This window comes from Camellia sinensis, chromosome 3 (assembly GCF_055761805.1).
Source record: "Camellia sinensis isolate YWXY chromosome 3, ASM5576180v1, whole genome shotgun sequence".
Taxonomy (NCBI): Eukaryota; Viridiplantae; Streptophyta; class Magnoliopsida; order Ericales; family Theaceae; genus Camellia; species Camellia sinensis.
Window position 1 is genome coordinate 84965089 of NC_138963.1, and position 144179 is coordinate 85109267.

Here is a 144179-nt window from a genome sequence, read left to right on the forward strand (position 1 = left end):
TCGTCTAGGTTCATCTAGATATATAACACCTTTATTTTCTTGAATTGTTAAATTTTTGAAATTTTTTCGATCTGGAGTTTCTTTAAGAACCTATTTCTTAGGCCATGATAATTGCTTTACATTAACCTTTTTGGATTGAAATTTTTGAGTGTACGAACTATTTTTTCAAATAGCTCTACTTCATTTACAGGTTTACTAAGAGGATTAACTAACCAATCTATACACAAGCCGGTAATTAATAACAATGTTTTTTCTTCTTGCATCAAGGTCTTGTAGACCTTGAGTTTTTATTTTTTTATTCTAATGCGCGATTTAGATTAGGATCTTCTAATGCCAAGAAACAATTTAGTTTGACAGTGAACCAAATTGGTCCATTATACAAATAACTTTGAATTCCTTCGATTAAGGAATTTTCAAAGCTATGCCATCTATCATCCATGACACAAGTTAACACAAGAATGTATTTTCCGCCTGAAAATAAAGGACATATACTAACTTATATAAGTCCTCAATGAATATAATTATATTTTTTATTACGATATTGTTTGATCTTATTCATATCAAACAATGATATATGTATAGATGTTTCTTTTGTATTACCAATTGAAGTTCTCTCTTCAAGATTTCTACATTCATTTTACTTTGAGGTTTGAAGATTGAGTTTTTAGAAATTTGTTAATTGGTATTTTTGACATTTTCCAATCATTAACGAAAAATTCTGGTTCTTCAATTTCAAATTATTCAGTTTCTCCTTTCTTAGGAAGGATCATTTCATTTCATCATCTGAATCTATGTTCATCATAAAAATAGTTCCAGTTAAAGCTTCTTCTAATCGTTTTCATCAGACTATATTCATATTCGGATTCGGATTCATATTCTGACACGAGTTCTTCTACTTTATCATCCGATTCTATTTTGTATCTCCATACTGGTTCATAGTTTTCTTCATAAAATAATATTTGTTTAACATGTTTTCTTTGTTTGTTAGGACATTTGTTTGCAAAATGTCATTTTTCTCCACAAAGCCAATATTAGCATTCTTCGGGAGATTTTCTTTTTGGACATGGAGGTTTTTTTATTATTATTTGTGAATTTATTAGATTTCCTTCTAATATATTTACCCCAAGGTTTTTATTTTTATTTTTATAGGATTAAATTTTCTTTTCTGATTTTTTTTTCTTTCACAAATTTCTTCTTGTTAACCAATGGTTTGGATTTCTTATTACAACCATAACTTCCTACTATACCTTACGTTTTTTAATAGCAGCTGTAGACACCCCATTTTTGACCGTCCTCAAGACTTGGACGTCATCGTTTGAACACTCGATGATTATCCATGTTCGTGTTTGTCTTGAGTTCTTAGAGGTTTCGGCCGCGCGCCTTACCTCAAGACCTCTTGGCTTGTCTGTTTTGTGCTTGGTTGTGGACCAGGCACTTGGGCTTTTGCCTCTGAGGGTAGGAAATGGCTTGTTGGCCATCTCCACACCTCACCGGCCATGGCTTGAGGCCATCGGCCCTGTTTTATTGCCATCGGCCATTAGTGATGGCCGACCGACACTGTTTTTGGTCGACCGGCCATTTGTTTTGGTCGATCGGCCACCTTTTCTGGCCGAGCCCTTTTCTTGAGGAGGTTTGAACCTTTTGAACCCCTCATTTTAGCTTCTTGAGGAAGCTTGAACCTTTTGAACCCTTGGTTTTAGCTTCTTGAGGAAGCTTGAAACTTTTGAACCCTTGCTCTAGCTTCTCCAAGAAGCTTGAACCCTTGTCTAGCTTCTCTAAGAAGCTTGACCTTTGCTCTAGCTTCTCCAAGAAGCTTGAACCCTTGTCTAGCTTATCCAAAAAGCTTGACCTTTTTGCTCCAAGCTTCTAAGAGAAGCTTGAACCTTTCTTAGCTTCTTGAGGAAGCTTGACCCCTTTGCTCTAGCTTCCCCAAGAAGCTTGAACCCTTCTAAGCTTCCAAGAGAAGCTTACACCTTTTGCTCTAGCTTCTCCAAGAAGCTTGAACCCCCTTTGTTCTTTTATAAGAGGGAGCCTCTCCCTCATTAGCAAGGGTTGAAGAAAATTGCTAAGGCAAGAGACATACATATCTTCCTATATCTCTTTACTTTGAGCTCCAAATTGCGTGGTTCTTGGCCCCTTTGCACACCAACTCTTAGTCTAACACCTCCATCATCAACCTAAGGATCTTTGAGGCCATTTTCAGAGGTTGAAGGTCTGGTTTTTGGGTCTCAAAGCTGCTGGTTTTGCTGGAACTACAAGGGTAACACACTTTACCCTCTTTTGGTCTTTATTTTGCTTCATCTTTTAGCCATACTTAGAAGCATTTTCGAGCTTTGTCATAAACTGAAAAAATTCTTATTTTGAAGTTTGTTTAAGATTACTTTTGTGTTTGGGGTTGTTTACCCCCTCTTAGGCCTTGTTTGGCCTCATTTTTGTGCTTTTTTTGTGAGCTTCGGGACCACCTTGTATTGGCCCTCTCACCACTGAAATCCCTTTGGATTTCAGTGGTGGGGATGGTGTTTTGAGGTCCTAATAAGGAGAGGGTCATCCCCTCTCCTTATTGTCTTGTTTACTTGCACTTTTGACCTTACAAAGGAGCCCATTTTTACACACTTCTTGAGCTTGGTTCAGGCCTTTTTCAGTGAGTTTTAGGGCCTGCTTGACCTCTTTCTAGAGCTATTTTTGTCATTTAAGGCTTGCCTCTTGCATGTGTAGAGCAACCCCCTTCATAGCTTTTCAAAGTGGCACCTCATTCTTGCATGTATTGGATACATTTCAGTGGGTATTTGGTCATATTTTGGCATGTCATGAATCTGTTTTGGGCTGGTTTAGTGACCCCTTGAATGCTTCATACACTTGTAGTGTAAATCCCCTAAACTAGCTTCACATGCTTCATGCTTTGTCATTTCTTGTTAGCTTGTTTGGTTTACATTTCAACATGTTTTTGGTAATTTTTTGCCATATCATGACCCTATCCATACTTAGTTTGGCCATCCTTTGCATGCTCCATATAGATGTAGAACAAATCTTGTTTATTAGTCTCTTGTGCATGATGTTTTGACTCATCATCCTAGCATATTTTGGCTTTACTCTAACATGATTTTATGCTTATTTTGGGCTATCCTAGGACTGTTTTGGGCTGCCATGACGATATCACTCATACTTTGTATAGCTATAGTGTAAATGCTTGGGCTAGTCTTGGGTTTTGAGGCCCCTACCATGCATATCATGAGTGTTTGCATGCTTCAGAGTCATTTTGGAATCATTTAGCATGCCATTTCAGAGCTTGATATGTATGCCATATGTCCATGTTCATCTTCTTTTAAGTGTGCTTAAAAGTTGTCTCTTTGATGCTTAAGTGTTGGACCATGTTTGCATGCATGTTTGTATGTAAATTTGACCTCATTTTCATAGCATTTGGCCACTGATTTTGGCATGCTTGAGAGCTACCTATATTAGTTTAAGTCCATCCTTTGCATGTTGCTCAAATGTTGTTACATTGCTTCATGTTTGCATACTTTGGTTGCATTGTGTCTTGCATGCTCATTGTTTGCATTGTTGGCACATGCTTAGCCATATTGCATGTTGTTGCATGCTTGAGCTATATTGCATGGTTTGGCATGCTTGTTGCATTGCATTTTGCATGCATGCCTTGCCTCTTGATCAAGCATGATAGAGGTTGGGTCCTTTATGTGTTTTGTGTGTATTCCATTTGACATTGAAATTGCATACTTCGGCTCCTTTGGCCATTATGCATCGAAATGCGTGATTGGTGGTCCGAAGACCGAGGGCCACACTCCTTTGAGTCCATAACATGATGGGGAGGGTGATCGTGCAACATTTTGCATTGAAAATCCTATGCCATGCACTGTCTGTCCTCTGTTGCAGCAAAACCAGTGTTCTGTAGGAAGAAATGGCCGGTCGGCTACTTGCAGTGCCGACCGACCACCAAAATCCAGCCGGTGACTTTATTAATGGTCGATGACCTGTTACAGATGGTTGGTGGCATTTTCATTTGTTCAATGACCTCTCAGCATGTCTCTAAGGCAGTTCAGAAGCGTCATAGAGGTTGGCACTATTTTCAGAGATGCAAAACAGTGCAGACAGAGGCAATTGTGTCATGGCAATGGATTTCCGGGCGAAGCCAATCCGAGCATGCGCGCATCCCTCTTCCCGAGGCCTTTTACTGCTTTCCATAGCTTAGTTAATTTGTTTAATTAGTTAAGTGTTACGTAATATTTAATCAGCTAGGTTAGTTAATTATTTATTCGGACCCTCCGAGCGAGGGCAATTGTGTAATAAGTGTGCGTGAGTGTGTGTATGTCTTCCAACTCCACGTCTTTCTCCCTTTTATTTACCTGCTTTCAGTGATTAGTATTAGGGCATATTTCAATTAGCATACTTATGCTTCGCATGTTTGCATCCATTCATCCGTATTGCATGCACCACACTCAGCGCATCATACTAACCGCATAGTATTTCGATTCCAAATTGAATACATGTATCAAGTTGCATTTCACATGACATCTTAGAATAGCCGAGCCTATTTCTAGCTGCATTTTGCATGTGTTGCATTAGCCATCTTAACATGAACTAGGATCATGCATTTGATTACTAACTAGTTTCTGTTTTGGCTCGGAGTACTCAGTAAGTGTTTATGCTTTAGCATCTTGCATGCGTGTAAGTGTTGCCATGATAGCATGCTTACCAGGAGGCTAACTGCACGTGATATAACTGCCTGAATGCCTGTGGGTGAAGGTTGGATTGTTTGAATTGGAATAATTCATTGAAATCCGTGATTTAGCCTACTTGCGAGTAGCAAACTTTAAACCCTTTTCCAAATAAACGGATATGCAATACTTTGTTCCAAATTAGGCGATCTAGTCTATACTTGTTTTGTTGTGCGCATTACATAGTAATTCTAGCTAATTAATTGGAATAAGAACGCATGTGTTTTCAAAAACAAGATATCATGGTTAGTAGAGGCCGATCTTTGATCGGGCGAGCGGGGGTGCTCACGAAGTAACCTTCCCCAATCGTACCCAAGTTCTCGAGCCGAGGTAACTTTGGTGATGACGGGCACGTGGCCTTGGACAACGAGTCAGGGTTTCCTAAATTTCTCAAAATAAAATATTTAGGTGGCGACTCTGTATCTGGCAAAGCAGTCCATGTTTGGCACTTCTTTCTAAAAATCTGTTTTCCAAAACGATTTGCCAGATTTGGACTCTTTGGTGATTTATCAGTCTTGCATTGCACTTTGCGAGATCAGATTAAGAACCGTGACATTGAGTCCGAACTGTAGTGACCCCAAATGAACAAAACGGTGGGGTTCTCCCCCGGGACATTCGAGGATGTCTACAGTTTCTGGCGACTCTACTGGGGAGTTTAGAGAGCTTGACTCGAACTCATGATATTTTGTTTTGATTACACTCATGTGTTTTTTTGCATTGCATGTGCATTGGTGCGCCTAGGACACAGTGTTTGCCATATTCTATTCCTGAACAGTTTGTCGGAGGCTCGCTTTGAAGAGCGTGCCATAAAGCTGACCGGTTACGGGCTCTGCCACGATGGGAACACAAACCTCGATTTTCACCGGGGCACCCTTTTTGACCATTCGACCTGGTGCATATCGAAATCCGTAGTGACCATTCCAAGCTAGGACTGGTTGCTTACCCGATTATAGGTTGTTTGAAACCGCTGCGTGCGTAGTGAAACCCTAGCTCCTGACAAAATAGGATAGGGAAACCTTACCCCAACATAGGGGTGTTTTGGCTCTCACTTGTTTGCTATGTGCTTTAGAGTTGGCCTCTACAGGGAATGCATGTATCAGTTTGCAAGTTTGGGTATCAAGCCTGTAGGCATCAGCATCAGTATCAGTATTTTGGGGGAATCAGTTTTACCTGAGGGTATCGGTTTACAGGTAGAATTTGGGGCAGAATTCAGTAAAGAGTCAAATCTGTTTTGGCGAAATTGGGCTGAGATGCTCTTTATTTTCTCTTTTGCTAGGGGTAGTCCTTGAATCATAGCTTTAGAAGGCTCTAATATCCCCCGAGTACACCGGACTTGTGTTGATAGACTTTGTCAGGTCAGAGACTCAGTTCAAGGGCAATTAGAGCCAGAGAAGGCTAGTCAGGCACAGACAAGGTTTAAAAATGCGGTGTTACGTAACGGCCACGTTGCCCCCGATTTTGCGATGTGATTGAAATTCACAGGTGTATCGGCCGTTACGGCCGTCGTAGCGGTCGTAACGGTGATGTAACGGCCGTAACGGCCTGTTACGAACGTTACAGGGCATCTTTAGCTGATTCTTTTCAAAAAAAAAAACAAAAGAAAAAGCTAAAAAGGCTGAAGATTGATGTCCGATACACATCCACAAATTTTCAAAAGAAAAAACAAAAGAAATAGATGTACATACCTTTAGCTTTCGTCTTTTGCCTTTACAGCCCATGAACCATTTTCAATTGAAGTGAGATTCCACAAATTTTCAGATCTGAACCATTTTCAATTGAAGTGAGATTCCACAAATTTTCAGATCTGAAATGTGGATGAGTGAGAAATAGAGAGAGAGAAGAGAGAAGAGGGAAGAGGGAGATGGAAGAGATGAACCTCTCTGCTAGCTTGATCTTGCCTTTGTTAGCTTGATCTTGCCTTTGTGCTGAACAATAGTAAGTCCATAGTTTGATCTTGGCTTTCTTTATCAAATTTTATTTGCTCAATAGCCTCTCTCTAGCTTCGTGGGGAAGATAAGCACTGCCCCTTTCTTTATCAAACTGTTGACTTCACAGATAAGCATTTGTTTCCTTGTGGTCTCCAACTGGCCAAGATTATTTTATTTTATTTTATTTTATTTTTTTTAAACAATGATTTCAGATTTTAAATTTTATAAAATCTATAAAATTTATGTGATATATTTAATAATTTTAATTTAAATATATATATAGAGCTATACACTTATTTTTAGTATTTTATATATATTAATTAGTGATTGATTATTTTTTTTTATAATATCTAAAAATCATAACACATTTAATTATATGAATACATTTTATATATGTCAATTTTTATTGATTTTTTTTTTCTTGCAGGTTATTCAAAAAGATAACAAATACTCAAGTGATTGAAGCCCCAAAACGAACTATGTATGAATTTTTTTCTTTATAATTTATTTTTTAATTTTTATATGATCACATTACCATGTAAACTCCAAATGTATAAAGAGTAGTTACATTTTTTTTTATAATCATTTCATTTAATATTTAATTATAAATATTTTTTATTTTGTTATTGTAATGTGTTGTGACAACAATGTTGAAGTCACTATTTTTTTTAAATATCTTTTTAAAAAAAAATCAATACCTCAAAAAAATTATTTATAATTTATTTTTTAATTTTTATATGATTATATTAGCATGTAAACTCCAAATGTATAAATAGTGGTTGCATTTTTTTTATAATTATTTCATTTAATATTTAATTATAAATATTTTTTATTTTGTTATTGTAATGTGTTGTAACAACAATGTTGAAGTCACTATTTTTTTTTAAATATCTTTTTAAAAGAAAAAAAAATCAATACCTCAAAAAAAATTATTTATAATTTATTTTTTAACTTTTATATGATTATATTAGTATGTAAATTCCAAATGTATAAATAGTGGTTGCATTTTTTTTGTAATATTTCATTTAATGTTTAATTATAAATATTTTTTATTTTGTTATTGTAATGTGTTGTGACAACAATGTTAAAGTCACTATTTTTTTTTTAAATATCTTTTTAAAAGAAAAAAAAATCAATACCTCAAATAAAATTATTTATAATTTATAATTTATTTTTTAATTTTTATATGATTATATTAGCATGTAAATTCCAAATGTATAAATTGCGAAAACAACACACCCAGTAGTTAGGCTAAAAGTAAATGTAAGGAATTCAAGTTACAACCGGCTTACTTGGGCTTGTTTGGCCCTAGTTGCTTTGGGCCTTTACATGGTTTGGTCCTGAGTTGAATTTGGACCAAGCCTGACAGTAAGCTAATAACATGTATGGTCCAATTAGTTCCTCCAGTTTTAAGATTAAAAGGAAACCTTAAAAAGGATATATATATATATATATATCTAAATTTCTTCATATATAGATTTTAATTGTTCCTTTAGGAACAAACAAATTTTTTATTTTTAACAGAATGGAAAAGGTTCATTTGTGTATTTTACAAATAATTGTACATTTAAAAAAAAAAAAATCTATGCGTAGAATAATTTTAAAATTCTTAACAAAAAACACACTCTTAACAAAAGTATTTTTCATTTCATTTAAGTTATGCAGAATAAAAGTAAAGGTCACATGTTGCTTTCAAGTCACAGTTGACAATGAGTCATATTAATATATATATATACGAATTTTACACTTTTAATAAATGCACGAGATTAGCACCCTTAATTACCAATGAGTCATGTTAATTTTTTTTATAATCATTTCATTTAACATTTAATTATAAATATTTTTTATTTTGTTATTGTAATGTGTTGTGACAACAATTTTTTTTTTTAATGACGAAATTTGTTATTATAATGTGTTGTGACAATAAATAGTGGTTGAATTTTTTTATTTTTATTTTTTGTAATGCAGAATTCAAATTCAAAAATGTCACGACAAAAGGGTGCCAATGATGAACCCCAAAGTGAAGATATTGGTTGGAAATTTGGAACTCAAGTTGAAGGCACTAGGCATCATATTATTTGCAAATTTTGTGGACATCACATTAAAGGTGGGATTACGCGTTTCAAACAACATTTAGCACATCAAACGGGGCAAGTGCATTCTTGTCCTAATGTTAGTAGAGACGTGAGGCAAGAAATGATGAAACATTTACAAAATAAGAAAATGAGTAAAGCAGACAAACAAAAGAGAAAAGCCGAATTGGAAGCACATATTAAAGGAGATGATCTTTATGATGAGGATGAAGGGGGAGATTTTGTAGATCTTCGAGATGATGACTTTGACTCTGATCCAGAGATGACTAGGGCTCGACAAGCAAGTATTCGTTCACAACAACAATGGGAGGAAAGACAACAATTTAGACGAGGTGTTGCAGGTCATGGATCACAATATGATGCAGGTGGTAGTTCTGGTGCAGGGGGTAGTGGTCAAAGATTGCCTAAAGGGTCAGGTATTGCTAATGTTTTTCGTCGATCACAATCCGTGCGTGAAACTGGTGGGAGTGGACGTAATTGGATTAAGCCCAATGCTTCTGAAACAAGGTTGAGAGCAATGGATGTAGAACTCCAAAAGAGCAAGAGTACAAAGCAACGAAAAATCTCTACAATGAATTTACAAAAGTTAAAAGAGAGATTGGGACGGGCAGTGTCCAAGTTTATACTCTATAATCGTATTCCATTCAATGCAGTTGCTTCAGAGTATACACAACCCATGCTTGATGTTGCTGCTGAAGTAGGGCCAGGAGTAAAGGGTCCTAGTGCTTATGAAGTTTCTGAAGTATATTTGGGCATGGAGTATGATGAAATGACAGAATGGATAGGATCATTTAAGGGAATTTGGGAAGAGAGAGATGTATCCATCATGTGTGATGGTTGGAGCAGTCTAACTCGGCAACACATCATCAACTTCTTAGTGTGCTGCAATAGAGGTACTATATTTCACAAATCAATTGATGCCTCTAATATTGTTAGTAAGACTGCTGAATATTATTTTGGGTTGTTAGATAAAGTTGTTGATGAAATTGGAGAACAATACGTTGTTCAAGTGGTAACTGATAATGAACTTGCATTGAAAGCTGCCGGTAAAATGTTAATGAGAAAAAGGAAACATTTATATTGGACAGCTTGTTCAGCACATTGTATCGATCTCATGCTAAAAGACATAGCCAATAAGAAAAGTGTAGCAAAGGTGATTGAAGATGGTAAAACCATCACCAATTTCATTTATAATAGTGGATGGGTGTTGGATTTAATGAGAAAATTCACTGGAGATAGAGAATTGATTCGACCTGCCATCACTCGATTTGCTACAAATTTTATTGCCATTGAGAGTATTGTTAGATATAAACAACAATTGAGAGCTATGTTTAATAGTGATGAGTAGAAGAATTCTAGATGGGGGAAGGCAAAGACTGGGCAGCCTTACAATGTGAAAAAATTTATTTTGGGAAAGGAGTTTTGGCAGAAAGCAACAGAACTTTGTAAAGTTCATGAGCCCCTAGTCAGAGTATTGAGGTTGGTTGATGGGGAAGAGAAGCCAACAATGGGTTTCATATATGAAGCTATAGATAGAGCAAAGTTGGCAATTAAAAGAGATTGTCGCTACTATACCGACTATTGGAAAATTATTGATACTCGATGGTCTTTTCAATTGCATCAAGATTTGCATGCGGTTGGTAAGTGTTACGATTTCAATTATAAAATGTATATTTATTTACAATTATTAATTGTCTTCTTATTTTTGAAGGATATTTTTTAAATCCTCAATTCCAATATGGTGTTATCTCATCCAATGAAATGATAAGAGAAGTGATGGATGGACTTAAAAAAGTCATTACCAGACTGGAGCCTGATATGGATGCTCAAGTGAAAGCAACAAATCAAGTACGTACCAATTATTTAAATTTTAATAGTAATAATCTACTTTTGCACATGTTACTTGTAATGATTGTCCAAATTGTAGTTGTTGCTGTTTCGAGATAAACAGGAAACTTTTGGCACTCCTTTAGCACAAAGAGCATAGAAACAATCAAATTCAAGTTTTATTTTCAAAATTACAAATTTACAATATATAAATACTTAAATAATTTTCTATCATATTTTGACTTATGTCTAGTGTAATGTAATTTTGTGCAGCTGAGTGGTGGATTATTCATGGCAGTTGTGCTCCTGAACTTCAAAAAATAGCTGTGAAAGTATTAAGTCAAACCACTACATCATCTCATTGTGAACGTAATTTGAGTACTTTTAGTCTCATCCATACGAAGACAAGGAATAGATTGAAATATAAGAAAATTCAAAGATTAGTCTTCATCACCTATAACATGAGATTAAAATTGAGACATGTTAAAAGAAGCAGCCAAGAGGAGATTGATAAGAGTTTTAATCCTATTAACTTGGATTAGATATTTGAAGAAGATGATCCAATAAGTCCATGGATAGAAGAAAGGAAAAATCCTTTACTAGATGGTGTGGATAATTCTGAATGGCTAGATTTGGTCTCAGATGGTGGTGGTGGTGGCGGCGACGACGACAGCAATGGCGATGGCAGCGATGGAAACGGTGGTGGTGGCACCCATAGATATCAAGCTCGACGCACTTCTCAAAGCTCAACTCCTACTCCAACTCAAAGTGATAATAGTGGTGGTTTAACACCATCTGATGGAGGAGGTGATGATGGTGATGGTGATGGCACTTCTCACGGTGACGGTGGTGGCGGTGGCGGCGACAATGGTGGTGATGGCGGTGATGGTACTAGTTTTGGTGCAGGAAGTGAAGATTTTATTGGAGGATTTGGATTATGTGATGTTGGGGAACATTATGATATTGGAGAACCTGTTGCACCTTTACCCCAACTACCTAGGAGGTTTCGTGGTAGTGATACCCGTAGGGATGAAAGAAGAATAAGAAGTAGAGAACAACAGCTTGATTCATCTGATAGTAGTCATAGTTATCCATATCACCCTTATCCATCCTATAGCACTGATAGCCAGAGCTATCCTTACCCACCTCAACAAAATTATCTTTGGCCCCCTCAACAGCATGGTCCTCTAGGATACGGTTTGCCAAATTATCAACAAACTCAAGAAGGGTATGTTGATCCTTTTCAGCCAAGGTATCCATTTTCTCTCCCAATGCATGAAACAGAAAGGGATGACATGATGAGCACATTTACTTATATATTTCCTACTGGATGGAATGAAGGTAGTAGCAATCAAGCTCAACAATCTGATTCCCAAGATGCACCACGTCACTCATTTTGGTGGGGTAAAGGTAGCAGCAACAATCAAGCTCAACAATCTGAATCTCAAGATGCACCACGTCACTCATTTTGGTGGTGACATTATGTAATTTTAGTAGTAACATTGTGTAAAATGTACTATCTGTTATTTGTGATTTATGCTATGATGTTATGTACTTTGTCAAGTTCTTCCATTATGGATGTATACTTTTTTAAAACTATTTGAATTAAAATGTACATATGCTTCCACAAGTATAATAATTAAAAATAATTTTATACATCTAAGTCCAATAAAAGAAATTTTTTCCACAAGTGTAATATGGATTTATAACATATAAAGTCATTAATTATTGAAATAAAATATAAAAAAAATCATTTTCTAGTGATTTAAAAATATGAAATATATTGGATCATACTTAAAAATTATGAAAAATTTATCAAAATTTATTTTAAAACTCAATAAATATGATTATAAAAAAAAAATATGCGTATCGGTAAATTTTTTACAAATTGTGCGAAAAATAAAAAAATTCATAGTTCCGGTAACCGCAACCGTTACGCTGCGGCCTTTACACCCCGCAACCGCAACCGTTACAGCGACCGCAACCGCTTTTCAGAACCTTGGGCACAGACCACCAATGCAGCAACTACCAGATCAGTGGTCTTAGAGCAGTCGGGTTGAGATTTCTGAGCCTACTGTAGAGACAGATATACCGGTAGTTCAGTCAGATTAGGGCAGTATGGCAGGAATGGAGGAAATGATGCGTCAACTCCAAGAGAGCATGAAAACCATGCAGCAGGATGCTGCTCGTCAAGCGGAATTTGCCAAACAGCAGGCTGCGATCATGGCCCAACAGGCAGAGCTAATCACCAGGTTACAACAGCAAGCCGAAGCATCTGCTTCGCACTAAGCTCCTCCCCCACCAGTAGATCCAATACCCGAGGAGACGCCAAATGTCCAGGAAGGTACGGACATTCCGACAGGGCCGACTCCGCCCCCAATTTTACCCCAGCTATCTAAAGCACCAATCAACCTACCGGACTCTCCCTTTGAGATCGAGGTAGACCATACGGCGTTAAAGTTGAGCAAGCTTGAAATGTTGTTCAAGAAATCCCAGAGGGTAAAGTCCATCCCGGACATTGAGGACGGGTACACCGACGCAGCTGTGACACTGCCAGATAGGTTCAAGATACCAAAAATTGACCGCTTTGACGGATCTGGGGATCCCATGGTACATCTACGGTTGTTCTCAGACATACTACAGCCGATGGGCCTCACTAGACTACAAAAGATTTCATTATTTGGCCGGACCCTGTCGGGTGTGGCGGCCATCTGGTACGCAAAATTAGAAGATGATGTCAAGAGGAATTGGGATGAGATGGCCGAGGCCTTCGCTGCACAATACTCGTATAACACGTAAATCGAGATTACGACCTGTGATCTTCAGACGACGAGGCAAGAGCCTAAGGAGAGCTTCTTAGAATTCGTGGCCCGCTGGAGGGCCAAAGCCTCAATGATGACCATTAGGCTAACAGATAAGGATCAAATACGGATGGTTGTGCGCAACCTCCAGCCCAAACTAATGCAAAAAATGATCGTGCTCCCCTTCCCTACCTTTTTAGATTTGCATGAGATGGGGGTACAGATCGAGGATGCCATGAAGCAGAGCCTTATTGACTAGGAGAAGGAGCAGCCTAGGCAGGCGTTTTCCCGCAATTCAAATGTGACCACCAGCGGTGATGCAGTTGCAAGATCTTCTGAAGTGGGCATGGTTACCGCCACCACATCAAAAAAAGCTACCCCATTCACCGGTGCGTCCGGAAGTAGCTCACAGAAAACCAAATATCCACCTCAAGTCAAGAGGGTTTTTACCCCACTTTATATACCTTTGTCAAAGGCTCTAGAGGTCTTAATCCGGAAAGGACATCTGAAACCATTGGAACAACGGCCTTTACCTGATCCTCTCCCTCTAAAGCATGACCAGACTAAGTACTGTGCGTACCATCAACAAACCGGTCATGAGATCGATAGCTGCCTTCGTCTACGCCATGATGTACAAGATGTGTTTGACAACAAGGTCATTGCCGCACCAGTCTAGCAAAGTCTATCGTCATTGGATCAGTGAACTTGTAGGGGATAATGTAATTATGTGATCAGGGGATGAACCACCTGCGGATGGCGCTCAGTTTACTTCGGATGTAGCGTTTGGCACGCACTATTTTGAGCATTTGCGAATGCTAGTTTTGTAGTTTCTGACTTGGGTGTTGAGTCAGTTCTGTTGTTTTGTTTTGAGTTTGTCTCTTTGTCCTGAGTCAGTTGGGTCTGTCTTGTTGTACTGAGTCAGTCCTGTTTTGTTGGAGTCGGGTGATTTCGGGGGTGTTACCTCGGACATCACTTGCTTTGTTTTGTGTTTGTCTTTTCGTTTTCTTTTGAGTCTGTTTCTGCCTTGGAGCTAGTTACACCAGAAGATTTGAATGAACAACAATGATTTTCACACTCTTGTGTTTGCTTCTGCCTTGTGCTAGTTGTACCAGAAGTTCTGAATGAGATGGCAGTATCTGACTAAAAATTGTGTCTTTTCTGTGCTTTGAAATCATTACATTGACCTGAGTTTTTCAAAACTTTTTTGAACACTGTGGTAAAAACGAAGAGGAAAGAATTCCTCAGGTTTTGCAAAACTTGATCAATTGAGAGAAAGACAGGTGTGCTAAGCGCTTAATGAATAAGATCATGCTTGTTAATGTGAGTACTGAGAAGGATCCTAGCTTGATCCAGATTGGTTCTACACTGTCTTCAGCGCGAGCGATTTGTCGCTTTCTTAAAAAATTTCAAAAAATATTTTGCGCGGTCCTGCGAAGACTTGTGTAGAATCGCTCTTGAGATTGTGCAGCCTAGGATCGCTCTCAGCCTCAAGATTCAACCCCTTTGCTCTCAAAAACCTTAAACTTGGGATCAGAATGATCAATGGTCAACCATCAATGTGAGGCCTGTGTGGCCAGATTTAAAGCAGCCCTCGAACAAGAGGCACCAAAGTCAGATCAAGAAGATTAGATGTCGTCAGAAGAAGCTTGCGAAGCTAAAACAGAAGCGCCCCTCGAACTAGGGGCAAAAATGTCCGATGTGCTCGAAGAGTCGAAGATGGATCTTTCTGTAAATTAATACAACAGCCACTCTCCTGAATACGGATGGCTTCAAAACCCTAAAACCATTTGGCACGGACTTGTTACACTTTTACCCTTTGAGAGGCTCGCTGGGCTGAAAACCCGGAAGGGCTACCCAGGCAAAAGTTAGAGCAAGAGAAAAATACAAAAAAAAGAGAAAAAATGCAAAAGAAAAGAGAAGAGAAAAGATGAAAAGATTTGAAAAAGAAAAGACAAAAAAAAATGAAAAGAAAAAAAAGAGAAGAATTGAAAAGAAAAGAAAAACAAAGCTCGCAAGGTTGAAAACCCAGAAGGGCGGCCTTAGCAAAAGTTAGAGCGTAAAAAAGTGAGGGTTAATACACGAGTTTACCTTAACCTGAACTACTTATGGCTTGATTTTCATGTTTGGGATACATAGGCAACTTCATCTTGAAGTCCAGCCACAAACACTTCGAATTCGACTATGTCCATGTGATGGTTCTGGTCATCTTCTGTATCCGAGAATTTGGTTGTGTTCGTCACTCTGAGGACTGACTACAATGTGCTGCGGTGCCATTCAAACAAGGGGCAACTTTCCGTTGCCATTCAATGCGCTGCGATGCCATTCAAACAAGGGGCAACTTTCCGTTGCCATGCAGCTCTTTTCAAGCAAGGGGCAATTATCCTTTGCATCTAAGGTTGTGTATCTCGAGAGTAAGTTACGTGCTCGTTGAGCACTGGCTGTTTGCCAAAATGGTTTTTGAAAATTTTTACTGAGGTTGACTAATTTCTCGAAAATTATTTCATTTTCCAAAACTGGACCATTTTTTTGGACCCAAAAAAAGGAAAATTTTCAGTGCTTATAGCCTGACTTGCATGATTTTAAATCAGAAAAGTTGAACAAGCATGTTAATCTAACTCTCATATTGGTCGAAATTGTTTTAGTAGAAAGCCAAAAACAAAAATGGTCAAAATAATGAACTACGGGCACAGTTGAGTCAGGTTTTCTGTCTTTTTCCCCTTTATCAACGCACTTACCAGAAAAGGCATCATACCTGCCGAAAAAGGGGACCACTGAAGCTAACCCCAAAAGGGCAGAAAGCTCTCACACCCTCCGAGCAACGAGGTATCAAGTCAAGCGCGAAGCACGAACTGGAATGGAGCAAGATATCCCACTCCCTCATCTGGACAGATCTGATCATGTCCAAACTCCCCAGCAGAGCATCGTCAACTGATGTCAGCTGCAGATTTGCTACACACCCAGTTGTAGCACAGCCCCTCTGTGGGAGAAACTCACTGTTGTGAACAAGAAGAAGAATCTAGCGGAATGCTAGGGGCAAGACTCCGCAACTTTCTATTTATCTATCAACCACCCAGGGGAGGGATTAAAAATGAGGGATTGAAGAATAGAGAGATGTGCGCTGAGAGAAAAAGTGAGAAAAATGGGGCTTCTTTTTCAAAAAACAGAGCCTGAGGGCCGAGTGATGTGAGAATCACAAATGAGGAAGGGCGGGAAACAATACCCGGAGAAACTGGCTCCTCGTGCACTGAGAGGTCTCTTGCCTTTGTAACACATCCGAGTGTTGTGTTTGTGTCTTTGTTTGTCTCGATTCTTGTTTTGAGTCATTTTGAGTGTCAACGGATGTGTTTAGGTTGTTTTATCTTTTGCTTTCCGTTGTTGAGTCGTTTTTGCTATGGTCAGTCGTAGGCTTAATACCCGGTCGAGAACTAATCCCTCAATTTCAAAAAATAAAATCATTTTGCGCTCCGAGTGCCGTGCCGTTCTCCACATTTGTGCAAAACAAGATTCGTTCTTTAGTAAAACCGCAGGGTTTAACCCAGGTCATGTCAGAACAGTAAAACCAGGACCTATTTGAAGCTATATGGGTTCCAGACTACAAAGCAAAAGAAAAGAGGGAAAATGTCGGGTATCTGAGTTTGTTTCAACTTTAGTAAGTTCCGAGACTACATTCCGTGTGTACCTCTTCAGGTCTTGCCAATGCTCCGAAGTATGAGTGTGCCTCTACCTCAAGCTCAAGATCAAGTCTGCTTCAAGCCAGAATGGCGATCAGAAGTGCTCTCCTCTAGTACCGTTTCGTGCCAGGGACATCTTGGCCGTGTTTGCAATGAGTTCCTAGGAGACCAACTGCGACGGTGGAAACTAGAGTTCGAATAACTGATGCCTAGAACATAAAGGTTCGGGATTTCCGGGACTAAAGTCTGGTTTAAATACCCAGGGGTGTATCCCCGGCTTGAAATCTGTATGGAAGCCCCATAGGTTGAGATAGCATGTATGCACCTCAATTCTGGATACTGAACCAACCTAGTCTGTCACCCCGTTGGAGAATAGGGAAAGTTGTGAATATGATCAGGAAGAAAGACAGCATCCAAAGTGTTCTACGTGAAGAACCCTTGTCAGTATTTCAGAGTCTTTGTACTGTAAGTTGAAGGTAAGTGTTCGAAGAGCACAAGGGGAGATCCTCGTCGGAGAAGAGCGATTCACCGCCACTCACTCATTAGGTGCTTTCTAAAGCGCCGCTTTGTCCATTTATTGCTTTCCTTAAGCATCATGCATTGTAATGCATTGTACCTATCAAATTTCTTTCTCAGTCATGCACGATATTGTATGTACGGTTCATTCAAAGAAGTTCCGTTTAAGATCATTTATTTAGTGTATCAATTACACTTCATTCAGTGTATCAATTACACTCTCATTTATTTAGTGTATCAATTACACTTCATTCACTTTGTGTATCTATTACACTCTCACTCATTTAGTGTATCAATCACACTTCATTCATTTTGTGTATCTATTACACACATTCTCATTTTGTGTATCTATCACGCACATATTCACTTTTGTGTATCTATCACACACCTTCTCATTTTCTGTATCTATCACACTTCATTCATTTAGTGTATCAATCACACTTTATTTATTTAGTATATCCATCATACTTGTTCACTAAATACATCTATCACACTTCGTGTTCACCTTTAGTATATCCATCATACTTGTTCACTAAGTGCATCTATCACACTTTGTGTTCACCTTTAGTATATCAATCATACTTTGTTCACTAAGTGCATCTATCACACTACATGTTCACCTTTAGTATATCCATCATACTTGTTCACTAAGTGCATCTATCACACTTTGTGTTCACCTTTAGTATATCTATCATACTTGTTCACTTAGTGCATCTATCACACTTTGTGTTCACCTTTAGTATATCTATCATACTCTGTTCACTTAGTGCATCTATCACACTTTGTGTTCACCTTTAGTGTATCCATCACACTTGTTCACTTAGTGCATCTATCACACTTTGTGTTCACCTTTGTGTATCCACCACACCTTGTTCACTGAGTGCATCTATCACACTCTGTGTTCACCTTTTGTGTACCCGTCACATTTTGTTCACTTAGTGCATCTATCACACTTTGTGTTCACCCTTTGTGTATCTATCACACTGTGCTTACCACACTCGCTTAGTGTATCTATCACGCGCTCAGCTACTGTATCTATCACATTTTGCTTCATATAGTGTATCTATCACATGCTCACTTTGTGTATCTATCACATATTTGCTTTTTATGTCCATCACACTATGCTCACCATGCTCGCTTTGTGTATCAATCACACACGTTCGCTTTGTGTATCTATCACATATGCACACTATATTCGCAGTGAGAATTGCAGTAATTCTCTTACACATTTTTTGCATTATAATGTAACTTGGTTTCTACTTGCTTAAAACTGTTGCATTGTTATGCTTCATTCCAGCTTTCTTTGCATGATTATAAGTTATGCTCGGCTTTGTGCATTGTCTTGCATTTTGTCCCCATCCTCGGGCGCATATCTTTCATCTGTAGCTTGTATGCTTTGTCTAAGTCTTCGGCCTTGTCAAAAATGGGTCATCTCTGGGCTTTGACATTCACTCCCGTCATTGTTATGACTTTCGAGTTCTGTCAAAGAGGGGCAACTGTAGACACCCCATTTTTGACCGTCCTCAAGACTTGGACGTCATCGTTTGAACACTCGATGATTATCCATGTTCATGTTCGTCTTGAGTTCTCAGAGGTTTTGGCCGCGTGCCTTGCCTCAAGACCTCTCGACTTGTCTGTTTTGTGCTTGGTTATGGACCAGGCACTTGGGCTTTTGCCTCTGAGGGTAGGAAATGGCTTGTTGGCCATCCCCACACCTCACTGGCCATGGCTTGAGGCCACCAGCCCTGTTTTATTGCCGTCGGTCATTAGTGATGGCTGACCGACACTGTTTTTGATCGATCGGCCATTTGTTTTGGTCGATCGGCCACCTTTTCTGGCCGAGCCCTTTTCTTGAGGAGGTTTGAACTTTTTGAACCCCTCATTTTAGTTTCTTGAGGAAGCTTGAACCTTTTGAACCCTTGGTTTTAGCTTCTTGAGGAAGCTTGAAACTTTTGAACACTTGCTCTAGCTTCTCCAAGAAGCTTGAACCCTTGTCTAGCTTCTCAAAGAAGCTTGACCTTTACTCTAGCTTCTCTAAGAAGCTTGAACCCTTGTCTAGCTTCTCCAAAAAGCTTGACCCTTTTGTTCCAAGCTTCTAAGAGAAGCTTAAACCTTTCTTAGCTTATTGAGGAAGCTTGACCCATTTGCTTTAGTTTCCTCAAGAAGCTTGAACCCTTCTAAGCTTCCAAGAGAAGCTTGACCCCTTTTACCCCTTTGCACACCAACTCTTAGCCTAACACCTCCATCATCAACCTAAGGATCTTGGAGGCCATTTTTAGAGGTTGAAGGTCTAGTTTTTGGGTCTCAAAGCTGCTGGTTTTGCTGGAACTACAAGTGTAACACACTTTACCCTCTTTTGGTCTTTATTTTGCTTCATCTTTTTGCCATACTTAGAAGCATTTTCGAGCTTTGTCATAAACTGAAAAAAGTCTTATTTTGAAGTTTGTTTAAGATTACTTTTGTGTTTGGGGTTGTTTACCCCCTCTTAGGCCTTGTTTGGCCTCATTTTTGTGTTTTTTTTGTGAGTTTCGGGACCACCTTGTATTGGCCCTCTCACCACTGAAATCCAGAGGGATTTCAGTGGTGGGGATGGTGTTTTGAGGTCCTAATAAGGAGAGGATCATCCCCTCTCCTTATTTTCTTGTTTACTTGCATTTTTGGCCTTACAAAGGAGCCCATATTTATATACTTCTTGAGCTTGGTTCAGGCCTTTTTCAATGAGTTTTAGGGCCTGCTTGAACTCTTTCCAGAGCTGTTTTTGTCATTTAAGGCTTACCTCTTGCATGTGTAGAGCAACCCCCTTCATAGCTTTTCAAAGTAGCACCTCATTCTTGCATGTATTGGATACATTTCAGTGGGTATTTGGTCATATTTTGGCATGTCATGAATCTGTTTTGGGCTGGTTTAGTGACCCCTTGAATGCTTCATACACTTGTAGTGTAAATCCCCTAAACTAGCTTCACATGCTTCATGCTTTGTCATGTCTTGTTAGCTTGTTTGGTTTACATTTCAATATGTTTTTGGTAATTTTTTGCCATATCATGACCCTATCCATACTTGGTTTGGTCATCCTTTGCATGCTCCATATAGGTGTAGAACAAATCTTGTTTACTAGCCTCTTGTGCATGATGTTTTGACTCATCATCCTAGCATATTTTGGCTTTACTCTAACATGATTTTATGCTTATTTTGGGCTATCCTAGGACTGTTTTGGGCTTCCATGGCCATATCACTCATGCTTTGTATAGCTATAGTGTAAATGCTTAGGCTAGTCTTGGGTTTTGAGGCCCCTACCATGCATATCATGAGTGTTTGCATGCTTCAGAGTCATTTTGGAATTATTTAGCATGCCATTTCAGAGCTTGATATGTATGCCATATGTCCATGTTCATCTTCTTTTAAGTGTGCTTAAAAGTTGTCTCTTTGATGCTTAAGTGTTGGACCATGTTTGCATGCATGTTTGTATGTAAATTTGACCTCATTTCCATAGCATTTGGCCACTGATTTTGGCATGCTTAAGAGCTACCCATATTAGTTTAAGTCCATCCTTTGCATGTTGCTCAAATGTTGTTACATTGCTTCATGTTTGCATACTTTGGTTGCATTGTGTCTTACATGCTCATTGTTTGCATTGTTGGCACATGCTTAGCCATATTGCATGTTGTTGCATGCTTGAGCTATATTGCATGGTTTGGCATGCTTGTTGCATTGCATTTTGCATGCATGCCTTGCCTCTTGATCAAGCATGATAGAGGTTGGGTCCTTTATGTGTTTTGTGTGCATTCCATTTGACATTGAAATTGCATACTTTGGCTCCTTTGGCCATTATGCATCGAAATGCGTGATTGGTGGCCCGAAGACCGAGGGCCACACTCCCTTGAGTCCATAACATGATGGGGAGGGTGGTCGTGCAACATTTTGCATTGAAAATCCTATGCCATGCACTGTCTGTCCTCTGTTACAGCAAAACCAGTGTTCTGCAAGAAGAAATGACCGGTCGGCTACTTGCAGTGCCGACCGACCACCAAAATCCAGCCGGTGGCTTCATTAATGGTCGATGACCAGTTACAAATGGTCGGTGGCATTTCCATTTGGTCGATGACCTCTCAGCATGTCTCTAAGGCAGTTCAGAAGTGTCATAGAGGTTGACACTATTTTCAGAGATGCAAAATAGTGCAGACAGAGGCAATTGTGTCATGGCAATGGATTTCCGGGCGAAGCCAATCCGAGCATGCGTGCATCCCTCTTCCCGAGGCCTTTTACTGCTTTCCATAGCTTAGTTAATTTGTTTAATTAGTTAAGTGTTATGTAATATTTAATCAGCTAGGTTAGTTAATTATTTATTCGGTTTGTATTATTTATTCGGACCCTCCGAGCGAGGGCAATTGTGTAATAAGTGTGCGTGAGTGTGTGTATGTCTTCCAACTCCACGTCTTTCTCCCTTTTATTTACCTGCTTTCAGTGATTAGTATTAGGGCATATTTCAATTAGCATACTTATGCTTCGCATGTTTGCATCCATTCATCCGTATTGCATGCACCAGACTCGGCGCATCATACTAACCGCATAGTATTTCGATTCCAAATTGAATACATGTATCAAGTTGCATTTCACATGACATCTTAGAATAGCCGAGCCTATTTCTAGCTGCATTTTGCATGTGTTGCATTAGCCATCTTAACATGAACTAGGATCATGCATTTGATTACTAACTAGTTTCTGTTTTGGCTCGGAGTACTCAGTAAGTGTTTATGCTTTAGCATCTTATATGCGTGTGAGTGTTGCCATGATAGCATGCTTACCATGAGGCTAACTGCTTACGTGATATAACTGCATGAATGCCTGTTGGTGAAGGTTGGATTGTTTGAATTGGGATAATTCATTGAAATCCGTGATTTAGCCTACTTGCGAGTAGCAAACTTCAAACCCTTTTCCAAACAAACGGATATGCAATGCTTTGTTCCAAATTAGGCGATCTAGTCTATACTTGTTTTACTGTGCGCATCACATAGTAATTCTAGCTAATTAATTGGAATAAGAACGCATGTGTTTTCAAAAACAAGATATCATGGTTAGTAGATGCCGATCTTTGATCGGGCGAGCGGGGGTGCTCACGAAGTGACCTTCCCCAATCGTACCCAAGTTCCCGAGCTGAGGTAACTTTGGTGATGACGGGTACGTGGCCTTGGGCAACGAGTCAGGGTTTCCTAAATTTTCCAAAATAAAATATTTAGGTGGCGACTCTGTATCTGGCAAAGTAGTCCATGTTTGACACTTCTTTCTAAAAATCTGTTTTCCAAAACGATTTGCCAGATTTGGACTCTTTGGTGATTTATCAGTCTTGCATTGCACTTTGCGAGATCAGATTAAGAATCGTGACATTGAGTCCGAACTGTAGTGACCCCAAATGAACAAAACGGGGGGGTTCTCTCCCGGGACGTTCGGGGACGTCTACAGCAGCTATAATCCATATATGTCTTGTGTATATCTTTTATAGCTTGTTGTTCTACACAATATTTCTTTATAACTTTTGGCACCAAAGCTACTTGTCCACCTAAAGAATCACAGATTTGAAACTTTTCCAATAGCCTTTCAAACTCTTTTTGAGATAGTTCATCCAATGGTTTAGGAAGTTTGGTTATGTAGACACCCTAATTTTTGTAATTACCTTTAAATCCTTAACCTTGAGTTTCTTTTAATAAAGCCTTTGAATTTTCACTCAATTGCGTTTTAAACCCTGGAATCAGAAAGAATCACTTATAAATTTGAGTAAATCCTAATTGATCTTGGTAGATTAATAATCACCTTTAAAACCCTAGAATTGATTATTAGACCCTATAACTATAGATTAATCATTTTAAAATCTTAATTTCCAATAACGCCGTTTTTGGACGGTTTCTTGCCTTTCTTTGCGCTTTAATTTCACGGGACTTGAATTTATTATTTTAACTTTTCTAATAGTAGTATATTAATAATAAATATCAAGGTTTCATAAATTTAGACTTGGTCCCTATATACTTCTATTTTATTTTATTTCAAACCCTAATTGTAATATTTTATTAATTAATATACTTGTGTCTATTATTTTATGTATATAAATACAAATAGTTCCTATATATATATATATATATATTTCTTGGAGCCCAAGTAGTTGGCCATGTGATGGATGAAAGGGCATTGATGGCTTTGATGGACAACTTTGACAAATTTGCACTTGTAAAACTTAGTCCCTAAGAAACCTCCCAATCATTTCTCTAGATATATGCACACTTCCCTCCCTCATCTGACACATTTTCAGCCATGTATTAGAGGAGTGAGAGAGAGTGATCTTGGGGGAGAGAGAGAGAGAGAGAGAGAGAGAAGAGAAGAAAAAGAAGAATTGTGTTGAGTCTTGTAGAATAAAGGTAAACATACATCACCTCTTCTCTCAAGTTCTTTTACCACTTGTTTTTCCCCTCTTAATACATGCTATTTGTATATATATGTTGCAGTCTAGGCCTACACTCTTGTATAAATGTGTATTAATCAAGAAATGGTGTGCTTCTTTTTCTTTCTTAAATTTCCAGTAATAATTCTTTTCCCTCTCTTGAATCTATTTTCCTATCAAAACTCCATAAACTCAAAATCTGTTTTTATGGGGTAATATTTGGTATGTCTAAAGTAGGTGATAATTTTGGTAGGACCTAAGGATGCATTCTTATAACCTAAACAATTTTTTTAAGTTTGTTACTCACAGAATTAAAAAAACAGTCAACTTTCTCTAGTTTTAGAAAATTCAAGAAAAACAATCTTGAGTCAACTTTTATGTCAAAATCTTAATCTTGGTGTTATATTCTAACTAAAATTTGTTTAAACTCAAGAGTGTGAGAGGTTTGAGAGAAAAATCGATTTGTGTAACTCTCAACGAATCTGGATAGATCTTGATAATTCTGAATTATCTTAAAATCTAAAATACCTATCCTACTTTTGTAAATTGAGTTTGAAACTAGAGTCATTTATTTATAAACTCATATGAGGCTAGGTACTTAGGGCCGAAAAAAGTATTTTTTTCCATAATTATTTTCCAACTGGTTCAAATCTGAAATTCTGGAAATTTGTGTTAATGTGCTCTTAATTGGTTTGCAACTCTTATGTGCTATGTTTCTTGAATGTTTAAGTATTGATATGTAAACTACGATAAATTATGAATTTGTTTTACCATACATAAATTTCTTTATGTTTAGTTTGGATTCAAAATTTTCTTGACCATGCTTTGCTATAACTGAGAACATAATGCACTTAATAAAGGGGAAATCAAATAGGATGGTAAAGCGTTACAATAATTGTAGTAAATTTTATGAGATAATGAATGATGGATTCAAAAGTATAATATAGTGGAATTTGTTCCATTTTTGTGAAGTCTTGTGCAAGTGTGTTCTCGAACCCTAACATGGCACGGGAGGTATTCTGGCTACTTAACGAAATTAGGAGGCATAAGGGTGGTAGTGAGGGTCTCACACAGGGAGAGTAGCCCTAGAAGCTTGTTCACTTGGGGCAGACCGTGATGTCACCACTTGGGTATGTAACCTAGGTGCATGGGCATCATTGGTAATTGTGTGGTAAGCGATGCATTGGTGGTTATGTGGTAAGCGATGCATTGGTATTGTATTAATCAAGGGGGAGTCAGAATTGCCCGTGGCCAGTGTTAGTGGTTGGATAGGAACAACATTCTGGAAGGAGTTGCCTAGAATTAACTTAATTGACTGTTATTCATGAGAACTGAAATTTATTATAAGCTTTACTTAATTATTGTTTTTGTTGTATGTTATGATCATGCTGTTATTTTACTTGTGTATTTGGAATGGGAAAATGGATGGGGTGTGTGTGTTTACTGGGCATTCCAAGCTCATGGCGTTTTATGCCAGGTGAAGGCGAGTTTTACACCAAGAACGGAATCCCTAAAAGCTTTGGCGAACCATGGCTGCCCTAAAGATTAGATTTTATATTTCATGTATTTTGGATAATCTTTTTGTATCAAGAAACTGATATGTATTTGATGACTTGAAGAATTTTATCTGTACCTATTATTAATATTTTCTTTTAGTATAATTATTTATGTTTTGTGCTTAATTATTTGTATAATGTGAGGTATCCGCTAATTAAACCGTGGTGTATTGTTGTATTATATTATCGATGTTCCCAAAATTTGGGGCGTCACAACTTGGTATCTGAGCATGGCCTTGCCATATATGTCTTGCCAAAGATGCCCATATAAGGGCATGCTTAACATTGTGAAAATCATCACAAAATAAGCTAAGTTCTCCCATCCTCTTTTCCCCATTGTGTATAAAAGGAGACCATCCTCTTTGGTTAGAGTATAAAATTTTTGGCTCTCATACTATATAGTCAGTTTGCTCTTATATTTTTCTTCATGTGTGAGAAAGTGTTGCCATTATCAGTTCACTGGAGCTAAACATAAGGTGCTTCTGCGTTAGTAGGTTCTAACCACCGTATTCTGGGAGACAAACGCCAACATACCTCCAGAACCCACGGTGAGGCGGTGAATCTATTTTAAGAAGATTGTGGTATCACACAAGTTTCGATTTGCTTTATTTTCCTATTTTATTTTGTTGAATATTTCTGTTCATCATCATGTTGTTTAGTTTCATGATTTTTTGATATGTAATTTAAATTATGAAATATGAATCTATTTATTTTTTTAATACACAATTTCTACAACACTAAGAACAAACTCACCAGAGAACAAAGCCAATTCAATCAATAAGTTCTCATTATGTTACTCTTCTTGGTGGATCCGTGGAAATCACCTTTCCCAAAGGCAATGTACCAACCTTGGCACCAAGATTTTTAGTCTCGAAATCAACATGATCCAAGGTGTCCTTGTCCATTCCTTTACAGGGCTCCCCAATATATGTGCATGCTAAGAACTCCACCTTAGTGTAGAGATAGTCCTGTCTCTAATATCATATTAAATGCGCGACCTAGTCCTTACTTGAAAATATTATTTGTTATTACTCAACTTAAAAATTGACTTTATTCCACTCAAAAGGACTCCTTCGAAATAGAAATATTTTGCCCTCTTTGATAAGTCCCTTATAGACTATTTTCATCAATTGATATGAAATATCAACAAAGATAATAAAGAGAAGTTAAATTTATTTATCGATTTCCTTATCATTTTTCTTTTTTCTTAGTGAACTGCTTCTTCGTAAATTTACTATTCACATAGAAGAAGCATAGTATAACACAAAAAACAAAAAAGAGCAACTAAATGAAAGAAAGGATAAGGAAACTAGCGAAATTAAAAAAAGGAAGAAAAAAAAATCAATTTTACTAGTGAAAACTGGTTTTCAAAAGAAGTGAATTCATTTTTTTCAAACCAAAAAATAATAAATCAAACAAGTTTTCATTTTTAATTTTGAAAGAAAAAAAAAAAAAGGAGAAGGAAGGGTCAATCTACTTGTTAGGTTTTGGTTATTGGTAATCTCGTTTGACAAAACTTCTTTCAGTGTAATTTTTTCCGATCTTTTATTTAAGTGAGGCTATGAGTATTTAGATGCGAATCCAACTCAAATTGTACCTTTGTAGAGGAGTTTGTGATCTTATTCTATCATGCTGGCCACTTCGCTGACTATGTCGGGGATTGAGCTGCCCGATCAGCTCACGGGGGTCCAGGGGGCAGCGCCTGTCACACCCCAATTTTTAATTACTCAGAAACATTACCAAAAGCCTGTAAATTAGATCAATTTATTATTATTATTTTTTTCAAATATCTATTATCTTTGAGTAATAAAAACATAATAATAAATGTCCTCTCTCGCAATGAATACAACAATAATAATAATAATACATGCTAAGCTCCCGCTACGGAGTTACAAATAAATAAATACAAACATCCATGTTCAATAAGATTACACATGAGAGGTACATGAACTTTTTAACTCTCCAACCAATCAATTTGAATTTTCTTCCTGTAAGAAAAATGAAACAATGAGGGGTGAGCACAATTGCCCAGTAGGAATCTCATAATTCTAAAACAATAACCATCTTATAGATAGAAATGGTCATGCATGCAGAGTGATACCATCTAGTAGGTGACGTTTTGTAATTTCAAAATATCATACATAGAGTATCATTTTCTCAAAATTTATTTGAACATTTAAGGAAAACTTTCAACCATAAAAAAACTATTCATTTTCATCAGAAAACCATAAATCCTTTTTGGAAACAAATATGTTTAAGGAACCACATCATTTTATATTTATTAACTCATTCCAAAATATTACTCATTTAATTTCCATCTTAACATTCCTCTTTTTATTTCCATTCTCCCCTTTTACTAGTTACATTTATTATAACATCATAACCTCAAGTTTAAGTTCCCTTAATACTCCAAAACATCCCACACACATGCTATTCCCACCAATCTACTCATATTTGCTGTAACTCCTCAATGTAGAAATCCAAATCTCCTTTATATTCAATAATTGTTATCCTACATTTAACTCCTACTTATCTAGCAACTACATCACATCCACACTTGCATCATCAACTATAATTCAACATATCACAACTACATCATATCCGCATGTGTGTTATCAATCATAATTCAACATATCACAAGGATAATAAACCCCTTTTAATTCAATTTCTTCAGATAATTTCTATATGCATTCTCTTTCCATGCCAAAATACACCTCATTTGTAATTTCATAAGTTCATCTCAATTCACACATATTATCATCGACTCAACACATTTCTCAACACATTCCACCTTTTGCCGACTTGATACGGCGTGACAGCTGGCACCCAATCCATAACACTTTCCACCTTTTGTCGGCTATTATACAGCGAGAAGTGAACTCCCAAAAACCATTTTCTCAAAAGCCATTTTCTTCCAAAAATCACATTTTTCCAAAGACCATTTTTTAACTTTTTAAAACCATCCCCCACATTTGCCATCTATTATACGGCAGGATGTGGGCACCCAAAACATTTTCAAAAACCATTTGTTTTTTCACTTTTACCGGCTATTATACGGTAGGACTGTGTAGACACCCAAAAAACATTTTTCCACTTTTGTCAGCTATTATACGACAGGATTGTGTGGACACCCAAAAATATGTTTCCCACATTCGTCCAACGATAAGCTTAGATAGGGCAATTGGGCACCTTGAATTTAAACCACCCCCACATTTACCGGCTATTATACGAACGGTCGTGGGCACCGAAAAACCATTTTTCAATTTTTAAAACCACCCCCCACATTTACCGGCTATCATACGGACGGTTGTGGGCATCGAAAAATCATTTTTTTACTCCCCGCGCGGGTACCAACCACAACACAACCCAACACAACTCAACTCCACACAACACAACTCAACCAAACTCAACACAACCCAACTCAACTCAACACAACATAACCCAATACAATTCACATAATATACAACAAAATTCAACACAACCATTTCAACACAAAGCTCATATCATCCATACCATTAGTAATTTATTTCCCCCAAGTTTGGTTCATATTATAACATAATTTAAAATATCAACATTGAGGTCTCAATTGCAACTTTTACATAAATTTTCAAACTCTTTAAAATTTCAATTGAACTTGTACATGTGTAATTTAACACCTCAATTTCATGATTTTACCATTAATTGAAGCAAAACCATTAACCATCTTCATGAGCCAAACTAGGGTTTTTAAGAGAAATTAAAGATTTTTACAAAAACACATTTTATTCCAACCCTTCTATCACTTTTACACCCAAACTCATGACCCAAGATCATAACCCAACAAGTAAACCAAACTCTCTTCAAACCCTAACCCCCAATCTCATGATTCATCACAATATGCATAAAAATGTAAACTTTTGTATTTATATAAAGAAAATACCACAAATCAATCTATAAATGAGGGTATTGAAAGAGAACTAGAAACCCCTATCTCTTAAAGCAAGAGATGATGTCCCAAAATTCATTGGCGATGAAACCACAAACTATTCAAATCAAAATGAAGCCCTTGACGAGATCTACTCTTTCTCAAAGAACCAAGGTGAAAAGATCACTCTAGGTGAGTAGATATAGAGATTTAAGTGAAAAAGTTTGAGTTTTAGGGAGAGAGAAAAGAACTCACGGTTTGATAAAGAGGAAAGAGGAGAAAAATGAAATGAAAATATGTTTGGAGCTTATTTATAGTAGCAAGGTAATTATAAAATAATAGCCCCAAAGTCAAATGAATAGAACAAGTCAAAACCCCCAAAAAAGTAAGGCCCCAACTAGCCCAAAAAGCTGAAAATTACACGCAGATGTCAACCTTTCGAGTAAAGGTGTCGACCCTTCAAAAAGAAAAACAATTTGTGCAATAGACAAGGTGTCGACCCTTGCACAAGAAGGGTCAACTCTAAATTTCAGCAAGCAACTTCTAGATTCAGCAACATATAAGGGTCAATCATTTCCAGACTGGTGTCGATCCTTGTGGACAGCAATAAAAGGCAGGTGTCGGCACCACCAAGACTGGTGTCGACACTAAATTTCAGTAACACCTCCAGAAACTTCACCAACAGGTAAGAGTCGACCCTTAGGATGGTTAGTGTCGACCCTTAGGATGGCTGGTGTCGACCTTAGAATAGAATTTCTAAGTTTTCAAATAACTTTTTGACAGTAACAAGTGCGAACAAAATACCCAATGAGTTTAAATCGGATTATACTCCTCCAAAACCAACATTCAACAACTCCAAAGACTCCTAAAAAGAAAATAAGGGAATTAAATACATACTCCAATGGATTAAAGGATGCGGGTCTTATAGTGCCCCTTGCAGTTGAAATTGTTTTTCCGCTCAAGTAGTCATTCCTGCGCTAGAGCGGAGATCACGACCTTTCAAAAGTTTCATTTTTGCTTGCAAAAGTACTGGAAGTTGTATTTTTCCACTCGAGCGGCCTTTCCTGCGCTCTAGTGTAGATCCTTATTATGAAACACGCATTTTAGTTAGTCCGCTCGAGCAGCCATTCTTGCGTTCGAGCGGAGATCGCGATTCCATTTTCTATGAAATTCCGGTTCAGTCAGGTTTTAGAGTACGACTGCCAAATCTTCTTTTTGGGTATTAGGGTTTTCATTTGCAGCTTCTTTGTTTGTTTCCTTTGATAACTGTGAGAGTTTATATCATAAATTGAGTGGATTATATCAAAGGGTTTGTTTATTTTGTTTTATTCACAAAAGAGAGATTTGTTCTTCTATGGATTCCTATAGAATTTAGGCCTGAAGTTTTGATGGATTTCGGAGTGGCTTCGACATCGGCGTTATGGATTCAACGCTGGGCAAGATAATTTCGAGATGAAGACAATGGTGGAAGAGGCATATAGGGGTCGGTTCGATTCGGGCGTGGATTCCCTAGGTAATTGAGAGTACACTTGTGTAATTCCTTTGTGTCTTCTTAATGGATTGCTTTGTGGCTTTTGCCCGTGATTTTTTTTTATCACAATTGGAGGTGCTTCAATTGTAGTTTTTCCACATTAAATCGTTGCGTTGATTTGTCTTTGATTGTTTGATTGAGATTGTTATTTATTGGTTAAAATTGGTACATAATCACAAATCAATATCTCCAGTATTTTAGATTTTTCACTACTAAAAAAGAAATTAGCGTCCTCAAAAATGAAAGCGCAATATATATACATACATAAATTCATTTAGGGTTACAAATGGATCAACTTGTTTATAAATAACTTATATTTGGCTCAGTTTGTTTACTAAATATACAACCTTGAGCTCAATTTTTAAACCCGTTTATTAATTAAGTTCAAGTAGCCTTAAACTCCCTTATAAGACTCGTGGATATAAAGAAAATAAATTAATATTTATTAATAATATATGAAATAAAATTTTATTAAATTAATTTATTTTATTTTTGTATGTGTATTTGTATAAATTTATATATTTGATTTACTATTGATATAAGTATTCTTGCATATTTTGTTTATTTATTTATTTTAAAACTCAGCTAGTCAAATATTTGAGAAACTTGAACTCGACTCGAGTATTTAAGGCTTAATTGATTAACTTTTATAAAAAAAATTACAAAAATAGTAATGTAATAATTTGTAGTGACTTTTTAACTAAAATAACTCGAGGCCTTACGCTCAGTTATTTCTTAATTTTCGTTTGGGAATATATTATTTTAATAACTTTTAAATTTTTTATGAAAAAATATATGAAAAGTAACAGTTCCAGTTGGTAGCTCACAATTAGTATGGCTCGAATGGCCCAAGTCTAAAACGACGTCATTTTTTTTTTCCTCGCATTTTTTATGAAGAAGAAGAAAAAGAATAAAAAGGAACTGGGTTTCATCAACACATCATGACCATCAAAAGGAGCTAGGTTTCATCAATACATCATCATTATCATCAACAACATCTTCATCAACATCATCGCCATCATCATCATCATCAACACATGATCATTATCAACAAATTTTTTTTTCCCCTTCATCTTCAGATTCAGATCAACTAGAAAAAAAAAAAAGAAAAAAAAAAAAAGAGAGAGTAGAGAAAACAGAGAGTTTGAAATCAACATCTTCATCAATACATCATCATCATCAACAACAACATCCTCATCAACATCATCAACAATTTTTCCCTCCTCATCTTCAGATCCAGATCAACTAAAAAAAAAAAAGAGAGTAGAGTCTGAAAGAGGCGATCGATAATACCCACCGACTCCGCCACCGAGAGAGATGGAGAGAGAGACCTCGCATTCTCTTTCTCGCCTCTTCTCTTTTCTGTATTTGAAAGTAAGAAAAAAAAAAAGAAAAAAAAAAAGAAAAAAAAAATATATTTGAGTCACTTTTGGATCAAATTTAAGTATTATTGAAAAAATAAAAAGATATGACAATTTATAATATTTTTTTGATTAAAATATTTAGTCCAAGCGGACCTGGAGAAGTTTAAAAAACCCAATGCTCGGCTCGGATGAACAAAAAATAACGAAACCTACGCCGTCTGTGGGAATCGAACCCACGACCACACGGTTAAAAGCCGTGCGCTCTACCGGCTGAGCTAAGACGGCTGGCACTGTCCTGTGATTTAAAACAGAACTTAATTAATTAATCTAACCCTTCTCAACATCTTCTCCTGCCAAACATGCAAGGTTTCAAATGTGAAATGCTAGAGAGAGAGAGAGTCTCTGATTAGAAGAAAGCTTCAACTGTTCCAACAATGGCGGAAATCTCAGAAGCAGAACCACCCGTATCTTCTTCACCAGACTCCCCAGAAAACAACAAGAAGTCAGAAATTCCTTTGGACTTCGACCCCAACACCATGCGAATCACCAAACCCGGATTGAAGCGCCTCATTCTCTCCCTCGCCGTTCTCTTCTCCTTCCTCTTAGGTCATTCTCTCTCTCTCTCTCTCTCTGTGTATATATGTATATATGTATGTGTATGAATTTGGTGTTTCGATTGTGTTGACAGGTCTTCCATTCTTGCTGAAATCCATCGAGATATACCGTGCACCTCTTCCATTTCGCGACATCGATTCACTTTCAAATGCAATCGAATCGACTCCACTGGCCTTCCCTTGCCGCTTCCACGCAGTCTTTGTAGGTTTCGATCACAAATCCTCACTCGAGTCGAGTGTGGATAAGCTAGGGTTTTCAATTCTAGGTCATATGACCAAGTTTACAGGCGATGATTCGGTTTGTGGCACTTGTGGTAACAATTACACTGTTTCAGCAACACTAGACTCTGGGACTACTGAATGTGTTCACAGTAAGAGTTTAGAACTCTCTTGCTTGTGGCGGTGCGGGGCAATGAGTGATTTCAACTTTGATGATGATGATGAATTTGTTGATGAGTATTTGGAGTCTATGTTAGGTGGTCATGAGGGTGGGAAGGTTTATACTGTTGTTGTGGTGAAAAGGGATCAGGAAGTTAGGGCTGTGGTTGGGAAGCATAGGCACGCGTGGATTGTAGGTAGGGTTTTGGAGGTGGATGCAGTGGAGAAGATAGCTGAGATTTTTGTTAAGATCTTTGTGAATGGTGGGAAGGAAGAAGGATTGATTCATGGGGAATTTATGCCTGTGGGTGCTGATGGGAAGGTTGTTCTTTCTTTCAACTTGTTGAATGCTGATCCCCACGATTGGATTTATGACTGGTATGGAGCTTTATTATGTGTTTGTTGTTGAGCATGCTGATGTGCAAATTATGAACTATTAGTTAAGTGAATTGTTTATCTTATATGTTCATTCTAATATGACAATTCTGTCATTTGAGTTCCTCTTTCTGTGCAAATCATTTCCCTGCTAAAAGAATACATAATGCAATATGAGTTACTAGCAGTAACTGATATAAAAATGACATGTTTCTTGTGAGGATCAGCAATAATTGTTGATTATTCAGCCTCATTTCTGGCTTAAGTTTTTTATTTAAAAACTTTATTTGGGTGCTAGGTCTGGGAGAAACACAAGAACTCAACTTTTCTAATCTTATTATCGTATGTGTTATGTTGTTTTGATATCCAAAGTGTAAACCCCTAACCTCAGCAGTCAATTGAAATAAATTAGGCTTAACTGGTGCTACTATGATCTTGACTCCCACCTAATTAAGCCTAAGGCTCATTAATTTATTGTAGGAGGGGTCAAACTTGAGATTTGAAAAGTCCACCAGGGTCACCTTGGTGGGAAACTAACTTTTGAAAAAGGAAATGCAGGCATAAACTTAAGAGAACTGGGTCAACAGAGACCTAAGGAAAGTTAAAGACTGAACCAAGTACAACCTGAGGAGGTAAGACTTGTCGAGGTAAGACCATTCGAGGTACCACTAGTTGAGGTGAGACCCTCTAAGGGGAGCAAAGCCCTTGAGGTAAAACCAGACCCCCGAAGTGCCTCTTGAAGGCGGGGTCCCCTTACAACTGATAACAGACTTAGTTTATCAAATATGCCGTGAATAAGTTAGAAGCATGACTCTCGTGAAGATGGGGAAAGGGGACTGAAAGTAGGGGATCCCTTCCAATCTATGAAGCACAGATGATTCAAATAAGATGACGTATTCGTATCGGATACCGATACTTTTTGGATACTCGCGGGTGTATCGGATACTTCTTAATTAATTTTTCTTTGATTTTGGAGTATCAGATACTTAATTTTAAAGACAATGAATCCTACTTTGAATCGTTTATGCTTCTGGGTGTTTCGAAAAGTGAGCAAGGAGCGCCGCATCGACACTTGGGTGTGGTTAAAAATGGGCAAAGGTTCTCATGTTTTTCTGGACGAGCGCGGGGTAAAGAAGCTAGTCCAAGACTATAGGTTTAGGGTAGCCACTTGGAACATAGGAACCTTAACTGGTAAGACGATGGAAGTGGTAGATGTTATGATTAGGAGAAAAGTTAGTATACCTTGCATACAAGAAACTAAGTGGACGGGTGAGAAAGTTAGGGAAATTGAGGATACCGGTTTTAAACTGTATTATAGTGGTAAGGATAGACGCAGGAATGGTGTAGGAATCATAATTGTCAAGGGTCTTGTGAAAAATGTAGTAGTAGTCGTTAGGAAAGGGGATAGGATTATGTTAGTTAAACTAGTTATTGGAGAGAATATAGTGAACATTATTAGTGCATACGCCCCTCAAGTAGGATTAGATGATTAGACTAAGAGGGATATTTGGGAGCAAATGGATGAAATCTTATAAGAGATACCCCTAGTAGAGAATATAGGTGGAGATTTTAATGGTCATGTAGGCATAGATAAACTAGGCTATGAAAGGATGCATGGCGGATACGGTTTTGGTAACAGAAATGAGGCTGGAGAGAGTATCTTAGATTTAACGTTGGCTTCTGACCTGATGGTGGCCAATGCTATGTATAAGAAGAGGGAGGAGCATTTGATAACCTTTAAGAGTGGGTCAGTTAAGAGCCAAATAGATTACTTTTTAATGAGAAAAGTGGACCGCCTAAAATGCAATGATTGTAAGGTGATTCCTGGAGAGAGTTTGGCCTCTCAACATAGGATTTTGGTACTAGATTTATATTTTAGAGGGCAATACCAAGCTAGGAAGGATGGTGGGCGTCGTAGAACGAGATGGTGAGACCTAAAAGGGGATAAATTAGAAATATTTAAGAATAGAATGAATAAAAAAGGTAGTTGGGACTTGGAAGATGATGCTAACACTATGTGGAACTCGATGGCCAATTGTATGAGGAGAATCTCAAGGGAAGTGCTTGGAGAGTCGAAAGGAATGAGACCCAGCTCTAGGGAAACTTGGTGATGGAGGGAAGAGGTTCAAACAGTAGTTAAGGCAAAAAATGAGTGTTTTAAAAAGTGACAGAATGATAGAGCTGAGAAAAACCTTAAGAGCTATAGATTGGCTAATAAGGAGGTCAAGAAAATAGTAAAAGAGGCTAAGTTGAAAGTTTATGATGACCTATGCACTAGATTACATAGTAAAGAGGGAGAGAAGAGGGCATACAAACTTGCTAGGATATAGGAGAGGAAAACAAGAGATTTTAATTAAGTTAAATGCATCAAGAGTGAGGATTCTAAGGTATTGGTGAAGGATGAAGAGATTAAAGAAAGATGAAAGAATTATTTTAAGAAACTATTAAATGAGGAACATGAAGATACGGCAATAGGGGAAGAAATAGCCAGTAATACAATAAACCAAGACTATAGGTTCTATCGCAGGATTAAAAACTTTGAAGTAGAGATTGCACTTAAGAAGATGAAATCAAATAAGGCTTTAGGACCCGATGATATCTCTATTGAAACTTGGAAGTGTTTGGGTAAAAAGGGAGTTGCTTTGTTGACTAGGTTGTTTAGCAAAATTTTGTTGACTAGGAACATGCCAGATGAGTGGAGGAAGAATATTTTAGTGCCAATCTATCAGAATGAAGGAAATGTCCATAATTGCAACAACTATACAGGAATCAAGCTAATGTGTCATATAATGAAAGTGTGGGAGAGGGTGATGGAACGCCGATTGTGGCCCCGTTTGGTAGAGCTGTGGGAAAGTGATTATAACTTATAGCCTAACAGCTTATAGCTTATAGCTGTGAACATAAGCTGATTTTTGACTTATAAATTAACCTTCTCCTTCCCCACTCAAAGAATAAGTTGATTTTTGACTTACAAAAAGCTATAAGCTGTATTGTTAAACTGAACCAAACACATCAAAATAGCTTAAATTAAGCTAAAAGCTGAAATAAGCTGAAAATAAGTCGTACCAAACAGGGCCTGTGAGATATAACAGAGGTGTCAGAGAATCAATTTGGGTTTATACCTGGCAAGTTAGCAATGGAAGTGATCTATCTTTTAAGGAGAGTAATAGAAAAGTATAGAGAAAAGAAAACAGACATTCATATGGTGTTTATCGATCTTGAGAAAACATATGATAGAGTGCTCCGGGATATAATATAGTGGGTGTTAGAGAAGAAAGGAGTGACAAAAGGTTATATTGATGTGATTAGAGACATGTATGAAGGGGTGGTGACCATTATTAAATCGCCTGCTGGAGAGACAAATAAATTTCCTATCACTGTAAGGTTACACTAAGGATTTACCTTAAATCCTTATTTTTTTGCTTTAGTTATGGATGAGTTGACGAGAAATATTCAGGATGACGTGCCATGGTGTATGCTTTTTGCAGACGATATCGTGCTAATGGATGAGACTAGAGAAAGAGTTAACATAAAGTTGGAGATTTGGAAAAAAAACGTTTGAATCTAAAGGATTTCAGATAAGCAGAACTAAGACAGAGTACATGGAGTGTAAATTTAGTAACAGTAACAATGAAAGTAAAGGAGAAGTGAAGATTGAGAACCAAGAACTGCCTAAGAGTGAACATTTTCGTTATTTAGAATCGATTATCACAACAGTGGGGGAGATTGATACGGATGTGGCCCATAGGATTAAGGTGAGATAGTATAAGTGGAAAAGTGTGTCTGGGGTACTGTGCGATAAACAAATACCCACTAGACTAAAGGTAAGTTCTATAGAATGGCTATTAGACCAGCAATGTTGTATGGGACGGAGTGTTGGGCAACTAAGAAACAACATGTAGATAAGATGAGTGTAGCTGAGATGAGGGTGCTAAGGTAGATGCGTGGCAAGACTAGACAAGACAAGACAGGACAAGACAAAATTAGGAATGAGTGTATTCGGGAATGGGTAGGAGTAGTACTGATAGAAGATAAGTTGAGAGAGAATCGATTGAGATGGTTTGATTATATTAAACAAAGACCAACAGAGGCAGTAGCGAAAAGATGCGATGCTATAATGGTAAATGGAAGTGTTAAGGGACGGGGTATGCCTAGATTAATGTTGGCTAGCATTGTAAATATAGATATGGATTTACTTAATTTGACTAATGCAATGGCCTTTGATAGGGCCGCATGGAAAAGAATGATTCATGTAGCCGACCCCATTTGATGGGATTTAAGGCTTGGTTTGGTTTGGTTTGCTTTGGTTTGGATACTTAATTTTGAAGTATCGGATACTCCAAGTCACATATTATTTTACGAAATTGTAATTGTAGTATTTCTTGCATAGGATTATAATATAATATAATTGTAAGGAGAAATATAAGAATATTTTTCTAATACTTTGTTTAGTTATTTAATAAGAATAACATAGTTAGTTAAATAATAGAATTTGTCAAATCGATTTATCCTAATTGATTCATCCATGTCTCTTATACTATATAAAAAGTGAGGATTAATAAGAGAATATAATAATAGTAAAATTAAATATCAATAAATAAATAAGCAAGTAACGTTTAATACAATATTTTTTATTAGTTCCAAAGGGAAAAGCGCAGAGACAAGTTGTGGATTGTTCTATTATTATAATATAAACATAATTGAAATATTTGCAAGAGTTATTGAAAGTTTAAAAGGTAAACAAGTTACTATCTTAAATTAATACATAATTCTTAAAGGTTAGTATTTTGCATTATAAATTACATTGTGGTTTCTCAACATTCTTTAGCTTATGTGTAACTCACTGCTAATAATCTTAAAAATACATTTTTTACAAATGTATCCTAACCGTTCCTGTATTCTAGTTTTTTAAGTTTTGTCATATGGCTGTATCCATATCGTATCCATATCTCTAATCTGTATCCGTACTTCCTAGCTTCCAATAGATAGAATTACCTAGACCAAAGGGCTTGCTCCGGTTGCAATGGCAAGCACCTAGGAAGCCCCTAAGGCTTGGTAGGAGGCATAGCCCAGCCAATGTATGGCTACACTATGACCCATAACCAGGAAGTTGGGGAGCTTGTGGTTTGGTGGCTAAGAGTGTGAGAGTCGCCAAGGTGGACTATGACTTGGCCAAAGCAAGGCCATGTTTCTCGAATATGGTCTTACCGAATGAGATCCTACCAAGTAAGTTCTTATCGAATGAGGTCCTATTGAGCGACTTAGGTGATGCGTAGCGGGAAAGACCGAGGCCTGGCAGTGAAGAAAAGGAATATTTCACGTGATCCCAGAGACAAGTGTCACGACCCTACTGGCCACTTGTGCACCAAGAAAAAAACTATAAATAGGGCACATTTGCTACAACTCCAAGGGAGCATTTTGGGGAAAGGGGAGATGCTAACACTTTGATTACTGCCTTAGCCGTTCCTAGCTTGCTTGCTCTGCTCTAACCCAACCATTTGTTCTCCTTCTCTCCAATTACTACTGTCCACATCACTTACCTTTCCGGTGATACAAACCCTATATTTTTGTACCTCCCACTTTTATTTTTTGTTCTCCATTCACTACATTATTTTCACCAACCAAAGAGGTTAGATTATTGTGGTATGGTATATGTTTAATATTTACGTGACTGAAAAAATATTTTGTTCTGTCTATCAGAATATTTATTGAGATGTTAGGATACCAGGCACACATGTAAATACATAATATGTACACGTTTATATCTTCATTGTCCTTCTAATACTTGATTGTACCTGCAGGGATTTTCAAAAGGTAGATGAGATTCTTTTAGCTCCTATTATTGAGGCTTTGGGACCTGTAGCAAACATAAGTGTGGAAAGTCAGGTACTACATTGCTTCTTCCATTAGGTGATACAAGTTTCCTCAGAAATTTAGGTTATTATTCTATCTGTTTATGACTTAATTTTATGTTGTTTTGCAAGTGCAGGTTTTGTACCATACACCAAAGTCCTCATTTTCTTATTGGGATGACGAGCTGGAGAGTTACATTTTTAGTGCCAAAGATCTTCCTTTCTTTGTATGCTTCTTTAGCTACTCATAAATGGAGAAGCATGACTAGTTGCATGTTTTCAAAATCTGATATGCCTTAAGTACGACTATTTTTTAAATTTTATACATATCATCCTTATCAATTTAAACATGTATCTCCTTTAACTTCTTTAATAATTAAGAATTGTTTCCATAACTATCTTTTACAAAAATTTACATGCATGAATGTGCACATTATCTATTACATAGCATCTGATTTTAATACTCTCATCCTAGTTATTTATTTGTTTAATCAAAAAGGTCTATATCTATCAAACAACATCAAATGGGAAATTTTTTTTTGTGATGCAAATTGAGATGCATGACATGTAGAAAATGAGGATAGGATGTATTTGCAGCTATTATGACGTCATGGCCTGCTACTTCGTCACTAGAGCAGCTGGTTGTCTTTGTAAAGAGTAACTGAAATAATCTTGGACACCAGTTTCTGGTGCCTTATCTGCATGCAATATTTTTTGAAATTTCCTTTATATTTGCTTAACACATACAAAAAAAATTAGATTTGTTATATTTCTTGAATGCAAGTGTGACCTTTATAGTGTGTAATATTTTTAACTAATGTTGTCTAAGTTTAATAGGTGAATTCAAATGAGTGGCATCTAGATACTTCCATTGCAGCTGGTGGGCGGTCAAAAATTTTGCAAGTTGTGGTGTATATTTTTTGACCCATTATCTCTTGTTGTTTCCATCTTCATCTATTCTCTTATTTAATTTGGTCATTTATTAATATGTAATTAATGTAAGCTGAAAATCTTAGATTGTCAACAAATGGTAACTATCTAATGCTCAAGGTGCATGCTGTATCTTACCGCCAGATATGTGCCATCTGCAAATGAGTGCCCTCTTCTGTTACAACTTCCCAATGGAGAGATTTCCACGACAAATGGTTTTATATCTCCAGTGAGACCCTTCATCAATATCATTTACATGTTTGCCAATATTGTTCTTGAGGAAATTTTCTAACTAAATTAAATATGGCATCTGGCAGATGTGGGGAGGTGTTATTGTTTGGAACCCCCCAGGCTGTTTGAGAGATTCAGAAAATATGCAACCTCTGAAGCATAAAATTGCCCATCAGGTCAGAATCCATCTGTAGATTGCATCAAAGTATATTTGTATTTTTAAGTAGCATCAACACTGACACATGGACATGCAAATTTTCAAAAAATGTAGGACACGTGCAAAATATATTATTTTATATATTTATTATATATCATGTATAGGGATAAATATTTACGATGTATCATATTATCATATATATGAATATTTAAGTGAAAGATAATTATTTTTTAAAATCTAAAGGATGAGAATATGTATAATTTACATTGTTGTTTTTATCATTAGATTCTAAGTTATTTTACTCAACCTTGTAATCTGTTTCATGCATGTCAAAATGTTAGAAAGTGTCCTATGAGTGTTGTGTTGTGTCGGACACGACACATTACCTCCTTAGAAGTGTTTGTGCTTCTTAGATTTTTAAAGCCCACAGCTATTGAGAAATGTACTTCAATTTGAAAACAAAACAAACTATAATTGCATATATCTTAGATCACCTACACCTTGCCATGCTTCTACAAATGGCAACACATTAGCAATTTTTCATATTATTTGATATAAATATGAGTTCATCAATTGTAGATTTTTAAAATCGCAACTAGGAAAGTAGCTGCAACAAACAGGATGATATACTTATGACACTATGATTCAGCTGTAATCTGCAAGTTGTGTGCCAAGACAGAAACTGTAGTACAATGGTTATTTTCTAATATGTAAACGGGTTTGTAGGATGTGTCCTTTTAATCTATATGGCCCTATACCCAACTTGTAGACAGATTTCAAGCCAAGCCCGTATTTGCTAAAGATTAAGGGGTTTGGGGAGATCTAATAGGCATAAACACATCTGTGCTCAATACATGTATCTGTGCTAAGATTTGATTCACTTTTAATCCAGATAATCTTAATTTTTTAATCCAATTATATTGCACTTGATACATATGTTGGCTTTTTTGTTTTTCTATGTCACCATTTATCATAATTCCATAAGGCTATGGCTTAATATTTAATACTATCTATTTGGGTTACACCTTCTTCTTCTTCTTCTTTGCATTTTGCTTGTGTCTTGGCAAAAATGTGTTTTCTATTTTTGTAGTCTTGGTTTTCTCATTTTAAAATGACTAGAAGCCCATGTTGTACAACGCAGATGGATTCTTATCCATATTCTGAAGATTGATGCATGCACATTCTGAAACAGGACCTTCAGAAGGTTTTTGAAGTTTTCATGGGGCAGTTGCGGCAACTTTTTGGTCTTAAATCCAATAACCTTTATGTTGGAGCATCAGAAACATTTGTCCTTTTAGCTAGTGAAAGAGGCTTTACAGGATGGTAAGGCAATTCTTGAGTACAGTGTAGTCAGCAAAACGGGAGATTGGATAACTGTCATCCAAGTTCATAGAAGATATCATGTTTCTTTTGTATGAAAATATTTTGTACAAATATCACACTGGCCTATTAGAAGCTAAAGGCCATGATGTTATTCCAAGTGTCACCAAGGTTTCTTATTTTAGATGGTTTTGTTTGCACAATTTTCTTTATCCACCTGATGCATATATTGATCTCGGAGTACTAGATTTCAGCTGAATCACTTGAGTATAACACATGGTAATCATTGAACTTCTATGCCATGGTTATCACTTGTGTTATGCTATAATGGCTTTAGCTGCTATATTTTCCTTTGATTATCAAGTTCTGTGTTTTTCCAGATAATGAGTTGGCTTTTTCATCCTTTTTAGGGAATTGGATGTTTTGTCACGGCAGCACACATGTTTTAATCTTCTTTCATGTGCAACAACCCTTGGATCACTTTCCAGATTGGTACATCTTTATTTCTTAAATTATAGAAATCTGTCAAGTTTATGGGGTTGTGACAAAATCTTCAATGCAGGTGCAATCACTTCCAAGGATGATTATTATGGAAGAGATAGGAAAGCAGGTCAGTTGTTAAGAGAAAGGCTTGTTGATTGCTTATTTCTTTTCAGCTACAGTAGTCTTAGTACTATAATGGGCCTAGCTTACAAAAGGAAAATAAATCCTCAAGTTAATAGGGTTATTGGTTAAGATGTATTACCCTTTTATACATAATAAAGAAATTCTCCTCTTATAAGCAGGGTTCAAGACAAAAATGTCTCCACCTTCGTCTAAAACACACAACAAAATTTTTGGTTGTGTTAGGAAAGTGACAATTGCATGGAGGTTTGAGTGGCGGTTAACTAGTTTCTGCTAGCAAGTTTTCCATTCTAGAATTCGTGGTTATACATATACATTTTGGCTGTTCAGAAGAATGTGATGATCTGTTGTCAGCACTCTCTCTCTCTCTCACACACACACACGCACGAGCGCGCGCGCTCACAGATTATAGACACAACATGGTCATTAGTGACTCTGGCCCACTGCATAATATTTTTATTCTATTACACTTGTCTTGCTGAAGTTTGTGATAGTTGATAAATTTTGAGAATGGTGTCTCACGTTATTTATTAGTACTCTTGCCTTTACTAACCAAATTATTTTATTTTTTGTAATTAAGCTTAAAATGTATATATATACACACCCAAGCTCAAAACACTCCCCCTTAGAAGGAAACACAGAAACAGCCAAACTGGCGAAAAACCCTTTTCTAACCAATTTGTGGTTTTGAGTGCCTATATATTTATATAGTCCTCAGTGCCCCCATTCTATATGTTACGGACCTATGATTATAGAACTAGCAGGAGGTTGATTTAATTATCTGCTTGAGCAGGTAAAGTTCTCTCTCGAGGCTGCAAAATTGGCTCAAAGTAATGCATCTGTTGGAATTTATGATGCTTCAGCTGGTATGCCCCTTGTACTTGTAGGTTGGTAATTTGCATGGAGCTTTATTGCCTACATTTTTTCATAGCAAAGAACTGCTAAATAATACTGTACTCTCATTTCTTGTCAGTGTCCTCAAGACAAGCAAGATCCTTGGCAGAAGATGCCTTTTTTCACCCCTCTATCATGTCTGTGAGCTATTACTCATTTGAGCATTGCTTTGCTGTCTATTCGGTAAGCTACATCAAACTGATCAGTGGAATAATTTGACCCATGGAAGTTCTAAAAATATGAAGAAAACAAAACTGTAAAGCCATTTTTTATTTTCATGGCAATTTTTTTTTGTTGTTGGTGTGTGCGTGTGTGTCTATCTTTATTCTTTGACATGAAGCTCTATTATTTAGGGAACTCAATAAATTCACGGCTGTATTTAATAAAATCACAACCCCTCTCTCATATGGTGAGGATGTGGAATTATCAAAAATAGCTAGAGTTTTTACATGAATTTATTTTAGAGTAAATTACATTGACTTCCCTTGACGTTTAGAGATAGTACAAGCAGCCTCACAATTTTCATATGATTACATTGTGTTTCCCTAAGATTTTAATTTGCATAACAGTTAGTTTCTTTGTTATTAATAATTTGTTAATCATATGAATAGAAAAATGATGTCATATCTTTTACACTAAAATGTATATTCTTCTTTTTTTTATCTTTGAATTTTCACATCATTTGCATTAGTTTTGATCCTTTTAGCCTTACGGAAAGGGAGGTCAATGTAATTTACCCTTTATTTTTAGATGAATATTGAATGTATGGATTATTGGCATACAATTTGTAGTTGGTTGGAACTTGACATAATGGACTGATTGTGTATATCTTTCTGTCCCTTGTGACAGCCGTTCTTTTTGCCGGTCTCGTTGCATGTGCTACTTGCAGCTGTCAGGGAGTGGAGAAGGTACAAGCAAGAAATGTCAAAATACCTAGCATGGAAAGCCAAAGGAGGAGGAAGGTAGCATCAAAGGAACGAAGTGAAGACAGCCTGGGCTCTGTTACATGGAGAAAAGTATATGCTGGTTCCAGATACTATGTACGCATTTTAGTGTATGTTACAGAATGGGATTTCTGGAATTCAAGCTTCTGGTGCAGCCAGCTATAATGCTCTATTTGAATATTATTTAAAATCTCTTTCATTGCTCCAAGTTTTGTCCATCGCCTTGTAGAGTTGATCGGTTTGGTTTTTTGGTTGCTGGAGTCCATTGGTTGTGTATTTCTAAAATTTGAAAACATTGTAATGCTGAGCTGAGATCTTTTTAATTTCAGTTGATAAGCTCTCTCCTGCTATTTGGTTATCACAGATGCTTTCTTTCTTGTACACTACTGGTTCACCATTGGCATTGTTTTTTCCTCTCCTTTTTTCCTGAAAGGGTAAGGAAAACATTTAACCTGAAAGATGCCCTTGTTTTATGAACGTAGAAGATTTGAATCAGCAACACTAATAAACAACAGCCTACAATTGTATGCGGTGGTTGTAGCAAATCATGTATTTGCTGTTCAATCAGTAGGAACCAAAAATATCATTTAACTGTTAAAACCACTCTACAATTCAAATGCCAAAAAGGGATTACAATACTCCGAAATGCAAACACCTACCACGCCACTTGATTGTAGAATGGGGGGCAAGCTTTTTGCTTTTAAGTATGAAGCTATTTGCAAACTGTTGGTTTACATTTTAGTTGGCAAACCTCCGAGATTTCTTCACTTCCGAGTTATAACTAAAATCACTTCACCTCATAACCAAACACCAACTAATGCAAGCCCCACTTTTAGTTAATCACCACTCAACTGAACTCAACTTACTCACTCATAACCAAACCCCTCTATAATGCCAAGAATCACATGAGTGCAAATATTGTCATGAAACAACTACGTTGCATAATATATAAGATAGTTTCCATGGGTCAGTGAGATCCATATGTTTCAAACAGTTCAAGTTGAGTTGGGAAAATGGCATTATTGCATCTAACAAGCAATGGTTAGTTCTACATAAACACCCAAAGAACAAAACTGCTTCAGCAAATAGACCTAATGCTCTCTCTCTCTCTCTCTCTCTCTCTCTCTCTCTGTGGGTTGTTTGAAGTACAAAATTATTGGTCCTGAGAAGGTACAACAACATACTCATAATAAAGAAAACACTAACCAAATTTGAACAGCCCTCAGATGGCAGACAAAAACAACCCTAATATAATTTAAGCAACAATCAAATTAACAATTTCTAATTCTGTCCGGCTAATGAATCTTCTATTCATAATATACCAACAAATGAACTCACTGAAGCCAGTTTCACCACCAATACAACTGAAGAAATAATCCAAACAAGTTACATGCAGTCATACCAAACAAAGGCTGCTGACTACAAGTGGGGGGGTGTTGGACCAAATCATTAAGATCCCAACCAAACATACATAGGACCAGCCGGCTTCACTACCAAATGTCAGGCTCTAGACTCCAATGCCAAAAGTATCTTCTTTCTTGGACCCTGAAAGAAAAACCCCCCAGAAATAAAAATAAATAATAAAAATTTAAAACTGGTAACAGATAAGGAAAAGCATAACTATTTTTTATACTAACAAAAACAAGAGCAATACTTTGACATGCATCCTAAATGATACCCAAAGATTCACAAGAAAAAAAGAATCTAACTCCATTTGTTTGGGCATTCTGTATTTTCTAGTTCCGTATTTTCTGGTGTTTGCACAATGGAAAACGAAAGTTAGATGAAAACATTTTCCGTGGTCAACGGAAAACAAGCTTGTTTGGACAAAAAATGTTTTCCACTTTTAAAAGGTGGAAAATGTTTTCCGGACTAAACTCTTACCAATGTCAACACACTATCACCACCACTCTCACCTCCACCACCACACCACCATCAGCATGGCTACTGCCACCATCACCGTCACCATCACTGCTGTCGCCACCCCACCACCATGCCAGACCTTCGTCGCACCACTACTAGCACCACACAGAAAAACGTGTTCACCATCAGCATGGCTACTGCCACCATCACCGTCACCATCACTGCTGTCGCCACCCCACCACCATGCCAGGCCTTCGTCGCACCACTACTAGCACCACACATAGGAAAACGTGTTCTTTGGAAAATATTTTCTGACAAAAGTATTCCATAGAAAATGTTTCCGCCCAAACAAACGGAGCGTAACAACCAAAGCTTCTTAAAGAGTTGCATGTGTCAATAAAAACCACACATCCGCAAATCTTCATCTAATTAGACTCTCAGTCATTGATCCAATTCCATGAGGAGGAACACAAAGCATGTCTACTTAATTCTATATTGAGAAGGGAAGACAAGAACTCCAAATACTAAAGTCAGACCAGTTAAGTTTACCATTGGTATTCCTAAAACCTTCAGATCCTCATCGTTCATGTGCACAAGCGCTGTCATATCAACCTGCACAAACAACATAAAGTGTCAAACTAGTAAAATGAACATCTGAAGGAAATGGTTGAAACCAGAGCTAGTACAAATAATACAAGTAATGTAGCAAAGAGTTCATACTTCCTCTGCTTGGAATGTAATTGAGTACTTCTCCAGACCAAGGGACTGCAGGAAACTATCAACAGATTCAGCCTGCACCAGAGATGTAGCACTTAGAAGGATGAACTACCACAAATTTATAAATAACTACACATAACTGAGTTCTACTTTTTTGGTGTCCAAATTTATAAATAACTACCTCCCTGGCATGGCCCTTCACAATGGAAAAAATGCATATGGCACTGGTATGAAAATTGCTTGATGAATCAGCTCAATCAAATGTGTACAAGTTCGGCTATTTGTTCGCGCAATGTGTTGGCTTGGACTTCATTGGCCCTAGGTATGGGTGTGTTGTGGTTTTTCATATCAGCAAAGGAAAAAAAAGACTGAAATTTTCTCCAAACATATGTTCATTCGAAGACTACATATTCATATTCACTCTTAATTGCAACAAAGGTGAAAAAATGAAATTATTAACTGCAAAACTACTATTGATCCTCATAGAAATTCATGATTCTATAAGATGCTAACTAAGCCACACTCACCACCTAACCACAAGAAAATCCAAAACATAAATGATAGTGCCAATTATATGACATGAACTAGTGGCAATCAGAACAATATTCTTTGCTATATAAATTGTGTGTACAAGAAGTTTGGATCTAGATTTATCTTAACCACACACCTCAGAATAAATTAAACTTTATACCTCCTTCATAACAGTTGTAAAAAGGAAATGGACAAATAATAATAAGTGAAAGTAGTGCCTTTTGCTGAGTTTTTTTCCTAGGGACTGAGCTAGCAACTTTTTTGATCTCTGGTTCAAGGGCTTCAACAATAACACTTTTCCTCACAGGCTTACTACCCTCAAGAACTGGCTTCAGCTTTGGAAGATCAGTGTTCGCTGGATGCGAGTACATTGTGCCAGAAAGCTTTTCACGCAGATCCCTTGCGCCAGAAACAGATCCATTTCCACTTTTAGTTGCTTGCTGGACACTCTTCTTCTGGAGCTTCAACCGAAGATCTTTAGTACCAACTCTGCGATCTTTAAACGCCATTAACATTCAATCAAAACCATATAAGAGTTATGCATATACATATAAATATATATATATATATATATATATTAAAAGGCTGAGCAATAACTTGTTGAATTCAATCATATTTCAACAAACCATACTTGACACTTGATGTTCATCATCTTTGTAAAGATCGTGTTCCCATTTGTCATCATCTTGTCTCAGCCTGAAAAAAACATATGGCATCGAATTAAATAAAAAAGTCTTGTCCCAATGAAAACAAGTAACAAGAAGTTTTAACAAGAAGTCTTGTCCCAATGCAGTACACATGGAGAGCTCCACCTTACAAACTACTAGAAGAAATTAAGGTTGGCAAAAGAAAAAGAAGGAAGAACGACTATGATTTTCATTAGCCCTAAATAGATAGAGATAACCAAAAGACCTATAACTCAAGCCACATAAAGCCATGTGTCTCAAATTAAAACACAACTTTTGACTATATCTAACACCACAAAGACAAGACATGAAACATACCTTCACAGTATGGCTATTTTATGCAAATCATTAAAAATTCAAAACTCTTTGAATTAAGGAAATGATAAAATGTTGCTTCACAACCACTTTAGAATTAACAGATAAAAGTTATCACAGATTTCCAGTGGCTTATCGTTAATATATCCATGATCTTTATTTCCAGTTTCTTCCAACTTGAAACCCTACGAAACCATACACATATATATAGTGATAAGAAAAGGTAATTCACAAAACAACAACGTTAGGGAATGTCAACAATTTACAAAGGAGATATAAAAAATAAAAAAAATAAAAAAGACAAACCTAAGCTCCTCCTCCTCATTTAACAATAAGCTTAACAAAGTCCAAAAATTGGCCAAGTGAGAGGGTACCAACTCATATCTGTCCAAAAGAGCTCTTGAGCATAAAAAGCTAGGAAGCACGGATACGGATACGGATACGGGATACGGGTACGATACGATATGGATACGGCAATACGACAAAATTCGAAAAAGTAGAATACGGATACGGCGGGGATACGTTCATAAAAAATATTTTTTTTACAATTTTTAGTAATGTAGCATCACCCATAACAACCATAATGCATCAGCCATAACAAAAAATTCATCAATTCAATTAAATTTCAACAATTTCAACAATATAGCATCACCCATAACAACCATAATGTAATTCAATCCCTTAATTTGAAAAAAATTTACAAAGTTCATTTATTTATCAATAAGTTTATTTATTTATTGATGGCCAAGATTAAGTTTACAAAGTTTATTAATAAGTTTATTTATTTATTTATTAATAAGTTTTTTTTTATCTTATCTTATTTGATTTATTAATAAATTTACAAAGTTTATTTTTAATAAGTTTACAAAGTTTATAATTTTATAAGTTTACAAAGTTTTTTTTTATAATAAGTTTATTTATTTGTTTGTTTTATCAGGATTCAGGTAATAGTACCGAATACATATACAAAGTTTTTTTTTTTTTTTTATATCTTATTTGATTTATTTCATTTTATTTACAGAGTATGCATACAAATAAATAAATAAATAAATATATAAATAAAAATAAATATGCAAAACAGAGACGACATAGATAAAAGGGAGAGGGAGAGAGAGATCGACCAAGAGGGGGGGAGATGAGATCGAGATCTGTCCATCTCCACCCAGACCAAACAGATCGAGCGAGAGGGAGAGGGAGAGAGAGAGAGGGAGAGTTCGTGAGATCGAGTGAGAGGCAGACAAAGAGGGAGCGAAAGGGAGGGAGAGAGGGATGAACCTGATCGACGACCGTCGAGCTGCTGTTCGAGACGAGAGACGACGACGAACTCCTCCTCCTCCTGCTTCGCAGCTGCTGTTCGACCTAGGTTTAGGTAAGTTTGGTTGAATTTTTTTTTTTTTTTTTTTTTTTGTGTGTTTTATTTTATCTTATTTTCATATTTTATACTTTGACCCCATTTTAAGTTTTTTAAATTATTTTTTTGCCCAGCCGTATCCATACTGTATCCCGACCGTATCCTCGCGTATCCTAGACGTATCCGAAATTCAAAAATTAAAAAAAAAAAATTGGATACTTCATTTCCCGTATCTAATACGTATCTCCCCGTATCAGGCGCGTATCCGTATCCGATACGTACCCGATACGCGTACAGGGGCCATTTCGGAGTATCCGTGCTTCATAGATAAAAATGAAACTTTTATACCCTCAATAGACCTATAGTTCTGTTCACCCCATATATTCCCCATAACATAAGGCATAACTTCTCCCTTCTATTCCCTACTTTATCCCCCTGACAACTATGAAGAAGCGCAACCTCCCGCAAGCAAATGTCCACTCGGTTTCGTAATGGATTAGAAGGCAATTCACCAATTCTCCACCATGTGTGCACATTCCAACACCAATCTATAATCAACTGCCTTCTTCAAATCAAGGTATCGATCAGGGCTGTTCAAATACCTGCCCAAACCGATGAATCCGACTCAGCCCGACCACAAACAGATGGTTTCGAATCCATAATCAGTCGGCTACAGGTAAATAGGGGCATTGTCATGGGTTATCAGTCGAATAACAAGTTTGGCAAAAAGAAACCCATATAACCTGACCAGACCGATTTGAATATTTAAAAAATATCTCCACACATGTCATATTGTAATTGATGATCACAAATTGTATCTATCACTATTCTAGGGTGCTTCACCAACTCCGCTTATTGAAAGTGCTGCAAATCTCTTTCTCTATGCACTCATTGATTCCTACATTAATTGCTACACTCACTTCAAATTGATTACATTTTCTCTCATACATTAATTGCTCTAACTCACCCTCTCACCTATTTTGACCTCTCTCCACCGTTTCATCTACTGTCTCACCCTCTCCCTCTATCCCAATGAGAGCATTGACTTCTCTCTCTACTATTTCCTATACTACCCATCTACACTGTTCCATTTGGAAAAAAAAAAACATCCCTCTTCGCATTTATTTCTCTTTTCCATTAATCAATCTCTCTCTCTCTCTCTCTCTCTCTCTCTCTCTTCCATTACATTGATTCGATCCCCCTCACCCAAAAAAAGTCCTTTGATCTCTCCATCCCAAAAAATCCATTATGCCTCTTCAGTCTGCCATCTTTCTTCCATTACATTGATTATATTCATTCTCTCATGGGCTGGCTATTTGATCCTCCTCACCCAGAAAGACCGTTCAATCTCTCCTCCCAAAATATCCATTATGCCTCTTCAATCCCCCCGATGGTCTATTTTTTTTTCCCTAGAATCGTTAATGGTGGTGTTGTTCCATTAATGGCGATAGTGGAGGTAGATGTCTGACACTTACAGTTTGTTTATCAATTTCTCATACAATCTGTGATGAGCAATGGCGTCGATGAGTGATTGAAGAAGTAGTTGCTGTCAATGACATGGTGAGTCTCCTCTCTCCCTTCCTTTTCCATTTTCTTTTCTTCTCTCTCTCACACAAATCAGTACATGAGTTTAAAATCTTTTTATTGTGATGTTTGAATTCCATTTTTCCGATTTTTTCTCTCTTTCCCTAACAAGTTTTTGAAATCGACCAATCTGACCGCCAAACTCAGTCCGTCAATCTTTCACCTAAAAGCTACCCAACTTAGTTAAACTCCATCTCATAGCATCCTCCACTACTGACTTGGTCTTTAATTTATGAGTTTGAAATCCATATCAATTTTGACAACTACTTGCAATTTCAACAAACTACTACCTCATCGACTAAAAGAATTCCAATCTTGGTATGGTTTTTTATCACCCTAAATCCTAAATCAGCAAACTCTTCATAACCTCACTCACTATAAACCTATTTGTAGGCAGCATTAGTATATGTTCCCTGCTGTCCTACATGACTCTCTAATCATCATCCTTCCTCTGACATTCCAATCTCGGGAGACCCCAGAATTAAGGGGATAATGGTTTTGTCTACGCACATTCCAATATGCACGTGCACGCCCATGAAACTGTTATATTGGATTATGTGTGTATATAAGAACAAAAAGAGTATGTAAGAGGGAAAAAGAGAGGAGAAGCAGACAAAATATTTAGCTGCACGATCAAGATTACTGATTACCACATCAGTATCATTAGCCCACTAAGCAAGTGATCCAGATCACCCGATTGTATGACAAATAATAGTTTCATTGTCAATTCTCTTTACTTGAATGCAAAATAAACTTGGGAACAAGAAAGAGATCAGCAAAGCAATCATCTTTCCATCAAAAACTACTTAAACGAAGTCCTAAACTGCAAATTATGGAACCCATGTAAAGCTTAATGAAAAGAAAAGCTCCTTTCAAACAAAATTTGAAACCCTTCTTCGAGAGAACACTCTGAGTTTAAATTAAACTACCATTGTCCATGAAAAAAATTGAATTGAAAACCAAAACACACAACTTATACGATACACAACACAACACAATGAGAACAAATACAAAAGACAAAAACAGTAAACAGCATCAAATCAAATCAAACGAACCTCTTGCCGGTAATTTGCCTAGGGCGGGGATCGGGTGCGGTGTTACCATAAAGACGGTCCTTTATGGAGGTCCTGGTTGAAGCCTCCACACGATCAGCATACATCACGTAGTATAGTAGTATAGTATTTAGTATCGTTGATGATCACACAATCAAATCGACCGCGCTCAGAACGCTCTTCCGCTCGCAGTCGAAAACCCTAACCCTAACCCTAACCGCAAATATACATATATATATATATATATAGATATAGATAAAGGTTTTCCGACGACAGATAGAAGAAACGAAGGGACTCTCTCTCTCTCTCTCTCTCTCTCACTCTGTGTGTCCAAAAAGCTCTCGAAATTCAGTGAATCGGGTCCTTGATTAGTTTCGAATGGAAAGTCTTTGCCCAATCAACCGCTTGTAAAGCCCGACCCATCCTCTCCGGTTTTTTTTTGGCTTTTTGTCAGAGTGATGATGCATATGAAAGCATCTCCAACGGTGAATCAGATTTTTCACCAAATTTGAGTTCAAAATGACTCATTTTACTAAATTTGATATTACTCGCTTCAATGGTGCACTTTTATCAAATTTGTGCCGGGGACAACCGGTTAGTCGACCGGTTAAGCGAAAAAATTTTTTTTGATTTTTTTTTTAAACTTTTTGAACCTTTTAGTGGTCAACCGGCTGGTCAACCAGCTGATTGACCGGTTAGGCAAAAAAAAAAAAATTACTGTTTGAACCTTTTCTTCGAACCATTTGAACCTTTAGACGGTTGACCGGTTGGTCAACCGGCCGGGCAACCGGCTGGTTGACCGGTTGGTCTCTCCCAACGGTTAGGAACAGTAATTTGGTAAAATGCTTCGCCTGTTCTCATTTTGGTAAAAGATTTGCTGAATTCTCGATTTGATATCGATTTGGTGAAACCGTTGGAGCTCAAAAAAGTGACTTTTTCATCGAATTTTGAATTTGATACCAGGTTTGATGCACCGTTGGAGATGGTCTGAGGCGTTCAAATGGTAAAATCGAACCATTGAGTTGGATAGATCTTTATGTGTTTTTTACTTTATTCTCAATATAAGGTGAAACGATTTTGGGAAAGTCATTTTCTACAAAATAGTGTTGCCATTGCCTTTTTTATGAATAAAAAAATAATAAAAATTTCCATCGTAAAATTGATTTTTCTAAAGCCGTTTTTACTTAAAGTCTAATTAATTTTATGTTTATATAAAACGGTTTTTGTAAAACTGTTTTCATTTTTATTAAAAAAAATTTCTCAATTTATAAATATTGTTTGCCTAAAATAATAATTTTATCATAAATACAAAACGGTTTTTGGAAAGTCGTTTCATTATTAACAAAACCCATCTCCTTCTCCCTTTGAACTTACGAAAGTCATTTTTGATATCCAACACAACACAGTTGCGATTCTCACTCAGTCGAACTCTGAAGGGAAGACTGACGACAAAGAGGAAGCAAATGAACAACGGCCAACAATACACCACTGGAAAAACAAGGAACACCTTCAGCAAACACCCACATTCAGGTTTGTATCGCATAAATGAGGGTTTTCATTTCAGATTTGAGATTTTAAATTTCGAAATTAGGGATTGCTGAAGCTAGGGTATTGAAAAAGTACAAATTTTGTTATTCGTAAGATATAGTTTACGATTTTCTGTATCTCAGTTCACTTTTTCTGTATCTCTGTTCACTCTTTTTTTGTTTATCATATAATTGTTATGATCAGTTTTTTTTTGATGAGGTTTTTTTTTTTTTTGGTCCATTAATTTTTGTTTTTTTTAAAAATTTTGGATAGTACTTTGTTCGGTGGTACTGTATGGGTGTGCATATGTGATGTCAAACTTGGGTTATAAATTGATGTTAAAGAAATCAAATGTTGTTATTAAATGTGATAATTTTCTTGTCTTCTCTAATAGGATCAAAATTTCGTTTCCATACGTTCTTTCGATTAGGTTGGAAATGAAAATAGAATTGGAAACTTTTTCAAACGTTTCGAAAACATGAGAAAAAACAAAAGAATTTGAAAGTGTATGAAAATATTTGGAAAAAAAAACAAAAACTTTTATTGATGTTAATAAATTCTCAATAGTTAATTACTTGAATATGTGGAGTGTTATGAATGCTTAGTTGGATAAAGGGGTTTGCCATTTTAAGAAAAATATATTAAAAGAAATTGCGAAATTCTTGTAACAGTAGGCATGGAAAAATAAACAATCTGTGCATTGCTCCTTAATGTTTTTTAGACTACGAGCACAATTGGTAGCTGATTTGTTATCATAATAAAGCCTAAAAGTCAAAAGAAGTTCAAAGGGTCTATGTGTCATTGATTTGCACTTGATCTGGCATCTGTTTGACTGTCATTTACTTTACCAAGTTGCAAAGATAACCCCTTTATCAATGTAATTAGCCCAATCAAACGGAGTTAAGAAAACAAATGTTTATTCAACAATCCTCAGAGCTTCTTCTAAACTGAGGTGTTGTAACTCCATGCGTGAATTGATTATCTGTGGCTACATGAATCTATTAGATTAGCGATTGACCCAAAAGCTTAATGTGTTTATGTTTTTAGAAGGCAAGATATTTTTTAGTCTTCATGGAAAGTTGGAATTTCAATATTTTATACTATTGTTTCAGAGTGAACAATTGTGGCCATGGTAGTTTAGAGTTTGAACTTGTAAACAATTTAAGATTTTCCTGTTGGAAGTTGTTAGGTTGTTATAGTACAAAAAATTAGGGCTTGTAAAATTAGGTTCTTATAGTATGACGAATTAGTTTAGTAGAGTTTTTATATATCAAAGGCCTATTGGTTATAATGTCATATATGGATGGTTCAATACATGAAGATGAAATGAGAAATTATGGCGCGCACAGTGAGGTTGTGGGAAGAGTTCTTACAGTATGTGCATGTTATTTCATAGAATGTGAAATTAAAAAAATCAAAGTATGAAAACAACTACACACAAAACACATGACGAAAACGGGTTTGATAAACCTGAACAAAATGTCAATTAAAGATATGGAAAAGGTTCTTTTAAAGCATTTAAAAATACCCACCCATGAAAGCCCCAAAAAAAGAGTTTTAATTGAAAAAATTATTTTAAAAAATAATAATAATACCAAAGGGAAAGTATAACAACATAAAACAAAGAGTAAAGGAAAACATAAGCTCGTAAGAAGGGATGAAGAAATCATGACAAATCACAACAAAAGAATTCAAATGTTAATTCATGATAATTGGCAAAATAATCCCACACATGATTTTTTGTTTAAATGTACAAATAGATAATCCTTCTAAATAATACAAGAAATATAAGTCATATAGGATGCTATTATATATGGAGCAAATAACTTTCATTTCCAGGTTCACGTTGATATGCCACTTAAATATTTTGTAATACCAAAAGACCCATGCCTAAAGGCACTCCTGTGTAATATATGTGGTGTTTGCGCTCAAATGTGTTTACTTTATTATTTTGAAATAATTGAGTTACTTTGAATGCAAAGTTTAGGTATGGAAGTTGTGAGCATTTTGTTCTATTGGGGTGGAAAGATTTTGCGCAATCGCGATGAAGGTGTGTCGTACGACACCAAACCTCAAGGGTTGTATAATGTGCATAGGGGGATAACATTGGGCGAGTTGGAGGCTATGATGGTGCCGAAGGTTGGTACGCATGGGGAAATAATGCGATTAGTGTTTAAATTTAGACTCCCATGTCGGGAGAAGTATAGGTTGCTGCCAATCAAAGATAATGAGACCTTAAGTAATGTCTTAGAGCTCCCACATAAATTAGGCGCTGATTATTTTTTAGAAATCTATGTGGAGAAGGAGAGCAATTTTGGCGGCACAGAGATGCCAATTCTGGTGTACGGGACATTCACTCAAATGTTGACACAATCGCAATCCCCTAACAATACACTTATACAGTCTGCACACATGTTCCCTGAAGATTACCCTCCATTCAATCATTCTTAGAGTTACAATCAATTAAATGCATCAAAGAACGTAGATGGTTATTACAGTGCCGGAGCAGATCCAAGTGCTCCGACAACGTATAATCCGATGGTTCTTACAACCCCAAATCCCCACTGGAATGAAGAATGTCCACCGGTTTGTAATGTTTAACGTACAACGGAGACGGCTATCCAAAATTATGCATCCTCCGATGATACAGTGCCATTGTTTGACGAGGTTGGAGTAAGTGATGAAGATTCCGTGGAAGATGTGGATGGCGCATGGGAAGGTGCAGATAATGACTCCGGTGCTAACGAAGTTGGAGGGCATCATAATATGCAAGAGGTACACCCTAATGTCCATATCCCTTTCTACTATAATTTGCATTTCGACAATGATGGTTCCATCACTAACCGTGATGTTGTCGAACGTTGGCCATTGTGGGACTTCGAAACTGCTCATTTGGAGAAAGGAATGATATTTATTGATAAGAAAAGACTAGTGCACACTGTTCAGTTGTATAACCTGAAGCGCAATTGAGAATGCAAGGTCATAGAATCCAAAGGAAACAGTTGGGTGGCCGAGTGCAAGCACGGCTGCAACTGGAGGGTTCAGGCAACGAAGTTGAAAGACAAAGATTTCTTTCAAATTAAAAAGTTTGAAGCGCCGCATCAGTGTGTGTACCCTAGAATGAATAAGGACAATTACAACCTCAAGTCCGAGGTCATTGCTCATTTCATCAAGGCACAAATTGCGGTAAGTGCCATGCTAGATTATTATTTTTATGATTTCATTATGACTATAATGTATTCAAATATAATTTATATTTGCAGATATCACCAGAATTGCCTATTGCTACAATAATTGAGGGCGTGAAGGAGAAGTTTCAGTTCACTATATCATATAAGAAAGCGTGGCTTGCAAGGTGTAGACACCCCATTTTTGACCGACCTTAAGACTCAGACGTCACCAGTTGAGCGCTTGGTGATATTACATAATGTGCTCGTTCAGAAGTTTCAGAGTCGCGGCCGTGAGCCCTGCCTCCGGACTTCCGAACCCTCTTTTGTGCTTTGTCTCGGTTTGCAAACCAGACTCGGTGTTCTCTGTTTCTTTTCCTGAGGGGAGGGAGAGGTCCCGTAGACCATCTCTTAGTGGCCGTAGGCTACATTTGGTGGCCGTAGGCCATTTTTCCCATTTCGGAGTCCGGTTTTCGGTTTTTCGGGACCGTTGGCCGTGTGCCTCTGTTCGGGACCGCCTAACCACCTCCGTTTGTTCTGATTTTTGGCATACATCTTATTTAATCCCTTTTGAGGAACACTGGGGTGAGAGAAACCCACTTCGTGGCCGAATGCCACTTTCGATGCTTAACAGCCCATTTTCGGGACCCCGAACTGCGCGTTTTGGTCCCCGAGCATTCGTTTTGCAACGGTTTTCGTTCATTTTTGGCAGGTACCTCTGTTTTATCACTAGAGAGGTCACTGAAGGGTGGGAGGCCAGCAATTGTTGCAGCAACCAGTTATACATCCTCCGGCGCCCGTTTTTCGCACTTCCGGGCTAATGTTGAACCCCTTGGGCCCATTTTCTTGAACTTTGAACCACATATTTGTGATGTACACACATGGGAGGACCCTAAAAAATGGTGGCCGGCCATTAATGCTACTTGACCCTTTTGACCCCCTCCTTCCGGGCTAATGTTGAACCCCTTGGGCCCATTTTCTTGAACTTTGAACCACATATTTGTGATGTACACACATGGGAGGACCCTAAAAGTTGGTGGCCGGCCAGTAATTCCACTTGACCCTTTTGAACCCCTCTTTCCGGGCTAATGTTGAACCCCTTGGACCCACTTTCTTGGACTTTTAACCACAGGGCTGTGTTGTACACACATAGGAGGACACCATCAATTGGTGGCCGGCCAGAAAATCTGATTGACCCTTTTGACCCCTAGCCGGCCGGCTAGGGGGTGTGGCCGGCCGGCTACCTGCAGCAAAAGTACCAGGCCGGCCGAGCTCCTTGCACTGTTCCCTTTACAGCTGTGGGGCTTTATCCCCCAGAAAAGATCTTTATCCGGGGGATATTTTGTGGGGGAAAGTTGCTCTCCTTTTCCCCCACCTTTGCACCCCCTTTTTGGCCTTTATAACAAGCAAGCTATATCACATTTTGGGGTTAGAAAAATTCTTCTTCAAGCTTCCATACACAACTCCATCTCTATACCTCTCATTTCCTTGAAAATTCCTAAGTCCTTAAGCACCATTTCTTCTACACCACCAAGCTCTACCATCACCACCTCATTTCCAGCAACAAGGAAGACTTCTCAAAGGCCAAAGGAGCTGCAAATTGGTCCAAGAAGCAACAAAAGTCTTAGGCCTCGTTTGGGAACAGGCTAATTTAGTAACTTTTTGGCTATTTGGCTAAAATGTGATGTAAAAAAAACTAGTATGTTTGGGATGACTTTTTGACTTTTTACGAAAAGATGTGCAAAAAGTAGAGAGAAAAGGGAATCTTTGACTTTTTGGTATGAGTTGTTTGCTTTTTGGCTTTTTTAGTAACTTTTTGGCTTTTTGGCTAAAATAGCCTCTTGCCAAACGAGGCCTTAGTCTTCAAGAGTGAGTAACACTTCTCCTCTTTGACCCTTTTTCTTGATCTACTTGTAAGCCCCACATGCTTTTTGTTTCAAGCTCCGGCCCTAACTGAAAAGGGCCCTCTTTTGAGCTCATCTTCACTTTTCATTAAGGGCTCAACCCTGTTTGAGCCCTCCATGATGCACTTGCTTCATTGATCCTCTTATATGCCATAATCTTGCATGCTATTTTTGGCCCATGAGTAATCTGTTTTTGAGCATGTTGTAAACTGATATTAGGCTTATTTTGAGCCCCTCTTCAACATTGAAGAAGGGCTCAACACCATTTGGGACTTCCATGTTGTACCTACCTTTATACTCCTCTTTTCTTCCCCATTCTTGCATGCAATGGCAGCCTACCATGCTTTTGTTTTTGGCCATTTTACAGTTCTGAAAAAGTGCTTATTTTGGTCCATTCTTCATATTTCATTTAGGTCCTTTCATGGTTTGGGGCCTCCATATGCCACTTCATGTTATGTCTCTCTTTTATTCCCCATTCTTGCATGTTTAGTTAGCCTACCATGCTTTTGTTTTTGGCCATTTTACAGTTCTGAAAAAGTGCTTATTTTGGCCCATTCTACATGTTTTATTAAGGGTCTTTGGCTGTTTGGCGAATATTTTGCATACCTCATGTTATAGCCACTTTTGAGCCTCATTTTGCATCACATTTCTATCATGTTTGTATACTGATTTGAGGTTTTCCATATACTGTAAATATTCATATTTTTGGTCCCTCTTCAATGTTGTAGAAGGAAATTTTTCAGTTTGGGTTTTGCTTATACCACTTGCTTCATTACCCCTCTCTTGGCCCCTATTCTTGCATGCCATTTTTGCCATACCTATGCTTGCTGTTTGGCCATGTTTATAACTGTGAAAGTGCATTTTTTGGGACTGTCTAGCTTCTGTCTTTGCATTGCATGTCCATGTTGTGCATGTTTGGCATAGCTATAGGCCATTTCGGGTGCCTAAATTCGCATTTCGGGACAATTCCATGCATTTCATGTCATTTCGCCTCATTTCGGGACTGTTTTCCCCCATATCTTAGTGCTGAAATTCTATTAGAATGATTGCTATTCATTTCATGTCATTTGCATCGCATTCTGCCGTCGCCTCGGTTTGCGTGCCCGTATGCACGCATTTCGAGGCACTTCATTTTTATCCGTCGGCATCCTATGTGAGTGTTGCTGAGGCTCACTCATGTTGGCATAAGCCCACATCATGTTTCCATGTCATTTACATCGCATTCTGCCATCGCCTCGGTTTGCGTGCCCGTGTGCACGCATTTCGAGGCACTTCATTTTTATCCGCCGGCATCCTATGTGAGTGTGGCTGAGGCTCACTCATGTTGGTATAAGCCCATATCATGTTTTCATGTCATTACATCGCATTTTGCCATTGCCTCGGTTTGCGTGCCCGTGTGCACGCATTTCGAGGCACTTCATTTTTATCCGCCGGCATCCTATGTGAGTGTGGCTGAGGCTCACTCATGTTGGTATAAGCCCATATCATGTTTTCATGTCATTACATCGCGATTTGCCATTGCCTCGGTTTGCGTGCCCGTGTGCTCGCATTTCGAGGCACTTCATTTTTATCCGCCGGCATCCTATGTGAGTGTGGCTGAGGCTCACTCATGTTGGTATAAGCCCATATCATGTTTTCATGTCTTTTCATCGCATTCTGTCATCGCCTCGGTTTGCGTGCCCATGTGCACGCATTTCGAGGCACTTCATTTTTATCCGCCGGCATCCTATGTGAGTATGGCTGAGGCTCACTCATGTTGGTATAAGCCCACATCATGTTTCCTTTCATGTCATTACATCGCATTCTACCATTGCCTCGGTTTGCGTGCCCGTGTGCACGTATTTCAAGGCACTTCATTTTCATCAACCGGCTTCTTATGTGAGTGTGGCTGAGGCTCTCTCATGTTAGTATAAGTCCATGTTACCTTTTCCGTGCCATTTTAGTCACTTGCATTGCATATACCGTCGTTCTCTCGGTTTGCGTGCCCGTGTGCACGCATTTCGAGGCATCTCATTTTCGTAGCATTGTGCATACTAGGTTATATCTTAGATTGCATTCTGTCATTTTCTTGGTTTGCGTGCCCGTGTGCACGCACTTCGAGGCATCTCATTTTCGTAGCATGGTGTATGTTAGGATTGTATCTTAGTCGCATTTCATGCATATCATGCATATTGCATCGTGTTCAGAATAAGAGTTAGCCCGGGCACGGGAAACGAGGTGCGTTTCATACTCCGAGTGACGGAACGTGTCTCAATTCCAAGTCACCGACACTCCGGATTATCCATGATGGAGTTAGGTTTTAGCTGTAGTTTCATGTGCATTCATTCTATATTGAGTTGTGCATTTCGACTCCTCGGCCATCATGCCTCGGTATACGTGATTGGTGGCACGAGGATCGAGACATGCATATATCTGTGCAAATACATTGCTATGCCCCTTTCCTGCTCTCTGTTGCAGCAAAACGAAGAATCAGCAACTTTTTGGGGCTTGGCACGCATTTCAAGAATAGGTGTAAACAGAGGCTAATTGGGGCATTCCGGTGGATTTCCGCGCAAGACAACCCGGACATGCATCATTCATCAGAAGCAAGGCAGTCCCTGGCTTGCATGCCAGTTTTACCGCTTTCTTAGTTAATTCATTAATTAATTAGAAATTTGTACATTATTCGGGACTGTAATATTTGGGACTGTATTATTTATTCGGACCCTCCGAGTGAGGGCACAACTGTAATAAGTGTGCGTGAGTGTGATGTATGTCTTCCAACCCCACGTCTTTCTCCCTTTTATTTATCCGCTTATGATGGTTAGATTAGGGCATATTTAAATTAGCATACAGTATGACAGCATGTTTGCATTCATTCATCTGTATTGCATGCACCGGGCTCGGCGCATCATACTAACTGCATTGTACTTTCAATTTCAAAGTTGAATACATGATAGTTGTAACATTTCATATGCCATCTTAGAATAGCCGAGCCTGCTATAATTGCATTTTGCATGTGTTGCATTAGGCATTTCTGTATAGTTAGGATCATGCATGATTTCTAATGAAGTTTCTATTTTGGCTTGGAGTACTCGGTAAGCTTTATGCTTTAGCATCCTTGCATGCGTGTGAGTGACTGCCATGAATAGCATGCTTACCATGAGGCTATGTGCTTATCTGATATAACTGCCTGAATGCCTGTGGGTGAAGGTTGGGTTACTTAAATTGGAATAAATCATCAAATGTTTTAAAGCCTACATGCGGGTAGCAAACCATTTTCAAAAGCGAACATGAAATGTTTTGTTCCAATTCGGGCGACTCAGTCTATACTTGTATGCTGTGCGCATCACATAGTAACCTAGGCTAATAACCGGAATAAGAACTCACAATGTTTTCAAAAATTGATATCATGGTTAGTAGAGGCCGGTCTATGACCGGGCGAGCGGGGGTGCTCATGAAGTGACCTTCCCTAATCGTACCCAAGTTCCCGAGCCGAGGCAACTTTGGTGATGACGGACACGTGGCCTTTTGGCACCGAGTCAGGGTTTCCTAAATTTCCCAAAATAAAATATTTAGGTGGCGACTCTGTATCTGGCAAAGCAGTCCATGTTTGGCACTTCTTTCAAAAATCAGTTTTTCTCAAAACGATTTGCCGGACTTGGACTCTTTGGTTCAGACTTAGAACCGTGACTGACGAAAGTCGAGTCCGAGCTGTAGCGAGGTCCCCCCGCGGGCTTGTCTACAGTTTCTGGTGACTCTGCTGGGGTTTAGAGAACTTGACTCGAACTCGTGATATCTGTTTTTGACTACACTTGTGTGTTTCTTTGCATTGCATTTGCATTGGTGCGCCTAGGACACCGTGTTTGCCATCTGCTATTCCTGAACGGTTTGCCGGAGGCTTGTCTTGTCAAGGCATGACCATAAGGCTGACCGGTTGTGGGCTCTGCCAGTATGGGAACACAAACCCCGGTTTTACCGGGGCACCCTTTTTGACCATTCGACCTAGTGCATATTTGGATCCATAGTGACCATTCCAAACTAGGACAGGTTGCTTACCCGTTTATAGGTTGTTTGAAACCGCTGCGTGCGTAGTGAAACCCTAGCTCCTGACAAAATAGGACAGGGAAACCCTACCCCAACATAGGGGTGTTTTGGCTCTCACTTATCTGTTATGTGCTTTAGAGTGCGTCTCTACAGGAATGCATGCATCAGTTTACAAGTTTGGGTATCAGGCCTGCGGACATTACTATCAGTATTTTGGGATTCAGTTTACCCGAGGGTAACAGTTTACAGGCCGAATTTTGGGACAGAATTCAGTAGAGGGCACACTCATTCAAACTATGCTCGTATCTGTTCAGATGGAATCAGGCTGAGGTGCTGTCTGTTTTCTCTTTTGCTAGGTAGTCTTGGAACTATAGCTTCAGAAGGCTCCGATATCCCCCGAGGTTCATCGAACTTGTGCTGATAGACTTTGTCAAGTCAGAGATTCAGTTCAAGGGCAATCAGTGTTCCTTTGCCAGAGGCAGGGTAAAAGGGCCAGTCAGGCACAAATCACCAATTCAGCAGTTACCAGATCAGTGGCCCTTATCTACCCCACCAGTGAACAGTCAGGCTGAGGTCTCAGTTTCTACTGCAGGGATAGATACCAGTCAGCTAGATGGAACAACAGAACACGTCAGGGATGGAGGCCATGCTGCGCCAGATGCAAGAAAGTATGAAACTCATGCAGCAGGATGCTGCCCGTCAGGCGGAATTTGCCAAACAGCAGGCTACGATCATGGCTCAGCAGGCCGAGCTCATCACCAAGCTGCAACAGCAAAGTGACGCGTCCACTTCACAACAAGTTCCTCCCCCAACAGGAGCTCCAGCACCTGGGGAGACGCCAAATGTCTAGGAAGGTACGGACATTCCGGCAGGGCCGGCTCCACCCCCAATTTTACCTCAACTATCCAAAACACCTACCAATCTACCAGACTCTCCCTCCGAGTTCGAGGTCGACCCCACAGCGTTGAAGTTGAGCAAGCTAGAAAAGTTGTTCAAGAAATCCCAGGGGGTAAAGTCCATCCCGGGCATTGAGGACGGATACACCGACGCAGCTGTAACTCTGCCGGACAGGTTCAAGATGCCTCACATCAACCGTTTTGACGGGTCAGGAGATACCATGGTCCATTTGAGTTTGTTTTCAGATGTTCTGCGCCCAATGGGCTTGACCAGACTACAGAAGCTCTCCCATTTTGGCAGGACCCTGTCGGGTATTGCAGTCACCTGGTATGCCAAATTGGAGGATTCAGTGAAACAAAGCTGGGAGGAGATGGCCGAGGCCTTCGTCGCACAATATTCATATAATACCCAAATCGAGATTACGACCCGTGATCTTGAGACGATGAGGCAGGAGCCGAAGGAGAGCTTCTCAGAATTCGTGACCCGGTGGAGGGCGAAGGCCTCGATGATGACTCTAAGGCCTACTGATAAGGATCAAATTTGGATGATTGTGCGCAATCTCCAGCCCAAGCTGATGCAGAAAATGATCGTAATCCCCTTTCCTACTTTCTCAGATTTACACGAGATGGGAGTGCAGATCGAGGATGCTATGAAGCAGGGCCTTTTTGACCAGGAGAAGGAGAAGCCCAGGAGGGCGTTTTCCCGCAGTTCGAAAGCGACCACCAGTGGTGATGCAGTTGCAAGATCTTCTGATGTGGGCATGGTGGCTACCACCGTATCAAAAACAGCTACCTCAATCACCGGTGCGTCCGGAAGTAGCTCACAAGGAACCAAATATCCACCCCGAGTCAAGAGGGTTTTTACCCCGCTTTATATGCCTTTGTCAAAAGCTCTAGAGGCCTTAATCCGAAAAGGACATCTGAAATCATTGGAACAACGGCCTTTACCTGATCCTATCCCTGCAAAGCATGATCAGACTAAATACTGCGCCTACCATCAACAAACCGGTCATGAAACCGACAGTTGCTTTCGTCTGTGCCATGATGTACAAGATTTGTTTGACAACGGGGTCATTCCCGCGCCAGTCCAGCAAAGTCTATCGGCACTCGATCTGTGAATTTGTGGGGGGATAATGTGATGTGATCCAGGGATGAACCACCTGCGGGCGGCGCTCAGTTTACTCCTGATGTGGCATATGGCACGCATTGTTTCGAGCATTTGTGAATGCTAGTTTTGTACTTTCTGACTTGGGTATTGGGTCAATCTGTTATTTTGAATTTAGTCAGTCTTTTGTACTGAGTCAGTTGGATCTGTCTTGTTGTATCAAGTCAGTCCTGTTGTATAGGAGTCGGGTGATTCCGGGGGGTGTTACCTCGGGCATCACCATTTTGTTTTGTGTCTGTCTTTTTCGTTTTGTTTTGAGTCTGTTTCTGCCAAGGAGCCAGTTGTGCCAACAGATTTGAATAAAACAGCAGTGATTTTCGCACCCTTGTGTTCGCTTCTGCCATGTGCTAGTTGTGCCGGGATCTGAATGAAATGGCAGTGCATTCCACCTGCTCTCTTGTGCCCCAGAATCATTGCATTGACCTAAGTTTTTCAAAACTTTTTGAACACTGCGGTGAAGACGAAGAGGAAGGAATTCCTCGGGATTTGCAAAACTTTGATCATTTGACAGAAAGAGAGGCGTGCTAAGCCCTTAATGAATGAAATCATGCTTGTTAGCGTGAGTACTGAGAAGGACCCTGGCTTGATCCAGACTGGTTTCACACTATCTTCAGCGCGAGCGATTTGTCGCTTTCTTAAAAACTTTCAAAAACAAAATGTTTTACGCGGTCCTGCGAAGACCTGTGTGGAATCGCTCCTGAGATTGTGCAGCCTAGGATCACTCTTAGCCTCGAGACTCAACCCCTTCGCTTCCAAACCTTGAACTTGAATTCAGAAGGTTCAACGGTCAACTACGATGTGAGGCCTGTGTGGCCAGATTTGAAGCAGCCCTCGAACAAGAGACCAGGAAAGTCAGGTCAAGAAGATCAGATCTCATCAAAAGAAGCTTGCAAAGCAAAACAACAACCATTCTCCTGGATTCAGATGACTTCAGGATCTCAAAACTATTTGACATGGACAAAGCTACACTTTTACCCTTGAGAGGCTCGCTGGGTCGAAAACCCAGAAGGGCGACCCAGGCAAAAGTTAGAGCAAGAAAAAGAACAAAAAAGAAGAAAAATGCAAAGAAAAGAACAAAAAAAAAAGAGAAGAAAATCAAAAGAAAAGAAATGAAAAGAATTGAAAAAGAAAGAAGAACAAAGCTCGCAAGGTCGAAAGCCCGCGACGGGCGCCTTGGCAAAAGTTAGAGCATAAAAGAGAGAGGTTAATACCCGAGTGTACCTTAACCCCGAACTACGTAAGGCTTGATTCCCATCTTTGGGATACGTAGGCAACTTCATTCTGAAGTCCAGCCGTAAAACACTTCAAATTCGATTGTGTCCATGCGATGGTTTTGGTCATCTTTGTCTTCTCTGTATCTGAGAGTCTAGTTGCGCTCGTCGCTCTGAGGACTGCCCACAAAGCGCTGTGGTGCCATCCAAACAAGGGGCAACTTTCCGTTGCCACTCGATGCGCTGCAAGGCCATTCAGACAAGGGGCAGCTTCCCGTCGCCATTCAATGCGCCGTGGCGCCGTTTAAACAAGGGGCAACTTTCCGTTGCCATTCAATGTGCCGCGGTGCCATTCAAACAAGGGGCAACTTTCTGTTGCCATGCAGCTCCCCTCAAGCAAGGGGCAATTTTCCTTCAAATCTGAGGTTGCGTATCTCAAGAGTGGGTTCTATGCTCGTTGAGCAGTGGCCGTTTGCAAAAACAGTTTTTGAGAATTTTTACTAAGGTTGACTGAGTTTCTCTCGAAAACTATTCCATTTTTCCAAAACTGGAACTTTTTCTTGGACCCAAAAAAGGAAAATTTTCAGTTCTCATAACCTAACTTGCATGATTTCAAATCAGAAAACCGAACAAGCATGTTAATCTAACTCTCATGACGGTCAAAATTGTTTTAGTCGAAAACCAAAACAAAAAAATTGGTCAAAATAATGAACTAGGGGCACAGTTGAGTCAGGCTTCCTGTCTTTTCCCCGTTGTCAATACCTTTGCGAGAAAGGGCACCATACTTGCCAAGAAGGGCACTCTCCCTGCCAGAAAGGGCACAACTGAAACTGTCAACAAAAGAGCTGAAAGCTCTCTCATCCTCCAAGCAACGAGGTATCAAGCCAAGTGCGAAGCACGAACTGGAATGGATCAAAATATCCCACTCCCTCATATGGACAGATCTAACCACGTCCAAACTTCTCGGCAGAGCATCGACAGCCGATGTCAGCTGCAGATTCGCTACACGCTTAGTCACAGCGCAACCCCTCTGTGGGAGGAACTCACTAGCTGCGCGCAGAAAAAGAAGAATCTAGCTGAATGCTAAGGGCAAGAGCCCACAACTCTTTGTTTATCCATCAACCACCCTGGGGAGGGATAAAAATGAGAGAATAAAGAATAGAGAGACGTACGATGAGAGAAAAGTGAGAAAAGGGTTTTTTGAGAAAAACCGAGCTTGAAGGCCGAGTGATGTGAGAATCACAAATGAGAAAGGGCGGGAAACAATACCCAGAGAAACAGGCTCCCTGTGCACGTCTGAGTGTCGTGTCTTTTTGTTTTACCTCGATTCTTGTCTTGAGTCTTTTTTTTTTTTTTTTTTTTTTTTTTTTTTTTTGAGTGTCTTTATTTGTGTTTAGGTTGTTTACCTTTTGTTTTCCGTTATTGAGTCGTTGTGCGCTGTGTTTAGTCGTAGGCCCAATGCCCCAGTCAAAAACTCATCTATCAATTTCAAAAATAAAAATCTTTTTGTGCTCAGAGTGCCGTGCCGTTCTCCACATTTGTGCAAAACAAGATTTTGTTCTTTCAAAAACCACAGGGTTCAACCCAGGTCATGTGGGAACAGTAAAATCAGGACCTATCTGAAGCTATATGGGTTCCAGACTGCAAAGCAAAAGAAAAGAGGAAATGTCGGGTGTCTGAGTTTGTTTCAACTTCAGTAAGTTCCGAGACTACATTCCGTGATGTACCTCTTCAAGTCTTGCCAAAGCTCCGAAGTATGAGTGTGCCTCTACCTCAAGCTCGAGATCAAGTCTGCTTCAAGCCAAAATGGCGATCGAAAGTGCTCTCCCTGAGTACCATTCCCTGCCAGAGGCATCTTGGCTGTGTTCGCAATGAGTTCCTAGGAGACCAACTGCGACGGTGGAAACTAGAGTTCGAATGGCCGATGCCTAGAATGTAAAGGTTCGGGATTTTCGGGACTAAAGTCTGGTTTAAATACCTAGAGGCGCGTCCTCGGCTTGAAATCTGTATGGAAGCCCCATAGGTGGACATAGCGTGTATGCACCTCAATTCTGGATACTGAACCAACCTAGTCTGTCACCCCGTTGGAGAATAGGGAAAGTTGTGAATATGATCAGGAAGAAAGGCAACGTCCAAAGTGTTCTACATGAAGAATCCTTGTCAGTATTTCAGAGCCTTTGTACTGTGAGTTGAAGGTAAGTGTTCGAAGAGCACGAGGGGAGATCCCCGTCAGAGTAGAGCGGTTCATCGCCACTCACCCCATGAGGCGCTTTCTAAAGCGCCGCTACGCTTGTTTATTGCGTTCCTTAAACATCATGCATTGTATTGCACTATACCTATCAAGTTTCTTTCTCAATTATGCACGATATTGTATGTACGGTTCATTCAAAGAAGTTCCGTTTAAGATCATTTCTTTAGTGTATCTATCACACTTTTCTTCATTCACTTTTGTGTATCTATCGCATACATTCTCATTTTGTGTATCAATCACACTTCATTCATTTAGTGTATCAATCACACTCTGTTCACATAGTGCATCTATCACACTTTGTGTTCACTTTTAGTGTATCAATCACACTCTGTTCACATAGTGCATCTATCACACTTTGTGTTCGCTTTTAGTATATCCATCATACTTGTTCACATAGTGCATCTATCACACTTCGTGTTCACATTTAGTATATCAATCATACTCTGTTCACATAGTGCATCTATCACACTTTGTGTTCACTTTTAGTGTATCAATCACACTCTGTTCACATAGTGCATCTATCACACTTTGTGTTCGCTTTTAGTATATCCATCATACTTGTTCACATAGTGCATCTATCACACTTCGTGTTCACATTTAGTATATCAATCATACTCTGTTCACATAGTGCATCTATCACACTTTGTGTTCGCTTTTAGTATATCCATCATACTTGTTCACTAAGTACATTTATCACACTTTGTGTTCACTTTTAGTGTATCAATCACACTCTGTTCACATAGTGCATCTATCACACTTTGTGTTCGCTTTTAGTATATCCATCATACTTGTTCACTAAGTACATCTACCACACTTCGTGTTCACATTTAGTATATCAATCATACTCTGTTCACATAGTGCATCTATCACACTTTGTGTTCGCTTTTAGTATATCCATCATACTTGTTCACTAAGTGCATGTATCACACTTCGTGTTCACATTTAGTATATCAATCATACTTTGATTCACTAAGTGCATCTATCACACTTTGTGTTCACCTTGTGTGTATCCATCACACTTTGCTCACTTCACCCTTTGTTATCAATTACACTTTGCTCAAATAGTGTATCTATCACACACTCGCTTTGCTCACTTAGTGCATCTATCACACTTTGTGCTCACCTTTTTGTGTATCAATCACACTCACATTTAGTATATCAATCATACTTTGATTCACCAAGTGCATCTATCACACTTTGTGTTCACCTTTTTGTGTATCGATCACATGTTCGCTCTGTGTATCTATCACACATGCACACTGTATTTGCAGTGAGAATTCCATAATTTTCTTACATCCTTTCTGCACGAGGTGTAGTTTGGCTCGAGTTTACTTGCTTGCCTAGCATTCGCTTAAAATGTTGCATTTATTTCGCATAATTGCTTCATTACAGCTCTCTTTGCATGATCATGAGTGATAACCGGCTTCGCGTAGCGTATAAGTCCAACTTTCAAAACCGGCCTCGCGTAGCGTATAAGTTCAATCTTCAAAATCTTCTTGCATATCATTTTCATCTTGCCTCCTGCCTGCGGGCATGCCTGCGGGCACATTTCTGTTTATCTTGTACGTTTGTCTAAGTCTTCGGCCTTGTCAAAAATGGGTCGTCTCTGGGCTTTGACATTCACTCCCGTCATTCTTATGACTTCCGAGTTCTGTCAAAGAGGGGCAACTGTAGACACCCCATTTTTGACCGACCTTAAGACTCAGACGTCACCAGTTGAGCGCTTGGTGATATTACATAATGTGCTCGTTCAGAAGTTTCAGAGTCGCGGCCGTGAGCCCTGCCTCCGGACTTCCGAACCCTCTTTTGTGCTTTGTCTCGGTTTGCGAACCAGACTCGGTGTTCTCTGTTTCTTTTCCTGAGGGGAGGGAGAGGTCCCGTAGACCATCTCTCAGTGGCCGTAGGCTACATTTGGTGGCCGTAGGCCATTTTTCCCATTTCGGAGTCCGGTTTCCGGTTTTTCGGGACCGTTGGCCGGGTGCCTCGGTTCGGGACCGCCTAACCACCTCCGTTTGTTCTGATTTTTGGCATACATCTTATTTAATCCCTTTTGAGGGACACTGGGGTCTGAGAAACCCACTTCGTGGCCGAATGCCACTTTCGATGCTTAACAGCCCATTTTCGGGACCCCGAACTGCGCGTTTTGGTCCCCGAGCATTCGTTTTGCAACGGTTTTCGTTCATTTTTGGCAGGTACCTCTGTTTTATCACTAGAGAGGTCACTGAAGGGTGGGAGGCCAGCAATTGTTGCAGCAACCAGTTATACATCCTCCGACGCCCTCCGGCGCCCGTTTTTCGCACTTCCGGGCTAATGTTGAACCCCTTGGGCCCATTTTCTTGAACTTTGAACCACATATTTGTGATGTACACACATGGGAGGACCCTAAAAAATGGTGGCCGGCCATTAATGCTACTTGACCCTTTTGACCCCCTCCTTCCGGGCTAATGTTGAACCCCTTGGGCCCATTTTCTTGAACTTTGAACCACATATTTGTGATGTACACACATGGGAGGACCCTAAAAGTTGGTGGCCGGCCAGTAATTCCACTTGACCCTTTTGAACCCCTCTTTCCGGGCTAATGTTGAACCCCTTGGACCCACTTTCTTGGACTTTTAACCACAGGGCTGTGTTGTACACACATAGGAGGACACCATCAATTGGTGGCCGGCCAGAAAATCTGATTGACCCTTTTGACCCCTAGCCGGCCGGCTAGGGGGTGTGGCCGGCCGGCCACCTGCAGCAAAAGTACCAGGCCGGCCGAGCTCCTTGCACTGTTCCCTTTACAGCTGTGGGGCTTTATCCCCCAGAAAAGATCTTTATCCGGGGGATATTTTGTGGGGGAAAGTTGCTCTCCTTTTCCCCCACCTTTGCACCCCCTTTTTGGCCTTTATAACAAGCAAGCTATATCACATTTTGGGGTTAGAAAAATTCTTCTTCAAGCTTCCATACACAACTCCATCTCTATACCTCTCATTTCCTTGAAAATTCCTAAGTCCTTAAGCACCATTTCTTCTACACCACCAAGCTCTACCATCACCACCTCATTTCCAGCAACAAGGAAGACTTCTCAAAGGCCAAAGGAACTGCAAATTGGTCCAAGAAGCAACAAAAGTCTTAGTCTTCAAGGGTGAGTAACACTTCTCCTCTTTGACCCTTTTTCTTGATCTACTTGTAAGCCCCACATGCTTTTTGTTTCAAGCTCCGGCCCTAACTGAAAAGGGCCCTCTTTTGAGCTCATCTTCACTTTTCATTAAGGGCTCAACCCTGTTTGAGCCCTCCATGATGCACTTGCTTCATTGATCCTCTTATATGCCATAATCGTGCATGCTATTTTTGGCCCATGAGTAATCTGTTTTTGAGCATGTTGTAAACTTATATTAGGCTTATTTTGAGCCCCTCTTCAACATTGAAGAAGGGCTTAACACCATTTGGGACTTCCATGTTGTACCTACCTTTATACTCCTCTTTTCTTCCCCATTCTTGCATGCAATGGCAGCCTACCATGCTTTTGTTTTTGGCCATTTTACAGTTCTGAAAAAGTGCTTATTTTGGTCCATTCTTCATATTTCATTTAGGTCCTTTCATGGTTTGGGGCCTCCATATGCCACTTCATGTTATGTCTCTCTTTTATTCCCCATTCTTGCATGTTTAGTTAGCCTACCATGCTTTTGTTTTTGGCCATTTTACAGTTCTGAAAAAGTGCTTATTTTGGCCCATTCTACATGTTTTATTAAGGGTCTTTGGCTGTTTGGCGAATATTTTGCATACCTCATGTTATAGCCACTTTTGAGCCTCATTTTGCATCACATTTCTATCATGTTTGTATACTGATTTGAGGTTTGCCATATACTGTAAATATTCATATTTTTGGTCCCTCTTCAATGTTGTAGAAGGAAATTTTTCATTTTGGGTTTTGCTTATACCACTTGCTTCATTACCCCTCTCTTGGCCCCTATTCTTGCATGCCATTTTTTCCATACCTATGCTTGCTGTTTGGCCATGTTTATAACTGTGAAAGTGCATTTTTTGGGACTGTCTAGCTTCTGTCTTTGCATTGCATGTCCATGTTGTGCATGTTTGGCATAGCTATAGGCCATTTCGGGTGCCTAAATTCGCATTTCGGGACAATTCCATGCATTTCATGTCATTTCGCCTCATTTCGGGACTGTTTTCCCCCATATCTTAGTGCTGAAATTCTATTAGAATGATTGCTATTCATTTCATGTCATTTGCATCGCATTCTGCCATCGCCTCGGTTTGCGTGCCCGTATGCACGCATTTCGAGGCACTTCATTTTTATCCGTCGGCATCCTATGTGAGTGTGGCTGAGGCTCACTCATGTTGGTATAAGCCCACATCATGTTTCCATGTCATTTTCATCGCATTCTGCCATCGCCTCGGTTTGCGTGCCCGTGTGCACGCATTTCGAGGCACTTCATTTTTATCCGCCGGCATCCTATGTGAGTGTGGCTGAGGCTCACTCATGTTGGTATAAGCCCATATCATGTTTTCATGTCATTACATCGCATTTTGCCATTGCCTCGGTTTGCGTGCCCGTGTGCACGCATTTCGAGGCACTTCATTTTTATCCGCCGGCATCCTATGTGAGTGTGGCTGAGGCTCACTCATGTTGGTATAAGCCCATATCATGTTTTCATGTCATTACATCGCGATTTGCCATTGCCTCGGTTTGCGTGCCCGTGTGCTCGCATTTCGAGGCACTTCATTTTTATCCGCCGGCATCCTATGTGAGTGTGGCTGAGGCTCACTCATGTTGGTATAAGCCCATATCATGTTTTCATGTCTTTTCATCGCATTCTGTCATCGCCTCGGTTTGCGTGCCCATGTGCACGCATTTCGAGGCACTTCATTTTTATCCGCCGGCATCCTATGTGAGTATGGCTGAGGCTCACTCATGTTGGTATAAGCCCACATCATGTTTCCTTTCATGTCATTACATCGCATTCTACCATTGCCTCGGTTTGCGTGCCCGTGTGCACGCATTTCAAGGCACTTCATTTTCATCAACCGGCTTCTTATGTGAGTGTGGCTGAGGCTCTCTCATGTTAGTATAAGTCCATGTTACCTTTTCCGTGCCATTTTAGTCACTTGCATTGCATATACCGTCGTTCTCTCGGTTTGCGTGCCCGTGTGCACGCATTTCGAGGCATCTCATTTTCGTAGCATTGTGCATACTAGGTTATATCTTAGATTGCATTCTGTCATTTTCTCGGTTTGCGTGCCCGTGTGCACGCACTTCGAGGCATCTCATTTTCGTAGCATGGTGTATGTTAGGATTGTATCTTAGTCGCATTTCATGCATATCATGCATATTGCATCGTGTTCAGAATAAGAGTTAGCCCGGGCACGGGAAACGAGGTGCGTTTCATACTCCGAGTGACGGAACGTGTCTCAATTCCAAGTCACCGACACTCCGGATTATCCATGATGGAGTTAGGTTTTAGCTGTAGTTTCATGTGCATTCATTCTATATTGAGTTGTGCATTTCGACTCCTCGGCCATCATGCCTCGGTATACGTGATTGGTGGCACGAGGATCGAGACATGCATATATCTGTGCAAATACATTGCTATGCCCCTTTCCTGCTCTCTGTTGCAGCAAAACGAAGAATCAGCAACTTTTTGGGGCTTGGCACGCATTTCAAGAACAGGTGTAAACAGAGGCTAATTGGGGCATTCCGGTGGATTTCCGCGCAAGACAACCCGGACATGCATCATCCATCAGAAGCAAGGCAGTCCCTGGCTTGCATGCCAGTTTTACCGCTTTCTTAGTTAATTCATTAATCAATTAGAAATTTGTACATTATTCGGGACTGTAATATTTGGGACTGTATTATTTATTCGGACCCTCCGAGTGAGGGCACAACTGTAATAAGTGTGCGTGAGTGTGATGTATGTCTTCCAACCCCACGTCTTTCTCCCTTTTATTTATCCGCTTATGATGGTTAGATTAGGGCATATTTAAATTAGCATACAGTGTGACAGCATGTTTGCATTCATTCATCTGTATTGCATGCACCGGGCTCGGCGCATCATACTAACTGCATTGTACTTTCAATTTCAAAGTTGAATACATGATAGTTGTAACATTTCATATGCCATCTTAGAATAGCCGAGCCTGCTATAATTGCATTTTGCATGTGTTGCATTAGGCATTTCTGTATAGTTAGGATCATGCATGATTTCTAATGAAGTTTCTATTTTGGCTTGGAGTACTCGGTAAGCTTTATGCTTTAGCATCTTTGCATGCGTGTGAGTGACTGCCATGAATAGCATGCTTACCATGAGGCTATGTGCTTATCTGATATAACTGCCTGAATGCCTGTGGGTGAAGGTTGGGTTACTTAAATTGGAATAAATCATCAAATGTTTTAAAGCCTACCTGCGGGTAGCAAACCATTTTCAAAAGCGAACATGAAATGTTTTGTTCCAATTCGGGCGACTCAGTCTATACTTGTATGCTGTGCGCATCACATAGTAACCTAGGCTAATAACCGGAATAAGAACTCACAATGTTTTCAAAAATTGATATCATGGTTAGTAGAGGCCGGTCTATGACCGGGCGAGCGGGGGTGCTCACGAAGTGACCTTCCCTAATCGTACCCAAGTTCCCGAGCCGAGGCAACTTTGGTCATGACGGACACGTGGCCTTTTGGCACCGAGTCAGGGTTTCCTAAATTTCCCAAAATAAAATATTTAGGTGGCGACTCTGTATCTGGCAAAGCAGTCTATGTTTGGCACTTCTTTCAAAAATCAGTTTTTCTCAAAACGATTTGCCGGATTTGGACTCTTTGGTTCAGACTTAGAACCGTGACTGACGAAAGTCGAGTCCGAGCTGTAGCGAGGTCCCCCCGCGGGCTTGTCTACACAAGGACGAAGGCAGTTGTAATGGTGTTTGGTGACTGGGACGAGTCGTACCGAAGGTTGCCTAGATATATGGCTGCATTGCAGGCATTCAATCTAGGCACAGTTGTCATGTGGGACATGATTTCGAATTTGCACTTTACCTTAATCGGAACTGAAATGTACATGAACTGTGTGTTCTGGGCATTTAAACCTGCAATAAAAGGCTTCAAGTATTGTCGTCCAATGATATGAATTGACGGCACACACTTGTATGGGAAATACGAAGGGAAGATTGTTGCGGCCACTGCAGTGACTGCTGCGGACAAGATTGTACCTCTTGCTTTTGCCGTTATTGACAAGGAGATGATCGAGAGTTGGGGTTGGTTCATTACTCTGCTTAGGCGACATGTGTGCTGTGACTAAAAGGGGGTGACATTGATATCCGATCGACGCACAGCTTTGCTTAGTGTAAGAATTTGGGACAATCCAGCAGTTCAACCAAGAGGGTACCATAGGTATTGCTTGCGACACGTATGTAGCAATTTCAATGACAAATTCGGCAATACAGTAACGAAGGATCTTGTGTGGCGAGCTAGTTCTGCACAGCAAGTGCGGAAGTTTAACAAGATTATGGACAATATCTACAAGCTCGGGAAGAATGCTGAACGGTGGTTTAGTCGGATGAACCCTATTTATTGGACATTGTGCCATGATGGTGGTCGTCGTTGGGGCATATTGACGACAAACCATATAGAGGGCTTCAATGGTGTACTAAAAGGCACGCACGCAGTGTTCCCATTACAGCATTAGTTGAGATAACTTGTTATTGGCTTGTCAAATATTTTGACGAGGGCAGGACCATTGTTGAAAATGCAAGTAATCGGGGTCACTTGTACACGACTAATGTTCAACGATGGATTGACGAGCACCAAGCTAAAGCGAATGTGCATATGTTGGTACTGATTAATAGGTAATTTTTATTGAATGCACCGAATTCACTACACATTAACATTTCACACTCGCCGATCATTGATGTTAGTCTATATTTAAACATACATGCATATTAATCCATGTACATACATTTTTCCTGCAGGGGAATAGGGGAATATGAGGTGAGGACAGCACCGCATGGGATAGGGGGTGGTGCTCGTCAAATAGTTAGTCTCCGACCACCGAGTTGTTCATGTGGGAAGTACACATTATTTCACTTGCCATGTTCCCACATGCTTGCTGTGACAGCAGACTTGGGCAAGGACCCTTTTCCTTTCGTTGCACCAGAGTATAGGTTGGAAGTCCACAAGCGTATCTTCGTGCCGAAGTTTAGGCCCATGCCACACGAGCAATATTGGCGTAACGATGATTACCCAACTTTGCTTGCTATTCTAGATTGACAACGTCAAGTTAAAACGGGTCGTCCTCAACATACCCGCATCCACAACGAAATGGATACTTCCAGACAAAGTGGATTGCACCATTGTAGTTTGTGTTTGTGAAGATAAGAGAAAATGTCCAGCAAGAATCCGATTGATTCGACAGTAGTTTTTTGTCTTCTTTACATATTAGTTCCACGTTACTTTCTTTGAATTGGAGTCAATATAATATTCAATGAATCAGTATTCAGCAAATTGATAATGTATTTATGACTTCAATTACTGATGACATAGATTTGGTCAAATATGGCAAATCTCTTCAATTGCTTTAGTTGTTGCAAGTTTCCTTTGTGCACTGGATTGTGCAGACTTTGGTGCGTTGATGGTTGATTGTGTCCTGACCTCGATAGACACCAGTTTATCTAATGTTAGAAAAATGCAAATATTCACAGAATGAATTAATAATCACTAATATAAATGCAGTTTATATTCAATGTTTTGCCACATTTTGTTATGTGGGAAACTATTTTTTTTTTTAATTTTTTTTCAAAATCCATTACGTGGGTGAAGGCCATTTTATGAATTCAATCATTTCTTGGACATTTACTACGTATTCGTATATGCTTAGTTCTTGTAAAAAGTTTGACTAATGCATTTCAAATCTGCATAAAACCCTCTTCAAACCTTCGTACTTCTTTCCTGTCCAAATGACAATTCCTTTAAAGTGAAAGCACGTTTTTTCATGTCATACAGGTTGATGTGACAACACGCTGACAATAACTTTAATCACATAGGTACCATGTGAACCTTATCTCCTATGACAATAATGTCAAATGAATTACCAATCACCAATATAAATGCATGTCATATTCAATGCATTGCCACATTTTGTTAGGTCGTGAATTGTTTTTTTAGTTTCCAAAAATTCATTACGTGGGGGAAGGCCATTTTATCAATTCAATCATGTGTCCTAAATTTAGTACATATTGGTAAATGCTTAGTTGTTCTAAAAAGTTTGAGTAGTGGATTTGAAATCTACTTAAAGCATGGGTTTTCATGTCATAAAGCTTGACGTGACAACGCGCTGACAATATCTTTAAACTCACAAGTACCATGTGTACCTTATCTCCTATCACAATAATGTGAAATGAATTACTAATCAGCAATATAAATGCATGTAATATTCAATGCGTAGCCACATTTTGTTAGGTGGTGAACTGTTTTTTAGTTATCAAAAAATTCATTACGTGACGAAAGCCTATTTTTCCAGGCAACAAATTTCTCTTAAATTTAGTACATATTGGTAAATGATTAGTTTTAAAAAGTTTTTATATGTGCATTTCAAATCTCCTAAAAACCCTCGTCAGCTGTATGGATTTGAAATCTACCCAATTGACAAGTCGAATTGACATCTCCTAATGACATGAAAGTGCATTTTTTCATGTCATAAACGTTTACGTCACAATGCTTGTCCAAGTACTTTAGACACACAAGTACCATCACGACATTAACTAAAAGCACGTTTTTTCATGTCATAAAGGTTGACGTGACAAAGCTCTTCCAATTACTTTACACATACAGGTACCTTGATGCCATAAATTGAAGCACGTTTTTTCATGTCATACAGGTTGACATGACAACACTCGTCCAATTACTAAAAACACACAAGTACCATCATCACATAAAGTGAAAGCACGTTTTTTCATGTCATGAAGGTTGACGTGACAACGCTCTTCTAATTACTTTAAACACATAGTTACCATCATGACATAAAGTTGTAGACACCCCATTTTTGACCGTCCTCAAGACTTGGAAATCATCGTTTGAACACTCGATGATCATCCATGCTCGTGTTCGTTTTGAGTTCCCGAAGGTCTCAGCTGCGCGCCTTGCCTTAGGATCTCTCAACTTGTCTGTTTTGTGCATGGTTGTGGACTAAGTACTTCTGGTTTTGCTTCTGAGGGAAGAGGGTGGCTTGTTGGCCATCCCCTCAACCCATCGGCTAAGGCATGATGCCATCGGCCTTGTTTTCTTGTCATCGGTCAAAAGTGGTGGCCGATCGATACTTTTTTTGGTCGATCGGCACTTTGTTTGGCCGATCAGCCATATTTTTGAGCCGAGACCTTTCCATCTATTTTTTGCAGATATTTTCTGCCAACTGTGACAGCTGGTGGGCACAATTCCCATTCTCCATACATGTGTATGGAGGGATTTGCTTCAAGACTCAAGCTTGTTCAACAAGCTTGAGAATTGAAATTCTATAAGAAGGGAGCCTCTTCTCCCTTTCTAGAGGTTTTGAAAATTACATACACAAGTTCTATATCTCTCTCTCTATATATTTTACCTCCCTCTCTCTTGTTTTGCCTTTGTTTGTGCCCAAAAGTGTGATTTCTTCATACTATTGCACACAAACACCTAACAATACACCATCCTTTGGTTGCTGAGGTCCTTAGGAGTTGGTTTTAGAGTTCTTGGAGTGGTTTTGGTCAGAGAAAGTTGTTGGAGTTGTGTTCTTGAAGGTGTTCTTTAAGGGTGAGCAACTAACCTTTTAATCTCCCATGTTTGATTAAGCTTTTAAACATACTTGCATATTGTTTTAAGCTTAACTCTAAACTGTAAAAAGTTCTGATTTTGCATGCTTGTAAAGTTTGTTTAAGGTCACTTTTTGGTTGGGGGTAGTCTACTCCCTCTTAGGCCTTGTTTTGTGCCTTCTCTTTTGAGCTTTGGAACCATCTTGTTTTGAATTTCTCACCACTGAAATCCAAAGGATTTTCAGTGGTGGAAAAGTGATTTTGGAGTCTTGAATAGGAGAGGGACACCTCCCCTCTCCTTGTGTCTTATATGCTTGTATATATGGCTCATAATGGTAGCATGTTTGCTTAGCTTGTTTTGGCTCCATTTCAACAAGTATTTGGTGTTATTTTAGCATGCTATACCTCTGTCTATGGTTGGTTTAATAGCATCTTGCATACTCCATGCACTTGTAGTGTAATCCTCTCTATTGCTTTAACATGCATCATGCATTTAGACCATCATTCTTGCATATTTTGGCTCAACTGAAAGGAACTTTTAGTCATGTTTTACCATGTTTAAGCTCTGTTTGGTGTTGTTTTAGTCATGCATGCATTGTTTTGTGTAGCCTTGGTTCAATCTAGCTTGTTAGTTTTGAGTGTCCAAGTCATTAGCATGCATTGCTTAGACCATTTTTATGATTTGGCATCATTTAGTATGTGATTTTAGTCCATGTAGTGTAGCCATGCACTTGCCTTTGTCACTCCTTTAATGCTTTGAAGAGTTGGTGTTTTATGTCTCTTGAATGGATCATTGTACATGCCTCTATGTTTAGGTCTTTAGGATGCCACCTCAGTGGGTTTTGGGGCTTATTTTGACATGCCATAACTTTGATTTTTATTGATTAAGTCATGCCATGTTTGGTTGTAATAGGTGTAGTGTAACACCCCTTTGTTAGCCTTGCATGCTTCATGCCTTTGGTGCTTTGTTCTAGCTTGTGTTGGCTAGGTTCAAGCTTGCTTTTGGTCTTGTATTGACCTACCTTGGGACTATTTTGGTTGCTCTTGGCTCTTTGGGGCTTGCCTTGCATGGCCATGGTTTAAGTCCCTTTGCTAACCTTGAGCTTTGAGCCTCTTAATATGCTATGCTTGTCTTGTTTGGGTGGTTTGGCATCATTCCTCACATGATTTCAAAGCTTACTTTATTGCCATGCTCTCCTGTTTGTCACTTCTTGCTCATGTTTGAGAGTTGTGTCCTCATGTCTAAGTGATAGGCCAATTGGCATGCATGCTTATTTTGTATTTCATTCCATCATTTCTTAGCATTTTGGCCACTGATGTGGGCATGGCTGAGGTCTGCCCATTTTGGTTTAAGTCCATCTTTGCATGTTGTCGCATGCTTGACATGTTGCATGTTGTTGCATGCCTGCCTATCCTTGCATGCCATGCATGTTTGTATGTTTAGAATGCATTTTGCATGCTTGCAAATTTGTATTTTGACATATTCTTGTTTAGGTTGCACTGCATTTGGCATGCTTGTTACCTTAGCTTTGTGTGCATGTTTGAGTCATATTGCATTTGGCATGCTTATGTTGCATTGCATAGCTTTTCCATATTGCATGCATTGCATTGTGTTTGGTTTGGGGTGTCAAACCAAACACGAGGACCGAGGGACGTTTCGTACTTGAAGTGACGAAATGTGCCTCAATCCTCGGTCGCCGACACTCCTGATCCAACATGATAGAGTGCAAGGCATTCATGTGTTTTGTGCATTCATTCCACATTGATTTGTGCAATTCGGCCTCTTTGGCCATCATGCATCGAAATGCGTGATTAATGGCTCGAGAGTCAAACACTACACTCCTTTGAGTCCCAAACATGATAAGGGGTGTAGTTGCACAACATTTTCTTACAAATGTATTGTCATGCCCTTGTTTGTCCTCTGCTGCAGTAACAAGAGCAATTTGTAGGAAAAGATGGCCGATCGGCTATCTTTAGTGCCGATCGGCTAACAATATTTGGCCGATGGACTAAAAAGTGGTCGGTGACCATTTTTCCTTGGCCGATGGCCTCCACAGTGTTCATGAAGTGGTCCAAAAGCATCACAGAGATTTTCACAGTTTTCAGAGGTGCAAAACAGTGTAAACAGAGGCAACATGAGGCATGGCAACGGATTTCTGAGCGAAGCCGACCGAACATGCATATGTCCCTCTTCTCGAGGCATATTTAACTGTTTTTGTAACTTAATTAATTTGCTTAATTAGTTAAGAGTTTTGTAATAATTAATTAGCTAGGGTAGTTGATTAATTAGTTGGTTTGTATTATTTATTCAGACCCTCCGTCAAGAGGGCAAATTTTGTAATAAGTATGCGTGCGTGTTTGAATGTCTTTCAACTCCACGTCTTTCTCCCTTTTACTTAACCGCCTACGATGGTTAGTTCTAAGTCATGTTTTGATTAGCATCTTTATGCTTACATGTTTGCATTCATTCATTTGTCTTGCATGCACCAGTTTCGGCGCATCATACTAATTGCATTGTATTTCAATTCCTACTTGAATACATGATTATCAAGTTGCATCTCATATGCCATTTTAGAATAGCCGAGCCTATTTCTAGTTGCATTTTGCATGTGTTGCATTAGCCATCTTAACATAGCTAGGATCATGCATTGATTACTAACTTGCTATTGTTTTGGCTCGGAGTACTAGGTAAGCTTTTATGCTCTAGCATCTTGCATGAGTGTGAGTGTTGCCATGTTTAGCATGCTTGCCATGAGGCTAGCTGCATGTGTTTAACTGCTTGAATGCCTGTGGGTGAAGGTTGGATTACTTGAATTGGAACAATTCATCGAAATGCGAGTTTTAAGCCCACTTGAGAGTGGCAAATCATGTTTTCAAAGCCTACTTGAGGGTAGCAAATCCACGTCTTAGCCTACTTGCGAGTAGTACCTTCAAACCATTTTCAAAAAAACATGAGATGTTTTATTCCAACTTAGGCGATCTAGTCTATAATTGTGTGTTGTGCGCATCACATAGTAATTCGAGGCTAATAACCGAAATAAGAACGCATGTGTTTTCAAAAACAAAATATCATGCTAGTAAAGGCTGATCTTTGATCGGGCGAGCGGGAGTGCTCATTGCATGACCTTCCCCTCTCGTACCCAAGTTCTCGAGCCGAGGCAACTTTGGTGATGACGGACACGTGGCCTTAGGCAACGAGTCAGGGTTTCCTAAATTTCTCAAAATAAAACATTTAGGTGGTGACTCTGTATCTGGCAAAGCAGTCCATGTTTGGCACTTCTTTATAAAAATCAATTTTCTAAAACGATTTGCCAGATTTGAACTCCTTGGTGATTTATCGGTCTCACATTGCACTTTGTGAGATTAGATTCAGAACCGTGACATTAAGTCCGAACTGGAGTAGCTAATGAATTTCACGCCAATTCGCGCGCAGAGCCGGGACGTTCGGGCATGTCTACAAAAGTGAAAGCACGTTTTTTCATGTCATAAAGGCTGACATGATAACGCTCTTTACTCTAAACACACAGACATGAGTAATCGTGTCCATCTCCATTTTATGTGTTCTGCATGTTGGAACTACTATTCCCAATCATCGTTATAAGTATCACACCCTAGCAAACCTACATGTTTACACAAAAATGGAGAGATATCATCATGACATATACGGTGGTTGATCTATATTCGACAATGGGTCGCCATTGGGTTGCAGACGGAGATGAATTTCAATACCCATCAAATCCAAATTTGCGTTACTCACATCACACCGTCAACACCATGAGAGCTGAGTGAAAATTTCGCATAACACGAGCAACCGTTCTCATTGAGCTATGTTGTGAAGTTCATATTAAATTTCCTCGACGACTAGCCATGCATATGCCAATTGACACTCCACAGTTGTTGCAAAGGGCATTGCATCGTATTCACGATGAAGTTAATCGCATCACCCAACGTTTGCAAAGGTCTGAACTTTGGAAGACAGCGAATGAGCGTGCTGAAGATGGCTTAATGGATGATGCGCAACAATATTTCAGTTGGAGCATGGATGCTATGTATCAATTTGACATTGAGATGTCAGATGATGATGATAATGAATGAAACTGTTTCGATGTCTGGCGGAACAATTTCTCTTGTAATGGCTTTGTAATGCGTATGCACAAGTTATCAATAAAAAGAGAGTTTAGAATGTGAAATTATGACTTGTGTAATGGTTTCACTAAAAATGCACAACATTTTTAAAATGCAATAATTGTCAAGATCAACATATAGCAGATGCCCCTTCCAATGGCCCTTGTTAATGTTTAGCATTTTATTTTATGATTTACATCCATAATTGACAAATTAAATGGGTCTATACTTTCAAATAAAATGTGGTTGTCCAGCTGATCGCATTCGTTTGGTCCCTTTAATGTAAACAATTTTTTTTTGCTTCCCTGAAATTGATTATGGAACATTCTTTCGGAAATAATATACCAACCTGACATTGGCATCCCCCATTCATAATGATGATAATGACTGAACTTGGTTGGATGTATGATGATAAGAGATAAGATACATTGTAATGGCTAGCCACAAGTTACCAATGCAAATACAAATGTTGTAGGCCATGTTTATAGGTGAGTGTACATAAATGTACACTTTTCATAAACTTAAGCTTCATAAAATAGTAACACATAGTGCAATGGACGGTTAATAACGTAGTTGAATAACAACAATGCAGTGGACGATTACACAACATAGACCCGATACACACCAACAACATAAAAGAGTCACACATACTGAACTCCTAGGTTACATATGTTGAAAATAGACTCGGTACGACATACACACATATTGAACAACATGTCACGACCCCAAACCGCCCCTAATAGTTTGGTGCCGTGATGGCCAGTAATCCGAGATTACCGGAGGCCAACTTTCAAAATTCACACACAACCAGAGTATAATATATATATGGGGCTCACAAGTGCGGAAGCAATAATTTAAAAATACAAGTGGTCCATAAGAGCAGTGCGTAAGTTACATGGAATGGCATACAACTTTACATAATATTACAACTTGAATACAAATACAATAAAGTACAAAATACATTTTACATCTTGATCAAAAGGCTTCTTCAGCCGACATGTGTAAATTACAAGCATTATAAGCCGAGAAGCATAATTTTCAAGACTGCCGACATGAATACAAGTTAGGCCGACATAACCAAAAACCCAAAACAAGCTTGCGAGTCACACCTAGGCGTCACCAGCTTCCTGCTCATCACCTACATATATATATATATATATATAGAGGGTGAGCTTGGATACTCAGTGAATAGTATAAGAAATAAAGGGGTTTGCATGACTGGTATTCAAGATCTTTATCAAACAATACATAACATAATTAGTGCAAGTCAAAGGATGGACCAAGTCCATCTAGCAAATCTGCCAAGTTTCAAAGGATGCTTACTAATATCATTATAATACAAGTGATGACATCTCGGCAAACAAAACCCACGCGGTAAATCGTCAGTGGCAAACAAGACAAGACAAGGCAAGACAAGGGAGATACCTCAATTAAATGGTGTCGTTGCATTATAGTCCCCGAACACTAAGGACTTGTGCTACTAATGCTTAGAGTCCCCTAGCACGTACGGACTTCCAAACTTTGTGCTACAAGTGCTTATAGTCCCTTAGCACGTACGGACTTCCAAACTTTGTGCTACAAGTGCTTATAGTCCCTTAGCACGTAGGGACTTCCAAGAATGTCATCAAAACAAGATATATATAAATATATTTTTCGATTGGGAATAACCATTCATGCTTACAAATACTTTCCAAAACAAAGCGAAACAAGACTTTATCAAAGCGTTATAGCATAGCTTTATTAAAAATACCACTCACTTAGTTCTTCAACGTCGTGGTCAAGGCAAGTCCAAATCCTACAACCACATGGCAAAGTCTGTTGAATGCACTTTCAAACAAGTTTCACACGCATGCAGATGATCTCGGGAAAACATGCTGGGCAACTACCAAGTCTAGGCCGAGGTTCCACATCCCCTGGCCGAGGTGTGGCCTCGATGGTCACATTCAAAGGAATGAAGTCGGGAAAAATCTGGGTTTCCCTTTCTTGAAGAACATGAAGAACATGAACATGAGGAAGATGAATGCAAAGATCGTGATTTGCTATTACAAAATCTGAGATTTTATGCTATGAGTTCAAAAACATGGACCTGGGTACCCATATTCAAGGATCTAGTGAGAACGAACACAAAAACATGAAACTTAATGCAAACTTTCAGATCAAACAAGACCTTTCTTTCAAGAACACATGAACACCATTTTCTCTTTCTAAAACCAACTTTAAATCGATGCATGACATGCAAAACGGGTTCGATCATGCAATGCAGCTAGATGATCAATAAGAACGACAAGGGTAAATCAAGAATCTAACCTCAATACGCGAATCTAACGGTTTGATCTCTAGGAATCAAGCTCGAAGCCCACTCTCTCACTCTAAACCTCTTCTCACAAACAAAGACATATAGCAAAATGATACATTTTTGGGTCTGCTGGCTGACTTAACCCTCTACAGAGGCACGTGGCAGCGGCTGGTTGGTGCTACACAGAAAGGTGGTTGAGTGACAAGACAAGACCATGACAAGTGTGTTCAACAAGAAAGACGGCATGGGCACTCCAGTAGGTAATGATCTCGGCTAAAAGCAAGACATCGGCAAGTAGGGAATAATGACCTCGGCTAGGAAGGACAACACTTGACTAAGCTGTGCCACACCTTGGCCTAGATGTGCCACACCTCGGTCTAGGTCATACCACTCCGGAACAAGATCACTTAGGTGCAAAGATAACATCTCGGCCTAGATAATTCACACCTCGGCCTTGGTGATGAACACCTCGGCCTAGATAATGACATCTTGGCCAATATGTCAGGGCGAAGGTGGAGGTCAAACAAGGTGGTTCCAGGGTAATCCTAGACGGAAAACGACCTCGGCTAAACTCACACCAAGCAAGGTACAAAACATGCTAAACACTTAAACGAACAAGGACAAGACTCGAAATGCAAGTTCACAAGACAAGATCACATGAATGCATATAAGTATGGTTAGGATAGTGTGAGGGTAATTACACAACAACACTTGTTTGATTTGTCATTCCTCATCTAACATGTAGTAGTCAGAAAGATATTTTTCATTGTGTAAGACATGATTGCGCTCGGTTATAGTCAATTCTCTGTTGCTTGCTTCCGCCACTTCAGTTGCTAGTTCAAGCATGAAATGGCGACATCTCCGCAGCAACATTCTGTTGTTCTCTTTTTAAATTCTGCTAACTGCTTCTTCATAGTCACCCACATTTCTTCTAGGCATGCTCAATGAACGACGATGAGGTACCGGTGCCCCTAAGTTACATAGATCATTAAACAAGCCCTCCTGCTCCGTTACCCTGAATGCCCATTCTACCCGAATACCAGCGTAATAATCCTTTGGGCTAGAGTATTTTTCGGTCATGTAGTCATAACTAAATGGAGGTAGTAGTCACACTTTGTGCAGCCTTCGTTGGCGTGAACTGCCTACACCCCTCAAAGACATTTCTTGTATACAACAAAATAAAAATAAATATATGGGTTGTAAATAATTATTGAGATGGGTTGGAAAATGATCGTAGTTGGGGTACTGCTATTTGTAGACACGCAGAGGATATGAAATGGTACCGATAATTGATATTAGGGGTTACTGTGGAAGAACACACTTCCGTGATATTATTTTTACTTTTTCATTTCATGCAACCCTTTCTTTTTGTTTTCCCTAACTTGTTGCCGTTTGTATACCTGTGATATACTGTCAGGTCGTATTCTAATTTTGTCAGCATATGCATGTACTATTGTCAAACTTCTTGTTATTGGATATCGATTTCATATATGAAAACTTGTGTAGGTCTATGACTCATTTACCAGAGGAGATCCCATTATTGATTCATCAGCATTGAGCCGATACGATATGGCGTCAGTCGGTATGAATTATTTACTTATAATCGATATTTGAATACTACACAAACACTGTAGTTGTTACATAATATAACATGAAACTGTAAATGTTAGTCCATGGATCATCCTATTTGGACATTTCAATGGTTTAAACAAATTTCCCCAAGTGTAAATGTTAGTCCATTGAGAGAGAACGGAGAAGATTATATTAAATGGACAGCTAGCTTAACCAAGAAAAAAAAAAATTGGTTAAAAAGTTGATAATTATCAAGTTTAACAATTACCCCAAGTTCACGCTTAGGATGAAATAAACAACTTTTAAATACAATTCCTAAAATAAAAGAAGAAATAAATATCACAAACAAAATTCTTTTTTATAGAGGTTGAATTCATAATCTTATATCACAAAATAATACTATATAATCATCAAATCAGAAGTCCTAGTTCATCACCCATTACCTACTCAAAAATTTATTAAATAATCCAATTTTTGCGACTCATAGTACCATCGAAGTGTGGAAAACTAGATCTGTCTACTTCCTTACTTGAAGAACATTATTTCAATTGATAAATTTCAATAAAAATTTTTAAAAATAGGTGGATTTTGCCCTTTCAAAAATAGTCAAGTGTTGTAACAGCGGGAACCACCCACTGGTTTTTGGAATTCATAGTAGGAACTGTTTTCACACTATTAACCCACATTGACTTATTTCAATTTTTATGAGACGATTTTCAGTATAATTTAGATGAATTGTTTGTAGATTTTTTTTTTAATTATAATTTCAGAGTTGCGTATTGGCATGTTGGTGCAACTTTTATTTTTAAATAAGTTGAAAAAGTTAATTACCATAATGTTAGAGAAATAATGCTTTCGGCTTCTTTTTTATTACTAACCTTTAACTTACAATAAACTGTACCAAATAAATATATGAAGGGATTCGTTTGGGATGTGGGTTGACTTTTTGGCTTTTTAGGGCTAAAAAGCCTCACTTGGGATAGGCTTTTTGGCTTTTGTAAAAGAAAAAATGAAATGAATATTGTTTACATGTAACATTTTGTCTTATTGGCTTTTTAGACTATTTTGTCTTTTTGCCATGCCAAACGAAGCCCCAGTTGTTTATTCCTTGTCTTCTACCTAGTTAATAAAGTGAGTCAACATTATTTCTTGTAAAAATTTTCATCACGTAAGTAGTTGGGAACATTAAATAAATAACACCACATGATACTCTTGGATGACTCCATAATTATCCTTGCTAGCTGGCTAATTATGTAGTACTCTAGGAAAAAAAAATATGTTGATTCACTTTTGTTAAATAATTAAGAAATAATAAATAATTCACTTAATATGTTATGATTTCTTATTTTTCAAAAGTATCACATAAATAATATCATGTGATACTTTAAGAATATCTAACAATTCAACAGTGGTTCATCAGTGAAGCGTTTTGCCAATTCTGAATAACATAATCTTTTACTTGCCAGCGATTTCTTATTTTATATTTTTATTGTCCTAAAAATTACATAAAATAAGAACACAAACAATTTCAATTATTGACAAAGTGACTATTTTAGCTTGTTCGTTTACTTGAATAACTTTTAACTTATTTCATACTACAACAACTTGCATTAATATAGTTCGAGCGACATTTTTCATTTCAAAATAAAGGACTTTAAACTCTTCAAAATATATTCATTATATGTTATATTGGTCTGTAATATTTCATCGTATTCATTTGATCCCCAACTTATTTAATTCTTATCTCAATGATGAAATGACGGCTTATTTATATTTTACGCCCTTCTAATTTAATTGAAAACCACATAAACCCCCATTGCAGTCTACAGTGAAGGGTACAACCCAACTTCGTTAACAGGTGTACCAAACATTCTAAAACTTATATTAGTTTTGATGGAGCCTTTCATTTCTATGTCATGACACTGCAAATCTGTGTCATGACACTTACGCACTATGCACCACTAAAATGTTGGTTATCTCACCCACTGTTTCAGTTAATAGAAGATGGGTTCATTATGAAAATTCAATTGTCATTTCAGTAATCAAATGTGTATGTAAAAGCATTATGTCTCTTACACACAACGTTGTCTTGTGCAGGCAAAAGATTAGCCGAAATTGAAATGCCGACGATCTGATTCGGACATATGGGACACCGCCTTGGACCATAGAGTCCTGCGTTTCCTACTCCGTGCGGGGTTCTATGGGGTGTACCAGATTGAACCTATTCAATTGGACCACAATCTCGTTACAACTCTCGTAGAAAGGTGGCGCATAAAGACGCGCACATTTCATTTTCCTGTTGGAGAGTCCATGGTCACATTACAAGATGTGTCTATTCTATTTGGCCTACAGGTTGACGAACGCGCAGTCACTGGAAAAGACCCAGGAAATAAGTTGGATGATTTGATAGCACTATGTGTAGAGTTGTTAGGAGCAGCACCTACACAACAAGACTTCATAGGATCATCACTTAAGTTGAAATGGATATCTGAGCATTTCCGTCACCTTCCACATGATGCATCCGATTAGACGGTTCATCATTACGCTCGAGCCTATCTTTTGTGGCTTATTGGGGGGGTGCTCATCCCCAATAAGTCACAAAATATAGTGAAGATGATGTTTTTGCCACTACATAGAGACTTTGACCATATCCAGGAGTATAGCTGGGGTGGTGCCACATTGGCATGTTTGTATAAGATGTTGTGTCGAGCGACGAAGGCTAATACAAAGGAGATAGCTGGCCCACTTGTGCTGTTACAAGTGAGTTGCAATGACTTGTAGTTTTATCTCATATTCTCAATTGCCATGTTTTCTAAAGTGCCTAGTGTAATAAATTAATAATGGCATCATTCATTGTAGGTTTGGGCGTGGGAGAGATTGAGCAGGATCGCCCCGAGTTGAAAGTTGAACATTGCTGCTAGCGAGCGTGCCATAGGGGAGGGTGACCAGCTGTTACCACCTGGCCCGTGAGCTTGCAGGTGGAGAGTTCCCTTCAGCCATGAGGTGATATCGACTAATGTCAGTGTCATCTTTCGGGACCAGTTCGACCACATGATAGAGGGGGAGGTTTGTAATTTGTTCATGTCAATTTACCCATTTTTGTGTTTGTTGACCTCCGCTATACGGATAGATCTCTAAATTATTGCATTGTTATTGTAGTTCATATAGGAGCCTTACGGGACGGATGATGACATCATAACCAGCTTCCCATCATATTATACCGTTGGTCGAGACATATGGATGGCACGAGTGCCACTTATATGCTTCGATATCATTGACTGGCATCTCCCCGACCGGGTGCTTAGACAATTTGGACGAGTTCAGAGTGTGCCTAATCGCTTTGACACCCACTTGGCTATGCATTTTAGAGATAGACATGGCAAAATGGCCATTAATTGGGCAAAGAAATACCAAACATTTATTGGTGAGTGGAACAACCGACGCAACACCATTGTCCATGCTGAAAAGAGCAATGAAGTGCTTACATCTTCGGACCCATATATGTTATGGTTTCGCCGTCATACACGTTTAGTACTCAGTAATCCAAGTGACATTGTTGCCTTCGGATACCAAGGCATCGGGGGTAGTTTAGAGGGATTGGTAAGTTTTTTATATTCTCCAAAACAATATTTGCTTAAGTTTGTGTATGTTTGTTATTTGGCATTGATGGTTACATAACACAACTACTATTACATTACAGGTTTGTAGAGTTGTGAGGGCATATCACATGGTAGACGCTGCCCATATTACACGTGATGGTAAAGAGGGATTGGAGGCCATTGCCGAGATACGGGAGTTATTGTACGATGGTTTGCAACAGGCACACCGACGTGGCCGACTAAATTTCGGCCACTTTGGCGAGGATCCTTATATGGGAGTAGATATTACAGCGACATCAATGTTGCACCCGAATATGCCATCCACTGAGCCATCGACATCAATGCCTCCACCGCATCCTACCCCACGTCATGCACATCAATTGGACAATTTCAATATGGAACACTTTAATGAGGGGCCTTCCATGGGTCTGTCCCCTCATGGTCCATCTATAGCAATGCATACACGACAAACTTCCCCACCTGAATGTACCAATTACACATCCCAGTTTGCCCCTGAGGTAGATCTTCTAATGTCTAAACATACTTCCACACACCATGGCCATATATTGGACCCTTCCTAGTCACCACCCCCATATAGGACAGCGGTTGGTACCCCGGTGACTCCCTTAGCACCACTGTCTACTACATGTCTGTCTACTATGATTCCCTCTGTGTCAACATTAACCGCACCTGACCCTTTCACAGTTCCATCATCTCCTACCCTACCATCATCTCCTACACCACATATAACCTTCACCGACTATGTTGATCCACTCATTACCCATGACTTTCACATTGACGGGGAGGGGAAGGGCCTAGTCCATGCACCTACCAGAGGGACAGGTAGGGGTAGAAGTTGTGGCAGCCGTCGTGGTGTAAGTAGAGGCCGAGGGCGATGCCGAGCAATAGACCATGACAATAATGCAGCGGATGATGGCGTTTCACAGCTTAGTGCCGTATGTGAAGGTTTGTCGGAGGTGGTATCAAATGATTGTATTGCACCCATTGGTGCGCAGCCAGCTTCTACAGAAGCCGGCGAGGGAGTCGTACGTGCAGCAGCGCAAGATATATAGAGAGTATATAGTAAGAGACCCAAGAGACAAGGCTATGGAAGGGGTTGTGGAACATGGGAAAAATTAGGACATTAGGAACAACCAACATTGGTAATTATCTTCACACATTATCTTCAGGTGGTGTTTTCACTTGGATTAGTCTACATTGTTTAAGTTGTGGCTTATTATATAGTTCTGGCTTTTGGCTTATCTTGTCTTGTAATTGTTTTGTTGTCAATAATGGGGTTGATGACGTGAATTATGCACGGAATATGGGAAATGCAATACTTATTTTGTATGGGAAATGTCATACTTATATCACATGGAAGGATATACCGCTTGGGTTCGCTGTTAATATCACGGGCAGGTTTTTGCCTGCCACTATTTCTAGTCTTGCTGTTAGTTTTCAGGTAGTTCTAGGTGGAGAGCTGGCCAATTTGTTGATGTGTGGGTTGAGTGATGTGAGGCTATCCCATAAATATTGTGTGAGAGGGTGAGGTTGTGGGTTGAGTGAATGGAGCAATATTATTCTTTGTCTCTCATAGTTTGTTAATGCAGGTTATTAGGGATGGTAGGTTTAGTGATGGTGAGCTCCTATATTAGGACTGTGTGTGAGGAGGGATTATTTGTGCTCATGAGGGTTGAGTTTGGTGAGCCCCTATATCTGGGTGACTGTTTTATTGGTGCAGGTTTTTAGCTAGTCTAATTTAGCAGAGTTAGTCGTTGTGGGTAAAGTGATTGAGTCAGACATTGTCTGAATAGTTTGTTATTTCTTTGTATTTAACTGCTATTTGTTGCTCAGTTTGAGTGTTATCTGAGGGTTGAGTTATGATAGTCAATATCATGTGAGCTTAGTTTGTGTTAGCTATTGTTGAATTGTCCTATTGATTTGTTGATTACTTGGCTATTTTTAGGATCATTTGACTGAATGATGGCGTAGAGCAAGCTATCTGATTTGGTGGATATTGTCTCAATTGTTGTCTGCTAAGATTCTAGATGCTGCTGCTGCTATTTTTGTTACTGTTTTGAAGGAAGGGGTAGCTGCTTGCTGTGTTGTTGGTTGGTGGTTGCTTGCTGTTTCTTGATTCTGGTTGCTACTGCTGGCTTGATGTTGTTGTGGATGCGTCGTGATGGTGTTTATACAGTTGGAACATTTACTTTGTTATTATGTTTGTAATAGTTATTGTGATACTATATGTATTTCCTGGACCTAATTTTGGCCTTCCATGTGGGATGTACATGGTTTATTCTGTAAATAGGTCTTGTTTATATTTGGGTGTACTTAGTGTTGGGTTTGTTCTTGCTCCTCATCTACTTATGTGCTTACATTACAAGAAATCGCACCTTTGGAGACCATTTTTGGCAACTAAACAAATCGTAGTCACCAAAAGTACATTTTTTGGCGACTAAAATTCAAATTTGTTGGCGTTGGTTCAAGATACCAGTACTAAAATATTTTAGTCAATAAATATTACTTATTGGCAACTAAATGCCAAATAGTACTTTTGGCGACTAATATTTTCGTCGTTGTTCAGTAATTTCACTATCGCTGGTCTTTTACTATTAATACCATTTTCTCAATTCCAACAGATCGACTTGCAACTCTTTTGGCTAAAGAGAGAAGCCATTCACTGACTTACATTGGATGCATAAAGAAAGGACCTGTGATAACTGACTCTAAACTAAAGTGGTAGAAAGGAAAACTTTTACCCCTCCCTCTCCTTTAAATATATATTTTTGTGTTTTTTTGTTTATGCAATAATATATATATTTGATGAAGTGTGTATAACTATTCGCAACCCAATTTTTGAGTTTTTTTTTCTATTGCAAATATTTCCACGTATGAGAAATCAGGACATCTGATTGGTAGTGAATACGTCTTGCATGCTTATGGTCCTATCTATGTTCTTTTTGCAGAGGTGGTAGCATCACTGGCAATTGCTAGAAACAGGTCTGTCCATAACAATATGTAGTTTATTTTGTATGATCTCTTTATTGTGGTTTATATACATATATATATATATATATATATATTATGTTTGTTTGGTTTTGTTCTAGTTAGTCATGTTATCACATTAACATTCATTTGGTGAAGTAGGTTGGTTTCTCGGATTTTAGGATGTCTAATTGAATGCTAGATGACATTCTATGGAAGAGTTGACATTCTAATTGAGCAAGGTTTGGTGCTCTTTCTACATGGATTCAAGGTTGAGGCTTACAATTCATTATGGTCATGAGCATGTCTCAAATTCTCCATGAGGGCAAAAGATCTTACCTCTTTAAGTCAAAGGCACAAAATCTATAAGCATATATATTCTGGAAAAAGAGATAACTCGTCCTAATGTGGCCATTCTAAATTTTTCTACCACATATCTGGTGAGGGACTGAGGGTTTAAAACAGAATGACAGATTGCATAGCATTTGAATTACACGTGAACTAGAAGATGTGGAAAATTACAATCTTGTTTACTAGAGTCCATTTAAGTGCTTTGTAAACCCACTAGTAGGACATTTGTAGCCCTTTCTTCTTTTTATTTTTTATTTTTTGCTACAGGAAAGCTTGGCCTTCCCAATTATGTGCACTTTTTGATCCTTCTAACTTTTATGGTTTCATATTATTTTTTTAAAGTTGGACAACTATTTTATTTGCAACAAATAAAATGTAGTACAATATATAGTTCCTTAATGCTTACTGTGTTGTTACCTTTCATGATTATTTTTTCATTGAATAGATGTATCCCTTGCCTTTGAGTTTGAGAATGTTTAGCAATGAGGACGTCATGCGAAATCAAACTGTTTTGCCATATGGATCATGAGAATGTAATCACAACTTTACATAAATTATAGTGCTTGCTTAGTTGTTTGGGGTCACAGATGATTGAATAGGAATAGAGCTTAACACTTGGTATGATTTTAGCCCCCGTCTGCTCTGATTCTGTTCATATGCATTAACTTTGTTGATTTTCTAAAATTCACTAACCGAAAACACCTTAAAAGGGCGTTAAGAGGGAAAAACTGTGAAACAACCCTCGAACAACCATTCGGATGTCACAGCCACCTTCCCCGTGACAAATAGGACCTGTGACAATAGACAAAATGTAATTAGCACGTGTATGTTGGAAGTTAGAGCCGAAAACGCCTTAAACTTAACCGAAAAGGGCGTTAAGGGGGCAAAACTGCAAAACAGCCCTCGAACCACCGTTCGGATATCACAACCACCTTCCCCGTGACAAATAGGACCTATGACAACAGACGGAATGTAATTAGCACGTATATGTTGCGAGTTAGAGATGAAAATGCCTTAAACTTAACTGAAAAAGGGTGTTAAGGGGGTGAAACTGCGAAACAGCCTCTAAACCACCATTCAGATGTCACGACCAGCTTTCCCGTGACAAATAGGACTTGTGACAACAGACGGAATGTAATTAACACGTGTAGGTTGGGAGTTAGAGCCGAAAACGCCTTAAACTTGACCGAAAAAGGGCGTTAAGAGGGCGAAATTGCGAAACAGCCCCTGAACCACCATTTAGATGTCACAGCCACCTTCCCTATAACAAATAGGACCTGTGACAATAGAAAAAATGTAATTAGCACGTGTATGTTGGGAGTTAGAGCCAAAACGCCTTAAACTTAACCAAAAAAGGGCGTTAAGGGGGCGAAACTGCGAAACAGCCCCGAACCACTATTCGGATGTCACAGCACCTTCCCCGTGACAAATAGGACCTATGACAATAGACGGAATGTAATTAGCACGTGTATGTTGGGAGTTAGAGCTGAAAATGCCTTAAACTTAACCGAAAAAGGGCGTTAAGGGGGCGAAACTGCGAAACAGCCCCCGAACCACTGTTTGGATGTCACGGCCACCTTCCCTGTGACAAATAGGACTTATGACAACAGATGGAATGTAATTAGCACGTGTATGTTGAGAGTTAGAGCCGAAAACGCCTTAAACTTAACCGAAAAACGGTGTTAAGAAAGCAAAAATACGAAACAGCCCCCGAATTACTGTTTAGATGTCACAGCCAACTTCCCCATCATGAGTAGGAGTTGTGACAATAGACAAAATTTAATTAGCACATGTAGGTTGGGAGTTAGAGTCGAAAATGCCTTAAACTTAATCGAAAAAGGGCGTTAAGAGGGCGAAACTGCGAAACTGCCCCCGAACCACCGTTCGAATGTCATGGCCACCTTCCCTATAACAAATAGGACTTGTGACAATAAACGGAATGTAATTAGCACGTGTATGTTGGGAGTTAGAGCCGAAAACACCTTAAACTTAACCGAAAAAAGTCGTTAACGGGGCGAAACTGCGAAACTGCCTCCGAACCACCATTTAGATGTCACAGCCAGCTTTCCCGTGACAAATAGGACATGTGACAACAAACGGAATGTAATTAGCATGTGTATGTTGGGAGTTAGAGCCGAAAACGCCTTAAAATTAACCGAAAAACGGCGTTAAGAGGGTGAAAATACGAAACAGCCCCCGAACTATCGTATGGATGTCACAGCCACTTTCCCCATCATAAATAGGAGCTGTGACAATAGACGGAATTTAATTAGCATAGGTAGATTGGGAGTTAGAGCCAAAAACGCCTGAAACTTAACCGAAAAAGGGTATTAAAGGGGCGAAACTGCAAAACAACCCCCGAACCGCGTTACGGATGTCACGGCTAGATTGCCTGTGACAAATAGGACCTGTGACAATAGACGGAATGTAATTAGCATGAGTAGGTTGGGAGTTAGAGCCGAAAATGGATTAAACTTAATCGAAAAATGGCGTTAAGGGTGCGAAAAAGCAAAAAAGGCATTAAGGGTGCGAAAAAGCTAATTGATAAACTCACTTTGTTGCTATATAATTGATATTGTGTGTTATATTCTCATAAATCGTTATTTGCCTATTTTAGTTGAAATCTTTGAAATAACGATATGTTAAGCTAAAAGGAATCATTGACTGATTTTTCTTTATTTAGTCTTGCTATATCAATTGGTATATTTGTTGTGTTATTCATCTAAATTCAATAGAGTTAGTTATCTAATTTTTTCCTTCTCCATAAGCTAAATTACTTGTTAAATAAATTGAACCATATTCTGTTTAAACAAAAATCAAGCTCTGCATTTTTTATTACTTACCTCACTGGTTTTTGTTGCATATTGATAATGTTGGCATGGATACAATGATGTTTTTGGGCCATATTGATGATGTTTGCATGGGCGCAATTTACATTATATTTTTTATTTATGGAAAACATGTATAGCTGATATGTTTTGTTATTAAGATTTTTTTTTTTAGTTTGAATTGTAATTGTTGGTTCGGATAGTATATGTATTTGTTAGATTATACTATGTTTATGGATTCTTATTTTCTTTGATATGTACGGTTAATAGTTAAGTTGTGTATATGGTTGAAAATTGAATGCTACAGGTTGTGGAGAAATATTTTTATTGAATGGTTGAGAATTGAATGAATGGATGGATGAATAATTTTGTATATGCACAGGTTACAGGTGACACAAAAAGTATTATTTCTTGTAGTGTTATTTGGTGTTTGAACAGGTGTGTTGTTTTTTCTTAATGGGTTGAGCTTCCAAAGAAAACTCCGAGTTAATGTTGACTTGTATTGGGTTGTTGTTATATAGATTTTTTTTTTCATCTTACTCAAATGGGTGAATATAATATTTTTACTCACCAAACATACAAATAGATTTGTATACATTTTTTTTTTGTTGGGGAGTGCTCTTTCCCTTGCAATTCTTTATTAGTTCATCACTTTCTTTATTGAATTGCAATGAGTTAATGAATGTTCTGGATTAATGAATGGACTCTCTCAGATTTCTTTAATGCTTTGGAATTTTCATGTTTGGTCTTTGAATTTTCAATAATTAGATTAAACATTAAGCTTTTAATGTTTGGTTTAGAAATAAGTGTAATATAGTGTGTATAGTTATGTATCTTGATATATAACTGTTAAATTTCTAAAGATTATGTGGCATGTTTGTTATGAATAATAGGAATGTATGTTGAATTATGTGAATACTTACGGTTTTTTTTTTTTTTTTGAAACATGATATACAACTCCATTTTTTGTACCCACTTTATAGACTCATTGATGTGTCAAGAAGATGATTGGTTGATAATCAAATAATATTTAATTATCAACCAATCCTCTTCTTGACATATCAGTAGACCTATAAAGTAGGTCTAACTTTTCCGCTTGAATAACTATTCTTTTCTTTTTATTTTTAAAAAAGATTTTGTTGCAGTTTAATTTTGTAATATGATAGGTCTTTTTTTCTTTTCTTTTTTTCCCTCTTCTTCTTCTCTTCTCTTGGGCTGCATTTGGATTTAGGATATGAAGGGAATTTGTTGAGTGAAAGGAAAATGGAACATTAAAAAGTTAACCCTTTTTATTTGATGAATTTATTTTTTTTTTACTTTTTTTTTTTTTTGCTTTTAGTGAACTGTTTTTATTTTGGTTTTTTATTGAACTGCTATTTTAAAAAGTTTAGGCTTCTTCGGCTCAAAAAAAAATTCTACTTTATTTAGTTTTTTTAATTTTGTTTATGAAAAAAAAATTTACTTGTTAGATGTTTATGAAGACTTTTGAAAAAACTTATACTTATTTAAAAAATTTGTTTTAATAATTTTTTTTAATGATTTTTATGAGAGTATTACTAGGAGTGTCATGAAAATTTAATATCAAAGAGAGAGAGACAGAGAGAGAAAACAAAATTAAGGTTTGTGTTTTCAAATTTGTAGACACTCGGAGTGTCATGAAAATTTACCCCCACCAATTATCCCACAAAATAAAATTAAAATATTCGTATAATATCATGAACACAAGTAAACACAAAATTAGAACAATGATGCAGTGCATAACAACAATATATTGTACAAGTTCACATTATAAAGATACAAAACTTAATACACCATCTATTCCAATAGAACATGGAAAATGTTAAGGTGAGGAAAACAGATAAAACAGAATTTCTTAGCTAGAGAAACAATCTCAAAGCCAAGTGGTTGGTCCAGTTGGGGGACTCATAAAGTTCAAATAGACGAATAGCCACCTTCAACAGGTAGCTCAGTCAAAAGCTTCCCTTAATTGGGGCTCCTCAAATAGTGATCCTTTACGTAGAGAATTTCAATCTCTATCAGGAAAGAAGAAAGAGGCACCTTTCAATTTCTAGAAGTCCAGTCAAAATGATGACTCTGGTAAGAAATGGGGGGTTGACAAAAAACTAAACTTGGGGGCTGGACAAACAAACTCAAATCCAAGTGGTTGGTTCAGTTGGGGGACTAATAAAGTTCAAACAAATGAACTACTGCCTTCAACAACACAAAAAACAGAACAGGTAGCTCAGTCAAAAGCTTCCCTTAACTAGGGCTCCTCAAATAATGATCCTCTACGTAAAGAATTTCAATCTCCATCAGGAAAGAAGAAAAAGTCGCCTTCCAATTCCTGGAAGTCCAGTCAAAATGATGACTCTGGTAAGGAATGGGGGGTTGACGAAAAACTAAACTTGAGGGCTGAACAAACAAGCTCAAATCCAAGTGGTTGGTCCAGTTGGGGAACTAATAGTGATCCTTTACGTAGAGAATTTCAATCTCTATCAGGAAAGAAGAAAGAGGCACCTTTCAATTTCTAGAAGTCCAGTCAAAATGATGACTCTGGTAAGAAATGGGGGGTTGACAAAAAACTAAACTTGGGGGCTGGACAAACAAACTCAAATCCAAGTGGTTGGTTCAGTTGGGGGACTAATAAAGTTCAAACAAATGAACTACTGCCTTCAACAACACAAAAAACAGAACAGGTAGCTCAGTCAAAAGCTTCCCTTAACTAGGGCTCCTCAAATAATGATCCTCTACGTAAAGAATTTCAATCTCCATCAGGAAAGAAGAAAAAGTCGCCTTCCAATTCCTGGAAGTCCAGTCAAAATGATGACTCTGATAAGGAATGGGGGGTTGACGAAAAACTAAACTTGAGGGCTGAACAAACAAGCTCAAATCCAAGTGGTTGGTCCAGTTGGGGAACTAATAAAGTTCAGACAAACGAACTACTGCCTTCAACAACACAGAAAATAGAATAGGTAACTCAGTCAAAAGCTTTCCTTAACTGGGGCTCCTCAAATAGTGATCCTCTACGTAAAGAATTTCAATCTCCATCAGGAAAGAAGAAAGAGTCACCTTCCAATTCCTGGAAGTCTAGTGAAAATGATGACTCTAGTAAGGAATGAGGGGTTGACAGAAAACTAAACTTGGGGGCTAGACAAACATTACCCAAAAACAAGTGGTTGGTCCAATTGGGGGACAAATAAAGTTCAGGCAGATGAACTACCACCTTCAACAACACAGAAAACAGAACAGGTAGCTCAATCAAAAGCTTCCCTTAACTGAGGCTCCTCAAATAGTGATCCTCTATGTAAAGAATTTCAATCTCTATCAGGAAAGAAGAAAGAGTCGCCTTCCAATTCCTAGAAGTCCAGTGAAAATGATGGCTTTGGTAAGGAATGGAGGGTTGACAGAAAACTAAACTTGGGGGCTGGATAAACATTACCCAAAAACAAGTGGTTGGTCCAGTTGGGGGACTAAGTTTCAAACCCAATTGGTTTTACTTGATTTGCTTGTCAAAATAACTATTTACAATTAATTATACCCAAACTGGTTGTTTTCTGCACCTCTTTAAAGAAATTAACGGTTCTCTTAGTATACAATAGCAGTCAACGCAAGGCAAAAAATGTAAGAAACTAGACTTGTAACCGGTTGTAATGACGCTGATTTGATAATTTTCGAATTTATACCCAAAGAACACTTATGGAATATAACTGTAGACGTCCCCGAACGCCCCGGGAGGAACGAGCTCCCGTTCTGTTCATTTTGGGGTCACTACAGCTCAGGACTCTCAAATTTGTCACGGTTCTAAGTCTGAACCAAAGAGTCCAAATCCGGCAAATCGTTTTGAGAAACAGATTTTTGAAAAGAAGTGCCAAACATGGACTGCTTTGCCAGATACAGAGTCACCACCTAAATTTTTTTTTTTAATGGGAAATTTAGGAAACCCTGACTCGGTGCCAAAGGCCACGTGTCCGTCATCACCAAAGTTGCCTCGACTCGAAAAATTGGGTACGATTGGGGAAGGTCACTTCGTGAGCACCCCCGCTCGCCCGATCAAAGATCGGCCTCTACTAACCATGATATCAATTTTTGAAAACTTTGTATGTTCTTATTCCGGTTATTAGCCTAGGTTACTATGTGATGCGCACAGCATACAAGTATAGACTGAGTCGCCTGAATTGGAACAAAACATTTCATGTTTGTTTGTTTGAAAATGGTTTGATGGTGCTACCCGCAGGTAGGCTAAGACGTGGATTTGCCACCCTCGGGTGGGCTTAGAAAACATGATTTTGCCACTATCTAGTGGGCTTAAAACACACATTTGATGAATTATTCCAATTCAAATAACCCAATCTTCACCCACAGGCATTCAGGCAGTTATATCACATAAGCATTTAGCCTCATGGTAAGCATGCTATTTATGGCAGTCACTCACACGCATGCAGGGATGCTAAAGCGTAAAGCTTACCGGGTACTCCAAGCCAAAACAGAAACTCATTAGAATTTTATGCATGATCCTAACTATACAGAAATGCCTAATGCAACACATGCAAAATGCAACTATAGCAGGCTCGGCTATTCTAGGATGGCGTATGAAATGTTACAACTATCATGTATTCAATTTGGAATTGAAAGTACAATGCAGTTAGTATGATGCGCCGAGCCCGGTGCATGCAAAACAGATGAATGATGCAAACATGCTGTCATACTGTATGCTAATTGAAATATGCCCTATCCTACCCATCAAAAGCGGATAAATAAAAGGGAAGAAAGACGTGGGGTTGGAAGACATACAACACACACGCACACACTTATTACAGTTGTGGCCCTCGCGCAGAGGGTCCAAATAAATATACAGTCCCGAAATAAAAGAATATTACAGTCCGAATAATACAGTCCAAATAATATACAAATTTCTAATTAATTAACAAATTAACTAAGAAAGTAAATAAAACTGGCATGCAAGCCAGGGACTGCCTTGCTTCTGATGGATGATGCATGTCCGGCGGCTTTGCGCGGAAATCCACCGGGATGCCCCGATTAGCCTCTGTTTTACAATTATTCTTGAAAAGCGTACCAAGTTCCGAAAAGTTACTGATTCCTGATTTTGCTGCAACAGAGAGCAGGAAAGGGGCATAGCAGTGTATTTTCACAAATATATGCATACCTCGATCCTCGTGCCACCAATCACGCATACCGAGGCATAATGGCCGAGAAATCGAAATGCACAATTTAATGTAGGATGAATGCACATGAAAACACAATAAAACCTAACTCCATCATGGGTAATCCGGAGTGTTGGTGACTGGGGAATTGAGACACATTCCGTCACTCGGAGTACGAAATATACCTCGTTTCTCGTGCCCGGGCTAACTTCTATTCCGGACACGATGCAATATGCATGATATGCATGAAATGCAACTAAGATACAATTCTAACATACACAATGCTATGGAATGACATGCCTCGAAATGCGTGCACACGGGCACGCAAACCGAGGAAATGCATGAATGCGATCTAAGATGCAACCTAATATGCACTATGCTATGAAAATGAGATGCCCCGAAATGCGTGCACACGAGCACGCAAACCGAGAAAATGATAGAATGCAATCTAGGATACAACCTAGTATGCACTATGCTATGAAAATGAGATGCCTCGAAATGCGTGCACACGGGCACGCAAACCGAGAAAATGACAGAATGCAATCTAAGTGACTAAAATGGCATGGAAAATGTAACATGGACTTATACTAACATGAGAGAGCCTCAGCCACACTCACATAAGAAGCCGATAGATGAAAATGAAGTGCCTCGAAGTGCGTGCCCACGGGCACGCAAATCGAGGCAATGGCATATGCGATGCAATGACATGAAAATGTGATATGGGCTTATACCAACATGAGTGAGCCTCAGCCACACTCACATAGGATGCCGGCGGATAAAAATGGAGTGCCTCGAAATGCGTGCACACGGGCACGCAGACCGAGGCGATGGCAGAATGCGATGTAATGACATGAAATGATGATGTGGGCTTATACCAACATGAGTGAGCCTCAGGCACACTCATATAGGATGCCGGCGGATAAAAATGAAGTGCCTCGAAATGCGTGCACACGGGCACGCAAACCGAGGCAATGGCAGAATGCGATGTAATGACATAGAAAATGTGATATGGGCTTATACCAACATGAGTGAGCCTCAACCACACTCATATAGGATGCCGGCGGATAAAAATGAAGTGCCTCGAAATGCGTGCACACCGGCACGCAAACCGAGGCAATGGCAGAATGCGATGTAATGACATAGAAAATGATGATGTGGGCTTATACCAACATGAGTGAGCCTCAGCCACACTCACATAGGATGCCGGTGAATGAAAATGAGGTGCCTCGAAATGCGTGCACGCGGGCACGCAAACCGAGGCGATGACAAAATGCGATGCAATGGCATGAAAACGTGATATGGGCTTATACCAACATGAGTGAGCCTCAGCCACACTCACATAGGATGCCGGTGGATAAAAATGAGGTGCCTCGAAATGCGTGCACGCGGGCACGCAAACCGAGACGATGCAAAAATGCGAACTATGGCATGGGAAATGATATGCAAACATGGTAATGGGATTTCAGCACTAAAATATGGGGGAAAACAGTCCCGAAATGAAGCGAAATGACACCAAATGCATGAAATAGTCCCGAAATGTGAATTTAGGCACCCGAAATGGCCTATAGCTATGCCAAACATGCACAATATGGACATGCAAATGCAAAGACAGAAGCTAGACAGTCCCAAAAAAGGCACTTTCACAGTTATAAACATGGCCAAACAGCAAGCATAGGTATGGCAAAAATGGCATGCAAGAATAGGGGCCAAAAGAGGGGTAATGAAGCAAGTGATATAAGAAAAACCCAAACTGAAAAATTTCCTTCTACAACATTGAAGAGGGACCAAAAATATGAATATTTACAGTATATGGAAGCCCCAAAATCAGTATACAAACATGATAGAAATGTGATGCAAAATGAGGTTCAAAAGTGGCTATAACATGAGGTATGCAAAAAATTCACCAAACAGCCAAAGACCCTTAATAAAACATGTAGAATGGGCCAAAATAGGACTATTTCCAGAACTGTAAAATGGCCAAAAACAAAAGCATGATAGGCTAACTAAACATGCAAGAATGGGGAATAAAAGAGAGATATAACATGAAGTGGCATATGGAGGTCCTAAACCATGAAAAGACCAAAATGAAATATGAAGAATGGACCAAAATAAGCACTTTTTCAGAACTGTAAAATGGCCAAAAACAAAAGCATGGTAGGCTGCCATTGCATGCAAGAATGGGGAATAAAAGAAGAGTATAAAGGTAAGTAAATCATGGAAGTCCCAAATGGTGTTGAGCCCTTCTTCAATGTTGAAGAGGGGCTCAAAATAAGCCTAATATCAGTTTACAACATGCTCAAAAACAGATTACTCATGGGCCAAAAATAGCATGCAAGATTATGACATATAAGAGGATCAATGAAGCAAGTGCATCATGGAGGGCTCAAACAGGGTTGAGCCCTTAATGAAGAGTGAAGATGAGCTCAAAAGAGGGCCCTTTTCAGTTAGGGCCGGAGCTTGAAACAAAAAGCATGTGGGGCTTACAAATGGATCAAGAAAAAGGGTCAAAGAGGAGAAGTGTTACTCACCCTTGAAGACTAAAGCTTTTGTTGCTTCTTGGATCAATTTGCCACTCCTTTAGCCTTTGAGAAGCCTTCCTTGTTGCTGGAAATGAGGTGGTGATGGTAGAGTTTGGTGGTGTAGAAGAAATGGTGCTTAGGGACTTAGAGATTTTTAAGGAAATGAGAGGGATAAAGATGGAGTTGTGTATGGAGGCTTGAAGAACAATTTTTCTAACCCCTACAAGTGAAGCCACCAGCTGGTTATAAGGGTCAAAAAGGGGGTGTAAAGGTGGGGGAAAAGGAGAGCAACTTTCCCCCACAAAATATCCCCCGGATAAAGATCTTTTCTGGGGGATAAAGCTCCACAGCTGTAAAGTGCACAGTGCAAAGAGCTCGGCCGGCCTGTTACTTTTGCTCCAGGTGGCCGGCCGGCCACACCCCCTAGCCGGCCGGCTAGGGGTCAAAAGGGTCAATCAGATTTAGTGGCCGGCCACCAACTGATGGTGTCCTCCTATGTGTGTACAACACAACCTTGTGGTTAAAAGTCCAAGAAAGTGGGTCCAAGGGGTTCAACATTAGCTCGGAAAGAGGGGTTCAAAAGGGTCAGGTGGAATTACTGGCCGGCCACCAACTTTTAGGGTCCTCTCATGTGTGTACATCACAAATATGTGGTTCAAAGTTCGAGAAAAAGGGTCCAAGGGGTTCAACATTAGCCCGGAAGGAGGGGGTCAAAAGGGTCAAGTAACATTAATGGCCGGCCACCATTTTTTAGGGTCCTCCCATGTGTGTACATCACAAATATGTGGTTTGAGTTTGAAGAAAATGGCTCCAAGGTGTTCAACATTGGCCCGGAAGTGCGAAAAACGGGTGTCGGAGGGCGAAAATGGAACATAACTGGTTTCTAAGATAATTTCTTGCCTCCCACCCTTCTACGGCCTCCCTGGTGATAAAACAGAGGTACCTGCCAAAAATGAACGAAAACCGTTGCAAAACGAATGCTCGGGGACCAAAACGCGCAGTTCGAGGTCCCGAAAATGGGCTGTTAAGCACCGAAAGTGGCATTCGGCCACGAAGTGGGTTTCTCAGACCCCAGTGTCCCTCAAAAGGGATTAAATAAGATGTATGCCAAAAATCAGAACAAACGGAGATGGTTAGGCGGTCCCGAACCGAGACACACGGCCAACGATCCCGAAAAACCTGAAACCGGACTCCGAAATGGACAAAATGGCCTACGACCGCAAAATGTAGCCTACGGACATTGAGAGATGGTCTACGGGACCTCTCCCTTCCCTCAGGAAAAGAAACCGAGAAAATCGAGCCTGGTTCGCAAACCGAGGCAAAGTACAAAAGAGGGTTCGGAAGTCCGGAGGCAGGGCTCACGGCCGCAACTCTGAGACTTCTGAACAAGCACAACATGCAATATCACCGAGTGCTCAACTGGTGACGTCTGAGTCTTAAGGTCGGTCAAAAATGGGGTGTCTACAATAACCCATGTCGTATACTTGTTCTTCATACATTCATTATACCCATTACACTATTTCACACCAACTATTAACCTGATAGATATTGAAGCCACCTAATCAGTTAAGCTTTCAGTCCTTCTTCTTCCAATGAATGCACAGAAACATAAATACAAAATAACTATATTCACAGAATATTGGTTTCAACCTTGGAGATGGAGTTATTCAAGAACCAAACTAGTTGTTCAATTTTCACCAAAAACTACTCCTATCTCCTCTTCACGGATGCTAGATGAATAATATGAGAGTTTAGGGTTATCCATACACTTTAAAAAATCTGACTCCCTTATCCTTTTTCTTTTCTTTATTTATTTATTTTGTTATTATTAAAATCTTACCTCTAAATTAGAGATTTCCACCATAAATTTATTTTAGGTATAAAAATTAATTAAAAGACCTTCCAAATATTTAATTTGCATTTTAGGATTCACCACCAAAATATTTGAAATTGTAATATTATTATTATTTAATTATTTACTTAATTTTTATATTCGGGTTCTCACAGAACAGGTAGCTCAGTCAAAATTTTCCCTCAACAAGGGCTCCTCAAATAGTGACCTCTACGTAAAGAATTTCAATCTCCATCAGGAAAGAAGAAAGAGTCGCCTTCCAATTCCTGGAAGTCCAATGAAAACGATGACTCTGGTAAGGAATGAGGGGTTGACAAAAAACTAAACTTGGGGACTAGACAAACATTACCCAAAAACAAGTGGTTGGTCCAGTTGGGGGTCTAATAAAGTTCAGACAGACGAACTACCGCATTTAATAACACAGAAAACAGGTAGCTCAATCAAAGGCCTCCCTTAACTGGGGCTCCTCAAATAGTGATCCTCTACGTAAAGAATTTCAATCTCCATCAGGAAAAAAGAAAGTGTCGCCTTCCAATTCTTGGTAGTTCAATCAAAATGATGACTCTGGTAAGGAATGAGGGGTTGACAGCAAACTAAACTTGGGGGCAGGACAAACAAGCTCAAAGCCAAGTGGTTGGTCCAATTGAGGGATTACTAAATTTCCAAAAAACTGTTTTTGGAAATTCGAAAACCAAAGTAAGTTTTGGATTTTAAATTTATAAAAATTATTTTTTAATATATACAACCAAACAAAATTTTAAGTTTGACAAACTCTTTTAAAAAATGTAATTATAATATTCATTTGAAAATACAAAACCATACGGATCATCTATTTGAATAAATTCCATTTTAACCCAATACTTTTATATTCAATTACATTTTCATTCCAAAAATATTTTCATACACTAGTCTTCCAATACTATTGGGTTAAGTGGTTGTGCGTGAGATTTGCAAATTTATTACGAGTGATTTCCAAAAAAAATCAAAATAACAATTAATCTTCCATACCTATGGGGTTAAGTGGGCGTGCGTGGGATTTACAAATTTGTTACGATTGATCTGCGGATGGGTACATTACGACTAACGTTCAGTTGATGTTGTAAATGTTTCCCAAAATATTACAAATTGAATATTCAAAAGTTGATTTTAAAATAATTCCAAATGACAACAAAAATTCAAATAGTCATACTTTTCAATGAAATACAAATAGTTTGTCGTAACAACGAATGATGCATAAGTAAGTGAAACACAACATTGCCTACATAAGCTTCCTTTTTTCACACATTCAGTAGTCAAATCGTGGAGAGACTTGTCAAGCCGTTCACAGATACGTCAAAAATGCCTTACTAATGCAGTGACATTGAACACAGTTAATAAATTAATCCCCCTACAAATTGGTGAATTTTACATGGGCACAATAAACTTCATACGCATGCGTGCTTCTTTCATACAGTGAGTAGTCACTTTGAAGTTACGATATCGAGGTCAGAAATATGGTGTTTTGAAGAAATTTGAAATTCAATCATAAAATCAAATGGAGGAGGGTAGAAGATAAAATGCTATACTAGTTCGTGACTTGTCAAGTCAGTTTGGTCGAGTTCAATCGGTTTTATTGATTTTTTTGATTTTTCTGACATCCCTCGTTACAGTGAGTAATTAGTGAGTTATCACATCGAACATGCAAGTGAGTTATGTTCCAAGAAATTCAAGTTGCATTTCTAACACCCATCGCCCTTTTTACTACATTGACAGTGTCACATGGCAACAGTGACTTTGCGCATACGCTTTAATTTTCACTGATTCACCTTACAGTGAGCATGCCTTTATTTTGTCGGTATATTCAGATGGTTTGTCAAGTCATGTGACTTGGTGCACAGGCATTGCTTTTCTCTATTTTCTGATTACAGTGACAACTCATCTCTTATTGATATATGTGGGATTGTCAATTCAAAAAGTTACATGGCAACAGTGAATTCACTAATTTACCTTACAGTGAGCATGCCTTTATTTTTTCGGTATATGCAGATGGACTGTCAAGTCATGTGACTTGGTACACAGGCATTGTTTTTCTCTGTTTTCTGATTACAGTGGCAACTTATCTCTTATTAATATATGTGGGATTGTCAATTCAAAAAGTCACATGGCAACAATGAATTCACTGATTTACCTTACAGTAAGCATGCCATTATTTTGTCGGTATATGCAGATGGATTGTCAACTCATGTGAGTTGGTACACAGTATTTGCTTTTCTCTGTCTTTCCATTCTAGTGACAACTCATACCTTGTTCGTATATGTGGGATTGTTATGCAGAGGCATTTATTTTCTATGGTTTTTCCTTCAGTGTCTTTCTAAAGCCATTCATAACCAACTATATAAACGACTAAAGGTGAAGACACAACCTTACAACTCATTTCGCCCTACGAAATTATCATTCATTTTTTAAAAAAAATTAGCATGGCTACACGATTCATGGGAGGGAGTGCGAATCACAGAGGTGGTAGGAACTTGCAAAGGGGTGACAGTTCACGACGAGGAGGGGGAAGGGGACGTGGCGATTTTGAAGACGAAACAACAATACCTGTTTTAGATTATGCTTGTGGTTATCGTGATAGGTTTGGGAAGCGACATTTTTTGATGCCCAAGTATTATCGAGTTCAAGGAGGCTCATGTATGGAGCCATCTGACAATCAAACAGGATATGGTTTATTTGAGGTTGCTTGTTTCAAGTGGCCCGTACTATTTATAGAGTGGGTACAGCTGGAAACCTTAAGTCGGGAAAATCAACTTAAGGTGCCAAAAGCATGTTCTGTTGAAATCCAAAAGCAAGATCTTGATAATGTTGATCGACTATGTGAAAGACTACAACATGAGATTTCTCAAATGTGCCATAGGTTAGCCCGCGATATACAACTATACATAGTTAAGAAGGATGCCCAGAAGAATAGAACAGAATCAAACGTTGCGGCTATCAAGGGTATCATGGAGGATCCTGAACTTGTCTCTGACCCTGAGCTTTCGGATTATTCAGACTCTGAGATTGCCGATTTAAGAGCAAATTAGGTGTTTATGTCTATACTTCGGCAATATTAGGTCATGCATTAATATGTAATGTGTGTGTTAGACTAAGTGTTTCCGTAATGAGTTTGTCAGATTGCCTGCCTAATATTTGTCTATCTAATTGTTATATTTATGTATTGTGTGTTCAGTTCAAGGTGTCCAGGATGTATGTATTGTGTGTTCAGTTCATGGTATCCAGAATGTATTTTTGTGGGAGACTTATGTCTGTACTACCTATGTAACTGAAAACTGTTACATTTGCAACTTCAGTTATGTTGTTTTCATGCCCGTACGAGTATTTAGTAAATTAGTGACTTCGTATATTATGTATTAAGTTTTATTACAAAAATGTTGACAAAATTTATTTTAGGAGAAATACACATTCTCTTAACTTGTTCATCTTCTCAATCGTGACAACCCAAAAATGTAACCATTATTCATTGAATATAACAAATAACGTTCTCATTCTTCAAAAAATACACTACCAATTGAATAAAACAAATAACCTTTCCATTCATTCATTCATTGCACAACATCAGTCTTATGAAATAAGCAAAACCAATTGAATCACAATAACGTCAACTCTAACCCAATATTTACATTACATAAGTTCCTGTTCGTAATCAGACACCAAATTACATACAGGTTACATTACATAGAAAAAAATGGAAAAAAGTATCATTCGTATGTAAAAAATACATCACCAAAATTTGAGGTCTTTCTCTTCTTCCTTCTTGATGCAGCTCTTGCGGTGGCCTTCGTCTTCTTGGCCTCCTCTGCGGTGCTCATCGCGTCTCACCCTTCGTCGTTGTTCGTCAAAGTGCAGAGTGTGTGGGTGTGCTTCAGACTGTAGAGCATGTATATCACCTTCTAACCCAAAACAAAGACGAAAGAAAAAAAAAATTAATGAAAACAGCTAGAAAACGAATTTACTAAACCGGTTTTCTGAATTACATTATCACCTTTTAACCCAAAACAAAGACAAAAGAAAAAAAAATTTAAATGAAAACGGCTTTAGTAAAGCCAAAAAAAAATTCTGAATTACACCTTCTAACCCAAAACAAAGACAAAAGAAAAAAGAAAAAAAAATTACATGAAAACGGCTTTAATAAAGCCAAAAAAAATTTCTGAATTAAACCTTCTAACCCAAAACAAAGACAAAAGAAAAAAAAAATTAACATGAGAACAACTTTAGTAAAGCCAAAAAAAATTCTGAATTATGTTATCAAAAAAAATAAAAAATAAAAAAAAATAAAATTTACATGAAAACGGCTTTAGGAAAGCTGTATTAGAAAACGGTTTTAGCAAACCCGTTTTCTGAATTACACCAGAACAAAGACAACAGAAAAAAAAAAAAAAATTACTTGATAACGGCTTTAGCAAACCCGTTTTTTGAATTACGCCAGAACAAAGACAACAGAAAAAAAAAATTACTTGAAAACAACTTTAGGAAAGTCGTTTTCTGAATTACATTATTTTGTGGCAATTTATATTTATGTTGGAAAAAAAATTACTAGAAAATGGTTTTACAAAAATCGTTTTATATAAACTAAAAATTGATTAGACTTTAAGTAAAAACGGCTTTAGAAAAACCGGTCTTACGAAGGAAATTTTATTACTTTTTTATTCATCGAAAAGGGCAATGGCAACACCGTTTTGAAGAAAACGGCTTCCCCAAAACCGTTTCACCCTATATTGGGAATAAAGTAGAAAACACACCTTAGAGTGGGACTAAAATATTCAAAATGTGATAGTCAGGTAAATTGGCCCTTTAAACTAGTATGATTAAATTGATTTTTGATTTAAGTCTTATCTAAATCCAACTAATTCAAAAATCGAACTTATATATATTTAAAATTTTATTTATATTGACACGTCTTTGCATAAGGATGATATAAATAAGTGTATTTTATAACTATTTTTTGAAAAAAATGTATAGAAAAGTAGAGAAGTGATATGACCAAAAAAAAATAAAAAGATAAAAGACGTACTTATATAGTGTACTTCAAACCAAGCAAATAATTTTTTACGTACAAGAATTATCAATTGAACGAACGAAGTACTAATTAAGTTGAATTTCGTAATTGATTTAATTTGTATTGATTGTGTTTGAACTTGAATTGCATTTACTCTTTATTTGTGTTATGTTTAAGGGAAATTGAGCATTGAGCATTGAATAATTTTCATTAAATATAACACAAACAGAGAGTAAAATATTATTTAATGTAAATTAAAACAAATTAAATACAGCTCAAGCTTAAAAACTTATTTTATAGTATGTTTAAATGTTAAAGACTTATTTATTTTAATCATTTATTGTTGAATAATGTGGTGGGCAAAAATCATGCCCCCAAGTTGTAACGGCATTTCAACAGTTGTTGGATGCTTTCAGACCTGAAATATACTCACCAAAGAATAAAGAAGAGGTTGGGAAGCAACTGGAGGACTCTCCTATGCCTAAGTAAGAAAGTAAACAAGGGCATAATATATGAGTAGAAGTTCTGGTTGGAGTGTTGGGATGTGTGTACATTAACTCTGGATGTTATCTTTATTTATACTCTACTTCCACTAGCCATTATGGGTAGTTGCATCTCCCTCCACTCCTCACGTTCTTTTCTCTAGGGATCGTGTACCAAATTGGTGAGATTATCTAGGTATTTGTGTAACACCCCAACTACTGGGCCTTTAATAAATCAACTCAACCTCAAATTTAAAATTCTAACTAATTAATAACCTCAAAAATACAAAATTGTCTCCAAAATAATTATACAAATATCTCCAAAATATAACTTATACAAATCTCTAAAAATAATATATAATGGTGAGTTCAAAAATCCCTAACTCAATAATCCTTTAAATTCTTGAACTCCAACCGCCACTAAATTTGCTCCACACCTGAAAAATAAATTAATTCGAGAAGTATACAATACAACAGTGTGGAGAAGTGGTTTTGGAAATACTCTTCAGATTTTGGGAGACGCTTGTGATCCTCAGGTAGTCACCTGAAAAGACACAAACACTCCGGTCGGGGGTGCCGGAATTAGCACTCCGACGGACAAGTTAGTTCAGACACTCAGAACAGCTTGTTTACCAAATTTAGTGAAATGATTCTTACATACCTTTCTAAATCTATGGTTCTTGTATTTATACTTGCTTTTTGGGCCTCAAGGTCTGAGCCTACTTTTATCCAATTCCCCTTTTATTCATTCGGAGCCACTGACCTCCGTCTATTCGGCTTTCCTAATGTATTTGGCATCCTAGTCACGCAATATGAAGCCGGATAGTATCTAATTTCTGGAGTACGTATCTTCCGACTCTTCTACTTATTCGGCTCCCACAATTGCCCCCCAAGCACTTCACCGACGACAGTTGGCCAGAGTGCTTGGTTTTGAATTCCTAAAAGTCGGAGCCAAAATTCGGCGGTTGGCCTCATCCTCATGCGGATATCTAAGCGCACCCCTTTCGGTTGTCGTGTCGACTTCCCGCACCCCCTCGTACGTGTCTATTTATTGCAATTTAAAATTATAACATCCTTTCAAGTATGTATTTTATGATGCTTATTGCTGGATTGCCTTTTGGATCGTCCCTGAAACTCTCTTCTCTGATATCCTCTTCGTCCTTTGTAAGTTCTCTCCTCCCTTGCTTCGAGGACTCTTTCTGGTTTATTCCTTCCTTGGCATATTCTCATAGACTGTAGGGTTTGGTGAAACATTTAAAAGACCTCCTCTCGTCAGATCGTATTGCTGGCTTTAAACGCCATTTCTCCATTCCTGATGATGTCCGTTTGTCGCTTGTGGCAGACGACACTCTTGATATGGAGAGGGAGGACGAAACCACGATTGTCTTTCCTCTTTTGTCAATTGCAGAGGGTGGAGTCTGTTTCCCCTTTCACCCGTTTCTTAGGGCTGTGCTTCGCCATTGGGGTTTAATCGTTTCCCAATCTAATGTGAATTTCCTTAGAATCATAATGGGGGTTATAGTGCTCAACCGTCGCCTAAGAATTAACCTTGGCATTCCAGCCATCCGGCATTGTTATGCCTTGGCTAAGTCTTCTGGTCGGCACGGGCATTTCTTCCTTAGGGCCAAGGATATCAACCATTAGCTGATTACTATGCTTTCCAATTCTGGAAAATGAGTTGATGATGCTATGGTCGTTGTCCAGGGTAACTGGGAATTTGGCGAAGGGGAGGATCACGTCGACCCTATTCCTAGACGGAGAGGCGAGCCAGGTGGCTGATTGCTTTCTCGCTTTTATTATTTGTTCGTTTTTGTTGTAAAGCCTCTTCTTTGAAATGTTACGGCTTGGTTTGTGCAGGGACAAATTTGAAGAAAGTTCTGTCTTCAACTGACGGCGCCGTTCTTTCGGATATCGAAGTCGCGCTCAAATATTTCGGCCGTCGAAGTCTTCAGAAACAAGGCAGGGTGGCCCACATTCTGCTTCGTTATGAGCCGACATATAGGACCTTCTCGGTGGTGGAAAATATCCCAGTTCCGGAAGGTGAAGACTCTCTCATCGCTCTTATTTTGTCCAACTTCAAAAACTCGAGGCAGGTTAGTTTTGAAAGGTCAAATTCGGAGTGGGGTGTAGCTAATGTTATAGAATTAGATCAATCTGAGACCGAGTCTGACGCGGTATTGAATTCAGCCGATCCCCCATCCGCTTCGGGCCGAAGGGATCTTTAGCTTGACGGCGTTTTTCACGGCTTAGACGATATTCCCGCCGCAAACCCTGAAAATATGGCCGGGTTAAGCCTAACAAAACTTGCCAAGAAGGCGAATGCGGAAAGGTTGGCCGCGCGGCGAAGAGCGGAGGCCCTTCCGTCTAAAGTACCACCTGCCATCGAATCTCAATTCTCCCTGCCTATTAGCGAATCAGAGTCCTTGTACGTTATTGAGGTGGAGATGGCGGAAAATCGGGATGCCGAATCTACTTTGATCGTGCAGGACGGCCAAGAGGTTGAGGTAGAGAAATGACCTGCCGAGTTTGAAGCCGGCGTAGAAGAACATGGCGGTAAACGTCCTCGATTAGAGGGATCGAACGTGATCGTTCCTTTTGTCATTCAGCCAATGATAAAAAACATGTCGGTTTCTTCTGATGCTTTGGCACTTAAAGATCCAAAAGTCGCATTTAGCTTGGCTACGTCCGTGTTGTTGCCGTCAGACAAGGAGGCTTTCCGGATGGAAACGGATATGAATGCGATAGCACTAGCCGCCCAATCGGCACTTTTGGTACATATTCGAACTTAGCTTTACTTAATCCAAATACTGTTGAAGTTATGGTTTTAAATTCATGTCTTATAGACTGTCGGATGGATAGCTGATATGGGCCGTCGCCATCGCGACGCCGTCAAACAGATTGGTCATTTACGCGAGGAAGTTGAAGGCCGGAGGAGAAGGGCTGAGGTCGAAGCTTTGAGGGCGAACAAGGAAGCCTCAAGGGCCGACACCGAGATGGAGAAGGCTCGTTGCGTGGATCAATTGAGGTCGGATGCTGAGAAGAAAGCGGACGCGAGCGAAGATGCGCTCAAGTTGGCCCAAAAGGCGATCTCCAAGCTAGAGGCTGAGTTCGCTGAAATGAAGGCGGCGAAGGAATCAGCCGACTCAGAGTCTTCCAAAGTATTCGAGGCTGGGAAAAATGCTGGACTCGCCGAGTACGTAGACCAAGTCCCCAAGTTTGAAAATCGACGGTTCAAACACGGCTGGCACAAAGCCCTTGCTGCTGCTAATGCTTCATTGATTATGCCAATACCATATGAGCAAGTGGATGTTGAGCCATTGGAGTCTGATCTCGATGGCTGATCCGGCCGACTGACAGTTTTTAGGATGTCGAATGTATTTTTACGATTTTTAATTTAGTATTTTCATCTTTTGCTACAGTCATAGTGTTTGTTTTTTGCTAGGCATTTTTATGCGGGCTTGTAGCTTTTTGTTTGGTAACTTGAGTATATAAAATTTTATGAGTTGTGCTCAACTGGCTTCGGAAAATGTTGTTGATGAATGTTATTGCTTTCGGTTATGGTTAGATTGGCTACTTAGCTTAGGTATTTGGCCGATCAGATCTGCTCTTGCCTTAGCCAGGGCGCGAGCTTGGGAAGCCGGATGGGCGTAACTCGTGGGCTGGCTGAGGCACACATTGATCGGCGCTTGCGCTTGAAAACATGGCCGACCAGATTAGTAAATCTGCCCTTGCCTTAGCCAGGGCGCGAGCTTGGGAAGTCGGATGGGCGTAACTCATGGGCTGGCTGAGACACGCATTGATCGGCACTTGCGCTTGAAAACATGGCCGACCAGATTAGTAAATCTGCCCTTGCCTTAGCCAGGACGCGAGCTGGGAAGCCGAATGGGTGTGACTCGTGGACTGGCTGAGGCACACATTGATCAGCGCTTGCGCTTGAAAACATGGCCGACCAGATTAGTAAATATGCCCTTGCCATAGCCAGGGCGTGAGCTGGGAAGCCGAATGGGCATAACTCGTGGGCTGGCTGAGGCACACATTGATCGGCGCTTGCGCTTGAAAACATGGCAGACCAGATTAGTAGATCTACCCTTGCCTTAGCCAGGGCGTGAGCTGGCCCAGCTCGTGGGCTGACGTTTGGGATTACTGACATTACCTCGGGAGAGCTGCAAACATTGAAGGATAAATGGGGTGGGTGCACGCCAGAGGCCCTACTTATTTCCATTCAGGCAACTTGGGAGGGACGAAGATTGACTGAATCAGACACCTCAATGAGTCGTAGTAGCGAGCCTACGCACAAAGGAAGAACGTCCAAGGATCGGGAAGAAGAACATCATCGAAGCAGATCACCCCGAAAGGACAGGCAACCATGGGGAAATTCTCCGCGCCCGCGACCGAAAATTGAGCCTGATGCGACGCCACAACCGTTGAGTTTTACGGGTTTTGTGAGGAATAGACCAATGACGGAGGCAAATTCTATCATTAAAGACTTAGATGTGGCTGTCGAGTTCGCTCGACAGATATTCCCATCGGAAGTCCAACAATCGATGGTCGGACGTCGAGATTTTGAAGTATTTCGAGACGGCATACATGGGGCCGTAAAAGGTCTATATACTGCTTACGAAGTCGGCATGCGTTTGCGGGAAGCGTGATGCAAGAGCGAGAAAAAGGACGAAAGGAATCGCAGTCTAGAGATTCGCGCGGAAAAGGCTGAGCGTGAGCTTCGGGAGCTGAAGAATGTTCAAATGAGCGCGTCGGTGACGGCTGATCAATCTAAATTGGTTGTTACGGAGAGAGTGACCCAATGGACCTCGAGTTATGAAAAGGGGTTTCAGGACGGCCTGAAGGTCGGGATAAAGAAGACCAAACAGGACCTTGCCGAAGAGGTCTGCCGATGTGAAAATCGTGGATTCAAGCACGGCTGGATCAAGGCCCTTCAAACCGAGGAAGCTCTCGAAGCCGTGGGCATTGATTCGGCCTCACCCCTGTATCATCGCCACTACTTTCCTTATTCCGATTTCGAAATCGAGAAGAGCGACGATGAGGGTGTCGAATGAATAGACTTTGTGCCGAATAAATAGAATTTCTTTTATTTTCAACGTTTGTATTTGGTCTTGAAATGTTGTGTTTAATTAATCGTATTATTTTAACTTTCTGGCAAGTTTTGTGTTGCGTGGCGTAAATGTTTAAACATGTATTGACCGGCTTGAATTAAGAACGATTCTCAGTGAATATTTATTCGGCCAATGAAGTGCTGCGAATGCATCTCAAAAAAGGCCAATTCGGATTTGAAGCCTTAATCGGCCCTAAGGTGTCATGCACCGAAAGGGCGCTCCGAATTCGGAGTCTTAATCGGCCTTAATAAGCTTAATTGGCCCTAAAGTGTCATGCACCCAAAGGGGCTCCGAATCCGAAGGCTTTATTTTGGCCAATCGTGATATCCACGACGGGCGCTCCGAATCCAGAGTCTTAATCGGCCTTAATAGACTTAATTGGCCCTAACGTGTCATGCACCAAAAGGGGCTCCGAATCCGGAGACTTTATTTTGGCCAATCGTGATATCTACGAAGGGCGCTTCGAATTCGGAGTCTTAATCGGCCTTAATAGGCTTAATCGGCCCTAAAGTGTCATGCACCAAAAGGGGCTCCGAATCCGGAGGCTTTATTTTGGCCAATCGTGATATTCACGACAGGCGCTCTGAATCCGGAGTCTTAATCGGCCTTAATAGACTTAATCGACCCTAACATGTCATGCACTAAAAGGGGCTCCGAATCCGGAGGCTTTATTTTGGCCAATCGTGATATCCATGAAGGGCGCTCCGAATTCGGAGTCTTAATCGGCCTTAATAGGCTTAAACGGCCCTAAGGTGTCATGCACCAAAAGGGGCTCCGAATCCGGAGGCTTTATTTTGGCCAATCGTGATATCCACGACGGGCGCTCCGAATCCGGAGGCTTTATTTTGGCCAATCGTGATATCCACGACGGGCGCTCTAATCGGCCTTAATAGGCTTAATCGGTCCTAAGGTGTCATGCACCAAAAGGGTCTCCGAATCCGGAGACTTTATTTTGGACAATCGTGATATCCACGACGGGCGCTTTGAATCTGGAGTCTTAATCGGCCTTAATAGGCTTAATCGGCCCTAAGGTGTCATGCACCGAAAGGGGGCTCCGAATCTGGAGACTTAATCGGCCCTAAGGTGACATGCACCAAAGGGGGCTCCAAATTCGGAGGCTTTATCGGCCTTGAGGTGACATGCACCAAAGGGGGCTCCGAATCCGGAGACTTTAGTTTGGCCAATCGTGCTATCTACGAAGGGCGCTCCAAATCCAGAGACTTAATCGGCCCTAAGGTGACCTGTACCAAAGGGGGCTCCGAATCCGGAGGCTTTATCGGCCCTGAGGTGACATGCACCAAAGGGGGCTCCGAATCCGGAGGCTTTAGTTTGGCCAATCGTGCTATCTACGAAGGGCGCTCCGAATCCGGAGACTTAATCGGCCCTAAGGTGACCTGCACCAAAGGGGGCTCCAAATTCGAAGGCTTTATTGGCCCTGAGGTGATATGCACCAAAGGGGGCTCCGAATCCGGAGGCTTATTTTGGCCTTAGAAGGCTTAATCGGCCCTTAAAGGCTTGGGGGCGAGCTTGAGAAAACGAGAAGCTTTGTATTGCAACGGTGGAATATGTACAAGTATCAAGCCCACAAGTCGAGTCAATGATAGAATTTGCGTAAATGTGTTGAATTCCATGGCCGTGGCTGGCTTCTTCCTGACATGTCTGAGAGCTGATATGCCCCTATTCCTGCGATGGATTCTATTTGATAGGGGCCGTCCCAGTTTGGACCCAATTTTCCATCGGCCGATCTCCGGTCGGCTGGAAGTACCTTCTTCAGGACAAGCTCCCCTGGTGTGTATCGGCGCAACTGAACTCGCTAATTATATGATTTGGTGAGCTGCTGCTGATACCGTGCCATAGATGCGAGGGCACGGTCTCTTCGCTCTTCGATCAGAATTAGATCCAGGGCAAGCATCATGTCGTTTCGGCCCATATCAAAAACTTGCGATTTTAGAGTTAGGAGGCCGATTTCCAGGAGTAAGATTGCCTGGGTTCCAAAGCATAGAGCAAACGGCGTTTCTCCAGTGGATCTCCTCGGCGTAGTACGATGAGCCCACAATACACTCGGCAATTCTTCGACCCATTTGCCTTTAGCCTTTTCCAGTCTCTTTTTGATGCCGTCTAGGATGGATTTGTTAGAGGCTTTGGCTTGACCATTGCTTTGGGGGTAGGTCGGTGTCGAGAAGTAAGGCCGAATGCCATATTTGCTGCATAACTCTCGATATACGCCACAATCGAACTGGGTGCCATTGTCTGAGATGAGAGCTCTTGGAATGCCGAATCGTGTTATGATGTTTCTCCATACAAAGCGTTTAATGTCGGCATCTCGTATATGTGTTAAAGCCTCCGCTTCGACCCATTTTGTGAAGTAGTCTGTCGCGACGATTAAGAATCGTTTGTTTCCTGGGCCCTGGGCAACGGTTCAACAATATCGAGTCCCCACTGAGCAAACGGCCAGGGGCTGGTGATAGAGTTCAACTCTTCAGCAGGCAGATAGGTTAATGGGGAGAACTTTTGGCACTGTTCACATTTTTTTACATAACTCTCCGCGTCAGCTCTCATTGTCGGCCAATAGTATCCCTGCGTTATAGCTCGATGGGCCAAGGAGCGTTCGCCAGAATGGGCGCCACAACTGCCCTCATGTATCTCTGTCAGAAGCTCCTTCACTTTGTCGGGGTGCACGCATTCCAAATATGGACTAAAGAGGGACTTTTTGTAAAGCCCTCCTTGCGGATCCAGATAGTATCGCAGGACTTTATTTCGCAGCTTGTGTGCTTCTTTTTTGTCCTCTGGAGTTGTTCAGAAGAGAGGAATGCAGCAATGGGGTCCATCCAGCTTGGTGCGGATTCTATAACGTTGACATGGATTTCCTCCGAAGGGCCAATACTCGACTCCGGGATGAAACCTATTTCGATGGTCCGTTTGATCTCAGAATTGATGGCAGAGGCTAGGCACGCCAAGGCATCCACGTGTGTGTTCTGGTCGCGTGTTATTTGGTTCAGTTCATGATGGTCAAATTTTGCCAACATGGAATTGGTCATTTTCATGTAGGCTACCATACGGTCGTTTCTTGCCGCGTACTCCCTCTTTAGCTGATTGATTACCAATTTTGAATCACAAAACACAAGCAGACACCGAGGGCCGAGAAGGTGCGCATTCCGCAGACCGGCTAGAAGGGCTTCATATTCGACTTCGTTATTTGATGCTTCGAAGCCAAGCTTGACGGCCTGCTCAATTACTGCGCCGTCTGGAGACATGATTACAACTCCGGCGCCACTGCCCCTTTGGTTAGATGATCCATCACAGTATAATTGCCAAATATCCCCAACATAAATTCTCCAGTTCGGCTTTGGTAGAACTTCAGCCTTTGGTCGAACTTCATCAGGTTTGAGGCTGGCAAGCTCGCCGGTGAATTCGGTAACAAAGTCGGCCAACACTTGCTCCTTGATTGTAGTTTTAGGTAAAAATTGAATGTCGTATTGGCCGAGTTCAAGAGCCCATTTTGAAACACGTCCTGATGCTTCTACACTCCGTAGAACTGATTGGAGGGGATAATCTGTTAGCACCCCAATGCTATGTCCTTGGAAGTAATGCATCAGTTTTCTTGCCGCCATGACTAGGGCTAAGATGAGTTTTTCCAGTGGAAGGTAATGTGTTTTGGCGTCAACCATTGCTTTGCTCACATAATAAACTGGCCGTTGCTCCCCCTCCTCCTTTTTTAACAGTACGGCGCTGACGGCCCTATCAAAAACTGCCAGATATAGGATGAGCGGGTCACCAGCGGCGGGTGTTGTCAAGAGAGGTACTGAGCGGAGGTAGGTCTTGAGTCCGTTGAAGGCTGATTCGCATTCGGTAGACCATTCAAAAGCCTTACCCTGCCGTAGTGTCTGAAAGAATTGTCGGCAGCGATCTGTAGACCGACTGATGAACCTGTTGAATGCAGCGACCATCCCCATCAACTTTTGGTCTTCTTTTACTAAACGGGGGGAGCCGAGTTCCAAGATTACTGTGACTTGCCTCGGGTTGGCTTCGGTTCCTCGGTGATTGACAATGTAACCCAGGAATTTGCCAGAGACGATTCCGAAGGCACACTTGGAAGCGTTCAGTTTCATTCTGTATTTGCGTAAGATGTTGAATGTCTTTTCTAGATCGGCTATATGACTCTGTTCTTCTCTGGACTTGACCACCATATCGTCGATGTATACTTCTATAGTGTGGCCGAGTTGCTCTTTGAACATGGCGGTGACCAATCTTTTGTAAGTTGCCCCTGCATTCTTCAGCCCAAAGGGCATAACTTTGTAGCAATAGGTTCCTCTTGAGGTGAGGAAGGCAGTTTTGTCCTGGTCATCTGGATGCATGGCGATTTGATGGTAGCCTCTGTAAGCATCAAGGAAGCTCATGCGTTGATGACGTGCCGTCGCATCAACGAGCTGGTCGATTCTAGGTAGAGGAAAACAGTCTTTGGGACAAGCTTTGTTCAGATCCGTGAAGTCGATGCACACTCGCCAAGTCCTATTTTTCTTCTTCACCACCACTGTATTGGAGAGCCACATAGGGTAAATGACTTCTCTAATTGCCCCGGCGTCAAGCAGTCTGTCTACCTCCTCAACAACGGCGGCAGTGTGCTCCGCGGCTGACCGTCGGCCTTTCTAAATGATCGGCTTACATTTCGGATCAACATTCAGATGGTGCTGTGAAACTAACGGGTCTATTCCCGGAATTTCGTACGAAGTCCACGCAAAGACGTCAAGGTTGTTGAGCAAGAAAGAGATCAGCTGCTGCCTGTCAGCCTGATTCAGAGAGGCGCCGATCATGAAGAACTTTTCTGGGCTACCATCAATGTCAACTCAGTCTAAATCTTCCGTGGCCTTCTCATTTGGATACCACCCAACATTGTCCAGGATCTCCCAATTCGGAACCTCAATGGAGTTTACTTGCAGTTCCTTTGGCGTTCTGGCGGCAAGGAGATAACATGCTTGTGCCGATTTCTGGGATCCGCGGATTTGCTCAATGCCGTGTTCTGTTGGGAAACGTAACAGTTGATGATAGGTGCTTGGGACGGCCTGCAAGGTATGCAACCACGATCACCCCATGATGAGATTGTATGGCGATGGTAGCCTGACGACCAAGAATTCCACATCCACCGTTCTGGAGCCTGCTAGAACGGGTAAGCTGATCTTTCCCAATGGGTACTCTGGAGTGGCATTGAAGCCGAATAGTGGATAAGGAGACGGAGTCAGGTCTGACTCGCTGAATCCGAGTTTGGTGAAGGTTTTATAATACATAACCTCCGAGGTACTGTCCTGGTCGATAAGAACGCGTTCGACGGTGAACCGGTTTATGCGCAGCTCAACAACCAATGGATCGATGTGAGGGAGTGTTATACCGATCAAATCAGAATCGTCAAAGGTGATACTTGGCGTTTCTCGGGGCCGCTTTGCTGGCGTGAGTTACTGTTGGGGGCCTGGATGTGATTGGATCGCATGCACGACCGAGCTGCTGGCAGGCTGTATATCATGTGGACGATGTCAAGCGGAAATGCATCCTTCGGACGGGCAGGTGTTTCGACCACGCTCTTTCGGACGCATTGGTGGAGACGTTCGTCCTTTACCAACTCCTCATGATGATCTGTTAAAGCATGGCGGCCGTCAGTTTCTTGCTATCAGGTCCGAGATCGTCAATCATCTGCCCTCGGGGGTCGCTCAGAAGCCTGGCGCACTGTTTGTTTGGATTTTGCTATTTCCGAGGCTAGATCGCGATGAAGGTGCTCGTTCTCAGCGATGATGTTATCCAACCGCTGTTTGGTTTGCCTAGCTTGTGCCATGGTCGCTTGTATTGTCTTTTGCGTTGGGTTTGGAGATGAGCAGAGGTCTGAGGCAAGTCTTGCTGCGATGGTTTTTGGTCCAAGCGAGTTCGCCGGAATGAGGTCACCTCTCTGTACGGTCTCGTCAGTGGCTATCGGAGGATCTTCAGTCACGCCTGCCATGGATGTATTTGAGTATTCCTACAGATGGCGCCAGTTGTGGAGAAGTGGTTTTAGAAATACTCTTCAGATCCTGGGAGACGCTAGTGATCCTTAGCTAGTCACCTGAAAAGACACAAACACTCCGGTAGGGGGTGCCGGAATTAGCACTCCGACGGACAAGTTAGTTCAGACACTCAGAATAGTTTGTTTACCAAATTTAGTGAAATAATTCTTACATACCTTTCTAAATCTATGGTTCTTGTATTTATACTTGCTTTTTGGGCCTCGAGGCCTGAGCCAACTTTTATCCCATTCCTCTTTCATTCATTCGGAGCCATTGACCTCCTTCTATTCGGTTTTCCTAACGTATTCGGCGTCCTAGTCACGCAATATGAAGCCGGATAGTATCTAATTTCTGGAGTACGCATCTTCCGACTCTTCTACTTATTCGACTCCCACAAACAGGAATAACAAAGCTCGGATAAAGAATAAATTCACAGGGATCCAATAATTACACAAACGATTCAATTCGAGATGCCAAGCAATTTGCCAAATTGCACAAACAAGTAAACTCGACATATGATAATTTATCTAGGACCAAATAACCAGTCCTACTCAATACATGACCAGTGATTGGCCTCACCCCCCTCACCCAAGCACAACCGCTTATCCGGGCTATTGGTATAGAGCATATTAGCAAAGTCCACTCAATCTATGTACGGAGCATTTCCATGTCATTTAGCGAGACAAATCAACATTTCCAACACAGAATAACTACACAGAGTTCATCGAATGACTAGAGTAATCAAACAAATCAATAAAGAATAATTCCACAGAATTTATCAAATCATCAAGACGAGTACAAATTGAAGATGATTAAAATAACACTGTTTGTAAAGAGATTTAAAGGAAGCATATTGTATGCCACCCGAATTACCTCAAATCAATCTCCTCTGTCGCCAACACTCTAATCTCGATATTTCTCCACTGATCTCCAAAAATAACTCTAATCTTACTTTGATAAAATCTACAACTCTCATGTGCTATATTACCAAGGCGAAACATAATTTCCAAATTCAAAACCACTTAAAGATTAAAATGAAAATGCCCATTTCAGATTTTTCCTGAGCCCGACCTTCTTATGGTTTGTAGAGAAATTTGTCTAGTTTTCAAAACATTTTTTGGAAATGGAATAAATTTTCCAGATTTTTAGTTATTTTAGAAATACTCCAGCTCTATCCAGATTCGTCGACCATTACGAAAATCGGATTTTCTCACAATCTGCTCACTCTTTTTCAATGAAACCAATTTTTATTGAAAGCTAAACTCCTTAAGGAATATTTTGACATAAAATTGAGGTCCATAATATATTTCTACATTTTTCTAGAATTTTCAAAAGTTGGCTGTAAAACAGATTTTTCTTGCACAATTCTTGAAAAAAGAAAGTTGGTGAGAAAAGAGGTCGACTAGGGGAAATTTTTCACTTCTTTTGTGATGAAAAAATGCTAAATAATATGTATTAAACTCAGAAATTGAAAATGAAGGTGTGCCTTTGGAAATTATGAGAGATTGATATGGAAAAAGGTAGTCTTATACCGATTAAGAGAAATACAAGAAGGGTAGAATCAAAGCTCAACTTCTTTCATTTTTAACACAAGAATACCATCAAAACACCTTTGAAATGAATGTTTAAAACTTCTAAGAGCATGGATTTGAAAGGAAAAGAAATAAGAAAGAGTTGTGTTGTGGCTTACTTAAGGGTTGTTGGAATTGCTAGCAAACTTTTTCTTCTTCTCCTCTTTTTTACCAAGCTGAACCTCTTCCCTCTCTTCTCCCTCAGCTAAATATAGTGTGTATGTATGTGTTCTTGCATGTAAAATGCTATGGGAGGGGTTGTTTTTTTATAATGAATTTGGTACGAAAGGTCCTAAATGCCCATTGGTTGGAATTGGATTAGATAGTTTGGATTTAGTTTGAATTCAATGGAATAGTGAATGATTATAGGCCTTAATTATACAATTAATCATGATCTAGTTAGGATTTGGTTAGGATTGAACTTAGGGTGGAGGCAAGTTATATGATTTTAGAGTACTTGAATATTTTTTCCATGAATTCATGGATTTTGTTTGAAAAAGTGTACAATTTTTCTTTCCCTAGGATGGCTGGTCATGTGCAAGAAATTTTGGGGAATTTTTGTTGATTATATATATGAAGATATTTTGTGTACAAAATTATTTATTTAAGAAGGTGCAAGTGTATATATATATATATATATATGTGTGTGCGTGTGTGTGTAATGGTACTAGTTTGGGGTCAAAATGTGATTCAAGAAAAATATAAGGGCTTAGGTTCAATTAAAATATCTATTTCAAGTGTAGAGTTAATAAATTAGTGTTAGAAAAAATAATTCAGTTTGTGTTATCTTGCTTTGAATTTAAAGGTAAATAACCGAACGAAAACTGTGAAAATCGGAAATTAAGGTTTAGAGAGATTAATCTAAAATTTGAGAGTTAAATAATTAATATTAGAGTGTTAGAAATGATTTCTAAGCTTCCAGGGTCGATTAGGGTTTGTATGGCTTCGTTCGTGATGTATTTTCGGTTCTAGGGTTTAATTTTACAAATAATCGACGAACTAAGAGCGTTATTATAATAACTCAAAATTTAAAGACCTAATAAGATTTACAAAAAGTTAGGGGTCTCACAGTTTGTTGAGCCACGACTTTAGGGACACGCTTTTGACCCAATCTGCCCCTTGTGGGCGAGTGCCTCCATTCTGCTTTCTTACCCTGTACGTCTGAACCCCTAGTTTTGGACTTTTGGTCCTTTAAACCTGCCATTTTATTAATCTGGACTCAACTTTTTGGTTTGGCCTTTCCGGAGCCCATTTTGGCCTCCCACAATTGTCCCTCAACTCTGACTTTTTAGTTGTTCTGACCTTAGAATAAGTTAGAGTTTATCCGATAATAATGAGCTACCAAATCCTGTTATACTTTTATTGAGATTCAAATTTGCGCAATGATTCTTTTGAACCGTCACTTCTGAGTTGATGTCCTTTCGTCTGGTGCACCGCGTTTGACTTGGACACGTGCTTTCAAATTAATAGACCTAAACTGACGCGTACGTCAGGTGAAACGACATGATTGTCAGCTCACATTGATTCGATGAGTATAAATCTCTTGCTCAGGCTTTCAAATGTCTAACAACTCAATGCTGTTTCGTTCAGAAATACAGTGCGAAAAAGGAGGGAAAAAGTTGAGGGATACTCTGACCGTCACTTTTTCGCTGCTCCGGGGAACTTGCTTCTATACCTCTGGTGATATTAAGTCCTCTTTTTCTTCTCTTTTTTCCTTGGCTTCCTTTTTCCTTTGAATTCATGGGTAAATATTGCCAATTTCTTGAATCCCCTGAGGCTCTAGCCACTTTTTGCTCACGATTTGAAATCTTTGAGGATGTCCAGCTCACGATTTGGAATCCCTGAGAATGTCCATATCTGTCTGAGACTGCCCACTGACAATCTCAATGGAGGTCTTGACTATAATTGCCTCCCCCTTGTCACCATTGTCGATAGAGGAGTGAGATTTCCCCTGAACCCTCTTCTACGAGAATGTCTACGTTCCTGTACCCTTGCTCCCATCCAACTTTTTGCCAACATTTATCACACCATCAATGGCTTTTTTGAGTAGAACAAGACTCAAGGCCTTCAATTGGGACAGATGAAGATCCTATCCATTTATGTGTTAATCGCCTACAATGCCAAGGCTGAGGTAAAAGACCTCAAATACTATCTGAGGCCCACAAAGATATCTAAAAAGCTCGTCACTGGCCTTCTTGAAACCAATAAAGACTTAGGGTTCGTTTGGCAAGCAGAGTTTGGGGTTTTTTTTGACTATTTTAGTCACAAAAGATAAAATAGGTTATTTTAATCACAAAAAACAAAACATCACATCCAATTCATAATCCTTACACTCTTCTCTCACAAAAAAAGTCAAAAAAGTCAAAAAGTCAAAAAACTCTTCCCAAACCAAGCTATTTAGCCCAGGCTAAAATAACCAAAAAAACTAAAAAGCTAAAAAGCCAATTCACTTCCCAAACGGAGGCTTAGAGGAGGATATTATTACTGTTTCTGGGAATTAGGAATTTGATGATGATTCCTGAAAGTCTGGCTGGTCCCATGGAAGTTTGAGAGACTAGGTTTTGGTCTAGTTTTTCCTTTTTTGTCTTTTCTTTCTCTCTAATCTATGTTGTTTGATTTTGATCTTCCTTTTTCTTTCAGGTTCCAACATTAATGCGCTAAAAAACTTGCGACAATATCAAGTGCGACTTGTTGATCTAAAGAAGGTTTAGGCCCTTCTCCAAGCAGAAAAATCTACACCCCGACTCCTTGGGTACGAATCAATTGGGCCCCATTTTCCTAACAAGGGAAAAACCCTTGAAGAATCTTCTGATCAACAAGGGAGTTCTACTAGTGTTACTTTCAATGAGCAGAAATCTTTGCCCATAATTGACCTTACCATGGAATGATGGAACTAACAAACGTTGATGTCGAAGACCTAGCGGCTGCTCTCTTAGCCTGTCACACCACCCCTCATGCTCAAGAGAAAAAGAAGAGACTAAGTAAATTGACTGAACTTCAAACTGTGAAAGTAGAAAAAGAAGTGGAACTTCTTTTGGACCCACCCCAATTGTTGTGGCTGCGGACTTTAAGTCTCCTAAATCTGTGAAGTCTATAAAACAACTTCCTTCCATGAGCGAACTCTCTTCTCTAGAATTTCTTGCCTCCAAGCCCTAGAAAGCTAAGGGACCTTCTCAGACCGCTCTTTTTGATATGGCTGCAAACCGTTTTAGGCCCCAATGTTCTTGTCCAATCATGCCACTTACGTGTCGACCAACAATAGCTTCATGGAGACTCTTAAGTTGAGCTTCCAAACCAATAAAGGGTTTCTTCTGCCCAAGAATACGGCTCCTTTCAAAAAGATGGATGATGGAGTACTGCATCACATTCTCATATCTAGTACTATCAGGGTAATTTCAGGTTCTTTTTTTTAAAGCAAAACTATACTTGCAAAATTTTGCTTGTTTTTCTTTTCAACCTTCTAATCCAGCGTCCCTTCTTTAGGTCATACAGGTATGCCACGAGAGCACAGCCAAGACTAAAAATGCAAGAATTGATGCTTATAATCAAACCAAGAAAGCAGTTGACACCATATGCTCTCGAGGTGAATTGGAGCAGAAGCTTAACCAGACCTTCGAGGTGGCCAAAAAGCTTCAGGTAGAGAAAGATGTTGTTCACAAGGCAGTCCGAACTCTTCGTGGTGAACTTGATGAGGCCCAACAAAGTCTGGAGTCTACTCATGCTGCTAACAATGAAGTGAGGAAAGAGGGGGTGGAAAATTTGAACAAGTATGCCCTGGACACCAAAAACATGTACCTGGAATAGATTTATAAGCTTCAGGATGATCTGCTAGTGAATAGATGGAGGGCTACCCTAGAAAAAGTTGGGATCACTTCTAACTCCTCTATGTACTCTGAACCTATCCTTCCTTGGCCTAAGTATACACCTGCTACCAAAGAGATGGTAAAAGAGAAGGTTGAGGAGGAAGAAGAAGATCTTTCTAAGGAAGAACCTATTGGAAAAAATAGTTTTATATAGGCATATTTTTTAACCCAATTTGAGTGGACTCCAAACAACGTTTGGGGTGGGTTCGACGAGGTGAAGTGTTCCTTGTCGCGTGGCAAGTCACACGGTGAATACGGAATGTCAAAACCATTTATGAGTGAATGGGAAGTTGACATCGTTTTCAAGTTTAACATTAATTTCTTAATAAAATTCTTTTGAATTTTTTCAATAAGAAATTAGTGTGGGAATTTAATTTAAATCTAAATTCAAATTTTTGGATTCCTAAAGTAGTTTCCTAAAGTTTGTCAAATAGATTAATATTTATATTCCAAACAGGTTTTATTAAATCTATTATACTATTGGCTTTATTTTGATTATCTAGGCTAATAGTTTAATAATATTTATATTTCAACACTTTAGAATTTAGTCTCCTTTGACTAATTCTTCAAATTGTTTGAAAGATGTATAACTGTTCCTGTACAACGGCTTGAAATATATTGAAACAGTTGCAAATTGTTTGAAATTTGAATGACATCTGTTCATTTCAAATATAATCTGTTCACCTTTTTATGTACCTGTTCGGGTCTATTAATACAAGACTTGTTCCAGCAGATGTGGGGAAAAAAAATAAATAAAAAACATCCAGGAAAAAAATTCTTCGGAAAATTGAAATCTGCACAGTAGCAGATCTGTCCAGTTCCCAATTTGTATCTGTCCTATAACAGTTTCATATCTGTTTGGCAGTTTACACACCTGTTGGGACAGAATTTTGTGCCTATAAATACCATCATTCCAGCAGTATTTTTGGTCGGAAAAATCAGTCTGTAGATTGTCTAAATTGCTGTCCAGATTTTATTTGTGCATTATTATTCATTTTAGTTTTAGAACAAAATTCAGAGAGTTAGAACACAGGTTTGGTTCGCCGAATAAATTGTTTGGAGTACTACTACAATTTGTGAAGATCATTGTATCCTGGGAGATAGACGCCACTCATCCGTAAGTACCATAGCGGGGCGAATCTGTCTTAAGGACAGAGTGTCACACACTCGACTTGGTCTTGTAATTTTATTTGGTTCGACAAAATAAATCCGGTATGTTATTTATTTATTTTGTTTGAATTTATTTCTAGTTATTTTATTTACACAGAAGATTGTTCCAACAGAACCAGCTGCAGTCGCTGATGTTGAAACAACGGCTCATCAGATCAAGGTGCTAGCTCTGGGGACCCTGAACCTTAAAAAGAAGCTTCCTCCTATGTTACCCCTACACTTCCAACCGTTGAAGATTTTGCTCTTTTTGATTTCATTCTAGATAAAGTAGCCAAGGTTGTGCCTTTTGAAGCCTCTAAGCCTTTGTTTGGGAACTTGGTTTGGGCTAAAATAGCCACAAAAAACAAAATAGGCTATTTTAGCCACAAAAAACAAAATATCAAATCCAACCCATAATCATTACAATCCTCTCTCACAAAAAAGCCAAAAAAGCCAAAAAGCCAAAAAGCCCTTCCCAAACCAGGCTAAAATAGCCCAGGCTAAAATAGCCAAAAAGCCAAAAAGCCAAAAAGTCAACCCACTTCCCAAACGGAGGCTAAGACTGCTACTTTTAAAAACCCTGCTTTTTAATAAAGATGAAGATTTTTCTTTTTGCTTTTTTTTTGCCTTTTTTTTTTTTTTTTTTTGGTGTGCACCTTTTTGTTGGTTGAAGCCAGACCGTTTTATAAGGCCTAGTCCTTGGATGTAAATGGTACAATCCCTTTATAAAGTTATTTTTGCAATGAACTTCGCTTAAGTACACTACAAGAAAATACACCTTTGGCGACTAAATTTTTAGTCGCCAAAAGTCCCTTTTTAGTCGCCAAATGTCAAATTTCCACTTTCCCCGACAAAATCTTTTAGTCGCCGGGTTTGTCGCAAATAGACGGTTGGCAATACCTTTGGCGACAAAAAAAACTTTTAGTCGGCAATACACAGGTTTTCAGCGACTAAGGTTTTAGTCGCCAATAGTCAATTCCATTTTTGGAAATTATACCTTTGGCGACTAAACTATTAGTCGCTAATAGTGAATTATTATTTTTATTATTTATACATTTGGCGACTATTTTTTTTTAGTCGCCAAAAACATTTTTGAAAAAAAAAAAAAATTTTCCTTTGTGCCTCAGAAGCTCCCACGGTTCGAACCTAGGACCTCCAAGTTCCAAACCTTAACCATACACTCCACCCCACTATGCCACTGAGCCATCTCATGACTATAATTGCAACTTATATTATTTATATATTACTTTCATCAGTATTAATACACAACTATATATATAAATGTAATTATATATATTCAAAATATAATTTATGTAAAAAATAAATTATTTATTAAAAAAATTTTAGATCACTTTTGGCGACTAAAAAAATTATTTAGTCGCCAATTGTATTATTTTTGGGCTACTAATTAATTTTCCGTCGCTAAAGAAAACCATTCCGCCTAAAAACCTACCCTTTTGGCGACTAAACTTGTTTTTGGTCGCCAAAAACCTCCCCCTTTGGCTACTAAAGTGAATTTTAGTCGCCATAAACCTGTTTTTAGCTACTAATTTTTTTTTAGTAGCCAAAAAGCTTGACCTTCAGCGACCAAAGTGGTTTTTAGTCGCCAAAACCTTAACGTTTGGCTACCAACTGGTTTTAGTCGCCAAAAACCCTAACCTTTGGCTACTAAAAATATTTTTGTCGCTAAAACCCCTATATTTGGCGACTAAACTGCCTTTTAGTCGCTAAAACCATTACATTCGGCGACTAAAGTCTTTTAGTCGGCAAAAGTGACCAATTTTGGCGACTAATTCCATTTTAGTCGCCAATTCCATGACTTTCAGCGACGAAAATTCCCATTTTAGTCGCCAATAGTGTTTTTTGTTGTAGTGGTATTTGTTACTTTTCTGGAATATTCTGAGCATGATTAGGTGTATAACACCCTCTTGCCCCCTTAGCTTAGATGTTTTTAATAAAAGCAGCTAAGGGTACAAGCTTTAACTTCTACACAACTGCTATCATTTTGACGTTTGGATAAAAATGGGGTAGCAATTCTGAGCAGGATTGTTTTTACTTTAAAGAATTTTGTCTAAGCATAGAAATAGGGATACAATCCAGGCATGATTGTCAGACTTTTTCACAATTAGAAAAATTTAAAGAATTTGACTAAGTATAAAATGGGGCTATAATCCTGAATAGGATTGTCAGACAAAAATTAAAATATTTGACTAAGTATAAAAACGGGGTTACAATCTTGAGTAGGATTGTTAGACGTTTTCACACTCAGAAAAATTTTAAAAATTTTGTCTAAGTATAAAATGGGGCTACAATCCTGAGCATGATTGTCAGACTTTTCACACTTAGAAAAATTTAAAGAATTTGATTAAGAATAACAAGAAGGCTACAATCCTGAACAGGATCGTCAAACTTTTTTGGACTTAGGAACTGATTCTTGAGTGCAGAAACCAAGCTACAATCCAGAGTACGATTGTTGCATGTTCTGATACTTAAGAAATTGTTAGAAATTGTACTTTCTAGGTTGGAATGTCTTGGGCTGGACTTTCTTATTGTATGCCTGTGCAATCTGCTTCTAATAGTTTGCTGAGTGTACTAGCAACACTGCTTTCTTTTCCTCGATCAGATCAAGGCTTCGCGCTACAATTTGCTCGTTCTGAACAAGTTCATAGACTTTTAATCTTATAGTAGGCAATCCAATTTCTAATGGAATTACAACTTTCATTCCAAATGCTAGTGAATAAGGCGTTTCCCCTTGAAAATTCTAAAAACCTTTAAGATAATGATTTATGATTATGATTCAATTTAAAACAACGAATATCAATCACAATCAAACAATTAATAGCATATCTACACAACGATTTAACGTGAAAAAAATCACAATTGGAATCCTCCAATTGTGATAAAAAATCATGGGTCAAAGCCACAAAACATTCCACTAAGAAGACAAAAAAGAATTACGCACGAGAACCCTCAATTACCTTGCGAATTCATGCCTTAATTGAACCGAATCCAATGTGCCTCTTCTACCACCTTCTTCACCTCAAAATTGTTTTGCCCAACGTTGAATCCACAACGCCAATGTCAAATCCACGACGATGAGCCACTCCAGAATCCACTAAAGCTTCAAGCCCAAGTTCCCTAGAATCCACCGATGAACACCTCTCTCTTTTTGTGAACGAAAGAACAAAACCAACCCTTGATATTTATCACTATGTAGTTCGTTGGTCAATTGATCACCTTCTATACATCAAGGAAACTCATATATAAACACCCTCCAATATAGAAGAATTTGTTTGTTCTTTCTCTTTAAGAATCTGGATGGGTTAAGCCCTAAAAATAGCAAACATTGCACTTTATGCTAAACAAAGCTGCGAAAACCGCTCTAGCGCTCACTTTACCGCTCGAGCGGTGTGACTAAAGGCGGTGCTCACATATAGGCCAATTGCAATGGGATGCCTTTTTGGGGTTACTAAGCAAGTCCAACAATTCGGACTCTCAATCTCCTGATCTAGTTCCACAAGCGCAATGTGAAATGCAAATGAGAGTCCAAATCTAGCAATTTGTATAGAAAATCCATTTTATTGCAAAAGCCTTTACCAGAAAATGGACTATATCACCAGATCTAAAGTCACTACCTAATCTTTTGGGAAAACTAGAAAATCCATGACTCGTGCCAAAGGCCACTGTCCATCATAACCAAAGTATCTCGGTTTGGAAACTTAGGTATGAGAGGGGAAAGTCATGAATTGAGCACCCCACTCACCCGATCAAAAGATCGACCTCTACTAAGTCATGATGAAATTTTTATAGTCTTCATATATTCATATTCCAGTTTTTAAATAATACTAACAAAACTATTTGAGGCATACAAATATAGATTGTGCCACTTATTCTGGTTATGCTTTGATATCATGCATTTTGGAAAGCATTTTGTGATATCATGCATTTTGGAAAGCATTTTGTACAACTCAGCCTAAAAAAAAAACTTAGCAGCTTAAGTCTCAACAATATTCCAGCCTAAACAATACAACTTCCATCCACCGGCATCTATACGGATATTTCAATTAAACATCTCATGATATAGCAAGGAGTATGATAAATAACATGTACACACAAAATGCTAAAGCGAAAAAAATGCTCACCTAGTACTCCATGATAAGCAAAAAGAATGGGCTTAGAAATAAATACATGATCCTATATACAGATAGCTAATGCAATACACCCAGAATATGCAACTAAGGATTCGATTACTACCAAATGGCATGTGTATCATTTCAAGACATGAGATAGCGCATAGAACACCTTTTGAATTGATAAAATCCATAAATGCAAATGAACCAAATCCATATGTGATTAAGGCCGAATTGTGCAACACTGAGTCCATTAATTAAGATCTCTTAACTTTACTTGCTTGTCAAACTATATATTTTATGCCTATTTAATGTCAATCAGGTTGTACATAGTGGGAGAATAAAATGAGCAAAAATACAGAATTTTTGAGAGAAAAGCTCTTCCCGTACGTGCGGAGCCCATTCTCGTACGTGCAGCCTTTACCTCATAGCCAAACAAGGCCTAATCTTCCCGCACATGCGGCACCCCTTCCCACACGTGTGATGACCACTCCCGCACGTGCGGCCGTACCTCAAATTTTGTGCTGCTGTTTTGAACTTGTTTGAAAGACAGCAAGGGGAGAAAAAGAAAAAAAAAATAGGCTAGAAGGAGGTTCTAAAAAATTGAAGGAGAAAGAAGAGGCTAGGGTTTCGAAAAAGGTGATTCTTAATCTTCAAAGCAAATTCCCATAGAGGGTTCCGTCTCTTTCACCTCTTTCCACTCCTCCATGAGTGGCTAGGCTCTTCTTTTCTACGGTTTTGAGGAAATCCTAACTATGTAATTAGGTTTTCTTTTTTGGTTTTTGATTATGTAAAGGTTTGAACAATTGTATGGTATTTTAGAAGTTTCAAATATATATTTTTCACCATTTCTTCGAGTATTCGACTTTCTGTGATTGTTGAATGCTTTCCATACAATGGTTTTCTTTTCTTTCATATTCAAGTTATGAGACGAATCATACTACGAGGGACGAATCGTTTTGCTACCCTAGTTTAGAGTGAACGACTCGTACTACTTGAGATGGCTCGTGCCTATATATTGAATGTGATAACTCTCTTGATAAATGCTTCGAACTTATAGTTTAGTTCGAACCGTAGCATAATTGATTTCAAATTGAAACCTTATTTACGTAACGAGTGGTGAACTCATTGCCCTAGGTTTTTTCCAAAATCAGTACATTCATCTTTATTTATTATTGCTCGTTTATTCGCTTTGTTTAATTTAATTGTAATTAGGTTATGAACAATCCATCTTTTTTATCAAAATTAATTTAGGAATTTAACAATTAAATTAGTTTAATTTCCCATTTGTCCCTGTGGATCGATACCTAGACTTGCCATTATTCTAAGGAATTTGGTACAGTTTAGTGTTTATTTTTGGTGTGTGAAACAACCCATCAAATTTTGGCGTCGTTGCCGGGGACTTCTGACAAAATTAATTAATTTAAAGTTACATTCTTATTTTAATTTTTAGTTTAAGATTTGATAATTTTTTTTTTTAGTGTTGCTAAGTGTGCACTATCACCGAAGTGCAAGCGGAGCGCACCGAGCTTTAAAAACAAACCGCAGCATTAAAGTGCTATAAAAAAAAACAAACAAACAAACACTCACAAGCAAAGTACCAAATTGCTAAAAAAAAAAAGATAAAGCTCATTTGGAGGTTAGAGACAACGTCTACACGTCAAGCACCCACAAGACGAGTAAAGTGTTTTCGTTAAATCGCTATGAGTATTTCTGCCTTTGGTATTTTGCTTTCATAACTTATTGCACAGAGTTGGAACTTAGTGTGTGTGTGTGTGTGTGTGTGTGTGTGAGTAGTGTATACACGGGCGCCGTTCTTGTTGCCTTGAATTGTGGAGTTTGCACCTTGAACTAGAAAGGACTCTTAGGAAACTTAGAGCCTGCGGTCGTGTTCCTAGGTTTGAATATTCATATCTATACTTTGAGCCATTAGAGATGGCGAATCCGAATGGCCTAAATGGGCCCAACCAAACCCTTAAGGATTACTTCACACCCACTGCATATACATCACCATCATGCATCCAGTTACCCGACACCGCTGCTGCTCATAATGAGATTAAGTCCGGCACCATCCAAATCCAAATGCTCCCATCATTCCATGGACTTACTCATGATGACCCTTATAAACATCTGCATGAATTTTTGGAAATTTGCTCTACAGTGAGGATCCAGAATTTCACCAATGAGGCCCTAATGTTGTGTTTGTTTTCATTTTCATTAAAGGAAAAAGCCAAACATTGCCTGAACTCCTTACCTGCTAATTCTGTTACAACATGGGACTGATTACAGCAGAAACTTTTGGAGCAGTACTTTCCCATTGGTAAGACCAACCAACTCAAGCGAGCCATCACTAATTTTCCTCAAATTCATGGCGAGTAATTTCATGAGACATGGGAAAGACTTCGTGACCTTCTCCAACAGTGTCCCCATCACCAAGTGCCTAATTGGCAACTTGTTCAAACCTTTTACTATGGCTTAACTGAGCCTCACCGCCAAATGGTGGATTCTTCTTATAGTAGGACATTCATGTTCAAAAATGACGTCGAGGCATGTCAATTATTTGAGAACTTCAGTGATAATTCCCTTCACCATGCCTCCGCAGCCCGACAACCAATAGTTGGAGCCCCAAAAAGAGGGGGCATTTATGAGGTAGGGTAAAACCTAGAGTTAGCCCATCAAGTAGAGGCATTGTCCCAAAAAATGGACCAATTATTAGCTGTGGGATATGCCCCTACACAGCAAGATCAGCCTCAATTTCACGAGGCATGTGCTATATGTGTGAGCCCTGCTCATGACTTGAGTGAGTGCCCTTTGGCATAACAATTCCCGAAATTAGTCCAAGAGCATGTGAATGTGGCTCAAGGTTTCTCTAACCTGGGTAATAACCCATATTCCAACACATACAATCCGAGATGGAGGAACCATCCTAACTTTTCATGGAGACCTCCTTCACAAGGCACATCTTATAACCCTCCACCACCAAGGCAAAATTTTAATAATTTTGCCAACCAATCTTCTTACCAACCACTGCAACCTTACCGACAACCACAACCCCCGCATGTTCCTTAAGGCAACTCTGCCTTTGAAGCTCAAGTGTTGGAAGTTCTCTCAAAACTTAAGGGGTTGGCACTAGTAGTTCACTCCCATACTCACTCTATTGCCAAGCTAGAGGCCCAATTAGGTCAAATGGCTAATAACATGAATAGGAGAAAGGAGGAAAAACTACCTAGTCAGACTGTAGCCAACCCTAAGGGTCAATATGGGGCAGAGGGGTCCGGTGGGAATGGAAAGCACCATGAGCAAATGCAAGTTGTGATTACCTTGAGAATTAGGAGGGAGTTAGAGCCTCGGCCGGTTGCGTCTGATGCCACTAAGGCTAAGAAGGGTGATCGCAGTGGTCAACCCAAAGAGAGCAAGGGTGAGAGAGAAACACTTAAGGGGGATAACTTAGCCCCTAGCACTTCACATGAGCCTAAGGCACCATATGTACCTAAGGCATCCTTCCCACAATGCCTTAATACATCGTCCTCTTTTAATAAAAAGGCGGCATCCATGGAAGCGATGATGAAGGTTTTTAAACAAGTGAAAATCAACCTCCCTTTGTTGGAGGCGATTAAGCAAGTACCCTTCTATGCTAAATTTTTGAAGGACCTTTGTACGCAAAAGCGTAAATCTAAGACACACGTGTCCCAAAAGGTCATATTCACGGAGCGAGTAAGCTCCATCTTATTGAGTGACACACCTCCTAAGATTAAAGACCCGGGTGCCCCAACCATTGCATGCATTATAAGGGACCATTTTATTGATAAGGCCTTGTTAGATTTAGGGGCTAGTGTCAATTTGTTGCCGTACTGTGTGTACAAAGAATTCAGGCTTGGCGAGTTGAAGCCCACTACTGTTATACTCCAGTTGGGTGACCGGTCCCTCAAAGTGCCAAATGGCATGATTGAGGATGTGCTAGTGAAGGTCTATAGGTTTTATTTTTCTGTTGACTTTTTGGTTTTAGATATGGAACAGGTAACTAGCTCTAAGAAGCAAATCCAGGTAATCTTAGGTCGACCTTTCTTGGCTACAGCCAATGCATGCATAAATTGTCGTACTGGGGTTATGGATGTTTCATTTGGAAATATGCAAGTGAAACTCAATGTTTTCCAAGCATCCCAACAACCTCATGAAAGAGAGAAGTGTTTATTTGTGGATATTGTAGATGGGATTGGGGAGGATGCTTTACCCTCCATTCTTTTAGAGGACCCTCTAGAGGCTTGTCTAGCTCATTTTGGGTTTGAAAATTTTGATATGGACGGGTCAGTTGAGGAGGTGAACGCCTTACTTAATTCTTCTTCTACACCGGATTTTTCTCTATGGAAAGCCTGGTTTGAGCCCCTTCCTCCTCTATCTAGAGAGCCTGCCATACCATCTCTAGTCACACCACCTACACTTGAGTTGAAGCCACTCCCGACCATACTTAAATATGTATCTTTAGGGCCTCAGCATACTTTACCTGTCATCATTGCATCTAACTTAACTGCAAAGCAGGGAAGTCAATTAATGAGTGTTCTTGTGGCACATCGGAGTGCTATAGGGTGGTCGGTGGCAGATTTGAAAAGGATAGTTCCCTCCGTGTACATGCATCATATACATCTAGAGGAGGATGCCAAACCTTCTCATGAAATGCAAAGGAGACTTAATCCCAACATGAAAAAGGTTGTCAAAAAAGAGGTGTTAAAATTGTTGGATGTGGGTATTATATACCCCATCTCGGATAGCAAGTGGGTGCCCAAGAAATCGGGCATCATTGTTGTTGAGAATGAGCAAGGAGAGTTGGTCTCCACACGAACCACTAATGGGTGGCAAGTGTGTATTGATTATAGGAGATTGAATTCCATGACTAGGAAGGACCATTTTTCTTTGCCATTTATTAATCAAATTCTTGAGAGGTTAGTGGAGCTGGGTTTTTTTATTGTTTTCTTGATGGCTACTCAGGGTATAATCAAGTCCTGGTGTACCCCGCTGACCAAGAAAAGACCACGTTCACTTGCTCTTTTGGCATTTTTGCTTACAGGCGCATGCCTTTTGGGCTATGTAATGCACCGGCGACTTTTCAACGGTGTATGATGGCCATTTTCTCTGACATGGTGGAGAAATTTTTCGAGGTTTTTATGGATGACTTCTCTGTATTTGGGCCGTCTTTTAAGGAATGTCTTCATTATTTAAGCAAAGTCCTTATTCGATGTGTGGAGACAAACTTGATTTTGAGTTGGGAAAAGAGCTATTTTATGGTTTGTGAGGATATAGTGTTGGGACACATTGTGTCCCCTCGAGGCATAGAGGTCGACAATGCTAAGGTTGACCTTATTGCAGACCTCCTCCACCCACTTCTGCGCGTCAAGTTAGGTCTTTCTTAGGGCATGCAAGTTTTTACCGTAGGTTCATCAAAGACTTTAGTAAAATATCCCGTCCTTTATGTAGTTTACTTGTTAAGGACACACCTTTTATCTTTGATGAGGGATGTTTGAAAGCCTTTGAAACACTGAGAGTGGCCTTTACTATCGCCCCAATTATGAAATCACTAGATTAGTCGCTTCCCTTTGAAATCATGTGTGATGCCTCAGATTATGTTGTCGGGGCTGTGTTGGGCCAAAGGGTCAATAAGGCACTATATGTTATATACTATGCTAGTCGCACTCTCTCGGATGCACAATTGAATTGCACTAACACCGAGAAAGAGTTGCTAGTTGTGGTCTTTGCCTTAGATAAATTCCGGTCTTATTTCCTAGGTTCCAAGGCCATAGTCTTCACTGATCATGTCGCTTTGTGGTATTTATTATCAAAAAAAGAGACCAAACCAAGGTTGATTAGATGGATATTGTTGCTTCAAGAATTTGACTTAGAGATCCAAGATAAGAAAAGGTCTGAGAATGTGGTGGCGGATCACCTCTCCCGCATCCTTGTTGAGTATGCTAGTGACCTTTTAACTTTGCATGATTCGTTTCGGAATGAACAACTTCTTGTGGTGTCACGAGCGAGCCCCCCGTGGTTTGCACATATTGTGAATTACTTAGCCATTGGGCAAATTCCTCAAAATTGGTCTAAGCAAGACAAAGACCGATTCTTTTCATAGGTCAGGTATTATTTTTTGGAGGATCCGGAGTTGTTTAAATATTGTTCCCACCAAGTGATCCAACGGTGTGTGCTGGAGAGTGAGGTGCATATTATTCTTATATTTTGTCATTCTTTTGCATGTGGTGGTCATTTTAGTGGGCATAAAATGGCCGCCAAGGTTTTATAAATCAGGTTTTATTGGCCCGCTATTTTTAAAGATGCCCATCAATTTTGTAGAACTTGTTTGCGCTGTCATCAAATGGGTTCGATATCTCATTGTGATATAATGCCAATGTCTCTTATTCTTGTGGTAGAGATCTTTGATGTTTGGGGGATTGATTTTTTGGGCCATTTCCCGTCATCATTTGGGTTTGAGTATATTCTCTTGGCAGTGGATTATGTGTCTAAGTAGGTGGAGGTGATCGCTACCCGAGCAAACGATCATAAAGTAGTAATCAAATTCTTGCATGAAAACATCTTTAGTCGTTTTGGGTTTCCTAGAGCCATAATAAGTGATCAGGGTATGCATTTTTATAACTGGTTCTTTGAGTCGGTAGTTAAGAAATACTCTATCACTCATAAAGTTGGCACTTCATGCAATCCTCAAATTAGTGGCCAAGTAGAAGTCTCTAATAGGGAGGTGAATCACATAATAGAGAAAACGGTGAGGCCAGATAGGAAAGATTGGTCAAAACGCTTGATTGATACATTATGGGCCTACCACACTGCTTATAAGACACCCATTGGGATGTTACCATATAGGGCAATGTTTGGCAAAGCTTGCCACCTCCTGGTTGAACTTGAGCACCGAGCATTGTAGGCCATAAAGAAGTTTAACTTCGATATGGCCGCGGCTGGGCTTAACTAGAAATTGTAACTCAATGAGTTAGAGGAAATTCGAAATGATACATATGAGAGTTCGAAAATTTCTAAAGCTCAGACTAAGGAATTCCATGATAAGCACATTAATAGAAGATCTTTTGAACCCGGTCAAAAAGTATGGCTTTTTAACTCAAAATTAAGACTCCTTCCGGGTAAGCTTAGATCAAGATGGAGTGGTCCCTTTATGGTTGTAGAGGCATTTATTCATGGAGCCGTTGAGGTGCAAGATCCAAGGAATGGCCACATTTTCAAAGTAAATGGCCAAAGATTGAAGCCATATATAGAGAGGATTGGGAATGGGGATATGATTGAGTCCATTGCTTTGATGGACCCTTTTTACTAAGATTGAGAGATTGATGGCTTGTTCTCTTTTCCTTCATTTCTATTTTATTCTATTTTTATTTATTCTTGTTATGCTTTATGTCACGTCTAGGAGACTTTAAATCCTCTAAAGGTGTAATTCCTTTCGTGTTAGTCGTGCTTGAACGGCATTTGATGGTCTGGTATAGCCACCTAACTGTGTTTGTAGTGAGTTCTTAGGAGACCAACTTAGATAGTGGAAACTAGAGTTTAAATGGCAAAACCTAGAATACAAAGGTTTGAAATTTCAGAGACTAGAGTCTGGTTTAAATACCCAGGGGTGTGGAGATTGCTTCAAAACCACCCCAGCTTGAACTCAGTATGGCAGCCCCATAGGTCGAGTTACCTTTATGCGCCTCGATTCTGGATACCGAATCAACCTAGTCTGTTACCCTGTTGGAGAATAGGGAAAGTTACAAACACTGTAAGGAAGAAAAGTAGTACCTGTGGTTTTCGCGTGAAGATTATACCTTTGTTAAGCATTTAATTATTTTTGAAATGCTATATTTATTTTAGATGTAAAATGATGGTAGAAATGGTTTGAAATGTTTTGGTTGGTTCTTAGGTTAAGAAATGGTTTAAAAAAAAAAAATCACACGTGCGGAAAAAGTTTCATTCCACAAGTTGAAGACTGCTCTAAAAGCAGGTGTGCAGTGGTGGTGTGGTCCAGTAACCGCACGTGTGGCCTGTGTCCTGCATATGTGGGAAATTTTCTAAAAATTCTTCTTCGCCTGCTTTATATGCAGGTGCGGTTCCTAGTGCGTGCACATAGCCACACGTGTGCCACGACGTCCAAAAAAAAAAAACTGTAGTTTTATTAATTTATTTATTTTCATTTGTTTATTTATTTTTAATTTTTGTTTTTATTTTCGTTTTGCCAAAAAAAAAATTGATTTCATAAAAAACCTAACCCACTCCCATCACTCTCCCAGAGACACTCTCTCTACCTCTCATATTCTCTCTCTCTCTCTCTACCTTATCATCTTCTCCTTCTCCTTTCTCTTTCACTTAAACCCCACCACCACCATCGACTTTCTTCATTCTTTTTCCTACCATCACCAACCTTCCCCCAAACTCTTCTCACCACCACCCTACCACCGGAGCCTGACCGTCGGTGCTCTATTTCCTCTCCGTCCGTCAAATCTCCGGCGACCATCATTTTTTTCGACAAATCTTCTTCTTTCTCTCTCTTTCCATCCGTCAAAAAAACTTATTTATTTAGTTATTTATTTATTTATTTTTATTATTATTTATTTTATTACTTGTTAGTGTAGTTCGTGTAGTTTGTTTTTATTTGTTTAATCATTAGTTTTTATATAAAATGTTAACGTGTCTAGTTTATTTATAATTGCTTGTTTTTTCGCTTTGTTTAATTTAATTATTATTAGGTTATAAACAATCAATCTTTTTATCCAAATTAATTTAGGAATTTAACAATTAAATTAGTTTAATTTCCCGTTTGTCCCTGTGGATCGATACCTGGACTTGCCATTATTCTAAGAAATTTTATACAGTTTAGTGTTTATTTTTGGTGTGTGAAACGACCTATCAATATGCATGAAGAATGGATGCATAACATGGGTATAATAAATAAAACATGGTGCTATATGCAACATACACAGAAATCATGCAAATAAAAGGGATATAAAGACGTGAGGTTGGAAGTTATTACAACAATTCGAACGAATAAGAAAAAGGGTTGGGAAGAATTATTACAAAAAATGAATGAATAAGACGTGGGGTTAGAGGAATTATTACAACAAATGGATTGATTCAGCCAAATTACTGCTGAATCTAACAAATCATGTTAAATAAATCAAAATTACAAAACTGTAACTCAAAATGCTAGGAGAACACTCCCCCAGAAATCATCATGTTCTACTCTGTTTTGCTTAGGAATAAGCCTTACTAGCACAACTAAAAAATCATCTGGTAGATCAAATAGGGGTCTGACTAATCCAATTCTCCGGGAAGAACATCGTTTTTGTGTAAAAGGAACAGAACAAAAACAAAACACAACTTTCAAGGCGTATTGATCCTTTCTACATCTCCCATTTCTAGAGAGCACTTAATAAGAAAGTAGATAGGCTCCAAGTCTTAGCAATCACACAAATGACTATGTACAACAGATATTCTACCACAATTCCTCAAATTGAATGAATTACACAAACAAAATTTAAGCCTAAGAGATGGATAGGAACCTACAATCATCTCTTTGTGAATAAAGGCATGTTAGTACCCAAATTCATGCTATCAATTGGAGAGAGTAGGTTAATGCCCATCATTTCTTAGTGGAAACTTTACCTTTAAAGTAAGAAATCCATCAAAGGTTAGTGAAGACTTCTCTTCTATTCATGGAACAAGGGTGTTTCCACCCTCTTCCATGTTCACAAATGACAGAGAAGAGAGTTTTCAATATCTTTGACCTAAAACTTCTTACGTTAATTCCAAGAAAAATCAATGAATATGAAGAACAACCACTTCTTCAACATCAAA

At 39.2% G+C, this 144179-nt stretch overlaps 3 protein-coding genes, 1 long non-coding RNA gene and 1 other non-coding gene across 8 annotated transcripts; 3 read left to right on the forward strand and 2 right to left on the reverse strand.

Annotated features, from left to right (window-relative positions):
• The first annotated feature begins 8632 nt into the window (after positions 1-8632).
• LOC114299659 (uncharacterized) lies at positions 8633-12174 on the forward strand. The gene is made up of 3 exons (XM_082920208.1): positions 8633-10391; positions 10463-10599; positions 10679-12174. Exon 1 carries the CDS (start codon positions 8642-8644, stop codon positions 10097-10099), a length of 1458 nt encoding a protein of 485 aa, XP_082776334.1. The 5' UTR covers positions 8633-8641; the 3' UTR covers positions 10100-10391; positions 10463-10599; positions 10679-12174.
• A 20386-nt stretch (positions 12175-32560) lies between these two features.
• On the reverse strand, positions 32561-32633 carry TRNAK-UUU (transfer RNA lysine (anticodon UUU)). The gene has a single exon. It is a non-coding gene; the product is annotated as a tRNA-Lys (tRNA).
• Positions 32634-32682: 49 nt separating this feature from the next.
• Positions 32683-45028, forward strand: LOC114299654 (GPI transamidase component PIG-S-like protein). Of its 2 annotated transcripts, none has more exons than XM_028244448.2 (13): positions 32683-32954; positions 33037-33718; positions 39517-39601; positions 39705-39794; positions 40405-40478; positions 40642-40726; positions 40815-40904; positions 42078-42208; positions 42616-42697; positions 42768-42815; positions 43623-43716; positions 43803-43906; positions 44573-45028. In XM_028244448.2, exons 1-13 carry the CDS (start codon positions 32783-32785, stop codon positions 44687-44689), a joined length of 1854 nt encoding a protein of 617 aa, XP_028100249.2. In that variant the 5' UTR covers positions 32683-32782; the 3' UTR covers positions 44690-45028. The 2 variants fall into 2 exon arrangements, with proteins under 2 accessions (XP_028100249.2, XP_028100250.2); XM_028244449.2 differs by having other exon boundaries at positions 43623-43695.
• Positions 45029-45894: 866 nt separating this feature from the next.
• On the reverse strand, positions 45895-53298 carry LOC114299656 (uncharacterized). 3 transcript variants are annotated; one of them, XR_014364249.1, is made up of 6 exons: positions 52770-53243; positions 48410-48474; positions 47429-48274; positions 47251-47322; positions 47080-47142; positions 45895-46212 (listed from the first exon to the last, which is right to left on the reverse strand). XR_014364249.1 is itself a non-coding variant. In XM_028244451.2 (6 exons), exons 1-6 carry the CDS (start codon positions 52871-52873, stop codon positions 46168-46170), a joined length of 627 nt encoding a protein of 208 aa, XP_028100252.2. In that variant the 5' UTR covers positions 52874-53298; the 3' UTR covers positions 45895-46167. The 3 variants fall into 3 exon arrangements, 1 of the variants encoding a protein (XP_028100252.2); XM_028244451.2 differs by having other exon boundaries at positions 47997-48274; positions 52770-53298; XR_014364250.1 differs by lacking the exon at positions 45895-46212 and having other exon boundaries at positions 47111-47142; positions 47939-48274.
• Positions 53299-54238: 940 nt separating this feature from the next.
• LOC145822645 (uncharacterized) lies at positions 54239-93635 on the forward strand. The gene is made up of 3 exons (XR_014364251.1): positions 54239-54296; positions 87608-87683; positions 93239-93635. It is a non-coding gene; the product is annotated as an uncharacterized LOC145822645 (long non-coding RNA).
• The last annotated feature ends 50544 nt before the right edge of the window (positions 93636-144179 follow it).

Coding starts and splice junctions, on each gene's coding strand:
- LOC114299659 (XM_082920208.1), top strand. CDS start 8,642: ATGTCACGACAAAAGGGTGCCAATGATGAACCCCAAAGTGAAGATATT.
- LOC114299654 (XM_028244448.2), top strand. CDS start 32,783: ATGGCGGAAATCTCAGAAGCAGAACCACCCGTATCTTCTTCACCAGAC. Junction 42,698..42,767: donor TTGGATCACTTTCCAGATTG/GTACATCTTTAT, acceptor TCTTCAATGCAG/GTGCAATCACTTCCAAGGAT. Junction 42,816..43,622: donor TGGAAGAGATAGGAAAGCAG/GTCAGTTGTTAA, acceptor CTGCTTGAGCAG/GTAAAGTTCTCTCTCGAGGC.
- LOC114299656 (XM_028244451.2), bottom strand. CDS start 52,873: ATGTATGCTGATCGTGTGGAGGCTTCAACCAGGACCTCCATAAAGGAC. Junction 48,275..48,409: donor TGATGAACATCAAGTGTCAA/GTATGGTTTGTT, acceptor TGGCGTTTAAAG/ATCGCAGAGTTGGTACTAAA. Junction 47,143..47,250: donor TTACATTCCAAGCAGAGGAA/GTATGAACTCTT, acceptor TTGTTTGTGCAG/GTTGATATGACAGCGCTTGT.